At 48.4% G+C, this 116,747-nt stretch overlaps 4 protein-coding genes across 5 annotated transcripts in view; 2 read left to right on the forward strand and 2 right to left on the reverse strand.

The window, feature by feature from the left end:
* CRYBG2 (crystallin beta-gamma domain containing 2) overlaps window positions 1-7,323 on the forward strand; it is a 19,296-nt gene extending 11,973 nt beyond the window's left edge. The window contains exons 14-19 of the mRNA XM_052636134.1: window positions 2,341-2,470; window positions 3,763-3,902; window positions 4,280-4,403; window positions 5,740-5,898; window positions 6,979-7,138; window positions 7,235-7,323. Of these exons, the coding sequence (XP_052492094.1) occupies window positions 2,341-2,470; window positions 3,763-3,902; window positions 4,280-4,403; window positions 5,740-5,898; window positions 6,979-7,138; window positions 7,235-7,323 (802 nt within the window). The remainder of the gene's footprint in view (window positions 1-2,340; window positions 2,471-3,762; window positions 3,903-4,279; window positions 4,404-5,739; window positions 5,899-6,978; window positions 7,139-7,234) is intronic.
* A 13,335-nt stretch (window positions 7,324-20,658) lies between these two features.
* On the forward strand, window positions 20,659-51,391 carry UBXN11 (UBX domain protein 11). Its single transcript, XM_052635566.1, has 15 exons — window positions 20,659-20,685; window positions 34,299-34,404; window positions 35,165-35,193; window positions 35,772-35,870; window positions 37,267-37,367; window positions 37,787-37,841; window positions 38,336-38,412; window positions 40,680-40,788; window positions 47,745-47,959; window positions 48,221-48,298; window positions 49,262-49,379; window positions 49,504-49,607; window positions 50,864-50,937; window positions 51,014-51,154; window positions 51,235-51,391. The coding sequence occupies exons 2-15, from the start codon at window positions 34,334-34,336 to the stop codon at window positions 51,389-51,391; spliced, it is 1,428 nt and encodes a 475-aa protein (XP_052491526.1). The 5' UTR covers window positions 20,659-20,685; window positions 34,299-34,333.
* A 695-nt stretch (window positions 51,392-52,086) lies between these two features.
* SH3BGRL3 (SH3 domain binding glutamate rich protein like 3) lies at window positions 52,087-53,545 on the reverse strand. Its single transcript, XM_052635626.1, has 3 exons — window positions 53,399-53,545; window positions 52,651-52,818; window positions 52,087-52,539 (listed from the first exon to the last, which is right to left on the reverse strand). The coding sequence occupies exons 1-3, from the start codon at window positions 53,444-53,446 to the stop codon at window positions 52,474-52,476; spliced, it is 282 nt and encodes a 93-aa protein (XP_052491586.1). The 5' UTR covers window positions 53,447-53,545; the 3' UTR covers window positions 52,087-52,473.
* Window positions 53,546-54,741: 1,196 nt separating this feature from the next.
* CEP85 (centrosomal protein 85) lies at window positions 54,742-97,703 on the reverse strand. Of its 2 annotated transcripts, XM_052655244.1 has the most exons (14): window positions 97,578-97,703; window positions 91,155-91,230; window positions 86,989-87,141; window positions 73,601-74,289; window positions 72,628-72,761; window positions 72,127-72,244; window positions 70,659-70,844; window positions 63,985-64,137; window positions 63,613-63,767; window positions 62,127-62,241; window positions 61,174-61,224; window positions 58,173-58,280; window positions 56,763-56,988; window positions 54,742-56,434 (listed from the first exon to the last, which is right to left on the reverse strand). In XM_052655244.1, exons 2-14 carry the CDS (start codon window positions 91,207-91,209, stop codon window positions 56,274-56,276), a joined length of 2,304 nt encoding a protein of 767 aa, XP_052511204.1. In that variant the 5' UTR covers window positions 91,210-91,230; window positions 97,578-97,703; the 3' UTR covers window positions 54,742-56,273. The 2 variants fall into 2 exon arrangements, with proteins under 2 accessions (XP_052511204.1, XP_052511213.1); XM_052655253.1 differs by lacking the exons at window positions 86,989-87,141; window positions 91,155-91,230; window positions 97,578-97,703 and adding an exon at window positions 74,597-74,830 and having other exon boundaries at window positions 54,743-56,434.
* Window positions 97,704-116,747: the final 19,044 nt, after the last annotated feature.

The raw sequence follows: 116,747 nt of genomic DNA on the forward strand, positions 1-116,747 counted from the left end.
CAGCAGCAGCAGCAGCAGCAGCAGTATCCATTGATGATAATTGCCTAGACTCATTATTTCTTTAGAGGTTACAAAATGATTTTCTAAGTTTTGTTATTCATTCTACATATATTAGCTGGAATACTTCTATAAAGAAGAACTTTCCGTTTTTAACTATTTATTTACCTGAAATACTTTCTGCAAAAAAGGCAGTTTGATCCTTTCCCAAGAGTCAGTGTTTGCCCCTTTCTCTTTATCAATTTTCAGAATAATTTTTGAATCAGTGCCCTAGCAACCGCCAAAGCTGACTAATGAAGATTTTTTTTAAAGTATTGTTATGGACTCATGGGTTTTTATGTATATGAAAGGCTCCGGTCCTCTGGAGTCACTATTCTTTTGTGTACTCAAATTACTTCACCTTTGGCAAATGGACGCCCCTCCAGATTGCTTCCTGGGTACTTTTAAAAAATGTGTATGTTTATTTTTTACTGCATCGGGTCTTTGTTGCACTCCCAGGGCTTCTCTCTGTGGCAGGTGGGCTGCCCTAAATCATGAGGGATTTTAGTTCCTGCACCAGGGCTTTAACCCGAGTCTTCTGCCTTGAAAAGTAGATTCTTAATCATTGAACCATCAGGGAAGTCCCTTTCCTGGGTACTTTTGATATGATCCCAATAGTTGTTTTTTTTTTTTTAATAACTTCCTGTTTTTTCTGGTACAATAAAATGTTCCTGGATCATTTTGTATATATGTTTTGCCTCTAACCTGGAGTCACTTCCCAAAGAATCCTGGTCGCTTTTAATGGATAATGCTCTTTGAAGATCAAAAATTTGCATGCTATGTGTTTCAAAATTGTAATACTGATTCTACTACTGATAATACTGCTACTCACAGTAAAACCCAGTGAATGCTGTTTGAGGTTTCTCTGTTGTTCTTTTTGTCCTCAATACATTCACCTACATCCCATTAGGTATGTTCATTTCAAAATATTGTGTTGTTTACTTTTTTCTGTGCGGTTATGCCACCAACCTGATATATAATTAGGTCCATTTACATTGTTTATTCTAATTTTAGGAATACTTCTCATTTTTATTTAATCCTAGTTTTTAGTTACTGAAAATATTTATTGTGTTCCTGTCTTAGTTTGAGCTAGCAACAAAGTACCCTGGGTGGTTTAACAACAGGAATTTGTTTTCTCACAGATCTGGAGGCTGGGAAGTCCAAGATCATGCTGTTGGTTGATTTGGTTTCCTGGTGAGGGCTCTCTTCTTGGCTGGCAGATGGCTGCCTTCTTGCTGTGTCCCCAGGGATCTCTTCCTCTGGTGGGATCTTAGTTTCCCAAAGATTGAACCCAGGCCCTTGGCAGTAAAAGCTTGGATCCTAACCATTGGACTGCCAGGGAATTCCCCTCTTTCTCTTCTTATAAAGACATTAATCCCATGATAAGGGCTCCACCTTTATGATCTCATCTAAACCTAATTACCTCCCAAAGGCCATCACATTGGAGGTGAGGGCTTCAACCTATGAATTCCGGGGAGATACACATTCAGTCCATAAGAGTTCCAAAGTTAAGACTTAAAAAACAAGTTACAGCTTTGCTCATGCTACTTTTTCCTCTCCCACCCTCATTTTTTAAAATGTTCGTTCACTCATTCGTTGTTTTTTTTTAAGATATAAGCAAATATACACTATATATAAATTTGCATATACCTGTAGAAACCAAATATATTTTGTTTTCCTCCTTCTCCATTTTTTTTCACAGTAGGAAGCATATTGCAACCTGATAAATATACCAAAGACTACTGAATTGTATACTTTAAAAAAGTGAATTTTATCTCAGTTTTTTAAACAGGAAGCATACCATCAACACTGTTATGCACCTTGTTTTTTAAGACTGTTTGGAGGTCACTTTATATCCCTCTGAAAGCTCTTCCTCATTCTTGTTGACTGCTGTGTTGTACTCCAGATTCGTGCTTCCAGTCCTCAGTTGATGGACATTTGGCTGCTGCCACTCTGCCACTGCAAACAATGTGTAATCACTAGCCTTGTGTATGTGTTGTTTCGTGAAGGGTGTCCTTGGAACAGATTATGAGAAATAGGCTTGCTGAGTAATTGTGCACGGAGTTTGGCGTGACTGCCAGATTTCTCCTGAAGGGGGCAGTGTGATTCCATTCAGTTCTGTCTTAAGTCTGACTTCAGTTCGTGCTGCTGCAGCGCCTGGTTATCCTTGGCCTCCCCTGGCCTGGGGGACCCCCATCAAGGTTGCATTCAGTGTGCTATATCTCAGGGGGGCCGTGCAGGCCAAGGGCAGGGTGGGCTCAAATACCTACTCACGTCCCCCTATTCTTCCCCTTCCTTCCCCAGCTGGATCCTGTTCGATGAGAAGAACTTTGAGGGTGAGCAGTACATTCTGTCTGAGGGCGAGTTCCCTACTCTCACAGCCATGGGCTGCCTGGCCTCCACAGTCCTGGGCTCTCTCCGGAAGGTGCCCCTGGTGAGTGCCCCTGTCCAGTTCCAGGCACCCCTGAGGCAGAGGTGAGCCTGCCTCTTCCTACTGCTGAGTGAGCTGTTGGGCTTAAATCCAGCCTTCCTCAGAACGACCACAGGTCCTCTTGACCCCAGCGCTTCAAAGCCAGGTCAGCCTACCAGGGATATATTGAGTCCCTGCTGAGATAGATCCTGGGGACCCTGAAATAAATCAGTCACAGCCCTGCCTTCAAGGAAACCAGAAAGATTACAGTGCAGAGTGGTGTGTCCTGAAACTAGGGTGGGCCAGGGCCAGGAGGGGCTGGTGCTCAGGGGGTGGGCTGGGGGCATGGGCGACCACTGAGGTGGTGGTTCTGGGTAGGGGGGAGTGAAGCAGGAAGATGGCTCTGTTGCATGGGCAGAGATGAGTGGCCGGGGGAAGGCCGGGGCTGCTGCGACAGAGAACCAGGACAAATCATGATGTCCTAGACCAGGGACAAGCAGAGAGAAATGACACTGGTCCTATTAAGGACCTGGGGTCTGTAGGACTTGGTGGTGGACAGGGGACCGGTGGGAGCAGCTCAAGCAGAACAGCTGGCCCTGACTTTACCACGCTCCAGGCGGCGCTAAAAGGCTTCCAGTGCTCTAGGACGCCCCATCCTCACCACAATCCTAGGAGCCGTACAACTATTATCTTCTGCCTTTTTCCCATGTGAAAACTAAGGCACAGAGAGGTCACGCAGCTTGCTGCAGGTCACACAGCTGGTGACTGGCAGAGCCAGGTTCTCCACAAGGCAGCCTGGCTCTGGAGTCCATGCTCTTTGCAACTCCACGCTGGGCTCTGAAAACATACCCGGTTCTGGAGCCTGGCTGTAAGGGCCTTGAGCAAGCAGTTTCCTCCTTCCAGCCTCAGTTTGCCTCTAAGTGGGGATAATCATGGCACCTACGTCTAGGGCTGTGAAGTTCTGATGAGATCAAGAAAAGCTCTTAGCACAGAATCTGGCGAATCGGTCAGCCCTGAATACTCGTGAACTGATGTTATAATGACCAGGGTTATTATTCTTACTCTTCTTAGAAGTGCCATTTACCAGGGAGGTGGTATTAAGGCAGGGGGTGCCCATCCAGCCCAGGCTGCATCTGACGATGTGGGCGCCCCCAGCTGGCAGTGTCCAGGAGTCAGGGGCCCTGTGGGGTGCAGCTCAGGAGGAAGAGAGCCTGAAATACTGACCTAGGAGTCACGCGTCTGGAACTGGGGGGAGGGGGTGCTGAGGGCGGGGCTCTTGTGGCCTCACCCTTTCTCTGTGCTCCCCTGGCCCACAGCACTTTTCCGAGCCGTCCATTTTCCTGTATGGACTGGAGTGCTTCGAGGGGAAGGAGATTGAGCTCAGCGGGGAGGTGCGGAGTCTGCAGGCCGAGGGCTTCAACAGTCACGTGCTGTCTGTGCGGATCAAGGGGGGCGTGTGAGTGTGTCAAGGGGAGGTGGGGGCTACTAGTGAGGGAGGGGGAGATCGGGGGTCTCTGGGTTTTCCCCCACTTTCCTTCCACTCCGTCCAAGCCAGGAGGGAGCGGGGAGGGAGTGCAGGCTGGGAAGACTCACTGGACCTCAGGGCTTGGGCCCCAGCCTGGAGGGGCCTCTCCAGGACCCTACTCTGCCCTACAAACCCCAGGGCTCCTTTCCTGCCTCCCTCTCCACCCGTTCCTGTGGCCCAAACCCCAGGCAGAGGAGTCCCAGCTTGTAGGAAGGGGAGCTGGAGACTGTCCTGATGGCCGTGCCTCCTCTCCTTCCTGTCTGTCTGTCTGTCTTCTTCGCTGCGTCTCTGGTGCTCACTGGGTCCAGCTGGGTGCTTTGCGAGCACAGTGACTTCCGAGGCCGCCAGTGGCTGGTGGGCAGCTGTGAGATCACCAACTGGCTGACATACAGCGGGACCCAGCGGGTGGGCTCCCTCTACCCCATCAAGCAGGTGGGTAGCATGGCGGGTTGAGTACATCTGGGTCACCCCATCTGGCTGTGTGTCTGCCTGTCTGTGTGCATCCCACGTTTCCCAAATTCGGTGTTTATGTACTTTGGTCCTAATTTTTTATGATTCCTCTTGAACCGTTATCTCTTTAATATTTTCCTCTAAATCAACTCACTTTTTTCTTTTTTAACTTTATCCTTATCCTAAGGTATAATGTCCATAAGATCGTGGGTTTGATATGTGTGTGTGTCATTTTTCCTTAATAGACACTGATAAACACATTGCCATTACTTTTTAAACAAGAAGGCTTATTATCCACATAAGCCTGAAAATTATCTCATGTATCACCCATTAGCGAGCACGCCTCACTTTGCAATGCCGTGTCTGTACCTGTGTTTCTCTGTGTCTGTGAATGCACGTCTGGACCTGTGTCTCATTTATGTGCAATGAGGGCATGTGTGTGGAGGCCTGGCCACAGGGTGTGTGTGTGCAATGCCATTTGTATGTGTGTGTCCTCTGGCGGTGATCTGTGGCAGCCCTGTACGTCTGTGAGAGTGTGTTTGTGACTGCGTGTGGCTGTACTTGTGACACTGTTGAAAGCATGTGTCTTCATGTGAGGATACCTGTACGGTCCCTCGTAGAACATCACTGCTAGAAGAAATCTTGGAGGTTATCTCCAGCCCTCACATTGTACAGAAATAAAGGCCCAGAGAAGTGGACAAGGCTTTGCTCTACCATCTTTGCGGGCAGTTTACCTCTGTGGCCCTCAGTTTTCCTCATCTATAAACTGGGGCTGATATGTCCGATCAACCTGTTGTGAGAGCTGAATAATGCTGTGTGGCCCTCAGAGCAGTGTGGGATGTCAGCAGACATTGGCTGTGACCGCGGTTATTACTGTCGCCACCACCCAAGACCCCTGGCTGATTTGTGGCCAAGCCAGTGTCCGCCCCGCTGTGGTTCCTCTCCAAACTTTTAGCCAACCGGAGTGCCTGCTGTGAAGTCAGCGGGGAGAGCAAAGAGTGCGTGTACCGGCTTTCATGTGTCCATGTGTCTGTGTCTGCCGTCCTGTGCAGCCATGTGGATCTGGGCTGTATCTGCCAGTGTGTCTGTGTGCATCTCTACAGATGTACAGCTGTGTGGGTATGTGCTGTGAGTGTGCCCTCGGCATATGTGTGAGAAAGAAGGGGTGACTTAGAAGCAGGGCCCAGGTCGGTTTGGGGCAGGAGGGAGAGCCTGGGAGCTTGGGTTACTAGAGGGTCCAGAGTTGAGGGCACTGGGGGCCCAAGGGGGAGCATCCCTGCCCAGACAGCCCTGACTCTCGACTCCCCCCACTCACCAGCGCCGGGCTTATTTCCGCCTCTGGAATGCGGCACTGGGGGGATTCCTGACCGTGCCGGACCACGTGGAAGACATGAAGGCGGGCCGCGTGGTGGTCTCTGAGCCCCGAGCTGGAGGCAGCAACATCTGGTTCTACGAGGATGGGCTACTGAAGAACCAGGTACTGGTTTAGGGGCTGGGACAGTGACATCAGGGCCCTCAGACCCTCACAAGCCCACCTTCAGGAGTCCCAGCCTGTGCTCAGTCGGAAACAGGAGCCAGTCTTGGGCCAGAGAGGCAGAGAGATACAGACACCGGGACCCTGGGGAGCTGGAGAAAGCAGGCTGTGTACCCTTGGGCAATTCAAGCTCTTCCCTGGGCCTCTGTCTCATCTGCAAAACAAAGGGGCTGGACCAGAGGGTTCTAAGGGACCTCCCAGCTCTGATAACCTGTGACAGATCTGGGTCCTATTATTAATGACAGATTTGGGAATTCTCTGGTGGTCCAGTTCTTAGGACTTGGGGCTTTTACTGCCAGGCACCCGGGCTTGAACCTGGTTGGGAAATCAGATCCCACAAGTCATGAGGCACGGCCAAAAGGAAATGATAGATTCATTGCACAAATCTTTCCTGAACACCCGCCATGTGTTTGGCCCTCCTGAAGCTTGCTTCCTAGTGGGGAGAGAAAGAAACAGCTTCAATGAGTCCTAGGTGTTGAAAAGTGCATGGAAAAATACATGAAGAAAGGAAAATAGGGAATACCAGTATCTCTGACAAGGGGAGCCCTTCCTGAGAAAGTGGCAGTGGAGGGGACACCCTGCAGATGCCTTACTTGTGAACATCATGATGTCTTCACGTGAACATCGCATGAAATCCCTAGAGGGCACTAGAGGGCAGGTCCTATTATAGTTCCCATTTTATAGGTAAGGAAACCAGAGCAGAGTTTAGTAACTGGCTGAAAATCACATAGCCAGTAAGTATGTGGATGTTTGCTGCTAAAGCCTGTGCTTCAAGAGTCAGTCATGGAAGCCTTCCTGGAGGAGTTCATATTTTCCCAGCTCTTTGATGGTTTCTCACATTGAACCAGAACCCTTTCAACAACCATCCCCCCAGGAAAACAGAGCTCAGAAAGATCAAGACGTTTGCCCAGAGTCACAGTCCATGAGAGCCAGAAATTCAAAGCTGGGTGTATCAAAGTTGTCTTAGGTTTGGCAGAGTCCCTGGGGGAGGGCCAGTGCCTGACGACCTCCTGGGGGCCTCAGGTGGCCCCCGCCATGAGCCTGCAGGTGATAGGCCCCCCCAGCACAGGCTCCAAGGTGGTGCTGTGGGCTGAGAGCCGCCTGCCCCGCCAGACATGGAGCATCAGTGAGTCGGGCCACATCTGCAGCCAGATGTTTGAAGGTCGGATCCTAGACGTGAAGGGTAAGTTGGGCATGTGTGTGGAAGAAGGCCCCTGAGGGCAGTGGAGTCCCCAGCTCTTTCTGACCATCTCCCCGTCTCTTACCCTATCCCCTGCAGGCGGCCGGGGCTACGATCAGGACCACGCAGTGCTGTGGGAGCTGGCCAAGGATAGGGCGTCCCAGATCTGGACTGTCCATGTGCTTTGAAACCTCCCTGCCACCCCCCAGCCCTGGAGGCTCTCCCTGGGATGACATGTTTTTATAGGGTTTTTTGTTGTAACATAAACTGTTTTATACTATGCTCCCAGGTATCCTTGACACTGCACCTTGATATTTGGGGTGGGGGGCGGGAGTGAGGTTTTATTCACCTGCCTTCTGACTTGCCTAGGCTCAGGTGGGCTTGCTTCTTCCCTCCTTCCTGTTCGGGCGTTCAGCTGCAAGGCCTCCCTCTGCCACCAGAGGGAGCCCTGGGACCACACTGACTGCAGAGTGTGACCTTGTCACCGCCTCCCTCAAATGATGTGTTCCCGGAGCGTGGGCAATGGGAGCACAAACATGAACCAAGCCTTGGTCCCTGTGCTCAGGCAACCCACAGTCCAGTGGAGGATTCCAGCGGGTAGGGTGATACATTCAGTGCCAGGCGAAGAAAGGACATGGAGGCATGCACAGGGGAGGACTTGAAACTATATTTAGAGGCACAAGGCATGGAACACTGCCCGGAGGAGGGAATCCTCACCTTCGATGTGGAGAATGAGAAGGAGTCAGCCGGGCTAGAGGATGGCAGAGGGGTGCAAACAAATTCAGGGGTGGAAGCCTGGAAGTCCAGTGTGATGGGGGCAGGGTGGGCTGGGCGAGAGAGGCGAGTGGGAGCCACACCTCAAAGGGCCTCGCTCACCAGAGCCTCTCAATTTCTCCCAACCCTGGTCTCAGGCCCTAAAGGTTTGATCTCAGTCAGATAAGCCGGGACAGGGGGTCTTGGTCCCTAACCCGGCTCAGAGAGGGCAGGACATAGTCCTTCAATCTAGCAGACCCTTGGCCTCTTGGCTGAGGTTCTCCAGGAAGAGGCAGAGATGGGGACTTCTCCAGGATCCCTTTCCCTCTCTGTTGATCCCAATTCCGAGAGGGGTACGAGTGGTTAGAGCAGCTGTGTGTCCTTCCTGCCTCCTAACCCATGGGTAGGTGGGAAAGAGACAGACAGCGGCCTCTTCACCTTTCTCAGCACCCCCGTGGTTGGAGGCGTGACGACAGGAGGCTGGCTGTGAGGGAACCGCTAGAGGTTGGGCGGGCAGTTCTCTCTGACTCTGTTGTTCTGAAGAAACTCAGGTAATGGAGTGGGGGACTCGCCTCTGCAACTGTGGATGCCCAAGGTCTGGGTGGGTGTGTGTGGGTCCTCTGGGACCTCCCTTCCTGAACTCCCAGGCACTGGTGACCAAATGCAACTAAAGAGAGGGTGACTACGGCAGGTTCTGGGCTGGGTCCTTTCAAGGGGATCCAAACAGGTAGGGCCCCAGTTTCCAGGCTTTGGGGCAGGGAAGGTGGGGTGTGAGCTCCCTGGTGCCAGCTCTCCTGCTGATGGGGACACAGGCAGCCCCTGGGTGCTGGCTCTTCGGGTCTGGTGATGTCCAGTGACCACACATAGGACCCTGCTCCAAGTACACAACAGCTTTATTGACCCCCAGCTGGGAGGTGCTTCCTCCTCCATGTCAGAACCTCCCTGTGTCGGCCATGGGCCCCACCCCAAGCTCTGCCCGTCAATTCCTATAACCTGCTCATCTCTAGCATCAGCACCTCCCAAGGATTCGGGGTGCTTCTCCTGCTAGTGATGATGGCCGCTGTCTCGGGGGGCATGAGATGAGGGCTGGGGCGTGTCAGCTCAGGTGAGGTGGAAGAGCTGGATGAGGGTATTGGTCAAGAAGAAAAGGATGCTGCCACCGGCCAGGCTGCTGAAGGCTGGGGAGCCACTTTGGGGTTTCTTGTAGGTGGTGATGGTGTGGTTTCTTCCCAGGACTCCGGTTTGTATCTGCAAGAGGAGAAGTGGGGCAAGCCCGGGGAGGGGTGAGTCTCAGGTGTGTTGTTTAGAGACCCAGTTCTCCCACCCCCAGACTGTAGCCCCCGGTTCCCTGTCCCAAGTGCCGTGACTTCTGCCGCAACGTCCTGTGGGGAGGGCTGGCGGCTTCGGGCCACAACGCAGGCAGGGTCAGAGGCAGTCCCCGGTCTGTGTGCCCTGGAACCTTCCTTTCATGTCCACCAGGCCACCCGCACCTCCAGCATGCAGGAGATAGGGAAATCTGTGGCCCCAGGCCTTGACCTTGATAGCCCAGCCAGGGCCTTAGCCTCTCTGAACTGCAGTTTCCTCATCTAGGGATGGGAAGAAGAGCCATCATAGTCGTGGGGGAGGTCACATGAGACCAGCTGGAGAGAAAGCACCTGGTAGAGTGTGGGTGGGTGGAGGTAGGGAGGGTGTGGCTTTTTCCCCCAAAGAGATGGCCAGATGGTGATCAAGCTGTTCTCAAAGCCTGATCACCCTGCAACTAATGCTGCCCTTGATGGAGATCAAGCTGTTTCTGATGGTGACCAGGGTGTCCTTAATGCTTGATCAGGCTGTTCTCGATGGAGAACTCGATGGCTCCCTTCTCCTCTACTGAGAATGCTGCCAAAGCTGCCTCTTGGGATAGCAGTTGATCTTGAGACTCTAGCTGTTTCTGGAATGGGAGATTTCTATCTTCTTAGCATTGCCAAACACTCAGGCTCCTCACCCAGGGTGGCGGTTCCCTGCTACCTCTATCAGGCTCCGTTTGAACCTCTCCCGGCCCCCCTCCTAACAGGACCATTTCCCCAGGTTCCCTGTGGGGTGATGCCATTGTCACTCAGGGCTGTCTTCCCAAGCCTCTTCATCCCCTGTTATTCCACAACACCCTTTGGGGGCCTCAGTATGCTGGCACCCTGTCAGGCTGCCCCAGCCTCAAGTACCAGAGGCAGCAATGCTCAGGGGAAACCTTCCAACAGTCTGACCCTAACCAGAAGAACTGGAAGGCTGGGAGCCAGGTGTCCGGAGGCCTTGGTTCCCATGGGAGGAAGGCTGGGTGCCAGGAGCCTCCAGGCCCTCCCCCCGCTGCCAGGCAGGTCTGAGGAGCCTGGGGTGGTGGTTCCAGGGACTCCAGGGGGCTGCTCCTACCTGAACCATAATCAAGAGGCTGATGGTGAAGAGGAGGAAGAGGAAGCCTTTCATCCTGAGAAGCTCTCTGCAGCTGTCTGGGCAGCAGCTTTTGGAGATGAACTCAGGGCTGTCTGCAGGCCTCTTTGGGCTTGGCTGCTTTTGAAGGAGGGTAAAGCAGGGAGGCGGGGTGAAGGGAAAGGAAGGAGGGCCTCTGGGGTGGGTTGGGTACTGCTGCTCTTCTACAGACCTTGGGATTGAGGATGCCAGGCCCCAGCTCCACAGCTCTGGCAGGTGACGGACAGGTTCTGGAGTGGAACTGGGGCACATCCCAGGGCATGGGAGGTGGGCAGACCCAGAGGCAGCTGGAGGGCAGTAAAGAGGGCCCAGGGCTCAGAGTCCTGCAGAGTGGGGATTGAATCTTGGTTTAATCACCTATCAATTCTGGGACCTGGGGCCAGAAACTGTACCTCTCTGAAAGAACTGCCAGAGAATTACAAAATTATAGTATCATTAAAAGGAGATTGAGGCAGGGGATAGGCGCTGAAGGAGGAAAGGCTGGGATAAATTTAGGTTTCAAAGTAAGGTTGTGGACCGTTCCAAGATTCAGAAGAAAGGCTTGGGTAGCACAAAAAGTGGGGTGTGTAGATTTCTGTGAAAATGAAGGTGAAATGTAACAGGAACCCAGAAACCTAGCTTCTAGGTAAGCCCATTTCCTCCGGGCCTCAGGTGAGAAGACTGAAGTGGATTATTTCTGAAGTTTACTAAGACCTAGCAACTTGTGACTTGGATAAAGAAAACAGCAGATAGGTGTCTGTGTTAGTCTCAGAGCGATAGGAAGAAAGCTAGTGGAGGACCAGAAGTTAACTAAACTGCAGGGGAAGGGATTTGGGGTGGGGGTGTCTGTGAAGTCCCAGCCAGGGGTGGGGGGATAGGGTGAATCACAAAGATGCCTGAACATTGCTCTGTTCTTTATACATCCTCTCACTTTATTCTCTCAGTGGGACTCTGCAGCAGTTTCCATAATTACCCCCATTTTCCAGATGAAGAAACTTAAGGCTTGGATATTAAGTGACTTGCCCAAGGTAATAAAAGCAGGAGCCAGTTTCAGGTGGAATTGCATCCAGGTCTGTCTGAAGCAGCAGCCATGTATGTTACCTCCGGGGCTGTCCTAGAAGTCACCGATTAAGTCTTCATTCCCTGCCTGGCTCCCTCCTGGAGGACCCAAGGGTTCTTTCTGTAGCCCAGCTTCAGCTTCACTCACTCTCCCTTCCTTAGCCTATTCTGTGTCTCGTTTGCATGCCCGGTAGTAAAAGAAAGTCCCCTCTCTCGCTTCTCTGCTCCGGTTTTGGGCGGTCTGTAGCAAGCCTCAGAAAAACTTGAGTGAGCCCTTAGGGCCTCCAGCCCTGGCTAAAAAGAAACGAAGGGAAAAACAAAGCAAAACAAAACCCTGAAAGTCAGGCTGGTGAAAGCCAGGAAGTAAAAAGGAAGGGGCAGGAATCTTGAGTCTCCCGGGGAGAGGAGGTGGGTAGGGAAGGAAGTGCGTGGAGCCCTCCACTACCTGCTCAAAAAGTGAAAGTCGCTCAGTCGTGTCTGACTCTTTGTGACACTGTACAGTCCATGGACTTCTCTAGGCCAGAATACTGGAGTGGGTAGCCTTTCCCTTCTCCAGGGGATCTTCCTAACCCAGGGATCAAACCCAGGTCTCCTGCATTGTAGGCAGATTCTTTACCAGCTGAGCCACAAGTAAAGCCCCAAACTGGAGAGTGCGGGCATTAATCCCGCTACCTCTTGCATGTTCAGCGAGCGCGATACTATTTGAGCTAATTCCCCACGCCGATAGGTAAGCCCGCCTCACCTATCACGGCCCACCCCCATCAGCTCCTTCACCTGAGGCAGCTCCTGACCCTTAACCTCACCACGCTGGCTGCCTTTGGTGCAAGTGGGTAGGTGAGAGTCCATGAGGCGCAGATGCCAGAAGGGCCCTGGCCCAGGAGACAAGAGGCCCAGGTTGAAGCCCAAGATCGCCCTGCTGAAACTGGCTCCATCCCACTGGGCGGGCAGCCTTCTCCCCCTTACAAAGAGGTGGCTAAGACAGGCTAAACCCTGGCTCCTTTCTCCATGCTGCGGATTCGTGTGACGATACTTAAATGCCAAGCTCATATCTGCACAAACATTCTTAGAAACCCCAGAAATTTCATTTCCACATCCTGAGTCTCTGCTGTTGTTTGAGCTTGAGATGCTCGTGGTTGGGAGATCTGGGTGCTGGAAGGCTTTTTAGAGTTTGGGACTTGTGACTTGAGGGATGTTTGGAGTCTGTTAGTACCTGAGGGAAGTAGGGCTTCAAACTTCCTCTCCTGCCCTCTGAGCAGCTTCATTCTGTCTTAACACCATCTGGATAGACAGAACCCTGGTTGCAAAACTTAAAGAGCTTAGAGAGACCCCCATTTTACAGATGGGAAAATTGAGGACCCAAGAAGGGCAGATTAATGCAGAGCTAAAGAGAGAAGCTAGTCTGTCTCTAGATTTTCCTGCCCTACCATACACCTTCTCCAAACCTGACTTGGGAAATCTCAATCCATAGCCCCTACATCCCCCAGGAATCAGACCTAAACTCCTTGGTGCTGCTGCTGCTGCTGCTGCTGTTAAGTCGCTTCAGTCGTGTCCGACTCTGTGCGACCCCATAGATGGCAGCCCATGAGGCTCCCCCGTCCCTGGGATTCTCCAGGCAAGAACACTGGAGTGGGTTGCCATTTCCTTCTCCAATGCATGAAAGTGAAAAGTGAAAGTGAAGTCGCTCAGTCGTGTCCGATTCTTAGTGACACCATGGACTGCAGCCCACCAGGCTCCTCCGTCCATGGAATTTTCCAGGCAAGAGTACTGGAGTGGGGTGCCATTGCCTTCTCCAGCTTAGATGCTTAGTTCCACTTTAAACACGCCACAGTTGAGGTAGTGGAGAGACAGCCTAGCAAAAGTCTCTTTGGTAGCTAAGAATGTGAGACACGAATCTGGTTCATTGATACATGCCAAGCGCCTAGAATAGTGCCTGGCACATGGTAGGCACTCAATAAGTAGTCACTGGGAGCAAGTGGCCAAAGTAGAGATATTATTGGGGAGTCAGTCCCGTGGAAGTGATGGCTGGAAGCATAGACAAGGGCTGGGTTCCCAGGCGCTAAACTCCTTAGTGTGACTCAAAGCCCTTGCTTTCTCCCCAGCCTTCTGTTTTGGGTTCCATATATATCACACCTTAGCCCACAGCCACACCCATCTTGTATCTCTAGTTGCCCCAGGCTCTTTTACAACCCAAGTTGTTTTCTCTTTAAGGAAAGCCCTTCTTCAGTTGTTTTATCTGATCAGTTCAGTTCAGTTGCTCAGTCCTGTCCGACTCTTTGCGACCCCATGAATCGCAGCACGCCAGGCCTGCCTGTCTATCACCAACTCCCGGAGTTCACTCAGACTCACGTCCATGGAGTCCGTGATGCCATCCAGCCATCTCATCCTCTGTCGTCCCCTTCTCCTCCTGCCCCCAATCCCTCCCAGCATCAGAGTCTTTTCCAATGAGTCAACTCTTCGCATAAGGTGGCCAAAGTACTGGAGCTTCAGCTTTAGCATCATTCCTTCCAAAGAAATCCCAGGGCTGATCTCCTTCAGAATGGACTAGTTGGATCTCCTTGCAGTCCAAGGGACTCTCAAGAGTCTTCTCCAACACCACAGTTCAAAAGCATCAATTCTTCGGCGCTCAGCCTTTTTCGAGGTCCAACTCTCACATCCATACATGACCACAGGAAAAACCATAGCCTTGATTAGACGGACCTTAGTCGGCAAAGTAATGTCTCTGCTTTTGAATATACTATCTAGGTTGGTCATAACTTTTCTTCCAAGGAGTAAGCGTCTTTTAATTTCATGGCTGCAGTCACCATCTGCAGTGATTTTGGAGCCCCCAAAAATAAAGTCTGACACTGTTTCTACTGTTTCCCCATCTATTTCCCATGAAGTGATGGGACCAGATGCCATGATCTTCGTTTTCTGAATGTTGAGCTTTAAGCCAACTTTTTCACTCTCCTCTTTCACTTTCATCAAGAGGCTTTTTAGCTCCTCTTCACTTTCTGCCATAAGGGTGGTGTCATCTGCATATCTGAGGTTACTGGTATTCCTCCCGGCAATCTTGATTCCAGCTTGTGTTTCTTCCAGTCCAGCGTTTCTCATGATGTACTCTGCATAGAAGTTAAATAAGCAGGGTGACAATGTGCAGCCTTGACGTACTAATAAGATTTAGATCAAGGGACTTCCCTCATGATCCAGTGGCTTAGAATCTGCACTCCCAATGCAGGGGGCTTGGGTTCAATCCCTAGTCGGGGAACTAGATCCCACATGCCACAACTGAGAGTTTGCATGCTGCAACTAAAAACCCTGCAGTTCAGTTCAGTCCCTCAGTCGTGTCCGTCTCTCTGCAACTGCATGGACTGCAGCACACCAGGCTTCCCTGTCCATCACCAGCTCCCGGAGTTTACTCAAACTCATGTCCATCGAGTCAGTGATGCCATCCAACCATCTCATCCTCTGCCGTCTCCTTCTCCTCCCCACCTTCAATCTTTCCCAGCATCGGGGTCTTTTCCAGTGAGTCAGTTCTTCGCATCAGGTGGCCAAAGTACTGGAGTTTCAGCTTCAGCATCAGTCCTTCCAATGAATATTCAGGACTGATTTCCTTTAGGACCCTGCATACCTTAACAAAGATCCAGTATCATACATGCCAGACTAAGACTTGGTGAGCCAATAAATAAATAAGTAAATAAAAATAAATATTTTAAAAAAGAAGACTTAGCTCAGAAGCCCCTTCCTCTGGAAAAATTTCCATTTTGCTGCTCCTAGAAACTCCTTCAAAGGGAGGGAGTTCCTCAGTATTCCAAGAGCTCCTTCTGTTGGCCACTGCTCTAAAGATTGTGTCTGCTAAGAATATTGTCTAGTAGCTTGACCCAAGACCAGGTCCCTCTAGGTCTTGTCACCTCTCTAACTCAGCACAAGACAGAATATGGCAGTTAGGTGTCAGGGACAGCTGAGTAATAAGTGAATATAAGGCGATTACACCTTACCTCCAAGCCTTGCATGCCTGTATTCATGCAGTCAATAAATGCTTATTATGGGGCAATAGCAGCAAATATTTGGGCAGTTACCAGTGAAGAGAAGAATTAAGGGGAATAAAGATGTGAGCCCCTCACTTGGGACTGCTTTTCCTCTAAAAGCAATTGCTCCTTCCGGAAGAGACAGTTGAGAAACTGTGCAGAGCCTTTCACAGATTTCTGGAGCTGGGGGAGGAAACTGCAGCTCAAGACTTGCTAAGGAAGGGGGCCCCGGCAAACTCCCCCACCCTCCACTAGGCTTTGGGTTGGGAGCATGAAAGGTTATGCATGAGGGGTACAAATGTACAAGAAACAGCAGCCCAACCCCTCACAGAAATTGAAGACAACATGATCAAAAAAACAAACAAAAATAAGAGAAGCCATAAATAATAGAAACAATTGCACAGAAAATCCAGATAATGCAATTATCAACCAAACTTTTAACTAATGCTTAGTATATTCAGATACATAGAAGACAAGACCAAGAACTATAGATTATAGAAGACAACCAAATGGAAATTCTAGAACTTAAAAATATAACAATATTAAGAACTCAGTGGATAGGTTTAACATCAGATTAGACACAAATGAAGAGAGGATTAGTGAAGTGGAAAATGATAATAGAATATTATAACAAAATATAGTTAGTTGTTAAGTATCTGCTGTGTGCCAGGTACTGGGACAGATGTGGGGAAAAAAAGAGGGCATAGCCCCTGATGTTATGGAACTGACATTTGAATGGGGGTGTGTGTGTGCTCAGTCCTGTCCGACACCTTGTGACCCCATGGACTGTAGCCCGCCAGGCTCCTCCGTCCATGAAATTTCCCCGGCAAGAATCCTGGAGTGGGTTGCCATTTCCTTCTCCAGGGGATCTTCCCGACCCAGGGAGTGAACCTGCATCTCCTGCATTGGCAGGCAGACTCTACCACTGAGCCACCTGGGAAGCCCATCTGAATGGAGAAAACATTAATCATGATGGTAATTTAAGACTTCAATAAACGCTGTGAAGAAGTGAAAAGGGTAGTGCGAAAAAAGAGAAATGGGGGGAGGACATATGTAGGTCAGTGTTCAGGGAAGACCACTCAAAGGGAGTGTTTGTGCAGAACAAGAGGGACCTGGGGGGCTTCCGTGCGAATCTGCCTGCCAGTGCAGGGGACAAAGTTTCCATCCCTGGTCTGGGAAGATCCCACATGCTGTGGAGCAACTAAAGCCTCGCACCACAGCTACTGAGTCTGCATGTCTTAGAGCCTGTGCTCCACAAGAGAAGGCACTGCAGTGAGAGGCCCGTGTACTGCAATGAAGAGTAGCCCCCACTCACCTCAACTAGAGAAAGCCCATGTGCAGGAAGGAAGACCCAGTCCAACCAAAGGAAAAAGGAACCTGAGTGTGCACAACACCTCAGATGACTCCCCATCCAGGTTTCTCAGCGCTCGTTAATGACTGTGCCCAGCCTAGGGCAGTCCCGCAATGGGCAGCTGCACAACATGTGTTTGAGATCAGTGACAGAATGGAACATGGCATGGGTGGGAGGGGCGGGGAGGGGGTGCGTCTCACATTACAGTTTGATCCACTCTGCAGCCTTCACCCCCGCAGAGAGAGGGCTGCGCATTCCAAGGGAAAACCTCCATCCATTTGTTCATCCGTCCTTGTCAGGCCATTTGTTGACACCTACCGTGAGTCAAATAAGACAGACGGGTATGGATCCCTTCCCTTGAGAAGTTCATAGTCTGCAAGTGAGACACATACTGAAAAAAAAAAAGAATCACAAAATGGAATGAGGAATGTTATAATGGCAGCAGGGCTCTTAGAATGTAGAGTGTAACAATTCTACTTTGGGAGTGAGGGTATTCAGGAATGAGGGGACGTTTGAACTAGTTCTTGAAGGATGGAGGGGATTTTTCCCAGGGGGGAAAGGCAAAGGAGGATGTTCTCATTGGCAGGAGAGGCCTGAATGTAGAGAGCATGCTATTTTCTGAAACACTGAGAAGGGTGAAGGGCAGGACACATAATATGATATGAAGGTCCTAAATGTCGACAGGAGATAGGATGGGCTTGGCCCAGGATGCCTGTGATATGGGTGGAAAAGAGGGGGAAGGTGGGAGAGACAACAAGGTTTTTATTGCGAAGGAATGTTTGGACTTACAGGACCTCTTTCTCCCTTACTCTTTACCTCTCCCTCCTGAGCTGCTAGGAACTGATAAACTCTTTGGTGCCAAAGGGCTCATAACTGATAAGGGTTCTTTGGGAAATGACTTAGTTGCAAAGTGAACTCAGTCTATTCTCAAGAATAGAGACCTCCAGAACCCGCAGACCCTGGGGCTGGGGTCTACTTCCTCATCCCACAGGTGGGGAGCAGGCCCAGAAAGAGCCTCCCTCCTCCCATTCCAGGGCCTTTCCACAACTGTCAGGAATGAGTATCCACCTCAAGATGGAACTGAGAGGAGGCCAAGTGGCCCCCACCCCAGAAAATCCAGAAGGAATCCTGGGTGAATTTGGAAGCTGGACAAATTTTCCTCCAATGTCCTTCTAACACTCAAATCTTTTGTGAGCCTGGAGACCTTAGAAAGATTTCTAGAACAACCTAAGATGGGAGATAGAAAAATATAAGTCAGAAAAGTAACTATTAGGTGAGCTTAGACACTTGTTTCACTCTCATAACTTTGTTTTTGGAAAACAGCTTTCTAAAAACAGTAACTCAACAATGTTATGAGGAATTGTACACATTTCATTTGCACAATAACCCTGCAAGGTAGGTTTTATTAGAATCTCTATTCCAGATATGGAAACTGAGGCTCAGTGGACTAACTGGAGCAGAGACAGCCAGCTAAGTGGCAGAGCCGGGCTTCCTGGGTGGCTCAGACAGTAAAGAATTTGCCTGCGATGCAGGAGACCCGGGTTTGAGTCCTGGGTCGGGAAGATCCTCTGGAGAAGGAAATGGCTACCTACTCCAGTATTCTTGCCTGGAAAATCCCATGGACAGAGGATCCTGATGGGGTTCTGTTCATGGGGGATTGTGGGGGGGTTGCAAAGTGTCAGACACGACTGAAGGCAATTTTCACTTCACTTCACTCAAGTGACAGAGCCCAGCCCCATAGACTTATTAAATTACGCTCCCATGTTTCCTCAATAAATGACTATGATAATTTTCCAAGTTTCTATGAAGAAAATGTATCCTTCTACAATAAGGCTCTGATTTCTCTCTTTAAAAAATAGTAAACTGCCTGCCAGGTTAGAGGGCTCCCACCTCCCTCACAGGAACTAGATATTTGTTGAGTGTCTGCCTACTGCAGAATCTAAGGCCAGGCTTCCAGCCCTGGGAAGGAGGGAGGTATGTTGTAAACCCTGATGCTTGAATAAACGCCCCCTCACTCCCTAGTCTTGCAGAAGTGAGAGGCAGAGCACAACAGGGCCCATGAGGCCAGCGCCCCTGCCTCCCATAGTGACGGTCCTTGCTTACCTTTGAGAGCAGAAGGAACCCGAGCAAAGTGACAGTATAAGGTTGCTAATTCTCTGACTACCAATCCCCCAAAACACTGGGCCCCAAACTTTCTCATTTCATACACCTTAAGCCTCAGAGAACTTCCTGAGAGCAGCTTCGTGGCAAGAGAGCTCTCCTACCTCCAACTTCCAGTCACACTTTCCACTTGAATTCTTCTCTTAGCTATGAACCAGTGCCATCTGTACCCTGACTTATCTTTGCCTGCCTGTTTTACTAAAGTGGGAGCTTCAAGAAACAGCACGGACCCTGGAGGCAGACAATTCTGGGTTAGAATCCACTTTTCTGCTTTCTACCTGCACAGTCTTGAGCAAGTCACTTTACTTCTCTGAGCTTCAGTTTTTTCATCTCTAAATCTCGTAATTTTGGCATCTAGCACTTGGAAGATGCTCATTAATTGGTAGGTCATTTCAGTTTCCAATTGGTGAGTAAAGAATGCCTCAAGGAGCCTGCCCTCCCCTAAAAGCAGTAGGTTAGAGAGTCAAATGGAAAATATTAATAAGTGCAGTTGGAGACATGCAGATAAAGGGCTTTGGTAGTTGAGCCAAGTTATAAGGAAGTGGGTGCCGGAAATCATAAGACACCCAGATCATCACAGCTGGATGACTGTGAGATAATGATAACAAAAGTTAAAAGCAGGAAGTGTTTTGAAAACTTACTCTGTATGGGTATTGTGATAGGTATTCAGTATGTATTGTCTCATTTAATTCTCATGGCAGCTCTGTGGGGTGGGTTTGTGATGGTTGTTCAGTCACTGTCATATCTGATTCTTTGGGACCCCATGGACTGCAGCACACCAGGCTTTCCTGTCCTTCAGTGTCTCCTGGAGTTTGCTCAAACTCATGTCCAGTGAGTCAGTGATGCCATCCAACCATCTCATCCTCTGTTGCCCTCAATCTTTCCCAGCATTAGAGTCTTTTCCCACAAGTCTAGTCTTCACATCAGGTGGCCAAACTATTGGAACTTCACCGTGAGCTTTTCCAATGAATATTCAGAGTTGATTTCCTCTAGGATTGACTGGTTTGATATTATTCCCATTTTACAAAAGAAATTGAGGTAACTTGCTCAAGGACACACACACAGCCCAGGACTCCTGGTGCCAAAGACCATGCTCTTAAGAAAACTATCTTTAGTTGCTCTAATCCAACAGGTTGTTTTTCATGTGAGGCTCGGGAGGGGGAAGGGTCTCACCCAAAGTCACTCTAAGTATCTTACCCAACGGTAGGAGTCTTACTCGAATTTTTACATAAAGGAAATAGAATCTCAGCGTCTCTTCGGGGAGCCAAGAAATTAGCAGAGAAATGCAGATTTAAGAAACATTTATTAAGTACTTGCATCATTTCAATTCATGCTCAAAAGAACTTCCCTTTAGTACTGTACTGATCAGATGGAAAAACAAGCTCAGCAGGATACATGCAGTTTCTCCCAAAATCAATTTAATAAAACAGTGGCATGGTCAGGACTGCACATTCAGGTCTAGAGGCTTCCAGCAGCTTCGTGAACCTAATCCCAGTTCTCTGCTTTCTGTGCCTTGGGGTAATAGGAAAGGACTCTCAAGTTTCCCTAAACCCAGAGTCCGCTCAGAGCGGTGGGTTTTGGGATTTGCAGTCTTCCCCGCGATGAGTTTAGATTTCGTGGGCCAATAGAATTCGAGTAGAGACAGCTGTACCCGCCTCCGCTGCCTCCTGGTTGCTCAGGGACTCCTCACGGATTAGCCAATGAGAAGCACAAGGGTCCTGGTTGCCTGGGAAACCGTGTGACAACAAGATGGCGGCGCCGCGGGTGGTTCTGCGGCCTGCGTGGTGAGTTACAGAAAGGCCCCAGACCTTTCTCCTCGTGGAGTCCCTCTCACATAGGCTGGGGCCCTCACCGCGAGAGCCTCGAGGATATGCGAGCCCCACATCCCGGCCCCTCCAGTAGACTCTCCGCGCCTGGGAGCAGATTCAGGCCGCTGCCTACCACGGCTACGGGCGGAGGCGGGGGGTTGGCGACGCAGCTTCCAGGGAGGGTCTGGTGGTGGAAGTCGGTGGTGAGCGCTTCCAGCTGAGATTTAGGGAATGAAGGTGTGCAGCCTGCTGGCCCGTGTCGGCGCTGGAGAGCACTGGGACCTGTTGCAACACCAATTTGACTCTCAAAGCTTGAGTCTGAAGAAGCAGGCAGTCTAACCTTTAGCCGCCTCCGGCTTGAGGAGGAAGACACAGTCTCCCGCCCCAAGAAAAAACGCAAAGTGAAGGGAATAGACGTGGCTTTGCTCCCAGGGTTCCCAATCTGAGGGAGGAGACACAGCCCTTCTTCGCTCAAGAAGTCCCCAGGCTGAAGGAAAGGAATAGCCTTTGTCCTCAGGGGTCTCCTATGATCACATGGGAAAATTGATCTGGAGACTGTTGGATTGGCCTGGAGTGAGATTGGAAGCAGGGAAGTCGGTTTGGGGCCATTGTAACAGCCCCAAAGAAGGGCAGTGAGAGTCCCACTCGGATGGCCAACAGGGGGCCACGGGAGGAGGAGCTATGTGTGAGAAACGTGCAGGGTTTACCCTGCAGGATTCCGGAACTGATGGGATTAGAGGAGAAAAAGGAGGGAAATTTTTTGTGTTTGGATAATGGGGTCCTCTTCAGAAAGGGGAAGCGGGAGGAGCTTATTTCGAGAGAAGATGTTCGGTTTGGTTTGGAGACCAGGTCCTTTTTTTTCCCCTATAATAGCTTTATTGAGATACAATACACATACTAGATACTTCACCTCTTTAAAATGTAAACTTCAGTTGTTTTTAGTATATTCACAGAGTTGTGCAGTCGTAACTACAATCAAATTTGAGAACATTTTCACCAGCCCCAAGGAAACCCTGTACCTTTAGCATCTCCCTCTCCCCAGCTCTTCCTAACACCTCCAGCCTTAGGCAACCATTAATCTATCTTGTCTCTATAGATTTACCCATTCTGGACTGAATCCTAACAGTTGGTGGTTTTTTGTGACTGATTTCTTTACCTTAGCATGTTTCCAAGGTCCATTGACACTGTAGTGTGTATTGCATTTCTTTCTTTCTTTTTTTTTTTTCCCAAATAATATTTCGTTGTAAGTGAAGTCGCTCAGTCGTGTCCGACTCTTTGCGACCCCGTGGACTGTAGCCCATCAAGCTCCTCTGTCCACGGGATTCTCCAGGCAAGAATACTGGAGTGGGGTGCCATTTCCTTCTCCAGGGGACATTCCCGACCCAGGGATCGAACCCAGGTCTCCCTCATTGCAGGCAGACACTTTAACCTCTGAGCCACCAGAGAAGGAAGGATATACCATATTTGTTTCTCCACTTATTGGTTGATGAACATTTGGGTTGTTTCCAGTTTTGGGCTATTTACAAGTAATGCTACTTATGAACAGATACACAGGTTTCTGTGGATGTGAGTTTTCATTTCTCTTGGGTGTACACCTAGGCATGGAATTGCTGGGCCCTAAGATAACTGTTTAACCTTTAGTTCAGTTCAGTTCAGTTCAGTCGCTCAGTCGTGTCTGACTCTTTGTAACCCCATGAATTGCAGCATGCCAGGGCTCCTTGTCCATCACCAACTCCCGGAGTTCACTCAAACTCAGGTCCATCGAGTCGGTGATGCCATCCAGCCATCTCATCCTCTGTCATCCCCTTCTCCTCCTACCCCTAATGCCTCTCAGCATCAGAGTCTTTTCCAATGAGTCAACTCTTCCCATGAAGTGGCCAAAGTACTGGAGTTTCAGCTTTAGCATTATTCCTTCCAAAGAACACCCTGGACTGATCTCCTTTAGAATGGACTGGTTGGATCTCCTCGCAGTCCAAGGGACTCTCAAGAGTCTTCTCCAACACCACAGTTCAAAAGCATCAATTCTTCGGCGCTCAGCTTTTTCACACTCCAACTCTCACATCCATACATGACTACTGAAAAACCATAGCCCTGACTAGACGGACCTTTGTTGGCAAAGTAATGTCTCTGCTTTTCAATATGCTATTTAGGCTGGTCATAACTTTTCTTCCAAGGAGTAAGCGTCTCTTGATTTCATGGCTGCAATCACCATCTGCAGTGATTTTGGAGCCCCCCAAAATAAAGTCTGACACTGTTCCACTGTTTCCCCATCTATTTCCCATGAAGTGATAGGACCAGATGCCATGATCTTCATTTTCTTAATGTTGAACTTTAAGCCAAATTTTTCACTCTCTTTCACTTTCATCAAGAGGCTGTTTAGTTCCTCTTCACTTTCTGCCAGAAGGGTGGTGTCATCTGCATATCTGAGGTTATTGATATTTCTCCCAGCAATCTTGATTCCAGCTTGTGCTTCTTCCAGCCCGGCGTTTCTCATGATGTACTCTGCATAGAAGTTCAATAAGCAGGGTGACAATATACAGCCTTGACGTACTCCTTTTCCTATTTGGAACCAGTGTGTTGTTCCATGTCCAGTTCTAACTGTTGCTTCCTGACCTGCATATAGGTTTCTCAAGAGGCAGGTCAGGTGGTCTGGCATTCCCATCTCTTTCAGAAATTTCCACAATTTATTGTGATCCACACAGTCAAAGGCATTGGCATAGTTAATAAAGCAGAAATAGATGTTTTTCTGGAACTCTCTTGCTTTTTCGATGATCCAGCAGATGTTGGCAATTTGATCTCTGGTTCCTCGGCCTTTTGTAAAACCAGCTTGAACATCTGGAAGTTCATGTTTCACGTATTGCTGAAGTCTGGCTTGGAGAATTTTGAGCATCAGTTTACTAGCATGTGAGATAAGTGCAATTGTGTGGTAGTTTGAGCATTCTTTGGCATTGCCTTTCTGCCACTCCAGTACTCTTCCCTGGAAAATCCCATGGACAGAGGAGCCTGGTCAGCTGCAGTCCATGCAGTCGTGAAGAGTCGGACACGACTGAACAACTTCCCTTTCCCCTTTCCCCTTCTTTCGGATTGGAATGAAAACTGACCTTTTCCAGTCCTGTGGCCACTGCTGAGTTTTCCAAATTTGCTGGCATATTGAGTGCAGCACTTTCACAGCATCATCTTTCAGGATTTGTAATAGCTCAACTGGAATCCCATCACCTCGAATAGCTTTGTTCTTAGTGATGCTTTCTAAGGCCCACTTGACTTCACATTCCAGCATGTCTGGCTTTGGTGAGTGATCACACCATCGTGATTATCTAGTTTGTGAAGATCTTTTTTGTACAGTTCTTCTGTGTATTCATAGTGCAGGTGGCTGCGACCGGTGCACATAGCGCGGCCGAGATGAGCTACCCCACGTCCAAAGTCAGGGGCAGAAGCAGGGAGGACCCCATGCCCGGGGGTCGGCGGCCAAGAGGAGTTACCCCACGTCTGAGATCAGGGGCAGCGGCTGAGAGTGCTAGGCTGCTACGGCGCAGGAGCAACCGAGAGGAGCTACCCCAAGTCTGAGGTCAGGGGCGGCAGCCAAGAGGAGCTACACCGCGTCCGAGGTCCGGCAGCGGCTGGGAGGAGCAACCCCACGTCCAAAGAGCAGTGCCTGTGCGGGCGCAAGAGGGTCTAGAAGAGCTACTCCACGTTCAAGGCCAGGAGGGGCGGCGGTGAGGAGATCCCCTCGCCCAAGGGAAGCAGCAGCGGCTGCGCGTTGCTGGAGCAGCCGTGAAGAGATACCCCACGCCCAAGGGAAGAGAAACCCACGTAAGCTGGTAGGTGTTGCAAGAGGGCATCAGAGGGCAGACACACTGAAACCATCCTCACAGAAAACTAGTCAGTCTGATCACATGGACCACAGCCTGGTCTAACTCAATGAAACTAAGCCATGCCCGTGGGGCCACCCAAGATGGGCGGGTCATGGTGGAGAGGTCTGACAGAATGTGGTCCACTGGAGAAGGGAATGGCAAGCCACTTCAGTATTCTTGCCTTGAGAACCCCATGAACAGTATGAAAAGGCAAACTGATAGGAAACTGAACGAGGAACTCCCCAGGTCAGTAGGTGCCCAGTATGCTACTGGAGATGAGTGGAGAAGTAACTCCAGAAAGAATGAAGGGATGGAGCCAAAGCAAAAACAATACCCAGCTGTGGATGTGACTGGTGATAGAAGCAAGGTCCAATGCTGTAAAGAGCAATATTGCATAGGAACCTGGAATGTTAGGTCCATGAATCAAGGCAAATTGGAAGTGGTCAAACAGGAGATGACAAGGGTGAACGTCGACATTCTAGGAATCAGCGAACTAAAATGGACTGGAATGGGTGAATTTAACTCAGATGACCATTATATCTACTACTGTGGGCAGGAATCCCTTAGAAGACATGGAATAGCCATCATGGTCAACAAAAGAGTCTGAAATGCAGTACCTGGATGCAATCTCAAAAACGACAGAATGATCTCTGTTCGTTTGCAAGGCAAACCATTCAATATCACAGTAATCCAAGTCTATGCCCCAACCAGTAATGCTGAAGAAGCTGAAGTTGAACGGTTCTATGAAGACCTACAAGACCTTTTAGAACTAACACCCAAAAAAGATGTCCTTTTCATTATAGGGGACTGGAATGCAAAAGTAGGAAGTCAAGAAACACCTAGAGTAATGGGCCAATTTGGCCTTGGAATAGGGAATGAAGCAGGGCAAAGGCTAATAGAGTTTTGCCAACAAAATGCACTGGTCATAGCAAACACCCTCTTCCAACAACACAAGAGAAGACTCTACACATGGACATCACCAGATGGTCAACACCAAAATCAGACTGATTATATTCTTTGCACCCAAAGATGGAGAAGCTCTATACAGTCAGCAAAAACAAGACCAGGAGCTGACTGTGGCTCAGATCATGAACTCCTTATTGCCAAATTCAGACTTAGATTGAAGAAAGTAGGGAAAACCACTAGACCATTCAGGTATGACCTAAATCAAATCTCTTATGATTATACAGTGGAAGTAAGAATTAGATTTAAGGGACTAGATCTGATAGATAGAGTGCCTGATGAACTATGGACAGAGGTTCGTGACATTGTACAGGAGACAGGGATCAAGACCATCCCCATGGAAAAGAAATGCAAAAAAGCAAAATGGCTGTCTGGGGAGGCCTTACAAATAGCTCTGAAAAGAAGAGAGGCGAAAAGCAAAGGAGAAAATGAAAGATGTAAGCATCTGAATGCAGAGTTCCAAAGAATAGCAAGAAGAGATAAGAAAGCCTTCCTCAGCGATCAATGCAAAGAAATAGAGGAAAAGAACAGAATGGGAAAGACTAGAGATCTCTTCAAGAAAATTAAGATACCAAGGGAACATTTCATGCAAAGATGAGCTCAATAAAGGACAGAAATGGTATGGACCTAACAGAAGCAGAAGATATGAAGAAGAGGTGGCAAGAACACACAGAACTATACAAAAAAGATCTTCAAGACCAAGATAATCATGATGGTGTGATCACTCACCTAGAGCCAGACATCCTGGAATGTGAAGTCAAGTGGGCCTTACAAAGCATCACTACGAACAAAGCTAGTGGAGGTGATGCAATTCCAGTTGAGCTGTTTCTAATCCTGAAAGATGATGCTGTGAAAGTGCTGCACTCAATATGCCAGCAAATTTGGAAAACTCAGCAGTGGCCACAGGACTGGAAAAGGTCAGTTTTCATTCCAATCCCAAAGAAAGGCAATGCCAAAGAATGCTCAAACTACCGCACAGTTGCACTCATCTCACACGCTAGTAAACTGATGCTCAAAATTCTCCAAGCCAGGCTTCAGCAATACCTGAACTGTGAACTTCCAAATGTTCAAGCTGGTTTTACAAAAGGCAGAGGAACCAGAGATCAAATTGCCAACATCGCTGGATCATCGAAAAAGCAAGAGAGTTCCAGAAAAACATCTATTTTTTCTTTATTGACTATGCCGATGCCTTTGACTGTGTGGATCACAATAAATTGTGGAAATTTCTGAAAGAGATGGGAATACCAGACCACCTGACCTGCCTCTTGAGAAACCTATATGCAGGTCAGGAAGCAACAGTTAGAACTGGACATGGAACAACACACTGGTTCCAAATAGGAAAAGGAGTACGTCAAGGCTGTATATTGTCACCCTGCTTATTTAACTTCTATGCAGAGTACATCATGAGAAACGCTGGGCTGGAAGAAGCACAAGCTGGAATCAAGATTGCCAGGAGAAATATCAATAACCTCAGATATGCAGATGACACTACCCTTCTGGCAGAAAGTGAAGAGGAACTAAAAAGCCTGTTGATTAAAGTGAAAGAAGAGAGTGAAAAATTTGGCTTAAAGTTCAACATTCAGAAAACGAAGATCATGGCATCTGGTCCCATCTCTTCATGGCAGATAGATGGGGAAACAGTGGAAACAGTGTCTGACTTTATTTTGGGACTCCAAATCACTGCATACGGTGACTGTGGCCATGAAATTAAAAGATGCTTACTCCTTGAAGAAAAGTTATGACCAGCCTAGATAGCATATTGAGAAGCAGAGACATTACTTTGCCAACAAAGGTCTGTCTAGTCAGGGCTGTGCTTTTTCAGTGGTCATGTATGGATGTTAGAGTTGGACTGTGAAGAAAGCTGAGCACCGAAGAATTGATGCTTTTGAACTGTGGTGTTGGAGAAGACTCTTGAGAGTCCCTTGGACTGCAAGGAGATCCAACCAGTCCATTCTGAAGGAGATCAGCCCTGGGATTTCTTTGGAAGGAATGATGCTGAAGCTGAAACTCCAGTACTTTGGCCACCTCATGCAAAAAGTTGACTCATTGGAAAAGACTCTGATGCTGGGAGTCATTGGAGGTAGGAGGAGAAAGGGATGACACAGGATGAGATGGCTGGATGGCATCACTGACTTGATGGACATGAGTCTGAGTGAACTCCGGGAGTTGGTGATGGACAGGGAGGCCTGGCGTGCTGCGATTCATGGGCTCACAAAGGGTCGGACACGACTGAGCGACTGAACTGAACTGAACTCTGTGTGTTCTTGCCACCTCTTCTTCATATCTTCTGCTTCTGTTAGGTCCATACCATTTCTGTCCTTTATCGAGCTCATCTTTGCATGAAATGTTCCCTTGGTATCTTAATTTTCTTGAAGAGATCTCTAGTCTTTCCCATTCTGTTCTTTTCCTCTATTTCTTTGCATTGATCGCTGAGGAAGGCTTTCTTATCTCTTCTTGCTATTCTTTGGAACTCTGCATTCAGATGCTTACATCTTTCATTTTCTCCTTTGCTTTTCGCCTCTCTTCTTTTCAGAGCTATTTGTAAGGCCTCCCCAGACAGCCATTTTGCTTTTTTGCATTTCTTTTCCATGGGGATGGTCTTGATCCCTGTCTCCTGTACAATGTCACGAACCTCTGTCCATAGTTCATCAGGCACTCTATCTATCAGATCTAGTCCCTTAAATCTAATTCTTACTTCCACTGTATAATCATAAGAGATTTGATTTAGGTCATACCTGAATGGTCTAGTGGTTTTCCCTACTTTCTTCAATCTAAGTCTGAATTTGGCAATAAGGAGTTCATGATCTGAGCCACAGTCAGCTCCTGGTCTTGTTTTTGCTGACTGTATAGAGCTTCTCTATCTTTGGGTGCAAAGAATATAATCAATCTGATTTTGGTGTTGACCATCTGGTGATGTCCATGTGTAGAGTCTTCTCTTGTGTTGTTGGAAGAGGGTGTTTGCTATGACCAGTGCATTTTGTTGGCAAAACTCTATTAGCCTTTGCCCTGCTTCATTCCCTATTCCAAGGCCAAATTGGCCCATTACTCTAGGTGTTTCTTGACTTCCTACTTTTGCATTCCAGTCCCCTATAATGAAAAGGACATCTTTTTTGGGTGTTAGTTCTAAAAGGTCTTGTAGGTCTTCATAGAACCGTTCAACTTCAGCTTCTTCAGCATTACTGGTTGGGGCATAGACTTGGATTACTGTGATATTGAATGGTTTGCCTTGCAAACGAACAGAGATCATTCTGTCGTTTTTGAGATTGCATCCAGGTACTGCATTTCAGACTCTTTTGTTGACCATGATGGCTATTCCATGTCTTCTAAGGGATTCCTGCCCACAGTAGTAGATATAATGGTCATCTGAGTCAAATTCACCCATTCCAGTCCATTTTAGTTTGCTGATTCCTAGAATGTCGACGTTCACCCTTGTCATCTCCTGTTTGACCACTTCCAATTTGCCTTGATTCATGGACCTAACATTCCAGGTTCCTATGCAATATTGCTCTTTACAGCATTGGACCTTGCTTCTATCACCAGTCACATCCACAGCTGGGTATTGTTTTTGCTTTGGCTCCATCCCTTCATTCTTTCTGGAGTTACTTCTCCACTCATCTCCAGTAGCATATTGGGCACCTACTGACCTGGGGAGTTCCTCGTTCAGTATCCTATCAGTTTGCCTTTTCATACTGTTCATGGGGTTCTCAAGGCAAGAATACTGAAGTGGCTTGCCATTCCCTTCTCCAGTGGACCACATTCTGTCAGACCTCTCCACCATGACCCGCCCATCTTGGGTGGCCCCACGGGCATGGCTTAGTTTCATTGAGTTAGACCAGGCTGTGGTCCATGTGATCAGACTGACTAGTTTTCTGTGAGTATGGTTTCAGTGTGTCTGCCCTCTGATGCCCTCTTGCAACACCTACCAGCTTACTTGGGTTTCTCTTACCTTGGACGTGGGGTTTCTCGTCATGGCTGCAAAGTAGAGTCCTAATCACTGGAATTCCAGCTAAGGGATTACTGACTTCTTATCGAATCAAACTTGGATCCGCTCGCTGGTCCCGCAGCAAAGTTGATTTCCTGCCTCCAGGTTGTGTGAGGGGAAAGGACCGCATTTACGGCAGAGTATGGAGGGGGAGGCAGGGCGGCTCAGTCCCAGACTGTTTTCTACAGCACTGCACCCTTTACATTCCAGCACCTTCTGATTTCCCCTCATCCTCGCCAGTGCTTGTAATTTCTGTCTTTTTGACCAATTTCTTCTGAGGAGTCATTATGGTGATGAGAATTTGGAGAACTGAGGGATAATCAAGTTTGGTGGGAGTTCGTGCAGAGCAGTTTTGCCACTAAAAGTGCAGTACCTGGGGCTTTCTAGTATGATGAATATGTTCCAAAATTGATTGTGATGGTGGTTTCACAACTCTGAATATACGAATATTCTAAGAGCCAAGGGAATTGTATACTTTAAAAGAGTTAAGTATGTGAATTATACTTCAATAAAGCTACTTAAAAAAAAAAAGGTCATGCTATTTGATTCCACTTTCTTTAAAGTTCATTCTGGTTTTTCCGTAACATCTTTTTAAAAAATATTTTTTTAAATTGATATTATTTATTTTTGGCCATGCTGGGTCTTCGTTACTGCTCGTGGGCTACTTGCTAGTTGCAGTTCTCCGGCTCTCCATTGCAGCGGCTTCTCTTGTTGCAGAGCACGGGCTCCAGGGTGCAGGCTCAGTAGTTGTGGCTCATGGGCTTAGTTACTCCAGGGCAGGGATTAGTTACCTCCCTGGACCAGGGATGCAGCCCTGACCCCTGCGTTGGCAGGCAGATTCTTAACCACTGGACCACCAAGTTCAGTTCAGTTCAGTCGCTCAGTCGTGTCTGACTCTTTGCAGCCCCATGTACTGCAGCACGCCAGGCTTCCCTGTCCATCACCAACTCCCAGAGCTTACTCAAACTCATGCCCATCGAGTCAGTGATGCCGTCCAGCTGTCTCATCCTCTGTTGTCCCCTTCTCCTCCCACCTTCAATCTTTCCCAGCATCAGGGTCTTTTCCAGTGAGTCAGTTTGTCGCATCAGGTGGCCAAAGGATTGGAGTTTCAGCATCAGTCCTTCCAATGAATATTCAGGCCTGATTTCCTTTAGGATGGACTGGTTGGATCTCCTTGCAGTCCAAGGGACTGTCAAGAGTCTTCTGTAACACCACAGTTCAAAAGCATCACTTCTTTGGCACTCAGCTTTCTTCACAGTCCAACTCTCACATCCATACATGACCACTGGAAAAAACCATAGCCTTGACTAGACGGACCTTAGTCGGCAAAGTAATGTCTCTGCTTTTGAATATACTATCTAGGTTGGTCATAGCTTTTCTTCCAAGGAGCAAGTGTCTTTTTTAATTTCATGGCTGCAGTCACCATCTGCAGTGATTCTGGAGCCCCACAAAATAAAGTCTCTCACTGTTTCCATTGTTTTCCCATCTATCTGCCATGAAGTGATGGGACCAGTGATGGGACTCCGTCTAGTAAAGGCTATGGTTTTTCAGTGGTCATGTATGGATGTGAGAGTTGGACTGTGAAGAAAGCTGAGTGCCAAAGAATTGATGCTTTTGAACTGTGGTGTTGGAGAAGACTCTTGAGAGTCCCTTGGACTGTAAAGAGATCCAACCTGTCCATTCTGAAGGAGATCAGCCCTGGGATTTCTCTGGAAGGAATGATGCTAAAGCTGAAGCTCCAGTACTTTGGCCACCTCATGCAAAGAGTTGACTCATTGGAAAAGACTCTGATGGTGGGAGGGATTGGGGGCAGGAGGAGAAGGGGACGACGGAGGATGAGATGGCTGGATGGCATCACTGACTTGATGGACATGAGTCTGAGTGAACTCCGGGAGATGGTGATGGACAGGGAGGCCTGGCGTGCTGCGATTCATGGGGCTGCAAAGAGTCGGACATGAATGAGCAACTGAACTGAACTGAACTGAACTGAACTGAACTGATGGGACCAGAGGCCATGATCTTGGTTTTCTGAATGTTGAGTTTTAAGCCAACTTTTTCACTCTCATCTTTCACTTTCATCAAGAGGCTCTTTAGTTCTTTGCTTTCTGCCGTAAGTGTGGTGTCATCTGCATTTCTGAGGTTATTGGTATTTCTCCTGGCTATCTTGATTCCAGCTTGTGCTTCATCCAGCCTGGCATTTCACGTGATGTACTCTGCATATAAGTTAAATAAGCAGGGTGACAATATACAGCCTTGACGTACTCCTTTTCCTATTTGGAACCAGTGTGTTGTTCCATGTCCAGTTCTAACTGTTGCTTCTTGACCTGCATACAGATTTCTCAGGAGGCAGGTAAGGTGGTCTGGTATTCCCACCTCTTGAAGAATTTCCCACAGTTTGTTGTGATCCACACAGTCAAAGGCTTTGGCGTAGCTGATAAAACAGAAATAGATGTTTTTCTGGAACTCTCTTGCTGTTTTGATGATCCAATGGATGTTGGCAATTTGATCTCTGGTTCCTCTGCCTTTTCTAAAACCAGCTTGAACAACTGGAAGTTCACGGTTCACGTATTGCTGAAGCCTGGCTTGGAGAATTTTGAGCATTACTTTACTAGCATGTGAGATGAGTGCAATTGTGCGGTAGTTTGAGCATTCTTTGACACTGCCTTTTTTGGGATTGGAATGAAAATTGACCTTTTCTAGCCCTGTGGCCACTGTCCAAATTTGCTGGCTTATTGGAACTTTCACAGCATCATCTTTCAGGATTTGAAACAGCTCAACTGGAATTCCATCACCTCCACTAGGTTTGCTCATAGTGATTTGTCCTAAGGCCCAGTTGACTTTGCATTCCTGGATGTCTGGCTCTAGGTGAGGGATCACATCATCGTGGTTATTTGGGTCATGTAGATATTTTTTGTATAGTTCTTCTGTGTATTTGTGCCACTTGTTCTTAATATCTTCTGCTTCTGTTAGGTCCATACCATTTCTGTCCTTTATTGTGCCCATCTTTGCCTGAAATGTTCCCTTGGTATCTCTAATTTTCTTGAAGAAATCTCTGATCTTTCTTTCCTATTCTGTTGTTTTCCTCTATTTCTTTGCACTGATCACTGAGGAAGGCTTTCTTATCTCTCCTTGCTGTTCTTTGGAACTCTGCATTCAGATGGGTATATCTTTCCTTTTCTCCTTTGCCTTTAGCTTCTCTTCTTTTCTCAGCTATTTGTAAGACCTGCTCAGACAACCATTTTGCCTTTTTGCATTTCTTTTTCTTGGGGATGGTCTTGACCATTGCGTCCTGTACAGTGTCACAAACCTCCATCCATAGTTTTTCAGGAACTCTGTCTATCATATCTAATCCCTTGAATCTGTTTGTCACTTCCACTGAATAATCATAAGGATTTGATTTAGGTCATACCTGAATGGTCTAGTGGTTTTCCCTAGTTTCTTCAACTTAAGTCTGAATTTTGCAGTAAGGAGTTCATGATCTGTGCCACGGTCAGCTCCCAGCAAGGAAGTCTGGAATTTTGAATTTTTTTTTCCTGTGGATGAGAAGGAGCCATTGGGAGTATTTAGCAGGGAAGCAACCTGTCAGCTTTGTGTGTGAGAAAATACCTCTGGCAGTGTGTGGAGACTGGTGCAGGGAGCCACAGGGGCTATCACACTTGGCCACACAAACCGCAAGGATGCCCGCGCGAGATGGCAGGAACTAGGTAGGCTGGGGGCAGACTGGGGAGGCTGGATGCTGGGTGATGGGGGTGAGGAGACTCTGGGCCTGGTCTTTGGAGGGCACCTCTGAGTGAGGGCGGGACATGAGTCCCAAACTCCAGAATCAGGACCAAGGAAGCTGCCGCCTGGTGATGCAGGTCCCCTTCCCTGCTTCACGGGAAAATTCAGGGGCAGGGTGAAGGCCAGTGCCACACATGTCCAAAGTGGAACTAAAGAATGATTCGGGATCTGGTGGAGGGCGTCTGACTAAGATGTCTAGATATTGGCCACATGATACACTTAATTCACTGCATAGTGACCTTTAATTGCATCCCTGATGTTCATTCATCTTTCCTGAAGGAAGAGGAAAGGAAGGGAAACAAACGTTTATGAGGGCCTTCTGTGTGCTGATGACATCAGCAGTCACAATTTACAGTTTTGAGTAATTCCTTTAGTGCGTGGCCCTGGGCGAGGTGATTTATGTGTGTTAGGCCTGCCGGGCTGGTACTGTTACCATCTCCACTTTATGCTACAGGAAAGTGAGGTGCAGGCTGTACTGGCGGATGGTAGAGCCTTCGCAGAGCCTGGGCTCTCGACTCCCTGCCATGTGCAGTGTCCTGGTAGAACCCTGCCTTGGGGCTGCCCCCCTCTGGCTCTGAGATGTTGGAGGTGGGGAGGGACACCAGGCTTTGTGATGATCAACTTTGTGAGGACCAGGTCCTTGATAGATGGACAAAAGCCACTGGCCACCTGGGTGGTCTTGTGCCCGGGATGGAGGTCTGGGAAAGTCCTGGTCGAGTGGCCAGCCTCTGCCCCCATCCCACCCCATTGCCTATTTCTCAGGTACTGCTAGGCCAGAGGCCTCCAGGAGCAGAGCAGAGAGCTAGATATCCAGCGGAGCCGGTGGACATCAAGCATGGGATCCTGAGGCCAGGTTGCCTCCACAAACTTCTGCAGGGGCCGTGGGAAGACATGAGGGGCACCGCTCCCTGGACAGTGCCCTCTCCTCGGAAAAGCGGGCAGGGAAGGGCAGGTTTCAGGCCGCTCCCTGGTCCTCAGTGGCTGTCCCCAAGGGCTGATTTCTTTCTTCTCAGGGGATTCCCGACGGCTAGAATCTAGAAGTAGAAATATGAGCTCACCTTTGGCCTCCCTTGGCAAGACCCGGAGAGTGCCTCTACAGTCGGAGCCTGTGAATCCTGGGTAAGGAGCCAGCCTCTTGGGGTCTTTGTGCCCATGCCCCTGCCTCCTCCCGGCCGTCCCATGAACTCAGAGATTGACTCCTAGCGTCTTGGGGAAGTAATAAGTGATGTATCTTTCCCTGGCCACCTCTTCCCTCTCGTCCTTTCCTCTGGGAGGCTGTCCATGCGTCTAAGCACAGCCTCCAGTGAGGTGTGGGCTGTGGGGTAGCTCGGCATCCTTGCGTTTATTCGTTGTGCATGAATTGTTTCTGCAGACACTGATGGCCCAGACGTTCTGGGCCCGCCATGTTACATGCTGGGCTCTCCGTGGAGGGAATCCTAGCCATCTTTCTGTCGCTTTCATCTTTGCAAAGCATTTTTTTTTACCCCTCTCCCTGTTCTCCTGAACCCCACTTTGAGTCATCCATGTCATGGCCAAGGGGGTCCAGAGAGGTTAAGTGGCAGGCCTGGGGTCCTGCAGCCATTTCAGAGCAGAGCTGGGGCTGGGCTCCTGGGCTTGGGGACTCTTGTGGTCCTCTCCCCAAGGGTCTGCCCTTCAGCTGTTGCCCATCTGTCTCCGTCGGGAGGAGTCAGATACCCTGACGCCTGCGCCTTGGCTCACCCCCAGGCCAGGATGGGATTTGGGGGTGGATGTCCTCACGAGGCATCTTTTTTAGGCTTGGTGGGGGGTGGACCTGGTGCCAAAGCCCCCCCACCCCACCCCATGGCAGTCCAGGGGGTCCTAACTTGTCGTCTTCCTTCTCCTTCCTGCCCGTTCCCAGGAGGCGGGGGCTAAAAATCTACGGAAATGGTAAGTGTAGGCTGTGGCCCAAGGGCCCTCCTCACGCCCTTGCATTTGGGCGGATGGAGAGAAAGAGCATGGTGGACTGCCTTGTCAGTCAGGGTGGCTGGCCTGCGACAGTGCTGCCCGTGGCTCTCGGGTTAGGAGACTCCGCACCCTGAACAGGGACGTCCTGACTAACGTTGGAATCCCTCCGCTCACTGTGGGGTGGGCCGTGAGGGCGCCAGACCCCTGCCCGCCTCCCCGCCTACGACAGTGACTTCCAGCCCATTACAGCCTTTTCTCCTTGAAGCCCAGTCCGCATATGGCTGCCTTGCCTCCTGCAGGCTCAAACCTTTGCATCCCAACCGCGCTCTAGCCCCCACTCTGATGCAGGCTTTGGCCCCTCAGGGCCCCCCAGGAGCTGGGCTGGGAGAACAAGAAGAGGCCTGTTCTGGTTGGATCCTTGCTCTCCAGCACCCCAAGTTTTCTCTCCCCATACACGGGGGGCAGGGAGGAGGGTGAGGGACAGAGTACAGGCTGCTTCATCTCGGCCAGGGCCCAGGGCCTCAGCTGCAGAGCGGTGACCTGGGCATCCCTGTCTGCAGAAGATGAGGTGGACATGCTGAATGGCGCGCATGGCTCAGAAGAAAGGATCTCTGTCCCTTCCTGCTATGGTGGCATAGGTGCCCCTGTGGGCAGGCAAGGTGAGTGCAGACGCCCAAAGGGGTCTGAGTCCCTGGCAGCAGGAAAGACCCCAGTGAGCGAGGCCGCGAGAGGCATGGCCTCTCTTCCTGCCTGCTGCGTCAGAGGCAGCTGCTTCTGCTCCTGGCTGACTGTGGGCACGTGCCTGCACCCCAGACCTGTTCAGAGCTTGGCTTGGCATGAAGCCGCACATGGGCCCAGCCCTTAGCTCAGGAGGTCTGTTCAAGCCCCAGGGAAGGCTGTGGCTGGCACCTCAGGCTCAGTAGTTGCAGCCCATGGGCTTAGTTGTACTGTGGCACGTGGGATGTTAGTTCCCTGACCAGGGATGGAACCCTGCATTGCATGGCAGATTCTTAACCATGGGGCCACCAGGGAAGTCCCTAATTTAAAACATTGTCGGCCAACAAAACAGTTGAAATAGTACAGCAGGCGCTCACACATCCTCCTTCTGTATTTGATAATAAGTGACATTTTGCCATGCTTGCTTTCTCTCCATATACACGTCTGGATGAACATAAGTGTATTTTTTTTAGATGAACCATTTAGAAATCAATCACAGATATCGTGATAGTTCAGCTCTAAGTACTTCCCTGTGCATCTTCTAGGAGGAAGGGAATACATAACCACGAGGCTGTGATCACATCTCAGAATGTGAACAGCTCAGTAACTGTGACATCCCAGTGTTCCAAAATTTCTCCCAGAGCTTTTTTTTTTTTTTTTTTTTTTTACTGATTTGGGTTCTATGTGAGAGTCATGTCATACATCTGACTGTTGTACTTCTGCAGAGCAGAGTCCCTGCCTCTTTTAAACGATGCTTTTTGAAGAGTCCAGACCACCTGCCCTGCAGGATGGGCCCCATTGTGACTTGTCTCCATGCTGTTAACTTGCTCCTCTGTCCACTTTACTGCCTGTGAATTAGGGGTGAGATTAGACATGTGATTCAGCTGAGGGTGAACTTTTCGACAGTGTTTGTAATGTGACGTGGATGTTGTACCACTTCTTTGTACGTCTTGAGTGCATTACTGAATCTCTGTGCCTCAGATTCCCAAAGCAGCTCATTTCCTCAGAAAAGCTGACACACGGAAAGTGTTTAGGACAGTCCCCATTGTCTAGGGGCTTCCCTGGTGGCTCCAAAGGTAAAGAATATGCCTGCAATGCAGGAGACCCTGGTTTCATCCCTGGGTTGGGAAGCTCCCCTGGAGAAGGGCATGGTAACCCACTCCAGTATTCTTGCCTGGAGAATCCCATGGACAGAGGAGCCTGGCAGGCTATAGTATAGGTGGCAGCTGCTGTTAGCATGCCTCTTTCCATGTTTGGGGATCTCTCCCCCCTCCCCTGGACCCCCACCCCATCAGCCTCAGCTCTAGGCTGGGTTCAAGGACCTTGTCTGGTTGGCAGTCCCCGTGTGCAATGACTCAGAACTGGTGGCCACCCTGACACGGAAACTGCGGGATCTGGAACGGCAGGTGAAGGCCCAGACTGACGAGATACTGTCCAAGGTGGGGCCCCAGCGGGCAGAGGGCCAGGGTCTGGTCCCAGGGGTGGAAGGGCCCAGGCTGGGGAGGCCAGTGAGGCTACTCTTGCAGTAGGCCAGAGACGATGGGTTCTCGAACCATCTCCCTGACCAGACCTCCCACCTCGGGGGCCAGAGCACGAAGCCTCAAGGTCTTCACCTCTGAGCCAGGCCTTCGCCCTCAGGTTGGGCGGCAGCAGTGGCTGCTGAGTGCTGGGCACCTAGGGGTGACCCGCACCCTTCCCTCACCTCGGTGGAGTCACAAAAGGGCTCATCTGAGGTACAGAAGCGGTAGCTACACCCAGGGTGGGGCAGGGGCTTCAAGCGGGCTCTTCCCATCCGGAAGGGGCTCCCATGGGCTCTGGAAGCCACCAGGCCCGCTCCCCTCCCACCTCCTTGCTGCAGACTCGGAAGATACAGGCCCTGGAGGAGATGGTGGAGACCCTCGAGAAGCACCAGGGTAAAAGGCCCTCTCTGCTGGCTGGCCAGCTCACCCCTGCACCTCCCCTGGGGCTGGTGACCCCTGGGCATCAGGGCTCCAGAGCATCTGGCTGAGTCCTATGTGTATGTGTGTGGGGGGTCTGGACAATGGAGCCCAGAGAGGAGCAGTGACACCCAGGACGGTGCCCTTCTGTGAGGGACTGCCTCCCCTGGGCACAGCCCTAGCCCACCCCTGAGTTCAGAAAAGCCTGGAGGAAATGCCGCCCCCAGGAGCCTTGCTCTGGGGCAGGGGGGTGGGGGGATGGAGCTTGGTGGCCTCCTGAGAGCCCGGGCGTCCCCTCTTCAAGGTCAGGGGAAGGGGCCAAGAGGTGGTTCTCAGGAATCCCTTGAGTTTTCAGAGGGGCAGCTTCTCTAGGTGAGCCTCAGGCCAAAGCTCTGGTCAAAGCCAGAAGCGAGCAGCCTGGCAGCCTGGGTGCAGGGGCCGTGGAACCCCTCCCGTCTCCTCACCCCAAGGCAAGGTGAGCCTGCAGCGGCAGGAGGAGCTGGAGACGGTGTGCGCGAAGCTGCAGCAGCAGGTTGGGGAGATGGAGGTGAGGGAGGTGGCGTGCCCAGGGCTGTCTGCCCCCAGACCCAGGGTCAGAGCCCGCTCCTCCGGGGTCCCCTCCGCACACACCCCACACAGGGCCCCTCCCCGCTTCCTCACTTTCGTCTCAAACCACTCTCCTCTGGCCTCGGCCTCGGCGGGGGCCTGCCTCGGGCTCTGTGGCTCTGTCAAGTTCTTTCCCGCCTCAGGACCCTGGTCAATGCCGTTCCTTCCACCTGAAATGTTGTTTTTCCCACCTTCCCCTGGTGAGTTTTCACTCATCCTCTCAAAGTCTCAGGTTGAGGCAGGGGGCCCTTCCCTAGGGGACCCCTTGAACTCTGACCTGGGCAGGTTCTCCCTCCTAGGCTTTCTGAGAACCACACCTCTTCTCTGGGGGACCGCAGACACCACGAGGGAGGGAGGGAAGGACCCTTTTCTCCTGTTGGGTGCGGCACAGCCACGACCCGGCGCGGGGCCTGGCCGTGTGCGCGCGCTGTCGCTCACAGCCGTTCCCTGCCTCTGGAGGTAGCATGGCACTCACCCAGTGTCAGCTGTCTTGCCCCCATTCATACAGCAAGGCTTGAACAGGAGGGACCCTAGGCTCCAAGGAGGGTCCTGGGCACACATGCGCCCTCAGCGCCGCCCCCACGCCCCAGCTCCCTCACCAGCCCTGTCAGATGCTCTTCCTGAGGTCTCCTCTCCACAGAGTTGTTCTCCAAAGCCCCAACCTAATCTGAGCACAGATGCAAACTCCCAAGCCGCAGCTGCAGCTGAGGGCCCTTTGCACCCAGGCCTCTTCCTACCTGGGGCTGTGGGTGCACAGCTGCTCCCCGAGAAGTCTGCTGGGAGACTGCCCGCAGCCGTGCAGCTTCGCTGAGCCGCCGCCACAGGGCCGAGGGCTGCCCACCTTCACACTGTTCACGCATCCATTGCTCCCTTAATTTAGGAAACTCATCCGAAGTCTTTCCTATGTGCCCTGCCCTCGGGGCACTGACAGTCTAGGGGACAGACACATGCAAGTATGTAGGGCGGGCCACAAGCACAGAATACGCTGAAGTGGCTCGAGGGGCGATGCAGCAGAGGCTAGCCGGGGTTTGGGCCACTCTGAGGGGCGACGTTGGGCGAGAGACACCGAGGATGAGGCGAGTTATCAGGGAAAGGAGGATCCAAGCCGAAGAGAGGGAAGCCTCCACCTCTTCCTGCCACGTCGGCTTGGGCTTGTGGCTGGGAGCTGTGGGGAGCGAAAGGGAGGAGGGGGAGAGGCCACAGGGACCACATCCTGGAGCCAGGCGCAGTGGGGAACAGGGTCCCAGAGTGTGGGAGACCACAGGCAGGTTTGAGGTGGAGGAGTGGGCCGGGGGAGGCAGGCGGACGTGCAGTTTGGGCGGTCCAGGAGGAAGAGGGCCGTGGCTTGGCCCAGGGGAGAGGGAGCAGAGCGGATGGAGGACCCAAGCCTGCTTTGGCACTGGTGCCACAGGCCTTGGGGGTCCTGGGGGTTGGGCACGGAGAGGAACAGGTGATGGAGGAAGCCAGCGCCACTGACCGAGACCAGGAGGCTGAGAGGGAACGACGTTTGGGAGTCATGACTGTTTGGGCCAGTTCATTTTGAGTCTGAAATGCCTGTGGGAGGTCTTTTAAGTGGCTAGAAATCTGAAACTGAAAAGGAAGAACATGTCGCAAGAGATGAACACAGAAGTGTGCTCGTTGGGTTAGGCACTGGGCAGGTGGCCGTCTGCAAGGAGTTGCAGTAAGCCGTGGAGCCGGAGGCCCGGCGGGAGTGGGTGAAGGAAGGGCGTGGGAATGAGGAAGCGGCACCAGGAAGTATGGACGACTCAGAAGCCCTCCTGTGGCAAAGGATTGTGAGGCCAGCCCGGGAGAGGCCACACGGGGGTGGGCATACCTCTGAGCCTGCAGAGCGAGGCATTGCTGCCCCTTCTCCCAGTCGGGCCAGACCCACATGGCTCCCCGGAGCCATTGTGGCTGCCTTCAGCGAGTTCCTACTTGTGCTGGGGTCTGTGCTAAGGACATGACACATCAGTCATCCTCACAAGCTTCATCTGACAACTCCCATTTTACAAGGAGAAGCCTCAGGCTCTAGGAGAAGGGGCCTCCCAAAGCCACAGCAGGAAGTGGCCCAGAGCCCTGGCCCCATCCCCCCACGGCCCCATCGGCCGAGGCCTGAAGTGGAGGGCTGCACGAATGCCACCTGTTCCCTGGGAAGGGGCTGAGCTGACAGCGAGCGCCCCCTGACACCTCTGGCTTCTCTCCTCCCAGCGGTTCCTCGGTGACTATGGCCTGCAGTGGGTGGGCGAGCCCACGGACCAGGAGGATTCGGAGGATGGCGAGAGGGACTGGATGACGGTCAAGAAGTTCTGGAAGCCAGGTAGAGTTGGGGTCCACCCTGGCCCCTCCTGCAAAGGAAACGCCAACAGCTCTGGATTGCCCGCAGCTGTCGGGACACCAGCTTATTCGCGCCCTGCCTCCCCTGCCTTGCTGCTGTCACGGGGGCAGGAGGGAGAGGCCCCAGCCTCCAACACTGACCACCTAACCCCGGACTCTGCTTGCTCAAGTTGCCAAAGGCTCCAGGGACCCAGAGATGCAAAATGTTAACAAGGCCTCCCTTGTCTCAGGCACCATAGTTTACAAAATGTCACCCATTCAAAAGCTGTGGCCCTTAGAAGCAATTCCCCCTCCTTTGGAAGCTGCCCCTCAGTCCAAGGGCTCAGCCACCTCTTTAGACTGCCTCTCCAGGTTGATTTGTAGCAAACCATTGGAATCCACCCACTTCTGTGGAACGCCACCACTGTTTAACTCGACCACTAATATCTAGAGGGATGCACTCCAGAGATTTGGGGCCATTGAGCTGGCTGGGTTCTGAAAGCTGGGCCCATTTTTCCATCATTGCCTGGAAGGTAGTTCTCCAGGCTGTGGAGTTGGTCACACTTCTCCTGGGTGTGACCAGGATGTGAGGTGGGTTCTCATCTCCGCCCTCCCACCTAGCCCCGGTGTGATTTGGATACTCAAGTTCCATTCTCTGAGCCTCCAGTTCCTCATCAGTAGATGGGGCTGGGGTAGGGAACTGCTACCCGCTCCAGCATTGTCGCCTGGGAAATCCCATGGACAGAGGAGCCTGGCGGGCTACATACAGTCCGTGGGGTTGCAAAGAGTCAGACGCGACTGAGCGCCTTTCACTTTCGTTCTTCCCCGTGGAGTTAATTAGGAGCCAGTGAGTTGCATGTGGCATCTGGCACTGACCTTGCTGGTTGTCAGTCCACAAATGGGAGCTTTCATTGTTTTCCGCCGTCAGAAGGCAGCGGCAGCCTTGTGGGAGCATGAGCTTGGCCCTCAGAGGACCATCTGGAAGATAGCTGCCCTGTCTTAATTTCATAAGTTTACTGCTGGGTAAAAACCCAGGCTGAAAACCTGAGAGTCCCACCTTCTGCACTTTGGGCAGATCCCCCTAAGTCTCGGGGTACAACCCCTTCACCCTTTTTGCAAAAGTATCATTTCCCATTTTTACCACACTTACTAACTTAAAGCATTTTTATAAATAGCCTTGACATGCGCCAGGAATGATTCCATTTTACAGATAAGAAAATGGAGAGACTTAAGTCTGAAGACTGTTGAGGGAAAGGGCAAGACTTAAGGCTGAGAGCCCATTGGGAGGTGGTTAAAGTCATCCAGGCTGGAAGATAATATGATGCCCAGCATACGAGTGGGGCTGGTGAGGATGGGCAGAACAGAGATTTAGGAAGAGAATCCATGCTCTTGACAATTGAATGTACATCACAGAGAGGGTGGGAGGAGCCTGGGGTGACCCTGGGGAGCATGGCTGTGGGGAAGATGCCCAGTCCATTTGGGACATGGCAAAGCTGAGGGACTGTATGGCGCCCAGGCCATGCCAGGAGCTGAACCCTATGCAGAGTGCTGAGTGTCTCCAAGGACCTCTGCCCCGATGAGAGGTGAGACCTGGTAGGCAACTGCCAGAAGCTATAAGAATGTCCCTCCCTAGGGTCTAGGACCAAACGCCTGCCGGCACTGCGCACGCATACACACACACACACACCCCCCATCCCACCCCACCCTGTGTGGTGAGCCGGCTCAGGCCTCATGTGGCCCTGCTGACTTCTTGGAAGCCAGACTTCCTCCTGGGCAGTGGGGCCTCCCTGCTCCTTTGGGGAAGAGGTCAGACCAGACAGCTGGTTTCTGGACCTGGCTCTGTGGATTCCAGCCTCTTCCCTCAAAAAGAGAGCAGCCCCCACCTCCCCTCTGTTGTTTGTTTTTGCTCAGAGTACGGTTGCTCTGAAGTCACCTGTGAAAGCCACCCGGCCACGAGCTTTCCGTTTGTGTCCTCTTTCTTCTGCCTTTCAATTCTTCAACAGGGAGGGGCCTCAATTTAGCTCTCCTGCCAGATGAACATGTTTCTCATTTCTAGCAGCTTTTTTCTCCAGGGACTGCCACAGCTTTTCCCCTTCTCCCCAGAGCCTTGTCCCCAGGGGCCAGCTTGCCCCTGCCCCAAGGGTCCTCAGGTCCCTGAAGCTGGTCTCTGGCTGGCCCTGGTGCTCTGGCCGGTTTCTTAGGCTGTCTGATCCCCTGGAGAGGGAAATGGCAACCCACTCCTGTCTTCTTGCTTGGGGAAATGCCATGGACCGAGGAGCCTGGAGGGCTACAGTCCATGGGGGTCACAAAAGAGTCAGATACGACTTAGTGACTCAACAACAGCTGTTGGCTTCCACCCCCTGCAGACCCTGGGGCAGCAGGCCAGCTGACAGGTGAGCTGGGGTATCTGTATTAGGCAAACAGGCTGATCCAAATATTCTAGAGCCTGGGACTCTTGCCTTAGGGAGGACAGTCGATTAGGCCAACGAAGGGCCCAGGGGCTTGAGAGGAAGCCTTGCAAGGGCTTGGCCCCAGGCCAGGTCGTTCACCCCTTCCCACCAGTAAGCTGCGTGGAGGCTGTGCCAGGCACTGTAGGGTGTGCAGAGAGACATGAAAGGCACCGTTCGGCTCTGGTCCTAACCACCTGCGAGTCAGGTGTCGCGCCTCAGGGCTGAGCGCTCTGGCCAACTCTGAGTCCTCACTCCCTTCTCCCCACCCCTCTGAGCATGTCAGTCCTGCAACCCTTCGTCCAGTTCCTGCTTTCCTCCTGCCATCCCCACCTCCCCAACCCTTCTCCCCAAGCCCAGGCTCCTGCATCTCCGCTCCAGAAGCCACCCTGCCTCCTCTGTGGGGCTGCAACCGGCTTCACTCATCCGCAGGCGGCCCTCGAGCCCCTGGAACTGGGTCGGCCTAGACCTCAGGCAGGCTGGCCGCCTCCCACCAGCTCAGGCCTGTGCTGTGACCACTCCCCCCGCCAAGTGCCCTGCCCCCTTTTTCTCCACTCCTTTGAAGCTCAGCTCAAAGCCCACCTGCTCGGGCAAATGTGCATGGAGCGCCTGCTTGGCGCCAGGAATGGTGCTGCCCTGCAGCTGCCTGGGCGCATGGTTAGGGGCCCTGCGTTAGAATGAAAGCCTTAAAGGCCCTGGCTGAAGAGGAGGGGCGTGGGTCAGATCAGACCCTGTACGGGGAGACTGCTTTCCCCTCTGAGTCCACATCCTGCTCTGTGAAGTGAGGAGATGGCATGAGTGACCAGCCCCCTCCCCAGGCCATGGAGAGCCCACGTGCCCCTAGGGTGTGGAGCGTCCTCTCGGGTCGATGTGCAGTCAGTGACCAGTGGCTGTGTCCATTTACTGCTCTGGCCCTGCGGTGCTCCAGAGCGCCAGCACAGGGCTTGTTCGACCCAAAGGCCAGGGCAGGTGCCGATGCAGAGCGTGGGTGGTCAGAGCCCCTGCACAGGGTGAGGGGGGATGGGCAGCACAATGCTCAGAGGCGCGGCCCGAGCCGTCGGACCCTGCTGAGTCAGGCTGGTTGTGGTGCCAGAGGTAACCAGACTCTGGGGGCCTGTGTTTTCCCCGCTGGTTCCTCTGAAGAGCGGAGTAACTGTAGGTGAAGTCCCCAGAGCAGGGCCTGGCTTGCAGGTGCGTGGAAACGGTGGGTTTGCTTCCTGTTCAACTGCCTTCACCTGGGTGCTTGGGGACGGGCCTGCTGGGGTGCTTCGGGCACTGCTGGCATTTCACGGCAGCCAGCTGGCCTCCCACGAGGGTGGGCCCCCCCCACTCACCCATGCGTAGTCGCAGGGTCTAACCCTCCTGTGGGCCCTGCGGCCCCCTTGGTGGCACTTAACCACAGGCCACGGGCACTGTCTGTCTCCCTGTCTCCTTTGCTCAAGTCTGAGCCTGAGGAGGGCAGAACCTGGGTGTGGGCACCGCCGTGCCACTCGGGGAGGTCAGAGCATGGCCGCTCTGGGCACGCTTGCTGGATGGCAGGGTGGTGGGTGGGGAATGGACCCAGGGCTTCTTGAGCAACCCTCTCTGGGCCAGGCTCAGGGCTGGATGCTCTTGTCAGGAAGACAGACAGAATGACAACAACCTGTGACAAGGACCAAGAGTGGGCCCAAGGGTTCCAGAAGCCCAGGAGGAACAGGGACCCAGGCCCGGGGGTGAGGGGAGGGGCTCCTGACAAGGGCCTCTCCTCAGAGGTGGTGAGAGGGCACCCTGAACCCTGAGATGAGCAAGAGGGTGGGCTGTGAGTGGCGACAGCGGCCCTGTCTTGCCAGGCACTTCCTGTGAGCCTCCCTGCAGCCCTGTGAAGCGGGGCCTGTTATCGGCCTCGTTGTGTAGAAGAGGAAGCTGAGGCCCAGAGACGTTGGCCCACGTGCCCAGGGTCCCACAGCTAGGAAGTGGTAGCCCTGCTCGTATGGCTCCAGAGTGCGAGCCCGGAGAGCCTGCCGACGGTGGCTGCAGAGCTGGGGCCCCGAGGATCTGGGGAGCTGGGCCCAGGGAGCGTGGACTCGATCTCCAAGCCTCAGCACTCCCCTCCGGAAGTAAAATCATGGGCCCTCACAAGTCGGGTGAGGGTCTCCCTGCACTGTGCCCCTCCTTGGGGAGGAACCCGTAAGCAGAATCCAGAGAACCAGCCCTGAGAGGCAACAGAGGACAAAGGCCGAGGGTCACCTGGGCCCTGCACGTGGCGTGACCTGGGGCATGTCACCTCCTTGGGCCCAGGCCCCTCGTCTGTAGAGTGGAAGCAGGAAGGCCTGCCTCTCGGTGCTCGCCACGTAGTCAGAGAGTTCTAGTATCTCCCCCCAACTCCCTGGAGAAGCTGCAGCTCAGAGGGGAAGTGCCCCACTTGACCTGTGTCTGACCTGCCTCATCCCATGTGACATGGCTGCCAGGTTGCTGGGGGGGTGTGGGGCGGGGCCCAGCTTCTGTTGAGCACTCCCTGCTGTGAGAGGGTGATGCCTGGCCCTTCCTGCCTTATTCTTTCAGCCCTGGTTTGTCCAGAGCTGCGTTTCCTTCTCTGGGGGTGCCTTGTCTCACCTTGGATCTGCGGCATCTGATACCTGCCAGCCCACCCTGCTTTCACTTCTCCACCCTGGCTGGGAGAGATTTCCTTGGCAAACTGTCCTTTTCCCTTTTGTTGCTTCTGGGCGTCCTCCCCTGGCCTTCTGCCTGCGCCTTCCCCCTGTCGACCCGTCAGCTCCCTGAAAGAGCCCAGGCCCCAGGAGGCGGCTCCTCTTGGCTCTGCTCTGCATGGCCTCCTCTGGCCAAGTAACGTGACTTCCTGGGCCTCTCTTTCCCATCTGTAGGGAGCTAGGGACAGGGGCAGGCGTGGAAAGTGATGAGCTGCTCTGTTGTTATTTTTAGGTTTACCGAGATGTTCTGAAAGTAGTTAGTTATTAAAGGAAAATAGTGTCTTGATGTTGTTCTGACTCATACCAGGGATACCCAGGATGTTCTGTGAGTTTTTCTTGGGAGCCTCGGGGACCCCGGGGGACCCTAGGAGAGGGCGAGGCAGGTGCAGCCCCTACAGCAGTAGCAGGTGCAGACAGGCAGAGGGGAAGGCCAGTGGGGCTACCGTTTCAGCAGCCACAAAGGCAACAGGAAGCAGGGCCACCCACATCTGTACTTCCCTGGTAAAGCCACTGCACTTCTGTGGGGGAAGGAACTGGGTCCCCAGAAACCTGACCCACATCCTGCCGCACCCTGGCTGTCGTGGTGAAAAACAGCTTCCAAGAAGGACCAGAAAGCCCCAACGGTGTTTGTTTGTTTTCATTTGTTTGCTTTCGGCTGCACCGTGTGGCAGGCATGTGGGATCTCAGTTCCCCTAGCAGGAATCAAACTTGCGCCCCCTGTATTGGAAGCACAGAGTCTTAATCACTGGACTGCCAGGGAAGTCCCCAGGCACCAGTATTTCGCAGCCTTGCCACCCTAGTAGATGACTTACTTAGGGGCTAGATTCCTTCAAAGACTGAGAACAGGCTCCTGGCCTGCCCCCCACCAGCATCCCAGCTGCCCTGTCCCCCTTTCTCTGCTGGCACCTGTCCTGACTGTCCCCACCACCCCACCTGCACCCCATGAAGCTTAGGAACAGCTATATGGAGAAGCAGAGGCCAAAGCTGTCAGCTTGTCAAAGGGCTCTGTGACTCAAGAAATGTATGTCCAACCCAAGGTCTGTCCCATGTCCCTTCTGTCCAGTGGCTGTCCTGACCCTCACCTCCCTCTCCTGATGGCGCAGATGGGTGGGAAAAACAGATTTCAGCTCAACCACTTCTAACTCACCAAGTGGCCTGGGGCAAGTCACTTTCTGTCTCTGTGGGCCTGTTTCCTCTTGTGTAAAATGGAGATTGAATAAGCCCTGCCTCGTAGCCTCTGGCCTGGCCTGAGGCCCATTCCTCAGGACTCTGCTGGAAGTCCTCTGGGATCCTCATAGCCCTCCTCGTACTGTCACCATCCCCTTCCAGAAGAGAAATGCTCTGGTGCTGAGCAGTGAAATGGCTTGACCAGGGTGACACAGGGAGAGGGGAAGAGCTGGAATTTGAGCTCAGACTGCTGGGAACTCGGCACTGAGCCTTTCAGCTGCTAACTCTGTGCCTGGCACATCTGACCCAGGATCAGTCCTGCTCCCACCACTTACTGTGTGTGTCCCTAGGCCAGCCTTTAACCTCTAGCCCTTCGTTTCCTAATAGGAAAATGGGGATGTTCATAGTCCCTACAGCATAGGGTTGGTATGAAGAGAGAACAGGATAATAGATGGTAAACCCCTAGCACAGAGCAGATGCTCACTAAAAGACAGCCAGTATTATTATCTAGGTCAGCTGTCCTTCTCCCTCCCCAGGGGGGTCACTTAAAGAGATGCTAAGTCCCCTGCCCAGCGTGGGAGGGGGGCCATGAAGGCCAGGGCCCCGGAGCACACAGCAGCCCCGAAGAGAGGCTCATGGGTGTCCGTCCCCTTCGCCAGGGGACTCGTTGGTTCCCCCCGAGGTGGACTTTGACAGGCTGCTGGCCAGCCTGAAAGATCTCAGCGAGCTGGTGGGAGACAGCGACACCCAGTTAATGCCGGTGCCCGACAGAGTGCCGCTCCGGACCCTTGAACCCATCCCGCTGAGGCTCTACCGGAATGGCATCGTGATGTTTGATGGGCCCTTCCGGCCCTTCCATGATCCCTCCACGCAGGTAGGCGTGACGGGGAAGGGGAGACAGGCCCAAGCACCCTCAAGCTGCTCCGGTGGCTGACCTCTTGCTCACTATTAAACGGGCCCAGCTCTCCCCCAGCACCCCAGGCTCATGTGCAGCCTTCAGCAGCACCCCTACCCACCCAAGCCCTGGGGCCCTACTTCCAGAGTAGGATCCACAGAGGGAGCCCGCCCCCGTAGCCTGCCATCTAGACAGGAAACAGGGTCCAGCCCAGGCCTCATCCAACCTCTCTCCCCACAGCGCTGCCTTCGAGACATACTGGATGGCTTCTTCCCTTCAGAGCTCCAGCGGCTGTACCCTGATGGCGTCCCCTTTAAGGTGATGGGCTGATCCCAGAACCACTTACTCACTCCCAGTGTGGGGATTTTGCACAGGGGGTGGGATTGCTTTCTCAGGCCTCACCTAGAGGTGCTGCCCACCTCAGGGGACCCTCCTTCTCCCCCACCCCCCACCATCTGATGACCTCTCCAGAAGGAGAAGGAGCCTGAAACCAGCCTAGGAAGGGAGCTGGGAGGCTGTGGTGGCCCCTGGGGCTCCAGCTGCAGCAGCAGCAGCAGGGAAGGCTGGAGGCTGAGCAGCAGGCAGTGCCCCCTGCTGGCTGCCTCGAAGCACAGCCTTCAGCCTGGGACCCTCCTCCACCATGTCCAGGACACCTGGACCAACTGGGGACAGCGAAGTGTCTGTACAGAGGCAACCTGGATGCTCCCAGGGGCTCCTGGCACCTCCTCGTTGAGGTGGAAGGCAGTGCCTTGGAAGGAGGCAAATGCTGGGACTAAAGAACTTGAGGTGCAGCCAGCCCCCTGCTGTGGGGGCGGTGGGCGGCGAAATGAGGGTGGCTGGACCAACCTGAGGCCGTGTCCCCGAGGGTGGTGCGTTAGTTCCACAGTGTGAGCATGTGAGGGAGCGCGTGCCAGCCCGGCTTGGAAACTACCGTGAGTCACGACTGGGGGTGTTCAAGGCAGTGCATGCCCAGCCAGGCTTTGCCCTCTCCTAAACACCCTCATCCCTCCCCTGCTCTGGGAGGGGATGTCAGCACTGTGACTCCAGCTGGCGTGAGGTGGGGAGCTTGCAGGGAGAGCAGGGCTCAGGTGGCTGAGAGCAGCATGAAGAGCAGCTCTCCTGCTCTCTCCCGGGCCCCGGTTCCCTCATCTGCAACATGGGGACTGCGGCAGGCCCCCCTGCCGGCCTGTTCCTGGGGCCTCTGTTCGGGCACGGAGGGGTGGGGATGAAGCCCAGGGCTGAAGAGCTGTGCCTGCCCCTGTTTCCCTTCCTTCTTGCCAGGTGAGTGACCTGCGCAGTCAGGTCTACCCAGAGAACGGGCTGGACCCGTTCCCAGGTGAGGGCCGCGTGGTGGGCCTGCAGAGGATTCGAAAACCCTTGGACAGCATAGAGCATCCAGGTGAGCTCGGCCCTGCGGCTGAGCCAGGTGGTGGGAATGCTGTGCCCAACAAGCTCCAGGTGGGCCTCCTCCACCATCACTCCAGCCCCCACCTGACCAAGGCTCCCCGACGCCTTCCCTGCAGGCTCCAGGATGACCGCCGAGAAGTTTCTGAACAGGCTCCCCAAATTTGTGATCCGACAAGGCGAGGTGATTGACATCCGGGGCCCGATCCGGGACACCCTGCAGGTGAGCCCAGCCCTGGCTCCCCGGGCCTTACCATGTGTGTGTGTGTGTGTGTGTGGTTGCCATCAACCCTCGCCCAGCCGGCCAGAGCAGTGGTTAATCTGGAGGCTCAGGCTTGGGGGCCCCTCAGGATGGCCTGCATGGAGAGACAGGCCCCTCACAGCTAGCTGTTCCATGGTCTCCTGGAAATGATGGAGCTGCTGAGGGCTCTGAGTGAGGACCAGAGAGCTTCAGGCACAATATGGGGGCAGGAGCTGTAAGAACAGGCAGGTCAGGGGACTCTAGGCTGGGGGTGAGCTCAAGTCCAGGCCACCTCCTCAAGGTTCAGTCCGAAATACACCTTCCTGGGCTTCACAGAACTCACCATGTCCTCTTCTCACTCCCTGTCCTCCCCTCCCCCTGTGAAAGGTACCAAACCCGTTTCCACCCCCGACTCTGCCTTCACCACACGTGGCCAAGTCCTGCCAGATCTGTCGATCCCCAGAACTGCTCCCAAATCCATCTCCTCTCCAGTTCTGTCCCTGCCAACCTAGCCCAGGCTCCCGTGACTCCCAGACAACTGCAGTGGCCCCCTCACTGACCTCACCTCCACTCCCACCCTGCCAGCCATCCTTCCCTAGCAGCCTCTGTGCCCTTTTAAAAATGCAAATTGGATCTTGTCTCTTTCCTGTTGAAACCCTCCAGTGGTTCCTAGGTAAAGCCTGTCATTCCTTCCTGGTCCTCTTCCCATCTTTTACCTTTTCTTTCTTCCCGGTCCAGCCTGATCCCCATGAACTAAGAAGGAAAGGAAGTGAAGTCACTCAGTCGTGTCCGACTCATTGTGACCCCATGGACTGTAGCCTACCAGGCTCCATCCATAGGATTTTCCAGACTATCAAATATATCACCTCTTCTCAGAAGCCTTGTCTCATCTATGCTATCTGGGATATCCTTGTCCCCTCCTCCTTCCATTTCTAAGAACTCCTCTTCACCCTTCCGTCAGCTCAGGTGTCATTTCCCTAGGGAAATGCTGGGTTAGGCATCCAGCCTGGTCGCTGCCTGTCGGATTCTGTCTTCCCCACTAGAATGAGGCAATGATGGAGTTACCTCCCAAAGCTTCCCTTCTGTTTCCTCTCCTTGGGCCCCGGTTTACGCACTGGGCCACTTTTGGCTCACTGGTCTCATCCATCCCTGAGCAGGGAGATGTCCCCTGTAGGGGTTGGGGGAGGCCCTGACTCTGGCAGGGCCCAGGGCTCTGTCACTCCATCAATGCTTTCCAGAACTGCTGCCCGTTGCCTGTCAGGATCCAGGAGATCGTGGTGGAGACGCCTGCCTTGGCTGCTGAGCGTGCGAGGTGAGGGCCGAGTGGAGAGGTGAGGACGCTGGGCTTGGGTTCCTCGGGGGAGCACCGACGCCCTCTGGGTCCGCAGGAGCCGGGAGTCTCCGGAGTCGCCGGCGCCCCGGCTCTCCATGCTGCGCATCAAGTCTGAGAACGGCGAGCAGGCTTTCCTCCTGATGATGCGGCCGGAAGACAGGGTCGGCGATGTGCGTGCCCTGCTCGCACAGGCCAGGTGGGCGTTGGGCACGGCTGGCAACCAAAGTGGGGCCCAAGCGCCACGACACAGCCTGACCTGTGCTTCCCTGTCCCCAGGGCCGTGGAGCCCACCACCTTCGAGATCTTCAGTACGTTCCCGCCCACAGTCTACAACGACGACGCGCTCACCCTGCAGGCCGCGGGCCTGGTGCCCAATGCCACACTGCTGCTTCGGGTTCACCGGGCCTTGCCGCCTGCCCCTAGCCCCAAATAAACCGCCCGCCCGCCTGATACCGGCTGCTCCGCGAGGCTCTCTTGGCGGGGCAGCCCCACTGCGCTAGCTCTGCAGATCCCCCGTAACCCGAGCCCCAGCTGGCGGCCCTGGCCCTGGGTCTTTGTCCTGTAGGTTCCTCTTTCTGCCCCGAGGGCTAAGCTGCTCCAGGGGAGGGAGGGCCTGGGCCCGCCCCGGCCCCGGCCCCTCCTGGGCCAGTGGATCCCTGCGCCCAGACACGCACAGGACAAGCACGTAGGGATGCTTCAACACTGCATGAGAGCCACTGACCCGCCCTGGCAGAACTGCACCTGGGCACCCACTTCCACGACACCCCCACACCGAGCTGAGCTGTCGGGACACAGGCAGGAGGGCACAGGGTGCCGCCGTGTTACTGACTGGCATGCAGACGTGCAGTGCACACCAGGGCACAAGCGCATCATGGGCCCCACCACATGCACGGGCACTGCAGGGTGACCCGCCCCCCAGCATCTCTAGAAACCGATGGCCCAGTACAATTGTGTGTGTGTGTGACCTGGGCATATATCCAAACCCATGCACTGTCACACACACAAAGGTGCCACACGGGACTGCCAGTCGACCTGCCCACCGAGCACAGCCTCAGCACAGTCACGTCTGCCACCAGCTCTGCTCAGAGCCGGGACCCAGGAGGCACAGGCCACACCAGACAGACACGGTGCCAATGGAATGGAACATTTAATTGTTTCTGCGGTGCTCCCGGACGGGGATTGCGGGGCCTTTGGCAGAGCCTTGGCTAATGGAATCAACAAAGGTGCCCATCAGCCAGTGCCAGGCAGGGTGGCAGCCTCAGGACCGAGCTGAGGACAACCAGCACTTGGGCTGTTGCTTAAGACAATTTCTGAGACCGGTGGGTGAGGAATGTTGCTGCTGAATGGAGAAGAGGGGGCTTACAGTTAGGGGAGGAGAAGGGGTCTTGGGTTGAGGGGAGGGGCTCCCCGTTCAGAAGGTTAGGAATAACAGGGAGTTGGTCACAAGGTCCTTCATGGCGGGGTGATCGCTGGGGGCGGGGAATGTGATGACGAAGTCCAGGGGGGTGACTTGGCTCAGGCCAGTTTCAGGAACTCCTGCAGTGTGTTTTGTTCCACAGCCTCCACGAAGAGCTCATAGTCCTAGGGGAGGGGAAGAGAAGCGGTCACCAGAGTGCTGGTGTGCTGTCTCAGGTGACTCAGGCTGGTGTCCTCCTGTAACGTTTCCTCCACCCCCAGCCCCGAGGCCCATACCCCACAGTACTGGTCCCCGTTGACAATCTGGGGTGGGGTGGCCTTAGGGTTGCCGGCCAAGGCTCGCATCTCGTCCCGCAGGGCGTTGTCTTGGGAGATGTCCACTAGCTGGTACTGGATGCGCTTCCCATCCAGGATGCGGGTCACCTCACTCTGCTGGGACTTGATCTGGGGGCAGAGGGCGGGTAGGGGTTAGCGAGCAGCCTGGAAGATTGAGGGGGAGAACCCTGGGCAGAGACAAAGGGGCTGTGGTCAGGAGGTTTGGTCCCCCCTGTCCCCCTACACACCCTAGGGGAGGGTTCTGGCCACAGGGAGTTGGGAGGATGAGTCAGGCTTGTGGTGGTGTGGAAGAAGAGAGGGACCACCAACCATAAGGAGGGGAGTCAGGGTGAAGGTAAGTGAGAAATTCAGGGTGGGGAGAGCCAGGAGCTCAGCAAGGGGAAAGCAGGGCAGACCTGGGTGGAGGCTGCTAAGGGGCCACCCCCGCCCCAAGTACAGACACAGTGGAGAGAGGAAGGGCCAGATAAGGACAGGGTCAAGGATCGGCCTTGTAGTGGGGGTGCAGAGGTCCCAGGATGCCCTCAATAAATGTTCAAGGCTCAGGAGGGGGCTGTAGAACCTGCCCCCAGCCCAACTCCCGGAGGCCATGCCCAGCACCTCGGCGCCCCCGCCCTGGGGGCGGGTCCCAGGCGTCGGGTCCAGAGCCCCGGAACCGCCGCCCGCGCTCTAGCCCAGGGCGCACACTCACTTCGCGGGAGCCGGTGACCGACGTGCTGTAGACGCGCAGGCCACTCATGCTGCGGGTGGACCGACAGGAGGACAGGCAGACAGACGGCGGTGGCAGCAGCTGCACGGCCTAGAGACGAGGCCGCCGCGTTCGGGAGCGGTTTCCTTCCTGCTCAGCCCGCGAGTCACCGCTCTCGGGACCAATGGGCGGCGCGGACAGGCGCGCGGCCGGGGCGGGGCTTGCGCGACCCCGCCCCGCGCACCGCCGGGGGGGCCCCCTCCCCTCCCCCTGGGGGACTGGGCGCGCCGGGGACCCGCGTCCCACGCAGGGCCGCCCGTTTCAGCCCTCCCCGGCCTGGGGCTCACAGTGTAAGGCCAGGGAGCGATCTGATGGAAAGGGCGGGGGCAGGGGCTTGGCAGAGGCCGCCTCAGCCTCGCCCAGGTTTGCTGCACCCAACTGGTTGCGCTCCCCCGGGTGCCACGACGCCGCTGCTCAGCTCCGGGGTTTGAAGGCTCGGGGCTGTTCTCAGTTCCCCGCCTAGGGAACCTGGCTCCAGTCGAGCACTGTCCTGGCGGCCACGCACTCATAGCTAACCCCGCGGGGCACGCCACGTCAGTGACAACCCCTCGCTGCGAGTCTTCCCCAGAGCTCCTCTCCGCTCATAGGCAGGTTCAGACAAGGGTGGTGGCCGGAGACAGGGCCACGCCCTCAGAGAGCCAGATGGGGGCCAAGGTGAGAAAGGCTTCTAGCTCTGGACCCGGTGCAGGCAGAGGGTGGCAGTGGGGTTCCCGAGTCTGGCTGGGCCCTTGTTAAAAATCCACAGCTGGTCTTGGGGTGGCCCCAGCCCCACCCTGACTTCATGATGCAGATGACCCTCCAAAAACCTACTCCCAGCAAAATGCAGGGAGTATAGTACGAGGCAGCAACCAGCCCAGCTTTGGAGACTCAGCTATCTGTCTGGAGTAGGACCTGACACTCCTCAGAAGTCTCCCCAGGTCCAGGGCCCAAAGAATAACCCAGGAAGACAAGCCTAGCTCCTGGAGGCAAACAGTGCCCTGCCTTGCTCTGGGGAAGCCACTTCCCTGCAGCAACGCACAGGCAGCAGACTTCCTTGTCAGGATTACTGAAACTCCGACAAACTTGCTCTATGACTCAGGGCAGCATCACACAATACAAAGTGCTGTGGGAAGAGATCTTATCTGTCTCCACAGACAGAGGAGCAGAAGTGGTAGAGATACAAACATGAGGCTGGACCTGCCAACGTTCCCTCTTTCCTGCTATTTGGAGAACTTGGCTAAACACCCAGGCTTTGGCCCCAACAAGCCAAAATGAGGGGTGGAGTATGAGATGATTGTGATGGAAGGCAATGGAAAACTGAGGAGTCTGTTAAATTTTTATTTTGTAAACAAAATAGGCAATACAAACTAGTTGACATAACAAGGATTCATATAAATAACTGCTTATAAACTTTATGAGGAAAAATACCCGTGAGCATGGTGGCTGGGCTCCCAATTCAGGGTGGAGACCAACCGGGCAGCTCTGCTTTTAGCAGGCAGGAGCCCAGAGGCTGAGGGGACAGCTGGGTGGGGATGCTTTGAATGGAGGCTTAAGTCACTCCATAAATAAAACACCAACTTGTAAAAGCACTTAAGAAGGAGTCTCATTCAGGCCTGGGAGTGAGGTCCAGGATGCTGCCCTGCTAGCCCAAAGCTTAGCAACCACCTCCCAGTGGCTGGCTCTGGACTCCTGCACTGCTCAGGACTCCCCCCTCACAGCCCTGGCTCCAGATCCAGAGGAAACCTTGAGCTGGCCAAGGACCAGACACAAAGGACTACAAGATGCTCTCTCAACAAAGAGGCAAAAGAAACCAGAAAGCAGAGCTCCGAAGGCCCCAGAGAAACAACTAAAAACACAAACGCTATACCTTGAAGCTGACCTGTACTGGCTCCTCTCAACTCTCAAGGAGCCCAGAGCAGGAAAGGGAAAGGACCCCCATGCCCAAACACGAGAGAGGCACAAATCAGAAGGCCAGGCACTGGCCCCAGCCTTGGGGGAAGGGGGTGAGCAGCTTGACAGTGCCTTGTGGTATCAACCCAGAACCATAGAGAAGAGTCTGCACTCAAAGCCCAAGAAGGGGCTACCTGGCCAGCCTGAGAACAAAGGACAAAGGGGCTGTGCTAACTACATGATCAGAGCCCCAAGGGCACGGGGCAGCTCAAGTGGGTCTCCTGTAAATAGGCATGATAGCACAGATAAAGGAGCCCTGGGTATAATTCCCAGGCCCCCAATCCTAGCAAATACTTTGCTAATGAGCAGATCACCCTGAGGCATCAGTGAGAACAAGAGCCCTGAGGAAGGAGGAGTGGGCCTGGGCCGAGGAAAGTCCAGAGCCAGCTCAGGTCCCAAGAAGGCTGGCACAGAGGGCCGGAGGATTCTCAAATGGCTACTGTTACTGGTACTCAGCCTTTCCCGGCCCTTCTAAGGAACTTTGGGCATCAGCATGACCAAGGTACAGAGTGGGAATGAATGTGGATCCATCCCAAAGGATGCAGAAGGGAGTTAAGCAGCCTGTTTGCCTTTGACATCAGCTTGTTTGGGAATAGTCTGTGAGGATTTACCTGCAAGTTAATTAGTAACTCACCCTAAAAGAGTGAATCAGGATGACAGGATAAATGCAACCCAACAAGGCAAAGCCAGAGTTGGGCAAGACAAACAAAATTCTCTCATTGGCCCTTGGCCCTATATGCAGGCTCACACCTCCTCCCTCCCACCCATTCTCTCTGGGAGTAGCAGCAGATAGGCGGCAAGAGATTGTCAGGGCAGGACCTGCTGGACGGTGCTCTCAGCAGACCAGATTCTCCCTGGGGGAACACAGCTTGTCCACCCCCAGCATTCCTCATTGTGTGACACAGTTTTCTCCCATGTCCTGGGCGTATCTATCTGACATGGTGGTCCTTAAGTCCTCGATGTCACGGCGTAGCTGCTGAACCTCTTCCAGTTTTCTCCTGATCACATCTGGCTTCTGAAAATCTAGTTGAGTCCCTGGGTGCTGTGCAGCTGGGGAGGAGAAGAACATTTTGACAGAATATTAATAAGTAAATCAGAAGACACTTTCATGTGGAGGGGGCAGTGTGGACAGGCAGTACCCTAAGGCCTGTGGTCTTGGAACATGGCAGGCACTTTTTACAAAACAGCTAGGGATAATGGACTTAAAGTCTTGCTGCCTAAGGGCCACTTTTTTTTTGTTTGTCCTACACCCAGGTACCCATAAGGATGCCTGCTTCCAAAACAGATTTACTTAACATCTAACTGAGAAAGGTAGATAGGGGTGACAGGAGAATGAAAGCCACTCTCTCCTAGGTCCCAGACTGGTCTAAGGACTTACAGTGAATGCCCAGGAGCAGGGAGAGATTGGGGTCGTGGCCCTGGGCCCTCTGGGTCACAATGCTACAGACAGCCTGCAGATCTTGAAGACAACTGGCCAATTCCTGGTGCAGCTCAAATGCCAGCTGAGCCGTGTCTGATGAAGACGGGGACCCTGACTGGGCCTGTCGCAGGTGTTCTTGGAGCGTCAGATTCTTCTCAATGAGGTCCTGGTTCTGTACTGAAAGCTGAGCAGATAGACAGGTGAGCATGTTAACTCAGGCCTAGGGAGAAGCAGAGTAACTGCACACGAATGTGGCTATACGTGTATGGTGTGTCGAGGGGAAGCTATGAGACAAAGGCAATGTTCCCCCCTCCCCACTCCTACCAACAGGCTTTGCATTGCCCCCTCCCCATCAGTATCAGGCTGTTTCTCCTGCAGGTAGGTTGGGCCCAGAGGACCACAGCACTGGAGAGGAAACTGCACCCCAGCAGACTGAGTCAGCAGCCTCCAGGTTTCTGCTCAGGAACTACAGAAGATACTCCCGCTCCTCGGAACTCTATCTGAAGCCAGTCCCTCAGCCAACTCTGTTAGCCAGGCTATTAGAGAAGGCTTAACGTGAACTGTGAAATCTGAGGAGACACTGGTTTCAATCTCTCCCTGCCACCCTGACAAAAGTGGCCACCAGCCAGCTTGATCAGTGTGTGTCAGAGGAATAAAGTGGGCAAGAAAGACAATGTGACAGCTAGTGGCCACTGGGCAGGTGAAGGCTAGGGGCTAAAGAAGCTGCTGACCTGGAGGACACAGTGCTGAAGAGTGCCCTGCCTTTTCAGTCTTTCACCTCGGTGGAGTCAGGCTTTACTACAAAGACCAGCTCATTCACGTGTATCTGTGTCTCTTTCTCTCCCTTTCCCACAACAGCTTTAACACACTCTCCTTCCCTTCCTACCACTATTCTGTTTTAAAGACAAGAAATAGAGTTCTTCCACTAGTCCCAGCCCTTCACCCACACTGGGCCATATGACCATCTTCGCTCTTGGAGACTCCTTCCTAGGCACTTGGCCAGTGACCTTGACCGCCCCCTGCTGACAGCTCTGTTTACTCCAGGAGGATCACCAAACCTTCAGTCTTCTTGAACCCTTCATCCCCAACCCCACAAACCTGTGGCTGCAAGAAGACAAAATAAGAGAGAATGATTTTCCATATCCAAAAAGCATTACTGGATAATTACAGCCAAAGGTAGGCTTAGGACCTTTAATATAAAGGATGATGCAATGTTCCTTCTTACTCCTCCAAAAAAGCTTAGTAAGAGACCTCTCAAAACGGGGGGGGGGGGGGGGGGGGGGTCTTGTGGGAGTAGGAATGGGTAGAGTACACAGAGAAATTAGGTTTGTAAAGACAATGCCAAGAGGCCTAGCTGGTGCTGCTCACCTCTTTCACAGCTGTGCGCAGCTGCTGCAGGGCTGTCTCCCTCCTTTGGGCCTCCTCTTTCAGGGCCTGGCTTGTTCCTTCTTCTTGAGCCACTTCCTGCTCTAGGCTCTGAATCCCATGACAAGGAGGGTGGGGGAACACATCAGAGGTAACAAGTCTGGGTCAGACCACATTGCCTCTGGTCTGGACTACACAATAGTAAAGCCCTACCCTGCTGCTAAGAGATTATTTTAGAACAACCCTGATCTGTGACTTCCCATCAAAACCCTTCTCAAGCCCCTGACCATGTGCCAACCGAGGTCAGGCTCCTCAGAAGAGCATTCTATTAACAGGTCAGCCTGGCCTTTACCTACTTCTCTATCTTTACCTCTCTTTACCCTCCACATTGCCTCCACTCTAGTCACACAGACTGACTGACTGGCTTCCAGCACCAATACTGTTGCTCACTTTTCTTTGCTTTTGCCCAGAATGCCCCTCTGCTCTGCCAGTCACCTGGGAAACTTCCCACCTCAACCTTCCTTCATCTGCAAATCAGATTCAATTAATCCCAACCTTGCCCTGCAACTAATACTCATGGCTTATGAGTACATTTGTTGGCTGTGCGCTTGATTCCTCTCTCTATTAGACCATAACTTTCTCGAGGGCAAGGAATGTCATTTCAGTTGAGTTCAATTATTGATTGAGCACTCACTACTGACAGGCACTAGGGACACAGAAAACAATACCAGACATTCCTGTCTTTGAGGAGCTCACAGCGAAATGCCCTTGACAACTGTTGTTGCTTAGTTGTTGTTTAGTCACCAAGATGTGTCCCACTCTTTTGCCAGCCCATGGACTGCAGTCTGCCAGGCGCCTCTGTCCATGAGATTTTTGGAGTGGGTTGCCATTTCCTTCTCCAGGGGATATTCCCAAACCAGGGATCGAACCTGCGTCTCCCGCACTGGCAGGCAGATTCTTTACCACTGAGCTGCCAGGGAAGAACTGTATATTAAATGCTTTTGACAGAGATGAGAAAGAGGACACAACTGAAGCGACTTAGCAGCAGCAGCAGAGGGCACTCTGTCACCTAATGTAGTTATGTGTATGTGTGTGTATGTGTTTAGGGGTGGTCAGGGTCAGGAGAGGGAGGTATAGACTTGTTATCTTTTGCCTCTCATTCTGTTCATTCCAATTTCCCTCTGGTTTTGAAACTGATTTGGACAAATAAAGTATAAATAATATTTCTGAGCTTTTCCATTTTGTTTTAATAAAAAATTAATTAGCCAAGGAGAACATCTCACCACCACAAAAGACCCTAAGTGACCATTTTGAATCCACCTAATTCCACCAAATTCACCTGACATTTTAATTTGTCTTAGAAGTCTCATCATGGGTAAATATACATTTAAAATGTTGTGGAGGGCTTCCCTGGTAGTCCAGTGGTTAAGAATACACCTTGCAATGCAGGGGACACCGGTTCAATCCCTGGTCCAGGAAGATCCCGCATGCCCTGGGGCAGGTGAGCAAGCCCCTGCGCCACAACTGCTGAAGCCCGCGCACCCTAGAGCCTGTGCTCTGCACCAAGAGGGGCCGCTGCAATGAGAAGCCTGCACGCTGCAGCAACCAGTTGCTCCGGCTAGGGAAGGCCCTCTCAAAGCAACCAAGACCTAGCGCAGCCAAAAATAAATAGATATTTTAAAAATAAATAAATAAAATGTTGTCAAGAGTTCCAGGAAACATACTTTGAGATCCATTAAAAACTACTAAAATCTTGGGATTTTAAATGGATGTAGGGAATTCCCTGACTGTCCAGTGGTTAGGACATCCTGCTTTCACTGCCAAGGGTCCACGTTCAATCTCCAACACAGAATTAAGATCCTGCAAGCTGCACAGTGAGATCCAAAATAACAGTAATAAAATAAATGGATGTAAACATTCACTAGGCTTGACTATCTCTTTAGAGGACTTGAAATCTGTGAACTAAACAGACCCACATGATGGCAATGGTAGGACTGAGCTTTCAGCTGTTCCTCGGTGGAAGTGCATTTCACCTGTTTTGGTATGAAAACCTCTTTTAGAATCCAAAGAGAACCCGTACCTAGAATTTCTTGGAGAACCCAATTAAGGACACTCCCACTCTGGCCCAAAATAGAAACCAGGAATTGTCTTTAATTTCTGCAACAGACCTGCCCTCCAGCCTTGCTTCTCTCCAACTGCCAATCTTCTTCCACACTCAAGTCTGAGCTGCAAACCTGACTATATCACACCCCAACGAAATGCTACAGTAGATTCCCATTACCTACCTAAAGAATAAAAGCTAACTTCACTGGACAGTCCAAGCCCTCCCATAGCCCACTTCTCCATCTGCCACCTTACTCAACACTAGCAAACGACTTGCAGCTCCATGCATAAACCCTGCTGTCACATGCCTTCGTGTTCCTACCCACGCTGTTCCTTCTATCAGAATTTCAATATCATCTTATGCTAGCTTCCTCATTGCCTGGCTAACTCCTCCTCCTTCTTCAAGCCTCATGGTCTCCAGAAAGCCTTCCTTGATCTCCGCTACTTTCAATGATTCTTTTATGCTCCCCTAGGGTAATATGGATGCTCTCACTGCACTGTGCCGAATGAAACCCCTTCCCAACAAGACTGTAGGCCACAAGCACTGATTTGGTCTCATGCTTGTACCCCTGGGTGCATGCTAAGTCACTTCAATTGTGTCTGACTCTTCGCAATTCTGTGGACCACCTGCCAGGCTCCTCTGTCCATGTGATTCTCCAGACAAGAAGACTAGAGTGTGCTGCCACGCCCTCCTCCAGGGGATCTTCCTCACCCAGGGATCAAACCTGTGTCTCTTACATCTCCTGCACTGGCAGACAGGTTCTTTACCACTAGCACCACCTAAGAAGCCCTAAGCTGGTACTCTTAACAGTGAGCAAACCGCAGGGCAAAGAATAGGGTTGGTTGAATTCTAGAAATTCCATCAAGTCCTGCCCATGATGTCCCAAGGATTCCAGCTCACCTGTACTTGTGAGTGCAACTGATCAATCTTCTGCTGTTGCCTCTCCACAATCTGAAAGGCAAAGTTATCAAGGACGATTGCAAGCACATGCTAATAGTGGGGCCAGAAGGCAAGAGGCTACACTAAGATCTGCAGTTTGACTATTACCTCAACTATTATCTACAGCCAATTAATAGTGAGAACAGAGTGAAAACAAGAAATATAAACCGGACTCCCTATCCTGGCTACTTAGCTTCATAGTCCTGTGCTCCAGGCACAGAGGTTTAAACAAAGATGAACGCAATGCGGAAGACCTATGAGGAAGTCAGGTGGAGAGACACCTTCACCCTGATGACTGTCGGCCAGGAGAATCAACTTCATATAAGCCAGTGTACCTTCTGGTTCTTTGGTAAAGGACACAACTGAAAATTCAGTTTAATGAAGCCAGTCCTGTTCAGGGCTGTGACAGTTTTTCACTTATAGCTTTGGTCCCACTGTTTAAGAAGAGAACTTAAACAGGTCCAGTGTCCTGTCCTATGAGACCCCAGGTACTCTTTGAATCGTTTCTGGGTCTTATTTGCTGACCTTCAAATAAGTCTCTCTGGTAGGTCCTGGGCTCCTTCTTCTATGCTGAATTAGGGCCACCTCACTGGCTAAAACTCTGCTCAATGCAAGAGGCTTTGTAGAGGGCCTGGGCCATGAAGGAAGTGCACCAAGCTTCAGTGCACCATTTTGGTACATCTAAGTTTGGATATTCAGAGGCATGCCCTTCCCTAACTTTGCTTGCCAGTACTAAGGATGGCTATCTAAAATGTGAATTTATTATGCAGGGATGGCTTCTAGGAAAAGAGAATCAAAACTCTGGGTAACAGATCCTAGGGGGCTTGGGGCCAGAAATTCATGGTTCCCTACCAAAACCCAATCTTCTGCTTCCTCTAAGCCTACTCCCTTACGGCCTGGACGCCCTTAGTCACCTTTCGAAGGGAATCACATTCCTTCTGCCAAGACTCCATTTCCACTTGGGGACCTTGTCCTTGTTGAGCTGGACCTTCTCCACTGGCATCTTCCACACACTGCTTATCTTGCAGGCTGAAAGACAGTAGCCTCTTCAAGAACTCTAAATCAGAGAGATGTGCCTTTGATACCTGATACTGCTATTTACTGGGCAAGACAAGTAGGCCCTTCCAAGCCACAGCTGGGGATAATTGCTTAGGTCTGTTTAAAGTAGGGAATGCCACACAGAAGCTGCTTGCTAAGTCTATGTTAGTTCCCTTCCCTAGAGGTCAGCATCTATACAACGTGCCAGCAATTCTTTACCTACCCAAGGCTTTTTTATTCTTTGTTTTGATATTTAAAAGTAAACATTCATCACATGTATTTAAATTACAAAAGTCACACATATAGGATAGATAAATTTTAGAAAATACAAAAAAAACCCCAAAAAGTCCTTTTTTCTTTGCACACCCAGTCTTGGACAGATCCAACTTTGTACCCAAACCACAATCACTTTCATCATGGGCCATATGCTGAGATAAACAACAGGGTTACTGTGGTTGAATGTGGGATGAGAAATCCAATCCATCCCATTAAAAATTGGATTTTGTCCAAGGGGCTGTTGAAACACAGCCACGACATTTTTTCAGAAACTGCTATTAATACGGAAGAAGTTCCCAAGACATCCTGCGAGTACATTATAGCATCTTGTTTTGTTCTCAGAGCCTACTGTGGCAATTGAGAGCAATCCCTAGGGCTAAGCAGAAGTAACAGATGCTCCTGGTAGCCTTCACAAGATTCACCATGTGGATAACCCTCAGTCATCAGCGCCAGGATCTACTTCTGCAAATACAGATACTCACTTTCCAGTTTATAAAGTGCTCCCATTCATTCAACACATACCTTTTCAAGAATTATTGCCCAATACTATTATGATGCCGGGCACTAGGCTGGATCTTTCCAAAGAACAGTGGAAAACCCCACTGCACCACTATACCACTCACATTCCATCTCAAAGACACAGTCCCTGCTCATAAACAGTTTTCCTATTACTTATAATCCAAAGAAAACAAAGCTCAGAGAAGTAAAGTGAGTTGCCCAAAGTTAAACAAGCAGTGAGTAGGGTAGCCAGGACCAGAACCTAGCTCTCTGCTTCTTTCTAAACCTCTCCGGGATATTTGGAGAGGACAATGACAACCCACTCCAGTACTCTTGCCTGGAAAATCTCATGGGTGGAGGAGGCTGGTAGGCTGCAGTAAAGGGGGTCGCGAAGAGTCGGACACAACTGAGTGACTTCATTTTCACTTTTCACTTTCATGCATTGGAGAAGGACACAGCAACCCACTCCAGTGTTCTTGCCTGGAGAATCCCAGGGACGCGGGAGCCTGGTGGGCTGCCGTCTATGGGGTCACACAGAGTCGGACACGACTGCAGTGACTTAGCAGCAGCAGCAGCAGGGATATTTACCTATGTCGGGTGGAGGAGAAGTCAGCTTCTCTCTGTCTCAGGCTTTCCAGTTGAACCTCCTTTTCTCTGCAGGCTGCCTGGGTCTCCTCCAGCAAACTCTCCAGCTCAGTCACTCTCTCCTGCAGCTCTGTGCTCTTCAACTCAGAATCCTTAAGCTGAGAGACAGGATTCCATGCTTAGGTCAACAAGCAGGGAAGACTTTGGGTATATTTCAAAAACTTGGCAATTCAGTTGTGATGTGAGTCTGGACATGACTCCTTTGGGACTTTCCTTTCAGGACACCACAAGGTCACTGCATGCAGCAGAGGTTGAGAAAGCCCCCCCCCCCACCACCCCCAACTTGCCCCAGGTATGCTTGGTCATTGCTGCTACCTGCTGGCTCTGTTTCTGATGGTCTTCCAGAGTGGGCAGGTCAGCCAGGTAGCGCTCCAAGGTCTCAATACGCTGCTGCTTCTCCCGGTTCTGCTCGGATTCCTTCTGACATTTCTTTTTCAAATTATTAATATGTTTATCACGACCCTTGACCTATTGGAAAGAAATGTTAACAATCCTTCTCCACTCACCCCTCTACCATCTTGAATGTTAACTATTTTTTTTGAAGTGAACACTGTCTTTGACCTTAGGACTATAACTGTTTTCTATTACCATGAAGGCAGGAAGTTGAACAAATTTTGCCATTGGAGATTAGGACATAAAATGCAGAGTTTCCACACCAGAACTTTCCATTCAAGGGCAAGGAAGAGGGGATTCTTGGGCAGTTTTCAAAACCTGGTAGCTCTACTGTATAATAAAAGAATTTCTCTGGTCTTTGTTCAAGTTCCTCGAGGTAACTTCTAAATTCTTAGAATATCCCAAATAATAAATGTGTTGTTTGTTATTCACAGTGGACCAGCTCAGTTCAGTCGCAAAGAGTTGGACATGACTAAGCGTCCGACTCTTTCCGACCCCGTGAAACGCAGCATGCCAGGTCTCCCTGTCGATCAGCAACTCCCAGAGTTCACCCAAACTCATGTCCATTGAGTCGGTGATGCCATCCATCCAACCATCTCATCCTCTGTCGTCCCCTTCACCTCCTGCCCTCAATCTTTCCCAGCAACAGGGTCTTTTCAAATGAGTCAGCTCTTCACATCAGGTGGCCAAAGGACTGGACCTTCAGCTTGAACATCAGTCCTTCCAATGAACACCCAGGACTGATCTCCTTTAGGATGGACTGGTTGGATCTCCTTGCAGTCCAAGGGACTCTCAAGAGTCTCCAATACCATAGTTCGAAAGCATCAATTCTTCTGTGCTCAGCCTTCTTTATAGTCCAGCTCTCACATGCATACATGACCACTGGAGAAACCATAGCCTTGACTAGACGGACCTTTGTTGGCAAAGTAATGTCTCTGCTTTTCAATATGCCGTCTAGGTTGGTCATAACTTTCCTCCCAAGGAGTAAGCATCTTTTAATTTCATGGCTGCAATCACCATCTGCAGTGATTTTGGAGCCCAAAAAATAAAATCTGACACTGTTTCCACTGTTTTACCATCTACTTGCCACGAAGTGATACGACTGGATGTCATTATCTTAGTTTTCTGAATGTTGAGCTTTAAGCCAACTTTTTCTCTTCTCTTTCACTTTCATCAAGAGATTCTTTAGTTCTTTGCTTTCTGCCATGAGGGTGGTGTCATCTGCATATCTGAGGTTATTGGTATTACTCCTGGCAGTCTTGATTCCAGCTTGTGCTTCCTCCAGCCCTGCGTTTCTCATGATGTATTTTGCACAGAAGTTAAATAAGCAGGGGGACAATATACAGCCTTGACATACTCCTTTTCCTATTTGGAACCAGTCTGTTGTTCCATGTCTAGTTCTAATTGTTGCTTCCTGACCTGCATAAGGGTTTCTCAAGAGGCAGGTCAGGTGTTCTGGTTTCCCATCTCTTTCAGAATTTTCCACAGTTTACTGTGATCCACACAAAGGCTTTGGCATAGTCAATAAAGCAGGAATAGATGTTTTCCTGGAACTCTCCCTTTTTCGATGATCCAGCGGATGTTGGCAATTTGATCTCTGGTTCCTCTGCCTTTTCTAAAAGCAGCTTGAACATCTGGAAGTTCATGGTTCACATATTGCTGAAGCCTGGCTTGGAGAATTTTGAGCATTACTTTACTAGCGTGTGAGATGAGTGCAATTATGAGGTAGTATGAGCATTCTTTGGCATTGCCTTTCTTTGGGATTGGAATGAAAACTGACCTTTTCCAGTCCTGTGGCCACTGCTGAGTTTTCCAAATTTGCTGGCATATTGAGTGCAGCACTTTCACAGCATCATCTTTCAGGATTTGAAATAGCTCAACTGGAATCCCATCACTTCCACTAGCTTTGTTCGTAGTGATGCTTTCTAAGGCCCACTTGACTTCACATTCCAGGATGTCTGTCTCTAGGTGAGTGATCACACTATTGTGATTATCTGGGTTGTGAAGATCTTTTTTGTATAGTTCTTCTGTGTATTCTTGACACCTCTTCTTAGTATCTTCTGCTTCTGTTAGGTCCATACCATTTCTGTCCTTTATCGAGCCCATCTTTGCATGAAACGTTCCCTTGGTATCTCTAATTTTCTTGAAGAGATCTTTAGTCTTTCCCATTCTGTTGGTTTCCTCTACTTCTTTGCACTGATTGCTGAGGAAGGCTTTATCTCTCCTTGCTATTCTTTGGAACTCTGCTTTCAAATGGGTATATATTTCCTTTTCTCCTTTGCTTTTGCTTCTCTTCTTTTCACAGCTATTTGTAAAGCCTCCTCAGACAGCCATTTTGCTCTTTTGCATTTCTTTTCCATGGGGATGGTCTTGATCCCTGTCTCCTGTACAATGTCATGAACCTCCATCAGGCACTCTGTCTATCAGATCTAGTACCTTAAATCTATTTCTCACTTCCACTGTATAATCATTACCCTTTTATCATAAGGGCTAATGAGACTGTAAACTCCTTGAGAGGAGGGGCTGTGTCCATTTTGCTTTTATCAAAGGGATTTTGCTTTTATCATAAGGGGTTTGATTTAGGTCATACCTGAATGGTTTGGTGGTTTTCCCCACTTTCTTCAATTTAAGTCTGAATTTGGCAATAAGAAGTTCATGATCTGAGCCACAATCTGCTCCTGGTCTTGTTTTTGCTGACTGAATAGAGCTTCTCCATCTTTGGCTGCGAAGAATATAATCAGTCTGATTTCGGTGTTGGCCATCTGGTGATGTCCATGTGTAGAGTCTTCTTTTGTGTTGTTGGAAGAGGGGTGTTTGCTATGACCAGTGTGTTCTCTTGACAAAACTCTATTAGCCTTTGCCCTGCTTCATTCTGTACTTCAAGGCCAAATTTGCCTGTTATTCCAGGTGTTTCTTGACTTCCTACTTTTGCATTCCAGTCCCCTATAATGAAAAGGACATCTTTTTTGGGTGTTAGTTCGAAGAGGTCTTGTAGGTCTTCATAGAACCGTTCAATTTCAGCCTCTTCAGTGTTACTGGTCAGGGCATAGAGTTGGATTACCATGATATTGAATGGTTTGCCTTGGAAACGAACAGAGATCATTCTGTCGTTTTTGAGATTGCATCCAAGTACTGCATTTCGGACTCTTCTGATGACCATGATGGCTACTCCATTTCTTCTAAAGGATTCCTGCCCGCAGTAGTAGATATAATGGTCATCTGAGTTAAATTCACCCATTCCAGTCCATTTTAGTTTGCCGATTCCTAAAACGTCAACGTTCACTCTTGCCATCTCCTGTTTGACCACTTCCAGTTTGCCTTGATTCATGTACCTAACATTCCAGGTTCCTATGCAATATTGCTCAATGGACCAGAGCACACCATAAATGCATATATGCTAATTAGATGATTCAGAACAGGAACTGATCAGTACAAAAACCAATGGAGTTGAACCCAACTTCCTGCGAAAAGGGGACAAAGACAGGAGATTTGAGTTCAATCATGCCTACATGATAAAATCCCAATTAAAAACTCTAGACACCAAAGCTCAATGGAACTTCCTGGTTGATGAACACATGCATGTGCTGGGAGGATGACAGGTTCTAATTCCAAGAGGGAAAAGGTATGGAAGCCCTGCTTTTAGGACTTTCCCAGACCTCGTCCTATTTGTCTCTTGGCTTATCATGATTTGTATAACAAAACTGTAATCTGTGAAATTACTGAACCTGAAGGTGTCATGGGAACCCCTGGATTTACAGCCAGTTGGTCAGAAATATAGGCAATCTAGGGAACCCAAAACCTGCAGTTGGCATCTGAAATAATAAATAAGCATAGTCTTTTGGGGGACTGTGTCCTTTAAACTTGTGGGGTCTGATGCTAACTCTGAGTGGTTTGCATCAGAACTTAACTGCAAAAGTATATATAACCGTAGAGGTAGTATAAATACAGCCCACCTGGTCTATTCTGATGAGACAGGTAATGCATTCTTCTCTAAACACTTCATATGATATAAAGCTAAGCAATCATCTGGAAGGGCTAATGAAACGCCTTGAGAGGAGGGGCTGTGTCCATTTGGCTTTTATCAAATCCCCAACACAGCACAATGCTTGGCACTAAGCAGGAAATCAATTAAGATTTGTTGAATGGAAACTTTTCTTACTATTACGGCTTTTTCTTTGGCTTATGAAAAAGGAAGCTGGAGATAAAGCAGGGAAAAAGGCAGATTTATTGATGCCAAAGAGGCTCAGGCCTAATTTGATCCAAAGACAACACAGTACTAAGAAGGATCCCTGAAAATCAGTTAAAAGCTTTACCCCAGGTACAATCTGTACCGTTCAAGCTCCATGTCATTCTCCAGATTCTGTCATCTTAATATGCATCAGAATGACGTGGGAAGCTTATTGAAAATGCTGATGGCCAACTCTTAATTAAAGAAATGGTAGGCCAGTCAGAGAAGTTTCTTTTTTCTCCCTTCCAAAATATTTCTAGAATGACAGGCATAAAATAAAATACCAATTTTTAAAAGGCAACAGAGGAGACAAAAGTATACAAGATAGGGTCTTCCATGACGGTTCAGTGGCAAAGAACCTGCCTGCCAATGGAAGAGACTCGGGTTTGATCCCTGGTCTGGAAGATTCCACGTGCTGTGGAGCAACTAAGCCCCATAGCCACAACTATTGAACCCATGCTCTAGAGTCGCAAAGCCACAACTATGGAAGCCTGCATGCTCTGGAGGCTGTGCTTCATAACAAGAGAAGACAATGAGAAGTCACACTACAGCTAGAGTATAGCTCCAGCTCACTCAACTAGAAAAAAGCCCACGCAGCAACAGAGATGCAGCACAGCCCTGCAAAGACAGATAAAAAAGTATATAAGACGGTTCAAGATGTTTCCAGAACATGAAAGGAATGGGAGGGACAGACGATTTGGAGCAGAGGAGTTATAATTTGCAGTAGGAGTCACAGACTACTTGGAAGACAATGTGCCCTTCACAACCCACAAGAATCCCTCTACTTTAAACATGAGATACCTGAGGCAGGGAGGTATCAGCCATAAACCTGGAAAATAGGGGAATTCACTGGAAGTCTATATTCAGGCTAGGTGGATATCATTCTCACCCTGGGTTTTCCCAAAAGGAGACTGGAGATTTATTCTTTGTGGAGAAATCAAATCAGAGAGAGCCCAGCTCAGGGGTATCAGTCATGGCAGAGAGAGACAGAGAATGAAGCACTGGGTTGAAAATAAGCATAAATAACAATCTATGTGTAGAACTATGAGACTTTAAATCTAATTTCCTTCTCAGTGTTGAGAACCCAAAGGCCAAAAGCATTCCTGTCCCCAGCCTCCCCACCAGGCAGCAGGCTGAAGATTCTTTTCTAGAGAAAGTGAGATGAGACATCAGATATTGACATTTAAGGGTTCCCAAGTGAAAAGGGAAGACTAAGTTTGATCATCCAATAGGGAAGCCCACCAGGCAACTTCCATGAACCCAGAGCTTCCATGCAATTTAAAAATACTATATTCTTAAATATGAGCACTCTTTCATTCAAGGATCATCAACCCTCTAACGTGAAAGACACAAAAACAAAAAAAGACCTGAAAGAAACACTATAGCAGATGCAGATATCCCAAAAGACATAATCAATATCATCAGAGAAAAGATACTGCATTCATGAAACAAAACCAGCAAAAAAATGCATTAAGTAAGAGAATACTATTCAGAAATACAGACGTATATGTCAGGAGTAAGAAAAGAGTTGAGGACAGCTAATTCTGTTGAGTGGGGCTGATATTGATATTGATGTTGATATTTGATAACATGTTGGTTATCTAACTTAGCCACATGTATTTTGATTAAAAGTTTTTCTTTTTTTTTCAAACAAGCCTTTAAGTCCATGCTGTACATTAAGGCACCAATATCACCTGGTAAGATTGTCAGAAATGCAAAATCCCAGGGCTGCCTCCCCTTCCAAAACTACTGAATCTGGATCTGTATTTTCATCAAGATCTCCAAATTATTCTTAAACACATTAAAGTTTAAGAAGCATTTCTCTAGCTGACTTTGATGCAAGTGGTCCAGAGCTAAACATTATTAAACTGGTCCCCCAAGAATATCTATATTAGAGCAACCCGTGAACAGAACCAGAAGATTTAGCTCTTCTATGAAAATCAATCTCAACCTGAGGCGATTCTAAGAGCACTGGCAAAAATGTAAAAAACTCCCCAAATAGCTGCATATGTGGGATTCGTCACCTACTTTTTAGGTAGAAGTGAGAAGAAATCACGCTGAATGATGTACCACAGGTACACCTTGCAACAGTACCATTTGGTATGACTGGTTAGACTGGTTTTTCACCTAGGCCAGCTGGTTCCCCATCACAACCTGGGACAGTGAGAGATTATACACTGTCTGTGATAGTTTTGTGGAGATGAAGCAGATATGAAGGGTTCCATTTCAAACAAGCCAGTCCTGCATGAGAAGTCAATGTAGGGTGTTTCACCCAATTGTCTACTCCAGGTTCCAAGAATAGTTTGGCAGGAAAGGGCTGACTGCCAATTCTTTTGTGAATTAGAAAGCTATCAGCTCCTTAGCTCACCCTTTCTTCCTGTTTCTTCCCTTCCTCCGAATGCTTCTGCAGTGCCACTCTGAGTGACTCTCTGATGAGCTGGACTTCAACTTCTGAAGCAGAGAGTTTCTTTTCAAGCTCGATCTTTTCTTTGCTCAAGGCTTCTGTCTTCTGTGCAAACTGTGCACGTAAGAAAGTGTTCTCTCGCTGCAATTCCTGCAGAAAGATTCGCAATATGTAACTGTTCCTTACCCTGAGAGTCCCATGTACTTTACTTATACCTAGCATACTTTGTGGTCGAATATCAATTTTCTCTAAGACTTCCTGCAAGCAGTGCTTCTCAAAGTGTGGTCCTAGGACTAACAGGGGCTTCCTTGATAGTTCAGTTGGTAAAGAATCCACCTGCATTGTGGGAGACCTGGGTTCAATCCCTGGGCTGGGAAGATCCCCTGGAGAAGGGAAAGGCTACTTACTCCAGTATTCTGGCCTGGGGAACTTCATGGACTGTATAGTCCATGGAGTCACAGAGTTGGAGACAACTGAGCGACTTTTACTTTCAGGACTAACAGCTTCAGCATTACCTGGGAACTTGTTAGAAATGCAAATTCTTAAGTCCAACTCCCAGACCCAGTAAATCAGAAATTCTGGGGACGGATCTTAATAATCTGTGTTTTAACAAGCCCTCCAGGTGATTCAGATGCACACTCCAATTTCAGAACCACTGGCTTAAAGCAATATTCAAGGACCAGTCATGTAACAAAGGAATACAGGACAATATATCAGCAGACCTGGGCTCAAGGCCTGGTTCTCCTCCACTCATTCTTTACATGACTTAAGGTAAACTCTTCCTCCTTCTTGGGCCTCAATTTTCTCATCAGTAAATGAGAAGACTGAGATATATTCTATGTAATGGCCATTCTCACACTAACATTCTGATTCTCCAAGATGGAACATTATCTTAAGAAGCCCACTAGGTGGCAAAGCCAGTACAGTACTATAGTCTGTCTAATACTCATCACTCAAAAGCCCAAATTGCAGAAGAAGCTTGGCCAACATCTTTCAGAGCTCCTGCCCTGAGTGAAGCGTAGTTTTCCCTCAGTTGCTCCTAGACATGGAAGAATGAAAATGGGAATGGCTCTACATCTCCGTGCTACCTCTGCTGCTCTCTTCACTTGGCCAGGGCCGGTAGATGAAGACTTCTCAGAACATCACTCAATTCTAGGGCCTTACCATGAACCTTGCTCTGCCTTCCTTTTCTCCCAAGTATGTCCTGATATCAAGGCACCTGGACTTCCACTTGATTCCATCCTCAGGCCTTTTCTGCCCCCTCAAGAGCAGAACAGGAAATGCTTTATAATTAGAATGTTTACTTTCTGAGGGCAAGAATACCTTACTTCACTTGGTCCATTTTCTGTCTCCTGGATACCTACCAGTGCCAAGCACAGGGAAGATACTGAGTTATGACAAGCAGAGTGCCATCCTGGCTGCCAAGGCTTACCTGCAGCCTCAACAAGCAGACATCCCCAAAGGGGGCAGGACGGCCTAAAAGAGCACTGTGGACTTGCAGTTCACTCTCTCGCACCTTCTGTTCCAGCTGAGAGATATGTTTCCTCTGCCTGCGAAAGTCAGAACAGAATGAGGCCCAGGGTCCTGACACAAACCCACTTGTAATATGAGCCCCAACTTTCCTTAAATAGGTAAAAACCACACTTTGTAAACAAAGACCTTGGATTCTTGGGTAGTGCTGAAGGAAGAAATGCAAATGAGAAAACTGACTGAGGGAAAATGAAGAAAGATCAGCTGCAAAGACCCAGCTGCCTGGGTTTCCTCTAGGCATTCCCCACAGCCCCTGCAGAGATAGGCAACAAACCTATCACATTATTCACAAACAGGACTAGGCTACTTATTATGAGGCAAAGCAGGGGTCTAAACAGAGGAGGATGCACTGCCCTTGGGGAGATGTCATCAGTGGGGGCCCTATGGCTCCTTGCCCCCTTACTTGTCAATAAGGAGCTCCTTTTCCTTCAGAAGGTGTTCATTACTGCTCAAGATGCTCATCCATTGTGCTGGGTCTAACGTGGGCAATGAAGGAGAAAAACCAGCAGGATGGTGGCAGACGGCTCCATTCTGAAGCTGGAAGACAAGCAGGCCCAGTGGGACTTAATGTTAACCTACAGGCACCTGAAAGCACCTACAAAGCGCCCAGCTGTGTCTGCAGTCAAGATTCACTTTGGCTCATTTGGAGAAGGCCCACTGTTTATGAAATAATTTTAGCTCTGATGCATGACTGGAAAGAACCTGCCTAAGAGACTTCTGCCAACTGGACACTTCTTGCTCAGAAAGGCTCTAGTTTCTAAGAAAAGGTCAGTTTATCTTTCTTTATCTGGAACAAAAGCTAATCAGGAGCTAAGATGCCCTCACCAACCAGGAAAGGAGAATGTGTCCTGCTTCCTTTCTCCCCATTCTTAGTAAGTACAAGAACTTTCAAAAAACAAAACAAAACCAAAAAACAAACACAAAAGTAGTACAGTGGAAAGGATATGGGACTAAAAGATAGTTTTTGAACCCTAGAGCTCTGCCACTTAAACCAGCTCTGTGTCTCTGGACAGATTAGTTATTCTAAGAACCTGGTAAATTCCTACATTTACTTCATCAGAGTGCTGTAAGGATCAAGTAAGATTCTGTACGTTAAAGTACCTAGCCTAGTGACTGTTATGTAAGTACACACACATACAATCAGTGTTAGTGTCCTACTTCTGGGTTTCCCTTTGTAACCCTATGCTTTGGAGAACCAATCTGGTGTTTAGAACCAACAGATTTGATGACATTCACAAGACTGCCTACCTATAAAAATCTTCCCTCCTTTTTACAAACACTTTCTTTGGAGTCAAAACTTATAAGAAAAAAAAAAACCTATATAGTTCTAAGATTAGCACAGAAACTGCAAAGTCCAAGGAAAGAAAGGCCTCTACCTGCATTTGCTCCATCTGTAAACGGATCAATTCCAGCTGCTGCCGACAAGTGCTGAGTTCACAAGATCGCTCGCGGGAATGCCAAGGGTCAGGATTTGGCTGCCACACCTGAGAAGGTAGAGGCTTGGAGAGCCCAGGAGCAGGCTGGAGTCCCAAAGGAAGAACCCCACTGCTGCCAGGGTGTGGTCCATTCCTCTCACATGCTGCCCCGCTGCCTGGTGCCTTCTTGGTCTCAGGCAACCCTTTGTATAGCTCCTTGTTTGTGTCGGTTCTTGGGTTGTGGAAATAGACTCGGTAGTGGGGATCTGAATAAAGTGTCTCCAGCATTGCTGACTGATTGAGGGTAGACTCCATATTGGGAACATCAAACTTTCTCGCTGCTTCTTCTCTTTCATGGCCCACTGCTGGAAACCAGGACTGCTCAACTCCACTTTCTCCAGCAGCACCACAAAGATACATGAAATCTCTAGAAAGGCCTGGAGAACGTTTCATTGAACTGAGGTCTCCATTTCTTGTCATCCCCACACTTTCAGCCAACCCTGACAAAGGAAGTTTGGAAGAGGGTCCGGCAGCAGAATTTGGCTTGGCAGGAGAGGTCCCCAAAGTAGAAGGTATCACATGGGCTGTTGGAATGGTTACGTGGCTTTTGATGGGCTGGAAAGAAGGACTGCTACTTGAACTGCAAAAATCTGTGGAGAGAATAGTCTTCCGTAAGTCAAAATCGAAGCAGCAAGCTTTTTTTGAGTTTGGCTGCTATGCCAGACATTCTCTGCCTGAGAGCAGGCAGAGAGGGCACTGTCACAAGTATCAGGCAGAAAAATATAGCAGCCTAAATGGGAGATGTGTGTTCTAGGATCTCAAATGCCATTCCCAAGGCAAACCAAAGAAAGGTAACACTGGCTTCACTTTTAATTTATACTGTTCTTTGTATTTGAATAAAAAAAATCCTGCCAGTCAACAAAGCTGAAAACTGAACTTAAGAAAAACATCACTTACTTAAGGGAACTGGATTAGGTCCTACTCTTCCAAGAGCTGGGCGACTCTAAGCTATAATCCAATCTAATAAAAATGTCTTTTCCAAGGGCTGCCGGAATCCTCTTTGATCTCCAAAAGCTCCACAGCAAAGGTGAACAATGAATCTAAACTATCCAAAGAATACGGCAAACTGGATAGTGCTGCTTCGTGCCTGGGGAGGGGAGCGCCGCATCTGAATCAGGATTCTGCTCTCTCTCCCACACGCCAGACCTGACTGCCAGGATATGTCAAGTTATTCTTAGCAACTCTCAGGTTTCATTCTAGCACAGTGAGCACCCTCAACTGGTAAACACTGAAATCCTCTATTTTTTACTTTGCCTTTTATTTAGCCCCTTGTTTGTATATAACTGACTTTTCACTTTCCTTGAGACTGGATTTATGTTTCCTTTAGCTCCTGCCTAGTCTTGGGAGACAACTCTCCGATTGGCTCTGCTGCAGAAAGTTCACATTTTTACTGTTTCCAACTTTCAAGTGCCACTGTGAAGAGGACTACAAGGTCACAGAACTAACACAGGGCTGAGGGCTACAAGCAAAGTACAGGCAGGAATATGAGGAAACATACCTCTTGCCTTCAGCAGGCAGGGAACCGAGTGAGGGGGACAAGGGATAGAAACGTCTTTCTCAACTGTGTCCAAGATTCTTTCCAAACTAAGCAACATCTACTGTGGAGAAGAATAGATCTCCAATTTGTTTCATTTTCCATCAACCAACACAGAACATACTGAGCCAATGAGGACAGATACTAACCTTTTTCAGAATAAAATGGATATAGATCTGCTATCATCTTCGCATATGCATTTGTAAGCAGTTCTTTAAAAACAAGCAAGCCAAATTATCCCTTATAACGTATGCAGAGTACCTAATTTCCTCTATTCAGATGATCGTGGGGATTTATAAAATACCATAGTAAAAACAAACAAGAAGCAAAACAACCAGTAATTTTTGATGGCATGCATCAGCTTCTCAGGACCAAGAAAGAAGGACATTTCAAGAGTCAAAGGACACCGTTTTTGATGTCCCGAAACTTAAATACATAACTAGTCAACAGGGTTAAGGTAGACTGGTGGTGATGAAGATTCTAAGACTAGAAAGCTCCCTCCTTGAAATCTTCCATAGTGACACCATAATATTCTCTCATCAAGGGTCCCCACTTTCCAAATATAATTATGGAAGAGAAGACAGCAAGATTTTGGTTATGAGGGCTGCTTCTATGCTGAACTCGGCAATACCTTCTTCCATTCTCCACTCACGGCACCACTCTCTCACGACTCACCAAATTCAGTTTTGAGCCCATAATGCCCAAAGGAGTAATGCCAAAACCTAAGTCAGCAAAAAAGGTACCAACTGCCCAAAAGAATATTGTTTCTCTAATTTGCTGGTGAGTATGGTCCATCTATGGATGATGAAATGAGGTCTGTCAGCACTTGTGATTTATCTACTGTGTTTATCTATTTACATTAAGGAAACTGTGTGATTCTGAGAAAATACTATAAAATGTCAAGATACATTAAAGTCTGGCTTCTGTTTAAGAGCATTTTGAAAGAAAACAGCAACATATTTCCATAAGTGTCACTATCTTCTATAATTTTCAAAGGCTATTCAAATTTAGCATATGAGATATGTGATTTTTTAATATGAGCTATTTCAAATCCTAAAAGATGATGCAGTGAAAGTGCTGCACTCAATATGTCAGCATATATGGAAAACTCAGCAGTGGCCACAAAGGACTGGAAAAGGTCAGTTTCCATTCCAATCCCAAAGAAAGGCAATGCCAAAGAATGCTCAAACTGCCACACAACTGCACTCATCTCATGCGCTAGTAAACTGATGCTCAAAATTCTCCGAGCCAGGCTTCAGCAATACATGAACCGTGAACTTCCAGATGTTCAAGCTGCTTTTAGAAAAGGCAGAGGAACCAGAGATCAAATTGCCAGCATCTGCTGGGTCATCGAAAAAGCAAGAAGAGTTCCAGGAAAACATCTATTTCTGCTTTATTGACTATGCCGATGCCTTTGACTATGGGGATCACAATCAACTGTGGAAAATTCTGAAAGAGATGGAAATACCAGACCACCTGACCTGCCTCTTGAGAAACCTCTGTGCACGTCAGGAAGCAACAGTTAGAACTGGACATGGAACAACACACTGGTTCCAAATAGGAAAAGGAGTACGTCAAGGCTGTATATTGTCCCCCTGCTTATTTAACTTATATGCAGACTACATCATGAGAACTGCAGGGCTGGAGGAAGCACAAGTTGGAATCAAGATTGCCAGGAGAAATATCAATAACCTCAGATATGCAGATGACACCACCCTTATGGCAGAAAGTGGAGAAAAAAGTTAAAGGGGAGAGTGAAAAAGTTGGCTTAAAGCACAACATTCAGAAAACTAAGATCATGGCATCCATTCCCATCAGTTCAGTTCAGTCACTCAGAGTGTCCAACTCTTTGCAACCTCATGAATCGCAGCACTCCAGGCCTCCCTGTCCATCACCAACTCCAGAGTTTATCCAAACCCATGTCCGTCGGGTCGATGATGCCATCCAGCCATCTAATCCTCTGTCGACCCCTTCTCCTCCTATGCTCAATCCCTCCCAGCATCAGGGTCTTTTCCTATGAGTTGACTCTTCGCATGAGGTGGCCAAAGTGTTGGAGTCTCAGTTTCAGCATCAATCTTTCCAATGAACATCCAGGACTGATCTACTTTAGGACGGACCAGCTGGGTATCCTTGCAGTCCAAGGGACTCTCAAGAGTCTTCGCCAACACCACAGTTCAAAAGCATCAATTCTTCGGCGCTCAGCTTTCTTCACAGTCCAACTCTCACATCCATACATGACCACTGGAAAAACCATAGCCTTGACTAGATGGACCTTTGTTGGCAAAGTAATGTCTCTGCTTTTCAATATACTATCTAGGTTGGTCATAACTTTCCTCCCAAGGAGTAAGCATCTCTTAATTTCATGGCTGCAGTCACCATCTGCAGTGATTTTGGAGACCAAAAAAATAAAGTCTGACACTGTTTCCACTGTTTCCCCATCTATTTCCCATGGAGTGATGGGACCAGATGCCATGATCTTCGTTTTCTGAATGTTGAGCTTTAAGCCAACTTTTTCACTCTCCTCTTTCACTTTCATCAAGAGGCTTCTTAGTTCCTCTTCACTTTCTGCCATAAGGGTGGTGTCATCTGCATATCTGAGGTTATTGATATTTCTCCCGGCAATCTTGATTCCAGCTTGTGCTTCTTCCAGCCCACTGTTTCTCATGATGTAGTCTGCATATAAGTTAAATAAGCAGAGTGACAATATGCAGCCTTGACGTACTCCTTTTCCTATCTGGAACCAGTGTGTTGTTCCATGTCCAGTTCTAACTCTTGCTTCCTGACCTGCATACAGGTTTCTCAAGAGGCAGGTCAGGTGTTCTGGTTTCCCATCTCTTTCAGAATTTTCCACAGTTGATTGTGATCCACACAGTCAAAGGCTTTGGCATAGTCAATAAAGCAGAAATAGATGTTTTCCTGGAACTCTCTTGCTTTTTCCATGATCCAGCAGATGTTGGCAATTTGATCTCTGGTTCCTCTGCCTTTTCTAAAAGCAGCTTGAACATCTGGAAGTTCACGGTTCACGTATTGCTGAAGCCTGGCTTGGAGAATTTTGAGCATCAGTTTACTAGCGTGTGAGATGAGTGCAGTTATGCGGCAGTTTGAGCATTCTTTGGCATTGCCTTTCTTTGGGATTGGAATGGAAACTGACCTTTTCCAGTCCTGTGGCCACTGCTGAGTTTTCCAAATTTGCTGGCATATTATATGAGTGCAGCACTTTCACAGCATCATCTTTTAGGATTTGAAATAGCTCAACTGGGATTCCATCACCTCCACTAGCTTTGTTCATAGTGATCCTTCCTAAGGCCCACTTGACTTCACATTCCAGGATGTCTGGCTCTAGGTGAGTGATCACACCATCATGATTAACTGGGTCATGAAGATCTTTTTTTGTACAGTTCTTCTGTGTATTCTTGCCACCTCTTCTTAATATCTTCTGCTTCTGTTAGCTCCATACTATTTCTGTCCTTTATCGAGCCCATCCTTGCATGAAATGTTCCCTTGGTATCTCTAATTTTTTTGAAGAGATCGCTAGTCTTTCCCATTCTGTTGTTTTTCTCCATTTCCTTGCATTGATTGCTGAGGAAGGCTTTCTTATCTCTCCCTGCTATTCTTTGGAAATCTGTTTTCAAACGGGTATATCTTTCCTTTTCTCCTTGGCTTTTTGCTTCTCTTCTTTTCATAGCTATTTGTAAGGCCTCCTCAGACAGCCATTTTGCTTTTTTGCATTTCTTTTCCATGGGGACAGTCTTGATCCCTGTCTCCTATACAATGTCATGAACTTCCATCCATAGTTCGTCAGGCACTCTGTCTGTCAGATCTAGACCCTGAAATCTGTTTCTCACTTCCACTGCATAATCATAAGGGATTTGATTTAGGTCACACCTGAATGGTAATGGTGTTGCCTACTTTCTTCAATCTAAGTCTGAATTTGGCAGTAAGGAGTTCATGATCTGAACCACAATCAGCTCCAGTCTTATTTACTGTATAGAGCTTCTCCATCTTTGGCTGCAAAGAATATAATCAATCTGATTTCGGTGTAGACCATCTGGTGACGTCCATATGTAGAGTCTTCTCTTGTGTTGTTGGAAGAGGGTGTTTGCTATGACCAGTGCGTTCTCTTGGCAAAACTCTATTAGCCTTTGCCTTGCTTCATTCCATACTGCAAGGCCAAATTTGCCTGTTATTCCAGGTGTTTCTTGACTTCCTACTTTTGCATTCCAGTCCCCTATAATGAAAAGGACATCTTTTTTGGGTGTTAGTTCGAAAAGGTCTTGTAGGTCTTCATAGAACCGTTCAGCTTCAGCTTCTTCAGAGTTACTGGTTGGGGCATAGGCTTGGATTACCATGATATTGAATGATTTGACTTGGAAACAAACAGAGATCATTCTGTCGTTCTTGAGATTACATCCAAGTACTGCATTTCGGACTCTTCTGATGACCATGATGGCTACTCCATTTCTTCTAAGGGATTCCTGCCCACAGCAGTAGATATAATAGTCATCTGAGTTAAATTCACCCATTCCAATCCATTTTAGTTCGCTGATTCCTAAAATGTCAACGTTCACTCTTGCCATCTCCTGTTGAATGGTTCTATGAAGACCTACAAGACCTTTTAGAACTAACACCCAAAAAAGATGTCCTTTTCATTATAGGGGACTGGAATGCAAAAGTAGGAAGTCAAGAAACACCTAGAGTAATGGGCCAATTTGGCCTTGGAATAGGGAATGAAGCAGGGCAAAGGCTAATAGTTTTGCCAAGAGCATGCACTGGTCATAGCAAACACCCTCTTCCAACAACACAAGAGAAGACTCTACACATGGACATCACCAGATGGACAACACCAAAATCAGATTGATTATATTCTTTGCACCCAAAGATGGAGAAGCTCTATACAATCAGCAAAAACAAGAACAGGAGCTGACTGTGGCTCAGATCATGAACTCCTTATTGCCAAATTCAGACTTAAATTGAAGAAACTAGGGAAAACCACTAGACCATTCAGGTATGACCTATATCAAATCCCTTATGATTATACAGTAGAAGTGAGAAACAGATTTAAGGGACTAGATCTATTGGAGGGCCTGATGAACTATGGACAGAAGTTCGTGACATTGTACAGGAGACAGGGATCAAGACCATCCCCAATGAAAAGAAATGCAGAAAAGCAAAATGGCTGTCTGGGGAGGCCTTACAAATAGCTGTGAAAAGAGAAGCAAAAAGCAAAGGAGAAAATGAAAGATATAAGCATCTGAATGCAGAGTTCCAAAGAATAGCAAGGAAAGATAAGAAAGCCTTCCTCAGCGATCAATGCAAAAAAATAGAGAAAAAGAACAGAATGGGAAAGACTAGAGATCTCTTCAAGAAAATAAGAGATAACAAGGGAACATTTCTGGAGAAGGCAATGGCAACCCACTCCAGTACTGTTGCCTGGAAAATCCCATGGACGGGGACCCTGGTAGGCTGCAGTCCATGGAGTCGAGAAGAGTTGGACACGACTGAACGACTTCAGTTTCACTTTTCACTTTCATGCATTGGAGAAGGAAATGGCAGCCCACTCCAGTGTTCTTGCCTGCAGAATCCCAGGGATGGCGGAGCCTGGTGGGCTGCCGTCTATGAGGTTGCACAGAGTCGGACACGACTGAAGCGACTTAGAAGTAGCAGCAGCAAGGGAACATTTCATGCAAAGATGGGCTTGATAAAGGACAGAAATGGCATGGAGCTAACAGAAGCAGAAGATATTAAGAGGTGGCTCTTCTTAATGAAATAACTGTACAAAAAAGATCTTCACGACCAAGATAACCACAATAGTGTGATCACTCACCTAGAGCAAGACATCCTGGAATGTGAAGTCAAGTGGGCCTTAGAAGGCATCACTACGAACAAAGCTAGTGGAGGTGATGGAATCCCAGTTGAGCTATTTCAAATCCTAAAAGATGATGCTGTGAAAGTGCTGCACTCAATATGCCAGTAAATTTGGAAAACTCAGCAGTGGCCACAGGACTGGAAAAGGTCAGTTTCCATTCCAATCCCAAAGAAAGGCAATGCCAAAGAATGCTCAAACTGCCGCATAACTGCACTCATCTCACACGCTAGTAAACTGATGCTCAAAATTCTCCAAGCCAGGCTTCAGCAATACGTGAACCGTGAACTTCCAGATGTTCAAGCTGCTTTTAGAAAAGGCAGAGGAACCAGAGATCAAATTGCCAACATCTGCTGGATCAAAGAGAGTTCCAGGAAAACATCTATTTCTGCTTTATTGACTATGCCAAAGCCTTTGACTGTGTGGATCACAATCAACTGTGGAAAATTCTGAAAGAGATGGGAAACCAGAACACCTGACCTGCCTCTTGAGAAACCTGTATGCAGGTCAGGAAGCAAGAGTTAGAACTGGACATGGAACAACACACTGGTTCCAGATAGGAAAAGGAGTACGTCAAGGCTGCATATTGTCACTCTGCTTATTTAACTTATATGCAGACTACATCATGAGAAACAGTGGGCTGGAAGAAGCACAAGCTGGAATCAAGATTGCCGGGAGAAATATCAATAACCTCAGATATGCAGATGACACCACCCTTATGGCAGAAAGTGAAGAGGAACTAAGAAGCCTCTTGATGAAAGTGAAAGAGGAGAGTGAAAAAGTTGGCTTAAAGCTCAACATTCAGAAAACGAAGATCATGGCATCTGGTCCCATCACTCCATGGGAAATAGATGGGGAAACAGTGGAAACAGTGTCAGACTTTATTTTTTTGGTCTCCAAAATCACTGCAGATGGTGACTGCAGCCATGAAATTAAGAGATGCTTACTCCTTGGGAGGAAAGTTATGACCAACCTAGATAGCATATTGAAAAGCAGAGACATTACTTTGCCAACAAAGGTCCATCTAGTCAAGGCTATGGTTTTTCCAGTGGTCATGTATGCATGTGAGAGTTGGACTGTGAAGAAAGCTGAGCGCCGGAGAATTGATGCTTTTGAACTGTGGTGCTGCAGAAGATTCTTGAGTCCCTTGGACTGCAAGGAGATCGAACTGGTCCATTCTGAAGGAGATCAGTCCTGGGTGTTCATTGGAAGGACTGATGCTGAAGCTGAAACTTCAATTCTTTGGCCACCTCATGCGAAGAGTTGACTCACTGGAAAAGACCCTGATGCTGGGAGGGATTGGGGGCAGGAGCAGAAGGGGACGACAGAGGTTGAGATGGCTGGATGGCATTACCGACTCGATGGACATGAATTTGAGTGAACTCCGGGAGTTGGTGATGGGCAGGGAGGCCTGGAGTGCTGTCATTCATGGGATCGCAAAGTGTCAGACATGACTGAGCGGCTGAACTGAACAATTCACCAAATCATTGGGTTTTTGCCACTTCAAGGATATATCTCTAAATCTCTCCTTTCCTCAAACATACTCCTTGCCCCTCAACTCCCACCCCTCACCAAAAGCAATTCATTCTTTTTAGCAACCATCCTTTCTCGGTAAGGGGTAGACTTAGCTACTGCTAAATTTTGGTCTCTTCTCCTGTATCCGTTACTGGTTTATGAAGTACGGTAGTCTGAAATAAGCCAGTGATGATTTCAGTCTTTATCAAAAAACTGAAAGACTTCTGAGCTCTCAAGTATCTACCTCTATCTTGTCCCTTGAGAATCTTCAAGGTAAAACACCTTAGTGAAGAGTAGAATCAAAAACCTAAATGGGGAATTCCCTGGCAGTTCAATGGTTAGGACTCCAGGCTTTCACTGCAGAGGCCTGGGTTCAATCCTTGGTTGGGGAACTAAGATCCCACAAGTTGCACAGAACCACCAGGAAAAGCAAAATGAAACAAAAAACCCTAAATGTCCATCAGCAGATGCACGAATAACAATGTGGTACATATATTCAATGGAATATTACTTAACCATAAAAAAGAAAAGAAAGAAAAATGAAATAATGCCATTTGCAGTAACATGAATGGACCTAGAGATTATCATACTAAGTTAGACAAAGACAAATATCATATCACTTATATGTGGAGCCTAGAAAAATGATACGAATAAACTTATTTACAAACAGAAAATAGATTCACAGACTTAAGAGAATGAATTTATGGTTACCAAACGGGAAAGGTGAAGGGGAGGGAAAAATTAAGATTTGGGGATTAATATACTATTGTAATCAACAGGACCTACCGTATAGCACAGGGATCTCTACTCAATATTTTATAATAATCTAAATGGGAAATGAATATGAAAAAGAATAGATATAGGTGTATATATAACTGAATTACTTTGCCATACACCTAGAATTAACACAACATTGTAAATCAGCTGCACTCCATTACAAAATAAATAAATTTTTAAATAGAAAAAAAGAACACCTAATGAACTATATTTTATACCAGTCACAAATGTGGTTGTCAACTGAGCTCCAAATAAACCAAGACATAGTCATGAACAAAATGAGCAAAAAATAAAATTAAGACCACAGTATATAACGTGGCAGAAAAGAAACCTTAGATCCTTTTAAAAGAAACTTCTAGACCAATGGTTTTGGCCACCATGTCAAGACTACTATAATTTTAAAAAAGAACACGTGACTGGCAATTCCCTGGTGGTCCAGTGGTAAAGAGCCTGAGCTTTCACCTCTGGGGACCCAAGTTTGATCTCTGGTTGGGTAACTGAGATAAGTTGTGGTAACAAGCCACACACTCAGTCAAAAAAATTAAAAATAAAAATGCACTAGGAAGGAAATATAAATATATATTTCCCCAAAGATATAAAAAGCATGCAGAGTTACACGTAATCTGTGTAACAATTTGACTGGATGAAATGCAGCCAGTCAATTCAACAGGGGGAAAAATCTAGAAAACTGTTTGATTTTTAAAAGCTCAATTATTTAGTCAAAATGAAAAAGATCCTATGACTGCCCATGTAGACAAAACCTTAACAAGTCCTAAGTACACTGACAGTAACACTTTTGATTACACAAGTGATAGAAAGAATACTACAGGTGGGAGACCTGAATCTGATAATTAGCTGTGTGACATTAGGCAAGCTACTTAACCCTGTGTGGAATTTTTGTTACTCATTTGCAAAAATGAACTGGATTAAATGATTTTTAAAGTTCTGTCTATTAAAATCTATTATTCCATTTACTCAATATTTACTGACACTGTGCCCATATACACATAGCTATCAAATCAAATGCCAGGTGCCCAGGAGTCAGTACTAGTATTTTATTCTTCAAAATAGATTTTTTCCCAAACATTTTTTCTTAAAAAAACAAAAAAACAAAAAAAACCAGCTTCACTGAGATATAGTTCACATACCATACAATTTTCACCCACTTGAAACACACAATTCAATGTTTTTTTAGTATATTCACAGAATTATGTGACCATCACTACAATCAAGTTTAGAACATTTTCATCATCCCCAAAGAAACCTTTTTACCCTCTAGTGGTCATGCTGCATTTACTCTAACTTCATAGCCTTAGGCAACCACTAAATCTCCTTTCTGTATAAATTGGCCTATTTTGGACACTTACAAATGGAATCATATAATATGTGGTCTTTTGTGTCTGGCTTTTTTCACTCAGCATGGATTTTTTAAAGTTCATCCAGTTTGTGGAGTGTATTCATACTTCATTTCTTTTTATTGCTCCACTGCTACTGCTAAGTCGCTTTAGTCGTGTCCGACTCTGTGAGACCCCATAGACGGCAGCCCACTAGGCTCCTCTGTCTCTGGGATTCTCCAGGCAAGAATACTGGAGTGGTGTGCCATTGCCTTCTCCAATGTATGAAAGTGAAAAGCGAAAGTGAAGTCGCTCAGTTGTGCCAACTCTTAGCGACCCCATGGACTGCAGCCTTCCAGGCTCCTCCGTCCACGGGGCTTTCCAGGCAAGAGTACTGGAGTGGGGTGCCATTCCCTTCTCCGTTATTGCTCCACAGTATTCCATAATATGGATATACAACATTTTATTCATCTATTTGTTAACTGATACATTGGGTTGTTTCCATTTTTTGGTTATTATTATTAACCAACGCTGCTATGAATATTTGTGTACAAGTTGCTGTGTGGATGTGTTTTCATCTTCTCTTGAGTATATACACCCCAGGAGTAGATTTGCTGAGCCATGATGCAACTCTATGTTTAATCTTTTAAGGACCTGCCAAACAGCTTTCCAAAGCAGCTGCAACATTTTACATTCCCACCAGCAACAGACAGGCTCCAGTTTCTCTACATTCCCACCAACACTTACTATCTTTTTGATTATAGCCATCCAAGTGGGTGTGACATCTGATAAAGTACCAAAGTAATTCATTGTGACTTTAATCAGCTCACTTAATCACTTTGAAATTCAGCTTTCTCATTTGTACACCGGAAATAAAATATCTCTTGGGACTTCCCTGTTGATTCAGTGATTAAGACTCCATGCTCCCATTGCAGGGGGCCAGGGTTTGTTCCCTGCTCAGGGAACTAGATCTCATATGTCACAACTAAAGATCTCAAGTTCCAAAACTAAGACCCAGCGCTTAAAAAAAAAATGCATAGAGTTCTTAACGGTATTAATGAAAAAAAATTTAGCGCAGTATTCATCATAAAGTATTTGATAAACAGTAGTTAATTATTATCACTAGATTTTCTGTCCTCCTAGGAACCCACCATCTAAATGAAAAGGAAAAAAAAAAACTCTTGTAAAGTACAACCTTACAGCTTTTTGCTGTTTTTTCTTTTTAATTTTTTATTGGGATATATTATTTACAAAGCAGCCTAATAGCTATTACTTAAGTGCAAACACAAGTGGCAGAAAAAATAAAGTATAAGATTGCAAAAAGGAAGATCAGTAATGGGAGAGAGAGATGTGAAAAGTTTGGTCAAGACACTTCAGTAAATCATGAAAAATAAGATCAACATAGCTGAGAGGGGCAAGAGAAGATGAGAATAGCACAAATGGGTCCAGATTACAGAAGGAAAGAGCTCAGGTATCAAAAAAAAAAAATAGTTCTGTGCTTTCTGTGCTTTCATAGCATAGTTAAGACAACATACCTGAGGACAGTAAGAAATATGTCTGGGGCTTCCCTGGTGGCTCAGTGGTAAAGAATCCACCTGCCAATGCAGGGGACAAGGATTCAATCCCTGGTCCAGGAAGATTCCACATGCCACTGAGCAACTAAGCCCATGTGCCCACAACTACTGAGTTTGTGCTCTAGAGCCCTGGAGCCGCAACTACTGAGCCCACATGCTGCAGCTAGTGAAGCTGGCATACCCTAGGGCCCATGCTCTCCAACAAGGGAAGATACTGCAATGAGAAGCCAGTGTACCACAACTAGAGAGTAAGTCCTGCTCTCCACAACTAGAAAAAAAGCCCATGCAGCAACAAAGACCTAGCACAGCCAAAAATAAATAAACAAAATTTTTTAAAAAACGTGTGAATGGGACAGGGACAGATGACAGAATTGAAGACTCTGACCTTTATCCTCCAAGTAACATAATAGTTGAGGATTTGCAGGAAAGGGAAGCTATGAAATCAGGATTTAAGATTAATCTGGCAGGAGAGGGAAAGACCTGATGCCAAGAAACCTATTAGGAAATTGTTCAGGCAGGACAAACAGCAGAAGTTGAGAGGAAGGGACCAGTTGTGACGAGCATAGCATAGGAAGAATCAAGCAGACTCTGAGTAAATTGACTCATGGATATTCTGGAAATGACAATACACCTGAAATACAATTTGAAAACGACAATATATTTTGGTAATCAAATCATTAATTCAAACTTACCCTCTGCGATGTCCGAGCACGATGTGCCAATGGCTGTGTCCCCACTATCGGCTACACTTGAACAACGACTGAAGCGGCTCCGAAAGGCCTCTGAGATAACTGGGGTCTGCCATTCAGTCCCCAGGGAACTGCCCTTCTGAATCACGCTGGAACCTGAAACAACCAGCATTTCCCACTGTTAATGTAAATCAGCTCGTGTAATTCCACAAAACTTTTTTTCAAAAAATCACTTAAACCTGTGAGAGAATAGCCATACCTCACCCTTTTCTTCCTCCTGTGCCTATTTCAGTTACTCTGAATTAGTTAACTTTATTTCTTTTAATGATTTTTTTAAAATTAGGCATTCATCCATTCATTCACAGCTGCACTGGGTCTCTGTAGCACAGGGACTCTTCATTGCTGCAGGTGGGCTTTCTCTAGTCGTGCCGAGTAGGGGCTACTCTCTAGTTGTGCTACTGGGCTTCTCCTTGCAGTGGGTTCTCTTGTCTCAGAGCACGGGCTCTAGACACTCGGGCTCAGTAGTTGTGGCACACAGGTTCAGGTGCCCCAAGGTATGTGGAATCTTAGTTCCCAAACTAGGGATCGAACCCATGTTCCCTGTATTGTAAGGCAGATTCTCAACCAATGAACCACCAGGGAAGTCCCTGAATTAGTTAAGCCTAAATGGAAATAGCTTAAGAGATGAGACTGTTCAAAGACACAAAAAAAGACCTACCAAGGATCCAGGAGTACTGAGACAGTTAACAGTGGCTCCATTCTTTGAAATCTAGAAGCCACGGCACTTTACAGACATGGTCTCATCTACCTACTTAGTGAAAGTATTTTAACCCCTATTTTACAGAGGATACAGCTGAGATTTGAACCCATGACATTCTGATTCCAGTATCCACATTTTTCCCTCTTGCAGGGTTTCTCAACAGGTGCTCTTGGCATTCTGGGTCTGACAATTCTTCAATGTATACTCTACCTACTACAGGATGATTAAGCATCCCTAGTCCTTCCCCATTCCCTAAATGCCAGTAACAGACCTCACTCCATCCCACCATCACTGTGAAACCTGAAAATACCCCCGTATGTTTCTAAATGCTCTACAGGGTAACATGCAATCCAGTATCCTTTGAAAATCACCACTTGGGAATGAATCAGGGTATCCTTCTGGGCAGAGTGAACCTATATCAAGCCAAGTCTTACAAGTTAATCTGAAGGGTTCTGGGGGGCAATGCAGAGGAACTACTAAAATTTCTGAGCAGATAAGATGAAACAAAGGTCCGTCTAGTCAAGGCTATGGTTTTTCCAGTGGTCACGTATGGATGTGAGAGTTGGACTGTGAAGAAAGCTGAGCGCCGAAGAATTGATGCTTTTGAACTGTGGTGTTGGAGAAGACTCTTGAGAGTCCCTTGGACTGCAAGGAGATCCAACCAGTCCATTCTAAAGAAGATCAGCCCTGGGTATTCTTTGGAAGGAATGATGCTAAAGCTGAAACTCCAATACTCTGGCCACCCACATGCGAAGAGTTGACTCACTGGAAAAGACTCTGATGCTGGGAGGGATTGGGGGCAGGAGAAAAAGGGGACGAGAGAGGATGAGATGGCTGGATGGTATCACCGACTCGATGGACCTGAGTCTGGGTGAACTCTGGGAGTTGGTGATGGACAGGGAGGCCTGGCGTGCTGCAATTCATGGGGTTGCAAAGAGTCGGACACGACTGAGCAACTGAACTGAACTGAAGATGAAACAAGACTGATGAAATTTATCTGACTTTGTCAGCTTGCTGTTTGAGGCCTGGTAGATAGGAATTGTTCAATACTTGATTTATGAACATATTAGCAAAAAGTTAAATTCAAATTATTTTTTAAAATCACTACAGTTTCCCCAAGAAACTGTACATTTAGTCCTAAGACAGTGCATAGCAGATGTTCAATAAATATTTGCTGAATGACTCTTGAATTTTTTCGAAGTGCTTACTATATGCAAGGCCATATGCCTAGAATAAAATAACATACCTGTTAAAATGTCTGTTAGTTCCATAAATGTAATTTTTCTAAACTTTACCTGAGATGATCCATGTAAACAAACAGTAACAGCAGCTACTTATCCATTTGAAGTGTCAGAATCTGAGTGTGTAAAATATGTTTCTATACACTCTATGATCTAGTGGGAAGCAAATAATATTTGAATTTAGTGCTTCTCCCACCTTCTGAACCAACCTACTTTTGCTGCTTTTTTCGCTACCCTTACTTTTACTTTCTACTGAAGATATTCTCACTTTCCCCAAGAACTGCTTTTATCCTTCGGGCCTTAGGGGACTGTCTGATTTGAAAGCATCTATATATACACAGTAATCTGTAACAATCTTTAGTAGAAAACATAGCCAAAAATTAGAGCCTCTGATCAGCATAAGATTAGCCAGTGTTACTATACTAAATTAACAAAATTCTTAAAGTGAAAGTGAAGTCATGGCCGACTCTTCGCAACCCCATGGACTGTAGCCTATCAGGCTCCTCTGTCCATGGGATTTTCCAGCCAGAAGTGCTGGAGTGGATTGCCATTTCCTTCTCCAGGGGATCTTCCCGACCCAGAATCGAACCCGGGTCTCCCGCATTGCAGGCAGACGCTTTACTGTCTGAGCCACCAGGGAAGCCTGGGGATGGGGAAGGACTAGGGATGCTTAACCGTCCTGTAGTAGGTAGAGTATACAGAATTCTAGCCAAAAGCAAAGAAATTTGACTTCTTGGTGAGTCTATATGGCATAATCTCTCCAGTCAGTGTATAATTTGTCATGTTTTTTGAAACAGTGAAAATCCACTGAGGGCTTCATCCTGGAAACCACTCCCTGTTACTACTACTAATCTTTTTCTTCACTTCTACCATCTTCCTAGTCAGACACTCCATATATCAATTCTAAAAGAAAGATTTGCTGAAATGAAAGCATGCTTTGGTACAATTACAGAGACTGATTATCTGAAGTGTGTGAGTTCTGTGTTATGCCGCATGTCCTATTACCAGCTCACGGGCCAGGATCAATCAAACAAGAGACCGCACAGAATAACACACAGAAAGGCAGTGAGCTGACAGGAACTGCTGCATTCCAAAACTTACACTATACATAGCTGTCCTAAGAAACTGAACATTTAGTCCTAAGACAGTGCATAGCAGATGCTCAATAAATATTTGCTGAATGACTCTTGAATTTTTTCGAAGTGCTTACTATATGCAAGGCCATATGCCTAGAAGAAAATAACATACCTGTCAAAATGTCTGTTATAAGGCACTGTAAGATTTTTAAAGTTAAAGAAAACATATCATTAGTTCCATAAATGTATTCTTTCTTCAAAAATGTCCCAGAATGCAAAAGTTATTTTTCTAAAATGGTACTTCCTATTTGAATGTACCATATCTACTTAAATGTTGCCTATTGAGTGTGTATGACTGTAGCCTTCCAGGCTCCTCTGCCCATGGAATTTTCCAGGCAAGAAGACTGAAGTGGGTAGCCTTTTTCCCTTCTCCAGGGAATCTTCCCAACCCAGGTATGGAATCCAGGTCTCCCACATTGCAGGTGGATTCTTCACCAGCTGAGCAACATGGGAAGCCCTTCACTTAATGTTGTCTATTGAGTGTGTATATATATTTACATGTTTTAATATATATATAAAATATACATATATACTTTTAACATAACAACTTAGGATATCAACTAAGCTTTCAAAATCCTTTAAATCCATTCTAGAGACAAATTTCTGAGTTTCTAGTGACAACACAAGTGAGACTGCTGGCATCCAAGAAGAATTCCAATCTTTGTGGGCTAGCAGATGACTGATCCACCCACAAGACTACAAAGACAACATAGACCACAGTAATTTATGCCGTGTTTTTCTGATTTCAAATGGAACTATGTTCCAAAGCCGTTTTTGTTCCAATCCTTTATATGCCCCCCTCAATAATCAATGACGTGGTCTTGTTGGAAGTCATGTAGCACGAGAAATAAATAGTTGTTCTCTCAGAGAGATCTATTTTTCTATTCAATGTAGCCCCATGTCATTTTTGTTCTTTTGGTACCAGCATTTCAGTGAATGCTTGTCTGTTTAGTATTTCCTTTTAAGGAAATTTCTGCTATAAAATAATAGACGAATGGTCAGAATTTAATCCAGAAAACTTTGACTACTCACCTGGTGAGGTGGCATGAGAGATCCTCTCACTCGGGTATTTCTCCTGCATGGCCATGAACACAGTTACTTGAGCCAGCTGTAAAATGAAGGAAGCAGTCAGATCTCTCCATTATCTTTTAATTCCCTGTAATTCATTCCCATTCAGCTGAAACTGTCAAATGCATACAAAGTATTCAAGTATTCTTCCACATGTTTTACTCCTAAGGATATATTTAAAGCAACTCCCAATATTTCACTCTACTTCTCCCAAAGCAAGAAGAAAAAACCTAGAACCAAACAGAGATTCCCAATACTGATCCTATAAGGTTTAGAACCCTTCTGATTATTGCAAAAATTAAAAATAATATTATTTTAATTTAAAAGCTGCCAAAGATATTCTTACCCACTGGAACAGGAAGAAGAGTGAGGAAGGAAAAAAACTAAGTAACCAAAACAACAGCAAAGTACTATAGCTTCAATCCTGATGAACATAAAATGAATTCCCCAATTCTTCCAGTAATGAAAGTTAGTCATATGATGTACAATGATGGACAGAATTCTTGGTCAAAAGCTGGGAACTCCAATCCTCAGGTGGGAACATGAGATTTTCTTCTCATTTTCCCATTACTTAAATAAAACATTTATATTTATTCTAATGGTAGGATCTAAGAATTCAGTATAAGTCTGATTGCTAGTTGTATAAACAAAAGCTTTAATTAGCTGTAACTAATAATAGCAAACAATATCTTATGTATGTATAGTACTTGAGAGGCAGCACAGAGTAAGGAAGAGAAGTGGCTCAGAGCACTGACTCTCAATCAGACAGTTCAGGTTTGAAGCTGGACATGAGCAAACGCACTGGAATAGACCCTGATGCTGGGAAAGACTAAGGATGGGAGGAGAAGGGGGTAACAGAGGATGACATAGCTGGATGGCAACATCAACTCAATGGATATGGGTTTGAGCAGGCTCTAAGAGACAGTCAAGGAGAGGGAAGCCTGGCATGCTATAGTCCATGGGGTCACAATGAGTTGGACGCAACTGGACAACAAATGAGCAATGTATGAGCTGTGTAATCTTGAGCAAATTTCTTAATATCTTTGGGCCTCAGCTCCTTCCTAAAAAAATGAGGATAAAAACAGGACCTAATTTGTTCTTAGTTAGGATTAACTTACAATGGTGTCTGACACATATTAAGTGCTTTATTAATGCTTTTATTATACTTGGCATATTAACATTTTATGTTAATAAAAAGTGAAAGAGTACAATTCCTGGAAGATAAATTATGAATTTAGAAACTTTGAATTTATAAGAGCCCATGGGGCTTCCCTGATAGCTCAGTTGGTGAAGAATCTGCCTGCAATACAGGAGACCATGATTCGATTTCTGGGTCAGGAAGATCCCCTGGAGAAGGGATAGGCTACCCACTCCAGTATTTTGGCATGGAGAATTCCATGGACTATATAGTCCATGGGGTCGCAAACAGTAGGACATGACTGACTTTCAGAGTTTGGGACAAACTCTATCCACAAACTCTATCAGTTCTTAGAGGTGAAATTTAACTTTGGAGGGAAAAAAAAAGGCTATATGGTACTTCTTCCCTAATGTGCTTTACTGACCTCTGCAGTTTTTTCTTAGTAACAACAACAAACCCTAATTCACTGCATCTACAACAGAAATTGTACGATCCCCTGAAATCCCAGGTCTCCACATACTGGGTAAGAGAAACTTGGTGCAGTTTAAACAGTTTCCATTTATGGCTAGTATTATTCAGTGTTTTACACAGAAGGATGATCTACCTACTAGTGATACCAGTCAATATCAAAACTCGTTTTCATCCCCTTCTTCAAAATATAAAAAGGTTGGCCCATTAAATTCTGAAACCTTTCCAAATTCAGAGGAGTTGAAAATGGGATAACAAAAGAACTCTCAGTTAAACATGGATTTACCCTATGACTCAGCAGCTCCAAATGTATGTCAACACAAAATCTTGTACATTAATCTTCACAGCAGCATTATAAAGTGGCCAAAAAGTGGAAAGAAATGTCCATTAGCTGATGGATAAATAAAACATGGCCTTCCCTCACAGCTCAATTCATAAAAAATCAGTCTGCAGTGCAGGAGACCCTGGTTCAATTCCTGGGTCAGGAAGATCCCCTGGAGAAGGGAAATTCTCCAGTATTCTGGCCTGGAGAATTCCATGGACTATATATATAGTCCATGGAATTGCAAACAGCTGGACAAAATTGAGCGACTTTCACTTTCTTTTTCAAATAAAATGTGGTATATTCATACAATGGAATATTAGTAGGCAGCAAAAAAGGAATGAAGTACTGATACCTGCTACAACATGGATGAACACTGGAAATAATATATCAAGTAAAGGAGGACAAGTACAAAAAGGCCATATATTGTATGAATCCATTTATATATAAAGTATCCAGAACTGGCAAATCCACAAAGACAGTAGATGAGTGGTTGCTAGGGTATAAGAGGAGGGCAGGGAGTTTCTGACTACCCTGAACAAAATGCTGAGATTAGATAGTGATGATGGCTGCGCAAGCTTGTGAGTACACTAAAACCTCTGAATTGCATACATGTAAAACTGAATTTTATGTGAATTAAATCTCAAAAAAACTCCCCTAAGGAGTAATACAGTACAGAATAAATAATTCTTAACTTTTTCCTACTTAACTTTACAAGTAGATGGGCTACTAGTGGAAATTTTTAGAGACATTTGAAAGAGACAGACTTCTTGAGATAAAAGTGAGAGAAATGAATGCATAAGAAGTAATACAAATAGCCAATTATACAGCCAAGAGAGGTAAAAATGAATGTAGGCAGACAGAAGTAAAGAACCCAACACTGATAATTTCTACTTTCAAAGCTGTTTAAACTACAGAATAATTCATTCAACAAATTCAACATGTATTAAGTACAAGCATATGTCTTTTTTAATTGCACTTCACTTTACTGAGCTTCCTGACCACTTGGGGTACTCAGGGGCCAGCTTGCCTGCCAATGGACCAGACCTAGCGGCTGCAACTGGGACCCTTTTGTCTCTGGTCTCCTCCTGACGCAGGCAACTGGCCAGAGTGCCCCAACCGGTAAGGAACAAGAGACTTTATTGACCTTTCTCCCCTTCCCTCTCTCTTTCCTCTCCTTAACCCTTCCTATCCTTCCCTGTTTTTCTAGTCCCCCGGTCCTGGAAGCAGGAATCTGGTCGAAGGGCCCTCAGCTTGAGCTGAGGATTGGAGACTGATCACCTCCTCTTGGCAGAGAACTCAAATTCTGGCTCTGGTCTGGTCTGATTTCTGGTAGGGCCGAGTTCCAGTCCTCCCTTCTCTGGAGGCCCAGAGAAAAGTCCCATAATGCCTGGATATCTGTAGGTGGCAGGAGACGTCTGTAAGGCCACCCCTTTTGCCCCCCTCTCCCGCCTCCTCCCCCTTCTTTCAACCTGGCTTCCTTTCCTCCCTTGAAATCTCTGACTTGGATCTGAAGTTCTAGAGACTGTATTCTTGTATTTAAGGGCTTCCCTGGTGGTGCAGAGGTTGAAGCGTCTGCCTGCAATGTGGGAGACCTGGGTTCGATCCCTGGGTCGGGAAGATCCCCTGGAGAAGGAAATGGCAACCCACTCCAGTATTCTTGCCTGGCGAATCCCATGGACGAAGGAGCTTGGTGGGCTACAGTCTACAGGTCGCAAAGAGTCGGACATGACTGAGCGACTTCACTTTCACTTTACTGAGCTTCACAGATTCTATTTTTTTAACAAATTGAAGATCTGTGGCAACCCTGGTGTCGAGCAAGTCTATGGATGTCATTTTTTTCCTGAAGCATTTGCTCACTTTGTGTGTCACATTTTGGTGATTCTTGCAATATTCCAAGCTTTTTCAACATTATTACATCCGTTATGGTGATCTGTGATTAGTGAACTTTGATATTACTATTGTAACTGCAGGAGTAGTAGAACTAGTAAGAGGACTAAAATTAGAAGTGGAGCCTGAAGATGTGACTGAATTACTGCAATCTCATGATAAAACTTTAAAAGATGAAGAGGTGCTTCTTATGGATGAGGAAAGCGGTTTCTTGAGATGGAACTACTTCCAGTGAAGATGCTGTCAAGACCGTCGAAATGACAACAAAGGATTTAGAATATTACATAAACTTAGTTGATAGAGCAGTAGCAGGGTTTGAGAGGACTGACTCTGGTTTTGAAAGAAGTTCCACCATGGGGAATATACCATTAAACAGCTTTGCATGTTATAGAAAAATTGTTTGTGAAAGGAAAAGTCAATCAATGTAGTAAACTTCACTGTTGTCTTATTTTAAGAAATTGCCACAGCAACCCCAACATTCAGCAACCATCACCTCATTCAGTCATCACCCATTAACATCAAGGCAGAATCCTCTACTGGCAAATTAGCAAAGAGATTACAAATCACTGAGGGTTCAGATGATGGTTAGCATTTTTTTAGCAATAAAGTATTTTTTAATTAAGGCATGTACATTTTTAAAAGACATAATGCTATTGCATACTTAATGGACTACAGTAAAGTGTAAACATAACATATAATACTGAGAAACCAAAAAAATTTGTGTGACTCGATTTATTCTGGTGGTCTGGAACCCTACCCACAATATATCTGAGGTATGCCAGTCCTTAATATCCATCAAGCACTGTGCTAAAGATTCTATAGTATCATGTCTTATGTTTAATACTCACATCAAACCTATGAGGTAGTTACTAAGCCACCACAAGTTGGAGTTTCTATCTCAGACATAGCCAGAACTGCAAGTCCCAAAGCACTTAGGAGCTGGGGCTGCTGCTGCTGCTAAGTCGCTTCAGTCATGTCCGACTCTGTGCGACCCCATAGATGGCAGCCCACCAGGCTCTGCCGTCCCTAGGATTCTCCAGGCAAGAACACTGGAGTGGGTTGCCATTTCCTTCTCCAATGCATGAAAGTGAAAAGTGAAAGTGAAGTCGCTCAGTCATGTCCGACTCTTAGCGACCCCATGGACTGCAGGCTAACCAGGCTCCTCCGTCCATGGGATTTTCCAGGCAAGAGTACTGGAGTGGGGTGCCATTGCCTTCTCCGAGGAGCTGGGGCAGCTCATATAATTTCTTCACTTTCCCATTGGTCACCACCCAAGCTCTATTTCCCAAGTTGCTATCCAAGAACTAGATTTTGACTGTTGTTAAGTATTCCTCTTTTGAAGAATTATAATCTTAGTGTGGAATACATTTGACAGCTGTTGAGAGAACCACATCAAGACAGGAGAGGATTTGAAGGGATACACAGACAGCGGACACAGACACACTAAGAATCTCACACCATTACACTATTTCCATTGCCTTGATCATTCATGGAACCAGATCTAAAGAAAAGCCAAATCCTTGCCAAGATGTTGCCTTTACAAAGGAGTCCTGAAACACACCACACCATCAGATTATTATAAAACATACAAGGCCTAAGGGCAAGTAATGAAGCATGGTTATCTTAATCGTCCTTGTATCACCACTCCTCCCTTCCTAGCACACAGTATTCAATTCATCAACCAAAATTTACTGAGTGCCTATTTGCCTGGCTCTGTGCCATGTGGTGGAAGTAGACTGGTGCAGAGGACAAACAGGGTTCTGATCCTTCCGTTTAATGTGCTGAACACCCTCTACTGAATAAATAAGCTTCAGCACACTTTATGTGCATCCAGAGAACCAGCTCCTCCCTGTCTACAGCAGGGATCCTCAATCTTGGTACTACTGACACTGGAGTCGGTAAGTCTTTGATGTAGGGCTGTCCTGCAGGTTGTTCAGCAGCACCCCTGACATCTACCCATCGGATGCCAGGAACAATCCCAGAGTTGTGAGAACCCAAAACGTCTCCAGACACTTAAATAGCTTGTGGAGGGGGAAGCAAAACCGTGCCGGCTCAGAAACTCCATCCTAGCGCCTTCACGAGCGCTCTCGGTCCCTCCGACCTTCCTTCTCTATTCATGCTCCAAATCTTGGCTCGGACTTCGCTTCCTCGGGGAGGGCTCCCCGCCCCCTCAGACCTGTTGGTGCCTAGGGTTCCGCGCTCCGTACTTCTCCACCCGGCACAACCACCCGGTTGACGTCTCCTCTCCCAGGGCTACGCGCTCCTAGAGGGCAAGGAACTTCCCTCCCGCCGTGCCCTGGCGACCGGGACCGGGACTGTACCTCAGAGGTCCCGCAACTGCTGTGGAATGAGGGATGGAGAGAGCAAGGCGATGAAAGCGGGGGGCGTTATTTCAGAAAGCCGGGGCGTGAGAGACCCAAGGCGGGCAGCTCAGCCGCTCTGCGCATGCTCTTCGCTCTCCCTCGGCCCCCCACGGAGGCAGGTCGACAGTGCCTGAGGCTCTGCCGGGGCTCTCCAAGGAGGGCACAGGGTTTGTCAGTCCAATGAAGGCCCGGGAGAGAGGACTTACGTGGGCTTGAAAGCGGGCAGCAAAACCCCTAACTCAGGAAAACCAACCACGGCGACCGCGTCTGCCACGGACAGCTGCTCGGCCCCCTCAGCTTGCTTAACGGCCGTTAACACACCCGCCAGGCCGCGCGCCGCGCGCTCCGCCCAGGCCCCGCCCCTGTCTGCCCATCTGCGACCAATCAGCAGTAGTGTCGCGCGGGTGTCCCGCCCTTGCACGCCGCCCTCGGCGCGGGGAACGGACGGATCTCTCTGCGCATGAGCCAGTCGCGGCTCTGTGCCGTCGCCCCAGACCCTCTGCTGGTCTCGCTTCTGGGCGGAGCGCTGCTCACCGGGCCCTGAAGTGGCCTTCTTGGGCCTGTGCAGATTGAGAAACTGGGCGCAGCTCATTCCGGGATCCCAGCCTACTCCCATTCCTCACCACCTATCAGTACTCCCGCCTGAAACAGGGGGTCACATTGTGACCCGGAGTTAGGCTGTGGTCAGGGTCAGGACTTGATCTGGTTACGTAACAGGCCATGGTCAGTCTGTGACCAGGAGTCAGATTGAAGGGTATGGGATCAATTTTGCCTCCCTACTCAAACGTCCTCCCCTCTCATTTATATTTTAATGGAGATTTTTGGCGCTAATTTCAGAGACTAGTCACAATTTTCAACACAGTTTAAGTTCAATAGCTTCCTTTTAACTTTATTTTGTTTCATTCTGTTTTCTTTTTGAGATATGTAAGCATAATATAGTCAATGGTATTTCCCCCTTATACTTTGGGATATTTTCTTTTTTTTGCCCCAGCCTGTGGCTTGCAGGATCTTAGTTCCAATCTTAGTTACCCTACCAGAGATTAAACTGAGCCCTCAGCAGTAGAAGCCCCAAGTCCTAGCCATTGGACCGCCAAGGAATTCCCTAGGATATATTTTATTTTAGTTATTTTAAAATATTTTTATTTATTTATTTGGTGGCTTAGTTGTGGCACATGGGATCTTGAGTTGCAGCATGGGATCTAGTTCCCTGACCAGGGATCAAACGTGGAGTCCTGCATTGGGAGCACAGTCTTAGCCACTGGACCACGAGGGAAATCCTGACTGGATATATTTTAAGTGTGGGCAACGGTTAATACCTTTGTCAACAGGGCTATTTAAAAGGTCTCTCTACTCCAGACTCATAAAGTGAATATAAATTCCCAATGAAATATAATTAATTGTACTAATTTAATGTGTGTGATTTTTATGTACATGAAAAAATATGGATTGATCATTTGACTTCATTTTTTTTCTGGAGCTGTTAAATCATTAAATAATAAGAAAAGATTTTGCAAATGAAATGTTAAAGACTTTTAATTTAGTTGCTTGTCACCACATATTTCCCCAAGAAATTAATTTCTAAAATGATTATCAGTCAGTTCAGTTCAGTCTCTCAGTCGTGTCCGACTCTGCGACCCCATGAATCGCAGCACGCCAGGCCTCCCTGTCCATCAACAACTCCTGGAGTTCACTCAGACTCAATGTCCATCGAGTCGGTGATGCCATCCAGCCATCTCATCCTCTGTCGTCCCCTTCTCCTCCTGCCCCTAGTCCCTCCCAGCATCAGAGCCTTTTCCAATGAGTCAACTCTTCTCATGAGGTGGCCAAAGTACTGGAGTTTCAGCTTTAGCATCATTCCTTCCAAAGAACACCCAGGACCAATCTCCTTTAGAATGGACTAGTTGGATCTCCTTGCAGTCCAAGGGACTCTCAAGAGTCTTCTCCAACACCACAGTTCAAAATGATTATAGATACAAATAAAAGCAGTATTTTTTAAATGAAACAACAAAATAGGCATAGGGCCTTCTTGGGATTTTGTGAAAGTACCACCTCTGTCAGCCTCTAAAGCCTGTCCTGCTTTGTGGTTCACACAAAGCAGTGGTGCTTCCTGCTTTCAACTATCCTCTCTGCAGGGTCAAAGCCTGTGTTTTGTGTACTGTTGAATTCCCAGTAGATTCCAACCTGTTTTTGAATGAATAAATGGTAGCACACTGTTGCCTATATCCACCCTCTGTTAGGAAAGGGGAGTTAATGAGGCTGGAAATAATGATCAGAATAATATTATATTCATACCGGCTGTGCTGTGCTTATTCAGTCGTGTCTGACTCTCTGCAATCCCATGGACTGTAGCCCGCCAGTCTCCTCTGTCCGTGGAGTTCTTCAGGCAAGAATACTGGAGTGGGTTGCCATGCCCTCCTCCAGGGGATCATCCCAACCCAGGTCTCCCACATTGCAGGCAGATTCTTTCCCATCTGAGCCACCCGGGAAGCCCATGAGTACTGGAGTGGGTATCATATCCCTTCTCCAGGGGATCTTCCTGACCCAGGAATCAAACTGGGGTCTACTGTATTGCAAGCAGATTCTTTACCAGTTGAGCTACCAGGGAAGCCCTATTTTGACACATTAAATCCTAATTCTGAAATTGAATAGTTCTTGCTCATTCTGCAGAAGAAAGGAGACTTGGAACCAGTTGGCCATGGCCCAGCAACTTAGCTAGAATGAGAGTCATGGAGTCCCCATGTTGAAGCAAAGATCATCTGGTCAAATTCTTTCATCTTACAAATAGAACCAAGACCCACAGAGAACAAAGTTACTTCTCACCTGTATGTACACACACACACGCGCGTGCACACATGCACAAACACATACACCATTCCTCATAAAGCCTCGAAGCTTTGTGGTCTGATAACAGAAAAGGAGTCAAATAAAGTAGGAAAGTTCTGTGTTGTTTATTGGCCATAACCTTTGCCTACACCTTACCATATTGAGCAGTCCAAACCTACCCTTGGAAGAGTTCCAGAGATGGGAAGGGAAGGTGAAATGAGGAAGCACACTGCCCAAGGCTCAGTGGTCACAATCCTTACCAGACAGTTTAATAAGTCACACATGGATTCCGTCTTCACCCCCAACCTGTTTGGTCCCTAACAAGAGGACAGACTAGTTGCCTTCCCCCATATCTTCCTCAACCCTACCCTTGCCTCAGGCCACTAAACTAAAGGCTAAGGACTAGAGCTTCGGGGGAGTATCTGGATAGGATTTTATCCTAGCATCCAGCCTATCACCGTGAGAAGAAAGATGGCCATCCAGGATCCTGCAGGAAAGAAAGAAATTATTTTAAAGCAGAATTAGGTGGCTTTGTGAGCCTGGGAAACATTTTAGGCTTAAACACTCTACTGTGGAGATTATTTAGTAAGTCACTCATGCATTCTTTCAACAAGCTTTCCTGGGGCTCTCTGTGTGGCCCTGAGTACTCAGACAGTTGGAGAGCATCACTGACTCAATGGACATGAGTGTGAGCAAACCCCAGGAAATAGGGAAAGACAGGAAAGCCTGGCATGCTGCAGTTCATGGGGTTACAAAGAGTTGGACACGACTTAGTGACTGAACAACAGCTGTGCGGCAGTTCCACTGCTGGTCTGGGGGTGAGACGGATGGAGATACAGAGATGAACTCTCCAATCATTGTGGACTCCACTCAACCCCCTCACCTGTTATTACCTTCCTGGCCTTGTATCTTGACATTTCAACCCCTACTCTAAATCATTTCTGGATAGCCTCAGGTTCTGATAAGGGATAAAACATTATGACTACAAACAGTCCCCAAATGACAACTATGCCATGTATAGCTGAGAAAGCTAAGACTTAGGGTAAATAACTTCTCCCAAGTCCCATACTATTGAGCAGAGATAAGATCCAAGACCAGCCAGTGTGCATCCCCAGACCCTGGTGCAGCCATCAGAACTTTGTCACGGCAATCCCTGGGTACCAACCTGCCAGACTCCTGGGGCTGGAGGCACTGGACTCTGAAACCACAAAAGAAGAAGGATTAAGCTTAAACTTTTTAGGCTTAAACACTCTACTCTGGGGATTATTTAGTGTCATTTATGCATTCTTTGTGGAGAAGGAAATGGCAACCCACTCCAGTATTCTTGCCTGGAGAATCCCAGGGACAGAGGAACCTGGTGGGCTGCCGTCTATGGGATTGCACAGAGTCGGACACAACTGAAGCGACTTAGCAGCAGCAGCATGCATTATTTGATTAAGCAAAAGGACCATTTCTCAAAGCATGGGCTCAGAAGGTTGTGAGGATGAACCTTCTGCCTCTAAAGAATGGACTTACTAAGAAGACCCTCACTTTCCTGTGAGGATCAGAGCTTTGAAAGGTTGTCACCAAACAGAAAAAAGGGAGAGATGGTTTCAGACTAGCAGGAGGGTTTACAAAAGCAGACTGGCACAAGGGACAAACAGACTAGGTGAAAATGGGTCTGGGGTGGGCAGAAAAGATGAGAATTGGAAGAGAAACATTTAATGAATGAGAAAAGGAATCAGGATGGGGTGAGAGAGAAGACCTCTCCAGAGCAAAGGAGTCGAGCAGGAGGACACGGACTGGAATTGAGGGAAGAGTGTGGTAGGAAGAGGTGAAAGGGTTGGCATCTCAGAAAGGGTCAGTGGGGAAATCTGGAAGAGGAGCCACGGAGGCCCCCAAATGAGCCAGTTACCACTTAATCGAATGGGCCCGAACACCAGCCAGCCAGTGCCGCTCTCCCGCCCCTCCCGGGCTGAGATCTCCCAGGCTCGACTCCTCCCAGGTGGACTGTTCTTTCTACAGGTCTGTGGGGACAAAGCAGAAGGGTAGCAAAGTCTCTCTCCGCCCTTGCCTGGTCAGGCCTTTGCCCAAGATGCCCAGGTTGCCCCAGTGAATTCACCAAAATCCTGCCCTTTAGGTCAATCTACAGGCCCCTTGCCCTGGGCAGGCTAGGCCAGGCCCCAGCACCACCGTCCTCCAGGCCCCACCTTAGTCTCACCCTCGGGGTGAAGGAATTGCAGGGAGCCCAGCTCCCCAGCTAGCCACCCGCAGCTGTGGCCTGTGGAGCACCTAGTCCTGCCCGCTCACCGGTGGACACGGGCGTCCTGCCTGCTTGTCACACAGGGTCACTCGGCTGTGCAGGTAAAGTGCATCGCTGGGCAAGAGGTGGAATGGGTTGAAGGCCAGTTTCACCTCCAGGGAGGCCCCGTTGGCCCTCGGGCCCTCCAGCAGCCGCTTGCTGACCGGGCAGCTGTCGGGAGAGGCAGCGTCCCCCATGGTTAGGAGCCCAGGCAAACACTGATTCCCCCTTTTGGGCTTGTCCAGTGTGAGTGTACATGCTGGGTCTCATGATGAAAATTCGCACCCATTATTTCATTGTATTCTCACATCAGTCATAGGAGGAAGACAATACTTTTGCCCCCCTCCTCTTTCTTTACTTCTTTCTCTCCCTCCTTTTCTTTCCTTCCCTCCTTGTCTCCCTCTCCTTCCCTTCATTTCTCTCTCCTCCCCTCTTTCCCTCCATCTCTCCCCTTTTTCTTTCTTTCTCTTTCCCTCCTTCCTTTTTTTTAAAAACGTCTTTTCTCTCCCTCTGTCTTTTCCTTTCTTCTCCTTCCTCGCTTCTATTATTATTTTGATGATGTGGTGGTAGTAAGTTAAGGCAAAAGGACCTTTTATTTTTATGTGTGTTTTTCTAAGGCCCTCCCCTTTCAGTAACGCGCGCTTCTTCACTGGACATAGTTCATCAGTGATCACTTATTAGCTGCTGCACATGAAAAAAAGGAAACCTCAGCTACTGGTGGCAGACTCTGATAGACACAAAAAATTATGAGCTCAGGGATTTGTAGGTAGTGGCCTGAACTGTTCATGGTGTTGTCATGGTGACTTTTTTGAGGTGACAATAACCTAAATGTAACCCCTTCACTATAACTGATAACACTGGGATACAGTCCGTGCAGAGTCCATGGGCAGACAGTCCATGGTGCTTGGGAGGAAGTTCACTCAGGGAACTGAGTGAATGAAACAGACCAAACCTCCTATTCTCTTGTGAGTAAGAGGAGACACACAATAAATAACTTGATTAAAAAAAAAAAAAAGTAAATGAGCTCATGTAACATTGTATATAATAGGAGGTGATAAATAGAAGAAATATGGATCTAGACTGGATGAGTGGAGGATAGTTGCAATTTTAAATAGCAAGGATGGGGTAGGCTTCATTGAAATGGTGTCCTTTAAGTAAAGACTAAAAGGATGAGAATTTTCCATATAGGTACCAGGGCGTTGAGGATTCCAGGAAGAGAAAACAGCCCATGTAAAAGCCTAAGGGAGAGCAAATTATCTTCCCACTAAATTACCTGTCCCCACAGATGCTACCTCCTATGGGCATTAGGGAATCACCTCTATGACCTCTCTCCCTTGTACTTTCTGAAGCCCATGTAATCTTTTTATACCCTGGGGTCTTTATTCCAGGACTCAAGCTTGCTTGCTTGCTCAGTTGCTTCAGTCATGTCTGACTCTTTGAGACACTATGGACTGTAGCCCACCAGGCTCCTCTGACCATGGGATTTCCTGGGTAAGAATACTGAAGTGAATTGCCATGCCCACCTCCAGGGGATCTTCCCAACCCAGGGGTCTAACCTGCGTCTCTTGTGTCTCCTGCATTGGCAGGCAGGTTCTTTGCCACTACTGCCACCTGTGAAGCCCAGTATTTTTCACCCTTGGGTCTTTATCCCTGGTGGCTCAGATGGTAAAGCGTCTGCCTGCAATGTGAGAGACCCAGGTTCGGGAAGATCCCCTGGAGAAGGAAATGGCAACCCACTCCAGTACTCTTGCCTGTAAAATTCCACGGATGGAGGAGCCTGGGAGGCTACAGTCCACGGGGTCGCAAAGAGTCAGATATGAATAAGCGACTTCACTTTCACTTTCTTTATTCCAAAACTCAAGCTTACTATCAATAAAATCCGTTCTAGTTTCCCCCCTAGATGGTCCGTTTCTTTTACTTCTTTTATCTTTGGCTGCATCACATGGCTTGTGGGATCTCAGTGGTTGGAACTGAACCTAGCTCCACGGCAATGAAAGTGCCAAGCCCTAACCACTGGACTGGGAATTCTGTCCTTTTTTTCTTTTAAAGATGAGGAAACTGAAGCTTAGAAAAGCTAAGTAGGTTGTCCAAGTTCCTTCAGGTAGAAATCTGGATGCAGTGCCACCCATACCCTTAATCACTAGGTTCTCTTTTTTCCAACAAAGGAGCTTCCCTGGTGGCTCAGATGGTAAAGAATACGCCTGTAATGCAGGAGACCCGGGTTCCATCCCTGGGTGGGGACGATCCCCTGGAGAAGGGCATGGCAACCCACTTCAGTATTCTTGCCTGGAGAATTCCATGGACAGAGGAGTCTGGCAGACTACAGTTTATGGGGTCACAAAAAGTCAGACATGATGGGGTCACAAAAAGTTAGACATGATGGGGTCACAAAAAGTCAGACATGATTCACTTTCACTTTCTCTTTCCTCCTGACAAAGGAAGAATTGCATGGTAGAACGGATTTGGTGGTGTTTCAGAACCAGGACTCTGGAAGAATGAGTAGAACAGCATTATGTCCTTGGTCTAGTCATTAAATTCTGAATCCTCTAATCCTCTCATTTTTAAAGTGGGGGAAATAATACTTCACAGGGTTTTTTCAGGAATAAATGAGGCAATGAATGATTCACTGTGCTCTGTGAAGACTTGTTAATAATAATGAAATAAAATCAGGAGGCAGGAGACATGTCCTTCCCTTGACCATGAGCTGTTGAGGGTAAGGACTTGAACCACCACTTAGCAAGGTCTACCACTTACGAGTTGTCTGAATTGAGCCTAAGTTTCTCCATCTATAAAATGGGAATGAAAATATAACTATCTCATACAGTATGTTGTGAGCCTTATGTGAATTAATATATGCGAAGTGATTTGAACAGTGTCTGTTCAAATGTCAAATATATTATGTACTGTATTGTACCCTGAAATGTTACCTTTGTTTTCGTTTTTTACTTTTATGACTGTAAACCCTCAGTAATTGTTTGAGGAAAGACGACAAGGAATGAGTGCCATTAATTGGCTATAATCTTGTATAGGATTTCATTTCCCATTGCCTTAATTTACTCATCTGAAACATGGAAATGATAATAATCTTTGCGTTTTTTTCAACAAACATTCACCCAGCACTTACTTTCTCCTCCTGTTTATATACTAGCAATACAGAGAATGGTGACAGGACCTGTGCTCTTGGGTGTAAAACCACCCAGCCCAAGCTACGGTCCAAGAGCTAGAGCAGCAGTGAAAGGAGGTTGCCAGGTCCCCACGGGTACTTACCTGTCCTTCACAAAGTAGTGGGTGGCCTTAACAGCACCAGTCCTGGAGATGTTGGTGCTGGCGAAGACCTCATTGACCACCAGGGCAAATCTATTTGGGTCACTGCTTGTCGCTCTGAGGACTACGTAGAGAGGCTTGTGAAGGGGAGCTGGTCTGTTCTCAAGTGGAGATGAGCACTGAGGGTCTGTGTAGATGCCCAGGATGACGATGGTGTCCCCAGTGCCCAAAATATGGATGGTAATATATCTGGAGAGGGATGGCAATAAGACTCTCACTACAAAACCCTAGAGGCAAGGGGTATCACTCACCCACTGCCTTGTACCTTAGTTCACGGAGCACTGGTAGCCACAGAGAAGGAGGGGAAGGGAAGTGTTAGTCGCTCAATCATTCCAGCTCTTTGTTGACCCCATGGACGGTAGCCTGCCAGGCTCCTCTCTCCATGGAATTCTCCAGGCAAGAATACTAGTGTGGGTAGTAGTGTAGTCATGCCCTTCTCCAGGGGATCTTCCCAATCCAGGATTCAAACCTGGGTCTCCTGCATTGCAGGCAGATTCTTTATTGTCTGAGACACCAGGGAAGCCCATGGGAAGGGAGCGGAGGGGCAAGTTTGCTAACCTTCCTCCTGGACCTCCTAAAAAGTGAGGGGCCACATCATAGATCCTCAGACCCCAGGGCCCTTGAAGATATCTGAGCCATCCTACCTCAAGGTAATTTATATAAACAACGCATAACGTATTACTTCATAAAAACATCTTTTTCTTCCACTAATACTTTGAATCTCAGTCCAAGAGGTACCTATGATCGCTGGGTGGGCATGGCAGGGGGAACCAACATCCGGAGGGTGTTGACTCCTTTTGTGTCAATTATAGGTAGCAGTGGGAACTCTGCAGGGCCCAGCCAGAGAGGCAGCTGATGAAAAGGAACTCACGTGAAAGAGACTACTGGGTTGAGGTGAGTGACATTCACCACCAGAGCATACGTGCAGCTGAGGCTGAGCATCATGACGTCGGTTTTATTGGCAGCATCAGGGTGAGATTTCAGAAGCTGCACCTCCAGAGAATAAAGGGCATGGCTCTTGTTGATCTGGAAAAAAAACAGGGAGGCGGCCATTACCCTCAGATCTCCTGGGGAATCTCCGTCTTCCATCGTTGTTTGTTGCAAGTTGTTTATTTAAACAAGAGGAATGGCCAAAGCCTGGACCTCTCTGGCAGTCCAGTGGTTAAGATGCTGCTCTTCCCCTGCAGGGGACATGGATTTGATTCCTGGTGGAAAATTCCACAGCCAAAATATAGGGGGGAAGAAAAGAGTAATGGCTAAAGTTTACTGAGCATGGGTTATATTCTAGGCACTGTGGTCTGAATGCAACTCTGTGATGAGAGGTCCATTATTAGTCCCATTTTACAGAAGGGTAAACTGAGGCTTATTTATTTGGCTGCACAGTGCATCTGCAGGATCTTAGTTCCCCAACAGGGATTGAACCCAGGCCCTCGGCAGTGAAAGCGCAGAGCTCTAACCATTAGATGGCCATGGAATTCCCAAAAGAGTAAACGGAGGGTTAGAAAGTTAAAAGATTTGCCCAAAGCAACTAACAAAGCCAGAATTCAACATCTCACTGATCCCAGAGCCCATGTTCTTAACCTCTGTGTCAGTGGTTCTCAAATTTCAACATGCATTTTAGAATCTCCTGGAAAAAAATAAAAGAGTCACTGTGGGACTTGTTAAAATTGCTGATGCCTGGTCCTTATCCCAAGATTCGGATATTTTTTTGATATTTCATTGTTTCCCACAGGATTTCTTAAAAACAAATCAAAATGATTTGTTTTATTGCTATAAATCAAGCAGTTTATTTTAAAAAGAACACAGAGAATTCTAGGGGCAAAGCCATGGACTTATCTATTACATGTTGAAACTGTCGACTCTGTGCTGTTGACTTAGGCAAGAGAACCCATCTGTGGGTGGCCGAACTAGATACTGGAGGAACGACATCACCCACCTTACCCCCACATTATAACAAACTCTGGTTTTCAAACTGAGCCCAGAGAGCTCCAGAGCCTCTTTGAAGGGGCATTAAAGTCTACCTATATGTTAGGGGGAAGCTGACCCAGCAGGGGACTCTTCCTCCTGCTGCATTCAATCAGAGCTGCTCTATTTTTATGTATTTCTTTTTATGTTTGGCTTTTCATAAGAGCCCTTTCCAGGAAAAGAAGTAACAGCACAGTGAGCAGTTAGGAGCACAAGCCAGCTCAGTTAATAACTAACTATGTGACTTGGGATAATCCCTCAGCTTCTCTGAGCCTTAGATTGCTCATCTGTAAAATGGAAACTTCACAGGATTATTGTGAAGATTTAGTGAGACATTGCATATAAAAAAGATTCTGACCCACAGCACATGGTACACAGTATGTGTGTGTCAATCAGTCGTGTCTGACTCTTTGTGACCCCATGGACTATAGCCATTCTCTAGGCAAGAATACTAGAGTGGGTTGCCATTCCCTTCTCCGGGGGATCTTCCCGACCCGGGGATTGAACCCAGGTCTCTTGCATTACAGGCAGATTCTTTAACATCTGAGCTACCAGGGAAGCCCAGCACACAGTAAGAGATTAATAAATACTGGTTGTGGTTGTGACAGTTATTATTTTAAAGGATTCTGTGGCTGACAAGTTTGGAAATCAATTTTCCCAGTCCATCAAACATGGCACCATTTATAAGGGCATTCCTAATCTGATGAGAGACAACATGGTCTCTTCCCCCAAGAGACTAGTCTGATTGCGAAGACTTGACTTCATTCTAGAGAATTATCCTTCATTTTGATTGAAATAAAGTCAAACTGGTACCAGTCGTTCATTTCCCAGTCCCTCCCCCGAAGCACACACACAGCCCAGCTTCCTGTCAGAGGATCCCTTCCAGATTGCTCACAGAAAGGTGAAGTCCACAGGAGCCCTCTTTCTTCTCCACGGTGAAGGCCTGGGCTCTGCGACCCTCCTCTGACTTGCTGACACTGGAGCATCCTGAAAAGGTGCCTTCCCCCAGGATCCAGTGGTGAGTCTTCAGGAAGCAGCTGCTCAGGACCACCTCAATTTCCTGTGGCTGGCAGCGCAGAGCCACCAATGCCCCGGATAGTTCTGTAGGGGGATAAGAGCCAGGACAGAGCTTCCTGAGGCTCCCGGGGTGATGCCATGGGCCAGGGGTACTAGTTCTAATCTGGGGGTCCAACCCATAGCCACTCCCTTAAAGAGTTTCCCTCATGGGAGGAAAGACCCCTCTGCCATGATTGCACTGGGGACCCTAATCCCTGGCCTTAGCTGACCCACTCAGAATCTCTTTCCCAGGAACTGAGCCTGAAAGGAGGCAATAAAGCTTGAGAGTTGTAAGGCAGCCCTCTCCTGCCTTGTGGGCTGAGATGCAGGAACAGCCAGTGTTTGGAGAGAGGAACAAAGCAGTTGTGGGTACCAAAGGGGGTGAAGCAAGACTAAGAGAGGAGAGAGGGGTGACTCGCTGGCTGCCACCACATCCAGAGTTCCAAGTCCCTGGGGACCCTGGCTGGAGCCTACCCTTGGGCTCCATGAGACACCTTTGTAATAAATTCTCCTGTTTGCCCTTCTCCAACCCATTGGCTTCTGTTACTTGCTTGGCAAGATTATTTGAGGAGATAATTTGCTTTGTTCTTTGATTTCCTTCTTATTCCAACAGGTAACCTGGACCTTGGGGGTTTTGAGAGACCTAAACTGTCTGAACTCAATAGCTCTTTCTGTCTTGTAAAAGCCTAAACTCCTGAAGAGAAGCCGAGGGAGGGAGGGAGCTCATTGAGAGTCACGACAGAGAGGATGCATCTTCACATCCTTTTCAGGACTTCTTAGCTTCACAAGGCAACAAAGTCTGCTTTGTTCCATGTTTTCAGTTTTTTAAATTAATTAATGTCAGGCACCATGTTTGGGGTGATGAAGGAGAAGCTAATATTTAAGCCTTCTGTTCTTTCTGTGATTGCGCTTTCCACACTTGCTGTTGAATTTGGGATGAACCGCTCACAGTTAGTCATTAAAAGTAAAATATTATGGAAATACTAAACATTTCTGGACTTGCTTTATTACTTTGAATTTAAAGATTTTGTTTCCTTTAAAAAAAAAAGCTCCTTGATTCTATCTTAGCAGTCAGAGGCATGGGCTGCAATATCAGAGCTGGTGCTTTGGAAGATCCCAAGGGGTCTAGCGGTGAAGACTCTTGTGCTTCCACTGCAAGGGGTGTGGGTTGGATCCCTGGTTGGGGAATTAAGATCCCACATGCTGCATGGCATGGCAAAAAAAAAAAAGAGTAGTCTTTTTTAGAAAAATCAGAGTTTTATTAAATTGAAGTATTGAGGGGGAGGTTAGATTTGTTTCCACTGTAGGGGGCATATGTTTGGTTCCCAGGACCCAGCTTTAGCCCTGCCAGAGGCTGAGCCTGAGAGGTAGCTGCATTGCTACTTACACAGGAAGATCCCGTGACCTCCACCTTTCTATAATATCTGCTACACTTGTCTTGCCTCAACAAGACTTTTCCCCATTTCCCTGCTTAGCCCTCCAGGCCTCTGCTGGGGTTTTATCTTTGGTAGCTCATCATCTACTCCCGCCAGGAAGGCTTAATCTCAGATCAGTCGTTGGAATCCTGGGGGCTGGGGGTTGATGACTTGCCCTTTCTACCCCTGCTGTAGACCATATGTTTGCACCACCAGCCCCAAATCCGTATGTTAAATCCAAATATCCAATGTGACCTTATTAGGAGGTGGGTCCTTTGGGAGGTGATTAGGTCATGAGAAGGGAATGGCAACCCACTCCAGTATTCTGGCCTGGAGAATTCCATGGACTGTATAGCCCATGGGGTCGCAGAGAGCTGGACATGACTGAGTGACTTTCACTTCACTTACGTCATGAAGGGAAAGCCCTCATGAATGGGAATGGTGCCCTTACAAAAAGGACCCAAGAGAGCTCCCTTGCCCCTTCCATCCTGTGAGGGCACACTAAGAGGACAGCTGTCTGACCAGGACGTGGGCCCCACCCAATACCAAAACTACCCGTGCCTTCATCTCAGACTGTCAGCCTCCAGAAACGTAAGAAATAAGTTTCTGTTGTTCATAAGTCAACCTATGCATGGTATTTTTGTTATAGCAGCCCAAACTAAGACAAATTCACATGTCTAGCTACCCTTGCTCTCACTGGAAATCACCTCTGCCCAGGTAGACTCTTTAGATGTCAATGTCTGACCAAACCTCACTAGCTCTCCCATACCCTTTGGACTTAGTTCCTCTGGGCCTTCACAGAGTTGTGGAGAGTTCTTAGCTGCACTGTCGGGAGTTCCTCAGACTTACCTGAGTGGGCATAGTAGCTGTTATTGCACATACAACCTCCGCTGTCAGCTAGGTACTCATCCAAAGCACAGATTTCTGCTCCAGGACTTCTGGGGTGTTTGGGGGACACTTGACTGACTGCAGTCCTGGTAGAGGATTTTGTTGTCCTTGGGGAGATGGGAGTAAGGGTTGTTGAACGAGCAGCTGTTGTCTCGGGTGACGGGGTCATGGCAGTACCAGCACTGGGGGCTGATTCCGTTGGAGAGGAAGGTGTTTGCGTGACGGTATTGTGATGTCTTTCAGACTTTGTGCTTATCGTGGAGGATGTTGTTAGGGTGGAGGGTGCAGCTGTAGTTACCCCTTCTTGAGCTCCTGGTATGTTTGTTCCAGGAACAGTTGTCTCCAGGGTGGTCATGGTTAGTGAAATGGTGTGAGTAAAGGCACGAGTGGTCACAGGTAAAGATTCTATCGCATCAGTGGTTTTGTCCAATGTTGCTCGGGATGTTGTAGCTGACATCTCAGAGACAGTGGTCGTTATGGACCCTGATGACGTAACGTCAATGCCCGATGTGTTTAAAGCCGTTGGAGTTGTGATCGTGGCTAATTTTGAAGAGTCAGCTGCCACTGATGACCCCAGTCCATTGGCTGCAGAGCTTGATGTGAATGGGGCTGCAGCTGGAGGACTCTGGTTCTGTTCCAAGGGGTTTGCTGTTGTGGCCATGCTGGGTGAGGCTGTGCTCCTGGATGTCCCTCCCTGAGCCTTCAGTGTGGAAGTCATCACGGAATTTGGCAGTGTCGTGCCCTCAGAGGTGGTGCTGATAACTGTACTTAATTTCTCCTCCTGAGTCTCATGTGTTGGGCTTGTCTGCTCAGTGGCTCCAGCAGAGCTGCCGGTTGGTGATGAAGTTAGAAGAGCAGCTGGTGCCGCATGTTGCTGGGACTCAGACATTGCTGTCCTCCCGATTGTTGGTGAGGCATTAGATGAAACTGCAGGGCCATCGTCTCTCCCACTGTTGGCTGGGGCTGAAGTTGTGGAGGAGTACTCTGTAGTTCCCAAAGCTGCAGAGTCGTTCATGGAGGATGTTGTAACTGACCCCCGGGTTGTCATAATGCCTATAAAACAAACAAACAAAAAGAAACCAATCGACCTGTTTCCTCCACCAATCCAGATGTTCTCACTTTACCAAATATCTTTATTGCAAGATTCAATAAAGTAATATCAACTCCAACTATATTACTGGCTTGCACCATTTATGTGCCAGTTCTGTGCTACTTTTATTTTCTTGGGCTCCAAAATCACTGCAGATGGTGACTGCAGCCATGAAATTAAAAGACACTTGCTCCTTGGAAGAAAAGCTATGACAAACCTAGACAGCATATTAAAAAACAGAGACATCACTTTGCCAACAAAGATCTGTATTGTCAAAGCTATGGTTTTTCTAGTGGTCATGTATGGATGTGTAAGTTGGACCATAAAGAAGGTGGAGCGCCAAAGAATTGATGCTTTCACATTGTGGTGCTGGAGAGGTCTCTTGAGAGTCTCTTGGACAGCAAGGAGATCAAACCAGTCAATCCTAAAGGAAAGCAACTCTGAATATTCATTGGAAGGATGGATGCTGAAGCTCCAATACTTTGGCCACCTGATGCGAAAAGCCAGTTCATTGGAAAAGATCCTGATGCTTGGAAAGATTGAGGGCAAGAGGAGAAGGGCATGACAGAGAGTGAGATGGCTGGATGGCAGCACTGACTCAACGGACATGAATTTGAGCAAACTCTGGGAGATAGTGAAGGACTGGGGAGCCTGGCGTGCTGCAGTCCATAGGGTCGCAAAGAGTCGGCCACAACTTAGTGACTGAACAACTGTGCTAATAGATCTGAGCTGATGCATGCCAGGGAGAGCTAATTTAACTAATTCTGGCAACTGTGTCTCATTATACTTAAAGACTATTCCAGAGACAAGAGTCAGCAAAAGATGGAAATCTTTGATTTCTTTTTACTACGTTCATCACCTGTTTATTATTAAAGTAGCTTCTCACAGATTTTTACTTACATGCATATATATGAGGAGAAGGCAATGGCACCCCACTCCAGTACTCTTGCCTGGGAAATCCCATGGATGGAGGAGCCTGGTAGGCTGCAGTCCATGGGGTCGCTAGGAGTCGGACACAACTAAGCGACTTCCCTTTCACTTTTCACTTTCGTGCATTGGAGAAGGAAGTGGCAACCCACTCCAGTGTTCTTGCCTGGAGAATCCCGGGGATGGGGGAGCCTGGTGGGCTTCTGTCTATGGGGTTGCACAGAGTCGGACACGACTGAAGCGACTTAGCAGCAGCAGCAGCAGCATATGTATGAGCATGATCTTTGAGTTCTTAATACCTTTTTTGATGTGACTTTCATACTGCATTGAATATGATTTTAATATTTAAAGATACACTTTTTTTTTTTGCAACCTGACCCCTAATTAAAAGCCAAATGCTTCATTTACTGCAATAGCAGTCAAAGATAGTTTTGACAACCTTCAGTTTTCACCTTGTCTGAGTAAGGTGCTGTTCCAATGTGCAAGCCTTGGCACACTGAATCCTCACATCCACCCCGAGGTAAGGACTATTATTTCTATTTACCAGATGAAGAAACTGAGGCTCAGCCAGGGGAAGGCATCTGTGAAAGGTCGCACGGCCAGGAAGTGGTGGCACTGGATTTGAAACCAGATCAATCAGACTCCAGAGCCCAATGTCCTCCCTACTATGCTGCACTGTTTCACAAAAACACAGCTTTATTCTCATGGCTGAGCCAGCTACCCTCTCTAGAGGAAAAGGCCCAAATCAGTTACACTAAGCTGTATCCCTTGGAAACCTCCCTTTCTCTCCTGGGCGATGGGCAGAAATAGGCCCATCACCTGATGCCCTGTCATCGTAACCTTGGCAGTTGTCAAGGGACTAATTCAGAAAAGAGGTGACCCAGCCCAGGTGATGGGCTTGTCCTTCCCACAGTTAGCTCTGAAGAGGCACTGAACCTTCTCCCCAACCCCACCCACATTTGGCATCTGCTTCTTCCAACCCTCACTTTCTTCTACCCCTGAAGAGAGCTACGGGGTTACAAAAGGACAGGAGTGTTGGCCAGGATGCACAAAAAGAAAAGCTAGGCTCTGGACCTGGCTCTGTTACTAACATGCTGTGTAATATTGGGGAAGACCACACCTCGCTCAATCCTTGCACATCCCACTAGCACAGTGAGGGACTTGGACTTAGTATCGCAAGACCTCTCAAAACCCTAGTGATCCATAGGTCTGTTAGCAGCAAAATTCCAAGCTGAAATGAAGAGAGATCCTGCTACAGGGGTCTCGAGTTTTTATTTTCAGGGACAGATGTTTCCACTGGATCTGGTTTTATGTTTTTTCCATGTGGTTAACCAGTTGTCTCTGCCCACTTTGGAGCTGTCCTTTCCCCATTGGTTTGTCAGGCTACCTGTTGTTGTGCATAGAGACTGATTTCCCTGCTCTCTCATTCCCTTGGTTCACTTGTCTATTGCTGCGACACCTCATTATCTTACTGTTACTTTAACTTAAGTCTCAGTATCAGGTAGAGCGAGTCTCCCATCTTGCTCTTCAAAGTACCTTGGCTATTGTTGGCCTTTTGTTCTCCCTCATAAGTACTGGAATCTACATATCAGCTTTCGCAAAAAAAAAAAAAAAAACCCCATTGTGATTTTGATTGGAAGTGTGTTGCAATTAGAGGTTTGCTAAGAATTCACAAGTTTATGACATGGAGGCCTCCTGCCCATAGCAGCTCCTTTGAGAAGCAATGGAACCTGGCCTGGACTCCAAAGTCAGACCTGGGACAGACTCCTAGCACTGTGGTGAGCAGACAAACCACTTCACGTCTCCGAGTCTCAGTTTCCTCAACTGTAAAACAGCAGGGATAAGAGTGCCTACTTCAGGCACTCATAAAGATTAAATGAGACAATACATAGGAGGCACTTGGCACAGTGCTGAGCATACAGTAGGTGCTCAAATGAGACAATACATAGGAGGCACTTGGCACAGTGCTGAGCATACAGTAGGTGCTCAGTAAGCAGAACCTGCTGCTGGTAATGATTTCCCCTTCTGTGCCTCTCACCAAAACTGGTATCTGCTTCCTGGGTATTATTTTGCCAAGGAAACACCCGGTCTTGGAAAAAGTCGTGACTCGGGGGATTGATGGCACAAGCAGCTTCCTGACAGCTCCCCATACCTTCCCCCGTGCTGCCCCATGAACTCAGGATCCAGGGCTGCACTCCTCCGCTGGGCTCAGTGAGACACTGCGGGAGGGCAGCTGGAGTAGGGCAGGGGAGGGCAGCAGGGGTCCAAGCCCCTGCAAGGGCCCTCAGTTCTAGACCAGACTGAGAGGGAACTAACCTACTGAAGCCCCTAGCTACTGGCCCAACGCAGATGGAAAGGACAGACAGAAAAGGGGAGACGGCTGAGATGACAGATGAAATGGAAGTAGATGAGGATAACATCTTGAATGAGGATGGGCAGGCAAAGCCAGGAGCTCTTTGGAGGTCATCCCATCATGTTCCTGCCCTGCCCCCCAAGCTCATCGGTGCCCTAAGCCTTCAGATCATTTAGGGGTGGGTTGGAGATGGCTATGCTCACATAAGTTCTTCCTAGGGACAGACACTAACCCATCTTCCACCACCTGCTTCCCCTCCCCAGTGAGCCAGAAGACAGGCTGAGAGAGCCTCCAGAGAAGGATGGATGGAAAGGGTGTGTGTGGATACTCACCAGGAAGATGGAGGGCTCCGTCCCCAATTAATAACAATAGCAGCAGCAAAAGCCACTGTCCGCCCATCATTCTGCTGGTTGATAGTCCCGGAGGTCACTGGCAAGGAGTCCTGGTCCAAACCGAGGCACAGACAGCAGCTCCAAGACAGTGAGGAACTGCTGGCGCTGGTGCCACCTCCCACCTGCCTGCGGAGGGTCCCACCCCTGCCCTAGTGGTCCAGACTCCTTCCCAGCAGGCCCCAGGGGGCTTTTCAGGGCTGGCAGCCATGCCGATAGGAGGGAATGAAGGGTGGAGTTTCCCATCAGCTGCAATCAGTGGGCCTCTGGGGATTCCCATTCCAACTGGTGACTGTCCCCAAGGCCCCTAATTGTCAGGGTACGCTGAACAGCTGGGCAGAACTCTGGGCTTTGCAGCCTTTCTCTCACATAACAGCAGGGAACCTGAGTCTCAGTCACATGGCTGATTTCATCAACTCCCAACTCCAAGGAGTTGAGCTCTGGCCATTTGATTTTAGAGCTGGCATTCAATCTTATCCTCTCCCGATTGCACGGAGGGGCAAAATGAGGCCTGGTGACTTGCCCAAGAATGAGAGTCCATCAAGGCAGCTCTCCATAGTGTCCTCCACCGCCACAGCTTTGTCAGACTGCATTGCCTAGCTCAGGGACCTGCTGTGGCTCTCAGTGGTCTTACTGTGAAGGTCCCAAAGAGGTCTCACAGGTCCCAAGTTCTCTACCAGACTCCATTCACCTGACCCTCAAATTCTTCCCGCTGCCTTCCAGGAAGCTTCCATGCTCTTCTCCTCCAGAGAGCCTGCCAGGACTCACATTTCATTCTCCACTGACCCAAAATGGAGTTTCCTGTACCTGCATGACTTGGTCAGTGGTGACCCCATGAGACTAGAGCTCTCCAGAATGAGGACCA

Source organism: Budorcas taxicolor, chromosome 2 (genome assembly GCF_023091745.1).
Source record: "Budorcas taxicolor isolate Tak-1 chromosome 2, Takin1.1, whole genome shotgun sequence".
Lineage (NCBI taxonomy): Eukaryota > Metazoa > Chordata > Mammalia > Artiodactyla > Bovidae > Budorcas > Budorcas taxicolor.

Coding starts and splice junctions, on each gene's coding strand:
- SH3BGRL3 (XM_052635626.1), bottom strand. CDS start 53,446: ATGAGTGGCCTGCGCGTCTACAGCACGTCGGTCACCGGCTCCCGCGAA. Junction 52,819..53,398: donor CGGTCACCGGCTCCCGCGAA/GTGAGTGTGCGC, acceptor CTCTGCCCCCAG/ATCAAGTCCCAGCAGAGTGA. Junction 52,540..52,650: donor ACGGGGACCAGTACTGTGGG/GTATGGGCCTCG, acceptor CCCCTCCCCTAG/GACTATGAGCTCTTCGTGGA.
- UBXN11 (XM_052635566.1), top strand. CDS start 34,334: ATGAGCTCACCTTTGGCCTCCCTTGGCAAGACCCGGAGAGTGCCTCTA. Junction 38,413..40,679: donor AGCAGGTTGGGGAGATGGAG/GTGAGGGAGGTG, acceptor CTCTCCTCCCAG/CGGTTCCTCGGTGACTATGG. Junction 47,960..48,220: donor TCCATGATCCCTCCACGCAG/GTAGGCGTGACG, acceptor CTCTCCCCACAG/CGCTGCCTTCGAGACATACT.
- CEP85 (XM_052655244.1), bottom strand. CDS start 91,209: ATGGCCATGCAGGAGAAATACCCGAGTGAGAGGATCTCTCATGCCACC. Junction 70,845..72,126: donor TCTGCTTGTTGAGGCTGCAG/GTAAGCCTTGGC, acceptor ATCTTTCTGCAG/GAATTGCAGCGAGAGAACAC. Junction 63,768..63,984: donor ATCAGAAACAGAGCCAGCAG/GTAGCAGCAATG, acceptor CCTGTCTCTCAG/CTTAAGGATTCTGAGTTGAA.